At 35.5% G+C, this 144,179-nt stretch overlaps 1 protein-coding gene across 10 annotated transcripts; it reads right to left on the reverse strand.

The window, feature by feature from the left end:
- Positions 1-6,761: 6,761 nt before the first annotated feature.
- On the reverse strand, positions 6,762-109,219 carry CSNK1G3 (casein kinase 1 gamma 3). Of its 10 annotated transcripts, none has more exons than XM_019728019.2 (14): positions 109,079-109,219; positions 74,545-74,970; positions 67,349-67,389; positions 62,699-62,768; positions 52,791-52,939; positions 51,047-51,281; positions 35,934-36,019; positions 35,729-35,813; positions 33,534-33,682; positions 32,392-32,487; positions 29,021-29,116; positions 18,673-18,779; positions 18,143-18,166; positions 6,762-9,189 (listed from the first exon to the last, which is right to left on the reverse strand). In XM_019728019.2, the coding sequence occupies exons 2-14, from the start codon at positions 74,720-74,722 to the stop codon at positions 9,135-9,137; spliced, it is 1,371 nt and encodes a 456-aa protein (XP_019583578.1). In that variant the 5' UTR covers positions 74,723-74,970; positions 109,079-109,219; the 3' UTR covers positions 6,762-9,134. The 10 variants fall into 10 exon arrangements, with proteins under 10 accessions (XP_019583578.1, XP_019583587.1, XP_019583589.1 ...); XM_074328553.1 differs by having other exon boundaries at positions 9,052-9,189; positions 29,027-29,116; positions 33,534-33,679; XM_019728024.2 differs by having other exon boundaries at positions 9,052-9,189; positions 33,534-33,679.
- Between the last annotated feature and the right edge of the window lie 34,960 nt (positions 109,220-144,179).

Here is a 144,179-nt window from a genome sequence, read left to right on the forward strand (position 1 = left end):
CTTCACACCAATGCACCGACAAGAGCTATAAACAAGGCGACTTAGATAAAAACAAGGCACAACAAATAGGACACATGAGTCACTGACACTGGGTACGATGAGATTTCTGACTGGAATACACACAAATGAGAAGGGAGCTGTGGGGAAGTATACTGGGATGATACACACCTGCAGTGAAATTCAGGACACCCGAAGTAAAATGCACTGTGGAAAATATTTGGGCAAAGAAGAAAGAAAAAACTGGGATACTGTTATGAAAAGACAGTACAGAATTTCAGGTCAGAGAGAGCAAAACAGATTCCAGCACACAGCTCATGGCCTGGCACAAGTTGCTGACTACATAAACTTTAATTAAAAGAGCACAACATCGGGAAACATTAAAATTCAGTACTGATAGAGAGCTCTAATTGTCCAAACATCTCTTTTCTCCCCTAAAACCAGAACATCTGACAAGTCTTTATACTCGTATGCCAGAAAGCTAATCTCCCTGAAAGTAGAGATAGCAAAAATCGAAGCGACTATTCTGGAACACAGAAATGACCAGCAAGAAGCAACTGATTGATAAAGTGGAAGTGTCAGACACCTTGAGAGAATGTGAACGTGTCATCTTAAGATCTGTGATATCTACTGAAGGGAACTCAAGACTGTGATTACAGTTCTGCAATTCAAAATGATCTTGATAAGGAAAAAAAGGAGTAAGCTTGCAATAAAAAAAAGTGTCTCTTCTGACAAGCTCAGCTTTTAAAAAGATATAACAAGCTCAGCTTTTAAAGGGATATATACACAAGAGCTAAAATACAGTGTGCATAGGAAATGAATGAGAAAAGGTAAAATCTTTAAGGCCCCCCCCCATACCCAATTACTTGAGCATTTCCCCCCAAAACTGCTAAAGCCTACAACACAAAAAGGATTTTATAAAGTATATGCCAGATGTAAGGAAGGGGTTGAGGGATGACAAAAAGAGTGCAATTTTAAAAATCAAGAATAATCTTCAGCCTGGAAAGTTAAGGGAGAAAAATGGCAAGAAGGAAATGAAGTCCATCATAGGTACAGATGTTTATAAAGGACAACTAAGTCTCCAGTCCTGGACAGATTTCATGCTGAAAGACCATGCAAAAGATAAATGGAGCAAGGTAGTAAGACTAGAGACAGGAAATGGAATTTCTACTTTATAAAAAAAAGTCAGATTATACAACTACAGATTGGTAAACAATGTTGACTCAAAGTAAGATTCGATTGAATTCGTTGAAAGTCTATTTATAATATTAGACACAGAAATGATGATCTTTAGGAGTAAGCATGGGTTCACTAAAAAAACTCCCAGTGGATTGATATTGACCTTACAGTAGTACTACAGTGTCTTGACACAGGGTTTTGCCCTGGCTCTCCTCTGCTGGTCGTTTTTACCAATAAGGGTGTAGAATTAATGATTTTGAATTTATCAGAGTCACTAAGTGAAGCAAGGCAAGCTAATTGTGCAATGTGACAGAATTAGGGTGCAAACATTTTTAGATAGGAACAATAGATTCCATTTAAGACAAAGTTTAATAAGTAGCAGGCCTTATTTTTGTCTCAAAAAGCAAAAGCACACACTCTGCATGAGAAGTAAAGGTGTTGCTCAATTTTAAGCTGTACTTATTCATGAAGGTAATGGGGAAGGTATCTTGCACTTAAGAGTTATAAATATTACTCATCCTCAGAGCCAGACTGCAAAGAAGGCATTATCTCCCTTGCGACAAGAAACTAAGCTAAGAAGTCAAGCAACTTGCCACAGTTCTCACAAGTTGAGAATTAAATAAATTTGATCCCTAAATTCATGCTCATTCCAAGACCATGCACCCCTTAAACATCTAAGTTTGTATGAGACCCAGACTCATTTATTTCTAACTCCCATATGTGCTGTGGTGCATTTCCTTTAACGTTATCATAATTCTTCATGCTATTTCAAAATGGTCCTTCCTTTTATAAAAGGAAGAAAAGTTATCTTTTGGGAAGTAGTGTCATTCAATCAAAAAATAATAATTAACCTCAAACATCGAAACCTTTCCAATGTGGTCTAGAACAGAGGTTGGCAAACTATGGTCTACAAGTCAAATCTAGCCCATCTCCTGTTTTTATCAGGCTCATGAGCTAAGAATACTATTTACATTTTTAAATGGTTAAAAAAATCAATACTCTTTCATGACACATAAAAATTATATAAAATTCAAATTTCATTGTCCATAAATAAAATGTTATTGGAACACAGCCATGCTCATTCATTTACATATTATCTATGGCTGCTTTCACGCTACAAAGGCAGCGCTGAGTAGCTGTGAGAGAGACCATATGTGGCTCTCTCATTGCTTCACACTGCTGTGCAACACACTACAAATCTCAGTGATGCAGTCACAATTCAACAGCATTTCAGTATTGCCATCTGTATTGCCATACAGATATCTTACTATTTTTTACTACTAATGCACACTAATCTTGTAAAAAAATAAAAGTGAACTTTGAGTGTTGCACTTTTAAGGCACAGTGGAATATGCATTTTTTGGTTATAAAATTATATGGCAAAGCATTGTGTTTATTATGCAATGATACTACAGCTGTGCTAAAAGAATACAATTTATTTTGACATTACCAGACTAAGCAGTCATCACAGTATTCCCAAAGCACAGGAAAGCAACAGTCAGAATAATTAGAAAACTTAGCAGAGTATCTCATCACAAACTTATTCACACACAAAAATATGAGAACAAGGGTGCAACCAAAGTTTCCAAGTGGCTCATTTGTTAGCCAAAGAAAGTATTTACTGATGGTGAGTTAATTAAATTGTATTTGGTTGCAGCAGCCAGAAAGTATATTCAGCGAAAATAAACTGTTTAAGACTACTAGCTTTTTAGCAAGGAGAGTTACTTAAACACTTGAAGACACTAAGAGTTGGTCAGCTAAAAAAACAAGGCAAAGGATTTCAAGTAGTTTTCCTCGGCTTTCGATGAGTCAATAGACATACATGTAAACAACAAAATAAATGTAGCCACTTTAAAATGAAGCTGGAGCTGCCATACCAGAAGGACTGCCATGTACCATTTCCCTGAAAATAAGACCTAGCCAGACAATCAGCTCTAATGCATCTTTTGGAACAAAAATTAATATAAGACTCGGTGGGATAGGACAGGATGGGATGGGATGGGGTGGGGTAGGGTGGGATGGGTTAGGGTAGGGTAGGATAGGATAGGATAATAAAATAAGACTAGGTTGTATATTAATTTTTGCTCCAAAAGACGCATTAGAGCTGATTGTGCGGCTAGGTTGTATTTTGGGGGAAACACGGTATGTCTCATGCCTCAAATCTTTGGAATGTTAAAATGGCAAAATAACCTTTGAGCTGGGCCTAAGCTACCCTCCATCCCAGAAAACTAGAGATAACAAAAAAGTAGTTCCTATGACTACTGGACTGATGACTGCTGGACTGAAATTTAAAAACATTGTTTAGAACTAGCATGACTGTTATCTGCACCAATAGAAATGCCTTCCTTCTATTGATGTAATTGTTCCCCTTCCCTTTCTCATAAATACACATTGCCTTTGTCTCCTAATTGGAATGTTATTTGGGCTTCCACGTGAATTAGTTAATTCTCGAATAGCTATTCTTATTGATCTCAACAAATGCTTGTTGCGTCTCAGTTTGAAAGGCCTTTTATTTTTAGGTTGACATTACTAGTACTGCCCAGTTGTTGTGTAGTAGAGAAGTCAACGCTGAGTTTGAAGTGACTCAAGAATTTGCCTCTGTGAATAGTCTCCATAGAACTACAAGAAAGAGCATTTTTAAAGAACCTGAGAAAACGCCAATTCAGTCAGTACAAACTGAAGTGGACTCTGCTAAGTTGTGTTACAACTGATGGTGGGAAAAATATGTGTGGAGCAGAAAAAGGTTTAGTGGGCAAATTTTCAAAATTTGTGAAACTGTAAGATGATTAAAGTTAATGTTTACACTGTGTATTATTCATCAGCAGGTGTTTTGTGGACGATACTTGAATCTGTCATGTTATTGAACTAGTAAAGTTGATGGCGAATTTCATTCACTCTTGTGGTCTTCACCATCATCGTTTCCAGTAAATTTTGTCAGAACTAGAAACTGAATATCCTGACTAGCCCAACAACAAAGCAGTTTGATGGCATTGATAAAGTCTTATTACAATTTTTTCCACTCAGGAACAAGATTGAAATTTTTCTAAATGAGAATACCCTCAGCTATTATTAATGAAAACTGAATGGCTTTGGAAATTAGCTTCTGTTGCAGATTTGATGTTTCTTAATAAATTCAACTTGAAATTTTAAGGCAAAACAGCACTTAAATGTGAAACTTAATACAGTAACAAAGTCATTATGATGACAACTAATGCTGTTTAAGTCACAAGTGATGTCAAGCTACTTTATGTACTTCCCATGCTGTCAAGTTAAAACGAGCAGAAACATTTCCATTTTCCCTCACAAATTTGCAGTGGATACCTTTCCAAATTCAACTACATACAGTTCCAGCTGTACTTTTGGATCTCAATGCAAGTGCAAAGGAAATTCCTATATTTCAAAATCTAACTGTACAATTGAGGAGCATTGACCGAACAACCTTCAACAGGAAGCGATTCATCTGCAGGACACGCCAAAAGGCAAATATCTAATGAAATCCTATTAAATACTTTCCAAATTATGACTGTGTTCAATTAAAACCATACACTTGAGGATAACAGTATATACTAGTATCTATCTGTGTGAAGACATTTACCAAGATGAAATGCATAAAATCATATCAAAGATCAGCATAACGTACATTTGCAATCGATTTTGAATTTCAATTAAGTGAAATATTATCCCCTCAAAATAATTCAATTCTCATCATTAGCAGACCTGTATCACAAAAACACTTGTACTTAAGAGTTAATACAGATTTGGAATTTCATCACTAAAAAAAAATTAAGGGAAATTTGTTTTCTTTCTCATTAACAAGTATATAAAAATCTCAGTTTTGCCTCTTGGCTCAGAGTGTAAACTTTACTGGAAGAGTTTGCCAACCCCAATTCTAGAGCAGTGCAGCAGTGTTTTTCCATTTAGTAAAATCACAGTATGGTAAACATCCCTGTAAAACAACTGTTCTAACAAAACCATTCTGACATCCCAGCAATATTACCTGATCATTTTTCTATATGTAGTCCTTTCCTTGGTAACGATCCATGTAGTCTTATGAAGTAAATTTCCTAAGAAAATAACGTGTGGGTCTGTATTAGAGCTGGGCAGACAAGAAACTAGTTATCCCGAATATCAGCAAAGCTTCAAATTCCATTTATGTGTACTTTAGTACAAAAATTATACTCTACTAATTGCACTCTACTAATCCAATTGTCACAAAAACCTTAAAAACTGACCAAAAGCATGTCAAATAAGTTACGTACGACCTCCATTTTTACCCGAGTCCAAAACATTTTTCAAATGTACTCAGTCTCTGTGATTTCTAATAACATATTCAGATTAATAAAAGTCCCAATAATAATAATGCTTTCTAATTTAAAACAATTAAGTTTGCCTCTATACTACGAGTATTGTTTTTTCTCACCACGATAGCAGGTATCTATTGCTTTTGCCTATGAAGTATCCATTCACTCTCCTGATAACAACACCCTCATTTCCTTTTGGGTAACACTCCTACCTTATATCTCTGCTGGTGTGTCTTCTGAAGGTGGGACAACAGCATTCCGTTGGCCATAGTAATTGGCTCAAGAGTGGGCATGTGAACCAATAAAGAAATATAAATGTCAGTCTTAGGATTTTGTTGGAACTGTTGAGAGAAACTGCCCTCTGGTTTGGCGGAGGTTGGTAAGAGGGTAGAAGTCTGAAACTGCTGGGTGGCTACTTTACCATCACACAGGAAAAATCTCCCTGACAATGAAAACAGCAGGGTAGAAAGCAGAACAGAGAGAGAGAGAAAAACCAATTCCTGACTTTGCACCAGGATCAAACATGTCTGAAGCCAGTTCTACCACTGGACTTTTCAGCTTAATGTGATACTGTATACCGCTGCTGCTTCAGCCAATATAGGTTTCTATCATTTGCAATTCAAAGGGTATCGACTAATGCAACTATACAATCATTCAGATTGAACCCCAATCTCAAATCAGATTTTTCTAGAGAGGGCTTTTTAACCCTTACATTTCACCTCCAGATCTTTCTGCTGTTTTTGAATGCTGGTACTTAATGTGTGTTGCTTTGCCCTATCTTATCTGTAGCACCTTTCAGTAAACAGGTACCATTAATACCACTTTGTAAAACCCCTTAAAGTACCCAGAACAATAAATTGAAATACTGTGACAGATACATGCTCTTCATCTGCAATGATAAAGTCATTCGCTTAAAATTGGATTAGTAATTAAATTTCTGTGAACTTAACAGTATGACTTCATTTCTACAAAGGAATAAAATGATTCTGTGTATTTTCCTTGGTTTATTAGCATTCATTTTAATTAACTGCTCCATTAAGTAGTTCATAGAAGTGTAAAAAAAAATTTTTTTTCAACTTTCATTAAAGAAAGTTTAGATACTTCCTGGTATGTGCTCTATACAAGGGGGTCCAACAAAGCAAAGCAAACAAACAAAAAAGCACACTCGTTTAGCTCCGCCATCTCCCGTATATAAACTAAATGAAGTGAATTTTAAAGATGCCTGTCTCAAATTAGTGTGTGGCATTATTTTACCCATGATTAGAGGAAAGGGGAAAGAGCAAGTTTAAAAAAACTACCTTTATTTTTTATTTCTTTTTCAGTTACAGACTTTTAAACAGGGATGTGTTTCATTATTCAGACATTCAGGCAACGTTGACTTCATTAGTGTTGACAGAAAAGAAGCATAAAAATGCAAAACGTTGTTGGCTTAACCTGAACATACCTGCATTACCTATTGTTGACCAGTTTGTGTTGCCAAAAGATTTATTCCTTGGCATTAAAATGGAGCACTTAAAAATATTGCTAAAAAGCAAATGTCTACACACTGGTCTTTGCAGCAAATAAGGGTATTTATACTTTTAAAATATTTTAAGTCCATAATTGAATTAATATACACACCTTCTTATGTATAAGGAGTTCAGATCATATAAACACTGTACAGTCCAAAAACCCTACTGAGAATAAAACTAAATAGGCTTATAAGAAATACAGATATCGCATGTATTTACAAATATCATAGACACACAAATTTGGTCAAATACTGTAAAGAAAGAAGTGGTTTCACATTATAATGGCCAAAACATCCATCTACCTTGCTCAAAGCAAACAAAAATAACAACTTAGTATGTGACTCCTGTAGTTTAAAACATCATGACAGTATACAAATAGATAGGATGGAAACTGTTGACCAAATTATACAGCAAATGTTTTCTAGGTTGAGTGTAGATCTTTAAAATCAAGAACTTAAAAAGATCATTCATAGGCTTCAGAGCAACAATGATAAACAACATCCGATTTGCGGTATTCAAATGGGTGCCTAATTTAAAACAATGCATTGAACTTTTAGCTAGTAAGAAAAATAAATTACAAAGTACAATTAAATCCCTGTAAATGCAATAATGAAGTCAAAAATGTAGATTTATTTACTTTAATTACACATTTTAAATGTTACCTTGAGACAAAAAAAAATAAATAAGAGTGCCTGAAGGCACACACTTAAAGACAAAGAAGGGCTGCGTGGAAGGAGTAAGTAACAATTTTATAGTGAAAGGTGAATATGAGATTTGAACAGCATAATTCTCATTCTAGTCAGTCTTTTTGTTTTAACTCTTCTTGAAAATTCTGGCTGGAAGAATGTGACAAAAGTACACCTGTGTCTTTATGGCTTAAAACAAAGGATACTTGAAAAGTGGAATGCGTTTCCTTTTTTACAGAACCATTACTTTGTTCATATGCAGGCACTTCAAAAGACTATGGAGGCAAAGCACCTGACCCATCCTCTTCAAAATAGTTTTCAATCATCAAAATTATGCTAAAAAGTAGGAAAATTCCAGAGAACCAGCAAAGTTGAATACAAGAAGACTAATGTGCACAGAGGGCAATAAAGTGACCCAGTTTTTATTGCTGGGGATCTTTTTTTTTTTTAATCAAAGAGCAAATAATTAATCAACAGATACCACTGCATGGCACATCCAAAGTTTCCTGCTTAAGGGAGAATGTAGTCAGTCAGCAGTGGGTTTCAGTGGGATCTCCTTAGACTTCAACCTTCTACACTGCAATGAGTTTCACATTTATTTCTTCTCCTTAGTGTATTTAAAAAAAAACAAAAAACTCCACCATATCTCATTTCTCAAAGTATTCATGTCTTGCTAACACACATTATTATCTGGAAGCATGAAGTAACATTAGACAAATATTTTGCATTCTTTAAAATAAGCACTTTTGCTACTTCGGGCAACACTGTACTTCACACAGTGGTGCAACAGAAGCAGACCTTGTATTAACCACATTACTTGTGATTCATTTTACCACTACCATCTGCCGAACCCATAGAGCTTTTTCCTCAGTACCTCTGGCAGTGACTGTACCATGATTTCACAGAAAGAATGTTAACAGGACTCATGAATAGCAGTACCATCAGTAATACTGATCAATTCAGATGTCACGCCAAAAATGAACTTCTCAAGGAATAACCTCTTTCAAATACTTGGGCAACTCTGTTTTCTCTGTTGCATTATCCATTGGGGAGAAAATTCCTATCTGAGTATGTTCTTGTGTTAGTTATAAAAAACCAGATTAGGTATGTAACTGGCTGACATTTAAGATACTGTACTGCTTTCTACGACAGGAGGAGAGCTTCTGAAAAATGTTCCATAGAACAATTTTCATCAATACTACCTCATTGGTCCATTCCATTCACTGATGGGCAAAGCACTCATGTTTTGACAAAACTTTAAAGCTTCCATAAAAGTTAAATTAGAAAAAAAAAAAAAAAAATGAATGTAAGACAACCACAAAATGAAGTATGAAAGTATAACATTTTTCTTTCTAAGAGTGAGTCCTTGAAAATATATGTGGTCACTACAGAGATGATTTTAATCACAAGACAGCAGATGAACACGTAAGTAACTCCCCACGATCTGTCTGTGTCCAGAGTCATTTGTGGCGCTGTATGGTTTTCCTTTTCCTTCGTTTGAAAAAACAGCAGCACCTGCAGATGGAGGAAACACCTATTTTATTATAAAAGTACTAAAATGTCACAAAGTAAGGCTGACTCTATCATATTAATTTAAATGGTCATAAAAAGCGACAAGCTAGTGCAAGATAAACAGTGAACGTGCCAATGAAGCATAAATATTAGTGAAACTATGGCAGAGTTATTAACTATTGTTTCATCCATGTGCCTTTTAGAAATAGCAAGACATTCTAAGCAACATTAAAAGGAGCCACTAAACTTTGCACCAAGAGTAACTGAGAAGCTATGGGGTTCTGAATCCTAACTGGCCCATCTCATTTTATTTTGGATACTCAATCTCTGGTTGTGGGCATTGCTTTTACAAAGTTCATCTTATACATTCTCTCTGTTTCTTTCCGATTATTTATATAGGATTGTTGAAGCCACTGTTAGAAAAGCAATAATGATCCTAATACTGGAGATTCTATTTTCACTAAGAATTAATTGAGATTGCAAAAATACAGAGAAATCCCACATATACCCTTCAGCATTTTCCATTATATTTACAAACTAGAAGAAAGAAAATACCTTAAATAGAATAAGAATGTCAATATTGGTACTTTTTAATTCTTGAAGGATTAAAGAAGGTTTAAGCTCACCATAAGTTATTTTAATTTAGATAAAAATTATACTCAACATTTAAAATACCATAATCAAGGTGATTCAGTTCTGTATTTAAAAACGGATTCAGTTTTATAGTCTACGAAGGAAATATCATACTGACTTTTATTCCTAGGTAAAAAAAAATTACAGATGATCTCTAAGAGAACTAGTTTTTCTCGCAGTAAATTCTCCTCATCATAAGAAGATGAAACATGTGCAACACATGTAAACCAAAGCTGAGGTTGGGACGAACTGAAAGCTCATGAGAATGAGAATCACTGATAAGCAACCAACAAAATAACACATATGTTGTTGTTGTTTTTTTCCTAAAAGTCTGAAATTCCTTCAAATAAAGTTCTGGCTTTTTCCCCCTTCCACACTTAACAGAAAGTCTATCTATTAGAATATCAACATGACAGGCACCACATACAAAAGGGCTTCATTTGTTTCCCCACTGAACTCGTGTGTGTGTGTGTGTGTGTGTGTGTGTGTGTGTGTGTAAAGCGCATTTTGTAATAATAGCAAGGCATAATTATATATACATGGTGAGTCCATCAACAAAATGCTGCCAATTCAAAGCTTGTACATAACGTAACCTTATAAAGATGTTCCTGTAATTCTTATCAGCCCAACTTCATAACAGGATATTAACTCAACACTTTCAAGCTAAGCACAGTAGAGGCCATATAGCTTTAAGTGTTCTACCTAGCAATAGATTAGGGAAGATGAAATAATTGCTAAATATCTTTTATGTGTTTTAGTGAAATAAATGTAAATAGAAATCCACACTGTCCAGTTAAATTACAAAATCTCTCTACCCATATTACCTTTAGTCAAAAATGATTTGAGACCATTTACTGTTATTTATGCCATGATTATGAAACCACTGTGAGGCATTCGAAACAAAATTACATAACTGAATTTTTTAAGTGCACTCAAATAGTACATAATGATTAGACAATGGTATGTGAATCATTCAAAATTGTATGCATCGCCTGGTAAAGATTCAACTAGAAATATGTGCAGTTATCAATCTTTATGAATTTACTTTTACTGATGTAACTACCAGAAAGAACAGAATAAATTACCCAATCAAGGGCCTTGAAAAAATCTATCATTGTAAAAGAATCTAGGTACAACAGATTTTCCCTGCTCAAATTTATTTGTAACCATCAGCTACTTAATTAATACCTTCTCGAATCTGTTATATAAACTTCCTAAAATAAAAAGTAAAACAAAAAATTATTCAAGTAAAATTACTCTCTAAAAGATGAAAACCATTATTCCGAAAAGAACCTTTCCATTAAAGACTTAGAAAAGAGTCAGAAAGTGTCCATAGTGTAAAAAAGAAAAAATTAAATATTGGTATTTAGAAAAAACAGATCAAATATTTAGGCTATTAAACTGAAGAATATGGTCATATTTAAATGGAAATTTATTAATTAATATAAAGTCTATTAATAATGTTCACTGTTCCTAAATACTGTTATTTGTCTTTTAAAATTCCAAAACACATTTTTTTAAGACTTATGTAATGAAAAAGTGTTTAAAGATACACACACACACACACACACACAGAGACACACTCACAAACACACCTTTTGGGATGGGGAATTTACTGTAGTACTTGCTTTAATGAACAAGTTCAAGTCCCAGATTTTCCACACTTGTATTAGCAATTCACCTTGCTTGCTTTATTTTTCCAATACCATTAATCTGCTTTCAGTTCTGAAAGTTGAATTCTTCCCACTTCTTAAGTAACCTTTTCTTCAATTGTGTACGAATTACTGAACATAGAAAACTACTCCAAGAATTTCAGACTAAATAATATTTTCAAATAAACTGTAATTCTACAGGACTTGTACATTCAAAAGCAATCTAATGAACACATCAGTTTTTCAGAAATAAATCCCACTACATAGAGTACACCCTTGAAGCAGATTTGCACGAATTAAGCTGGCATGCTATTAAACTGACTACCACCAGAGGGCAGCATTGCTTTATGCAATATGAATGCATCCAAACACAAGACAGGCTCTCAAGATGACATACTTCCAGAACTCAAGAAGAAAATTGGTAAATCTTGTGGCTGATTTCTTAAAAGTCATTAACCAAAACATAAGATTTATAATCTTAGTGATTAAAAAGTTAGGTATCACATCAATTGTCTCCTGTCGCTGAGCACTCAATCTAAAACAGTGCTGTTCTCATACAACCACTGTCACATGACTTTTATTTTCCTCTCAGTACTTAGCACCAATCTAAATTTATTTTACTTATTTACATATTATCTGCCTACACATAGACTGTAAGCTTCATAAGACGTTGCTTACAGCTACATTTCACAAACAGGCACAAAGTTGTTACTCAATGTAATTGAATAAATAAACGATTTGCCTCATAAATTCAACTAACTCCTACAGAAGAACCTAGTCACATTTCTAAAGCATGTTCTAAAGCTGGAGTTCTTCCCACGGGCCACATATCCTAGTGAACGTTCTTAAAATGCAGATTTTAGTGCCTGTGGACGTTTTTTCTGGGGGACACCATAGTTTGCACCATATTCTTAAAGGAGTCGGAATCTCCGAGAAGCATTGCTCACTAGTTGTGACTGTCAGGTCACCTCTTGCTTCTCCATTTCCAATAAGGCCTCGGCCCGGATGCTATGAGATGAACACTGGAGATGCTGGGAGGACACCATGCAATCAATTTACATGAGTGCAGGCAAATGAGTAAAGAGAGACAATGTCATTTTAACACTTGGTACAGTAAAAAGTGGATGAAAAAAGTTATTGGATATAATAGCAAAGATTCTAGGAATTAGCATATACAGAAGTTCTCACAGATGATGTGAGCAAGTTATTTTAATCAATAAATTCAGTTATCTAGTCTTAGAAAATTATTCACATCTTTAAATATATTTTTAAATGTATTTTCTGTCCTTGCTGCTCAGTGGCTACACGTTCTCACACAAGTGAGTTCATAACTCACTTGGGGTCTCGTAAGATTTAGAGTCCTGACAACTACCTTGGGGAAACCGATTAATCTTACCACACATTTAAATCATGTTCTTGTCAATGCTTCTCTTTTTCTCGACTATTTTTCCATTATTCCTCATGTGGTTCCAGTAAGCCAATATGTTCTCTCAAGTTAGTTTCAGGCCTCTGACATAATCATTTGGTAGCTAGCCTAAAAGCTTTCAAGTCCCATCTCTATTTTCAAATCCTTTGGGAATAAATGGTAAGTCCTGCTTCTGGTGACCTCTAGGGTCGTTGCTTTAAATATTGTTGAGGTAAGGAAACAGGAAACTGTAACAAATCAAAGCCCTAAATTATGCAGAAAACATAGTAAGGTAAGGGCCAGCGCTTTGCTACTGACATGGCACCACCATTTCCTCTTTATCGTTGCCTTTTTCCTCTGCTGGAATTTGGCTTGTTTTGCTGGAGCTATGTCATATACTTCCTTCTCACACATCTACCCAGAACATGAAACATTTTTCTCTGTCTGGATCGGAAGCTCTTATCTGTCCCTTCTACAATGACTCACTGGCTCATCCTTTAGCTGAGAGACTGCTGATAACCTGCCAGACCCTACCCACTTAGGACTCCAGAATCTAGCCTCTGCTCATCTGGGTTGATGAGTATAAAGAAAATACCTTTACGATATCTAATCTTTAATTTTTTGACAAAGGATTTCTCCCCATAAAATTTAATTTCACATCACTGGATCTCTTGATTTTAAAAGTGAGGAACTGTTTAGTTCAGCAAGAAGAGTTTAAATTAGAGAGCAAGACCATCCACATAACTACTCTAACTAGGAACCTGCAGAACCATCCTCATCTTCGATTTCTTCCACTCTATCCACATGCAATTAGTCCCTCCAGTCTGAAACGACTCAGTATGTTTCCATCCTCTCATAACGACTTAGATCGTAATTTCTTGCTTCCACCATTGCTTTTTAACTGACTTCCCAGTCTAGGTCTCCCCTTCTCCAATCTGCCATCCAAACTTTCCCCATCATAACTATAGCCCTACCCTTTTCCTCTTAAATCTCAGCAATGGTTCTCCACCGTCTTTGTCACTAAATCAACACAACTCTTAAAATTTGGTTCCACCTACTTCCACTCTCCTCTCAGTTTCATTCTTCATTAGGCTTCCTTTCCAGGCAGCCTAAACAGAAGGAGGGAGGGAAGAATGGAGGGAGGGAGGGAGGGAGGGAGGGAGGGAGGGAGGGAGGGAGGGAGGGAGGGAGGTTGGTTTCCTGCAATCTGATGAACCCCAGGAAGTGACATAAGCCTCCAAACTGTTGCCAAATTAATTATCCTAAGGTTCAATCTGATTATACCATTTCTTGGCTTTAAACCCACAGCTTGCTTTCTTGTGCTGAGAAAGACAACGTCCAGTTTTGTTTTTTTACCTTGGTACTAAGGCCCTTCGCGACTAGACACTTGCCCTACCCCAGTACCATTAATGTACTCACACACTGGATGCCCAGGGAGTGACTCCACAGACTTGCCCCATTTTTTCCTTGCTCCACACTGTTGCTCAACCTCTTGTGACTGCTTCTACCCAGCTCCTTGAACAAATCGTACCCCTCTGTGCCAACCAGTGCACATGGATCCTTACCGTGAAGACTTCTCTGATCTTCCCAGCTGGAAGGGACTGCTCCTGTCTCTGAACTCCAATAACATCCTATGGCATTAACCCTATTAACACCTTGCATTAGGCCAATGAGTCTCAATTCTGCCTGCTCCTTAGAATCAGCTTAGAAGCTTTTTAAAAATAGTGGTAACCAGACCCCACCACAGACCAATTAAATCAGAAACTCTGACAGTGCAGCCTAAGTACTGGCATATTTTTAGAACTCCCCAGACAACTGTGACAGGAAGCCAGCGTGGAGAACCACTATGTAAAAGCCATCGGTATATTTACTATCTTCTCTAATAGAACAAAAGGGCTTTGACTTCTTAATTATCATATTACCAAATACACGATAAATGTTCAGTTAATGTTAGAAAGGAGAAAGAAAAAGAAACAAAGGAAAGAAAGATGATTTATTTCATACCACTTAAAAAGTCGATAAGTAAAATACAGGAAGTCTTGGTTTAATTCCTACAAGAAATGATGAGTGTGCTACCATTTGCATCACCTGCCTTGAAAAAAAAAATTCTCAGCTACAGTAAAAAAAGTAAGGGGAAATCTCATTACTAATAAAGGAGCCATTTTATACTTGGGGGAAATAGAGTATTTGCCATCATTCAGAAACCATATATTCATCCATGAGGTACTATTCTAGGAAACCCGAGACTCTAAATGTCTATTGTAAAATACATTCTAATTAATTGGATGGGGTCAGAGGGATCTCTGCCAATCACAGGCAAGAACAGAGGAAGCTGGAAACAAATTCTGAAAGAGAAGTCTAGTCAGGTTCCTCGCTACCTACAAAGTGGTGGACGAGAGCAGAGAAGTAGGCAGATGATACAATTGAGAAAACGAAATCATCCTCACGTTTCTTAATTACATACTAAAAGGGTATGAGAATGAAAACATAAACTAATAAGGATGTTAGAATAACCTTGATTAAAGGAAAGACAAAATGTTGTGTGTTTAAAGAGAATTTCTCACTAGTGAAGAGTTAGGGAAGTTCTGAGCATTTCTATAACCCATCTGAAGTAAGTTTTATTAAAACTATGGAGTGCTATCCTTTTTTAAAATAACTACTTTATGAAGATGTAATTCTCACATCATAAAATTCACCTTTTTAAAGTATACAAATCAGTGGTTTTTAATGTATTCAAAGAGTTTTGCAGTCATAATCACCACTACCTAACTTCAAAACATTTTCATCACCCCCTTAAAAAAACACACACACACTGCCTATTAGCAGTCACTCCCACCCTCTTCTCCGCTGTCCTAGGCAATCACTGTCTCCTTCCTATCTTTATACATTTGCCTACTCTGGACATTTCATATAAATGGAATCATATAATATGTGGCCTTTTGTGTCTACTTCTTTCACTTAGCATAATGTTTCCAAGTTCTTTTTTTTTTTTATATTGTTAACTGATAGTCCATTGTATGGATATATACTACACTATTTAGTCAATTATTTGGTAATAATTTATTGAGGCATACTCTTTTAAGCATTAGGGATCTAAAGATGAAAAAGGTCTTGTTTTCAAGAAATTCAAGAAGTTTCAAGTAGTAAGAACGGATAAAGAGAATGAAGTATCAGTGGCAGAATGAGACAAATAGAATATAGGCCTCAGAATGGAAAACAGAGCTGGGAAAGATAGGCAGGGGTCAGCCTATAAAAGGTGTGAAGGGGCACCATGCCAAGCAATCTGGACGTGATGCTCCAAGCAATGGAGAACCTTTTCTTCAGAAATAACTTTCCCACCACTGACTTCCTTTTTTCTCATCTTCCAACGCCTACATATAGAAACCCGAACCCATAAACATACACACCCACACTCATCTCAACTAAATAAATTATGCCATTCTTCAAAGCCCTCTCCATAAAGCAATTATCTGATCATCCTGTCAGTAAGTAATCTTTCTCTTTACAAGCTTTAACAAGCTACTTTCACCTTTTTCATAGTATTTATCACATACTGATATATGCCAATACACCTGCAGTCTTCCCTGCTGGTGTGTATTCTACTTAAGGGCAAGTGCAGTATATCAGGTATTTCTGAAACCCAAGCTGTGTAATTGTTAAATGAATAGACAAATATAATAGATTTGGTTGAAAGCAGGTCTCTAGGAGGATGTGAACAAAGAACAGCCAGTTTCAGTGAAAAGTTGTGGGTATGGAAGTAAAACTATGGGATCCTGATGAAAGAAGCACAAGCCTGGAGAGAACACAGATGAGAAAGGCCATTGGCAGCTAGAAGTGGGGAAATAAATAGGGCTGATAATAGCTATGGAATACCTGCCATATGCCAAACAAAATGCCAGTGCTTTATCACATTTAACAGAATAGAAACAAGCTTGAGAAAGGTAACAAGAAAGTGGCAGAACTAGGATTCAACAACCTATATTTAATTGTAAAGGACACGTGCATTCTAATCGGCCACACTACCCCCAGACTTCTTTAACTGTTGCTTAGGATTGCACAGACAAGCATAAACTGTTATTTTTATATTGTGACATAAAATGCAGAAGGATGTAGCTGACTAATTATATCCTGAAATCCACTAAACTAAGTCATACTGTCAATAAATTCCATAGTCAAAACTGATGAAATTGGATACTTGATTACTGCTGTTTAAAAAGAAATATCCACAAGTCTCCTTATCTTGCAGCTAGCAAAGGAGCCTTATTTTAGAAATTATGTAAGGTTCCTTTTAGATTATGTAGAATGTTCCAAAATTTATTAATCTAAGAAATTTTTTTACGTACTCCAAAAATTGTCCTGAAACTGAGAGAAGCATTTTAAACAAGGCATTATAACTAAAGGCAAATGTCAGAAAATAGTTAAATTCAACATTATTTCAACTAATAGGAATATTATTTTTCATAATATCTGTAATTAGCGGGAACTATTTAGATGAAGATTTTTCATAACACTCTCTCACTATCGTTTATCATGAAAATTATCAGTGTAGCATACCATTTGTTTTCAATGGCAATACCAGGGGTGCCAAAAAAATGTATACAAGTGGACACTTTGGTCAACGTTGCTCAAGCAGTCATTTGCTGTAATCAGAAGTGTCTGGACGTTGATGGTTACCACTTTGAGCACCTCTTGTAACTGCAGAAGTCAAACGTGACTTGTACTCATCTTTTGCTATCAGCATATATTGACAATTGCAATTTTCATAGTTTTCCTTTCTTAAAATGTGTATACATTTTTGTCATTCTTTGGCACCCCCCAGTATAATTAGTAAATGAAACACTATTTTAGTGATACTACTAGGGAGAGGTTGGGCCTTTACTATGTATACGTAACAATTACAAACAGGAAAAAATGAAAGCTTAACTCAAAACGACTGTCTTTCTATTTAAAATAGCAAATAAAGCCTCTGTGTTATAAAACAAAAACACAAGCACAAGCAGGGTTGGTGTATCATCTACTCAATTAAAAAGTGCCCCCACATCTATGTCACTTGAAGCAAAAAGTTGCAGCAGGCAAAAGAGCTCCTCAAACAATTATTTCTTGCTTTGCAGAGCTAATGTAAATGACATCAAATACTTTTGAAAAACTTTTACAAATCGTAATTTCTATGTTGGAAAGTATGTTTTTTAAAAACACAACATGGTGCTAAATCTTAGAAATTACAGTCAACGGAGCTATTTCTGCCTGCCTACACTTCGGAACTCACCACATGTTCAACACTTTCTGGCAGCTATACACAAAAAAAATACAAGGAAAAAAAGAGAGAGAGAGAGATATCATCAGAAACAGCCCACATTGAAATTATCACATTGTTTTTCATGCTTAATGTTTTTCCAAGCAGCAGTATAATTTACATTCACAAAAAAACTAATTTAAAACTAATGGTAATGCATGCAGCATACTATAAAATTAATATTCATTCGTATGCTTACAGAAAAAAAATGAGCATCGATATAGTATAGCAATAACTTCATGCATCAATACTCATAAAAATATGCTGTTGATTCCAAATAAGAATTTGAGCATAGTTCTTAAATAACAATTTTTGTGTTATTAAAATATTTACTGAAATAGTACTGTTTTAAACATAGTGATGAAAATATTAAACATATCATTTGCTTTGCATGCACTTAGTCCTTGAAAAAAACTCCTGAAACAATTGTGTATGACTATAAATCTCAAACATGCATAGTGTAAGAACAAAAAGTTACTAAAACGAGCAAAATAAATACATACTTAGTTTCATCCATCACTTCCACTTCTGTAGGGGCTGTGATGGGTGCATTTGAACGTCCTGCAGTAGGGTCATCTGTGTTTAACTCTCCATTTGTAGAACTTACAACCTACAAAAAAAACAACAAAATCATATATACATAAAGTAATAGGTTACACAATGATAAACATACTTCAGGTTAAAATAATTAATTAGAAAGTTAATATGAGGAACATAAAAACATTAATATTCAGTTGTTCATAACTGAACACAGTAATAGGTCCGGCATTTTATTAAAGATCGAGGTCGTCCAATATTTGTTTTTCAACTTACTTCCTTTTCATCTTGAAATTTCTGTCTTCTGTCTCGCTCCCTCTGGTTTCTAAGGCTAATTCCTACACTTGTATCTTTATCAGTTCCCTCTTGTGTGCTCGCTCTTTCGGTACCTTACTTCATCATGAATTATGTCCCTTGCAAACTTCAATGCTTCTCCTTTCAATGGAGCCTTCATTTCAATTTAATCATGCTCAGATCTCCTGTTCATTCACCCAGTTGTTCAAGCCCCAAATCCAAGAGTCATTATGATTCCTCTCTTGACTTAAAACCCATTATCTAATCCATCAGCCGGTCCTGCTCTATCCTCCCCAGAAACAAAACCCAAATCTAATCAGTTCTCCGCACCTCTATTACTACTAAGACTTCAGTCCAAGCCAGCATTATCAACTCTTCTGTGAATGAGAACAAAATCTATTAATTGGTCTTCAGCTTTTCCTTGTACTCCCTCCCCCATTAACGTATTGTCCACACAACAACCCGGGTACTGCTTTTAAGATGTAAATTAGATCGCATATAATTCCACGCTTAAAACTCTTGAAGTGTCTGACTTCCCACTTCATTTAGAATAAAGATCAATACACTTTACTCCGATATACAAAGTCCCACAAGATGGAAATCCTGTCTCCCTCTCTGATCTCATACCACTTTCCCCTTTGCTCACTAGCCTCCATCTAATATGTCACGCTTATTCCCACTTTCAGGCCTTGGCATTACCTATTCTCACTACCTGGAATTGTCTTCCTGCCTCCTGGCCATCTTCTTATCTTTCAGATTCTCTAAGAAGTCTCTAAAACAGGCCTTTACTATTACACAATCTAAAACTTCCATGCAGACACTCTCTTTCATGTTATACTCTAGTTTTAACTCTTTGTATAGCATTTATCCAGTTGATCTTTTTCTGATTAATTTTGTTTCTTGATACCCACGCTGACCTCCATTAAAATTAAGCTCCATGACAGTAAGAACCTTGTGTTGTTCCCTGATATGTCTCCCTATTATACCTGGCACAAAATAGGCACTCATATTTGTTGACATAAATGAATGCATGCATGAATGAAATCTTAAAACAAGATAAAAACCATAATGAAACTCTCAAATTCTCGTGGTCCTATGAAGTCACCTTACTGTTCTATTTCTTGCTTTCCATAAAACTTCTTGAAAATAAGTCTTAACTTACCATTTCCATTTTTTGTGAAATTTTCCATTCATTTATTCCTTAACTCCTTTCAATATGTACTCCTTCCCTACATCAGAACTCTAAGAGTTCTCTTGAAAGTTACCAATGATTCCTAGAAAATATATCCAGTGGTCTTGACTCAATTTTCATTTTCCTGTACATTTCTTATCACTTGGCACCAACTGATGACTTTGGAGTAAGATGGGTCTTGATTCAAAACTTAATTCTACCCACTTACCAGTTATGTGACCCTGGAAAACATACCCTATCTTGCTAAACCTCAGTGATCTCAACTATGAAATGGGAAACTATAGTATCTATTTAACAAGGTTGATGTGAGGATGAAATGAAATCAATATATAAAGCAAGGGCTAGCATATGGTAAGAGCTCAATAAATGGTGGCCATCATTATCACTGTCGGTTTCACCTACAATCAGGACTTCAACTATCACCTCTATGGAAAGGACTCCCTGTGCCCGACCATTCAGTCACATATTCGGTTAGTTACAGCAATTTTGCCACCTCAAATACAGTACTTCCAGGGTAGCCAGATGGCTCAGTTGAGAGCAAGCGCTCAACAACAAGGTGGCCAGTACAATCCCCGCATGGGATGGGGGGCTGCACCCCCTGCAACTAAAGATTGAAAAGGGCGACTGGACTTGGAGCTGAGCTGCGCCCTCCACAACTAGATTGAAGGACAATGACTTGGAGCTGATGGGTCCTCAAGAAACACATTGTCCCCCAATATTCCCCAATTAAAAAAAAAACAGTTTAGAAAAAAATAATAAAACTTCAGTATTTCTAAAACCAAATTTATCATACTCTCTCTAAATTTGTTAATCTTTCTATAGTTCCAATTTCTATGAAAGCCCTACCATCTTCCCATACCTCTAGGCTCAAAATCTAAGAATCACCTTTGATATTTCCCCTGCCTAATCTCTTCAGGAGAAAAAAGAAAAAAGTTAAATCAAAGACCTGGGCACCAGAGTTGACAGCTGGCTACTAGACTTAAGAGTACTACTTATAGAGCCCTGTGTTTCTAAAACTCAATTCAAGAGTTCTTCCTGAGATGCTACAACATGCCATGCACTGTTCTAGAAACTTGGAATACCATAGTAAACAAGACAAACAAACACCCCTGCCCTTGTGGACCTAATTTTCTAGTGTAAGGAAACAGGCCCCTCTTCCCTCCCACCACCACTTTAAGGAAAGTAACTTGAAATCAACTAATGTATCTGGATTAATTCAGGAATTATGGAAGTTCAGTTTCCTACATCTTATCTGGAACAAGCACTCAGAAATGAACACTGCATTTGTGCCTACAGCTGAAAACACACTAAACTTCTTTGATCTTTAGAGACAGCCCAAGAAGAGGAAAACTCCTGTCTCTGCTTCTGGGGCACCTGTCATTCTAATGAGTTATGTGTTGATTTTTTTCTCTTTATTTTCTCTTCTTCCTGAAAACATTAAAATAACTTTTGTTCTAATTCTCAAGCATAACTTGGTTCTTTATTCTTAATTTTTAAAATGTCAGAACCCCTACACTGAATTGGAAATGAGCTAGCAAGCAAGGTTCTTATCTTACAGTTTCGTATTCTCCCCTACTTTTCACTAGCATAGTACCTTGCATGTAATAAATCATCAAAGCAGTTCACTGAACAATTTCCATTGCTCTCTACTCAAAATAATATTCAACAGTTTTCTTTTCCTCCTTTCTGTTCAATGGCTGTAGACAGCTGGAGGGACCCCATCTTGAGTCACAGGCAGCTCATCTAATGTGTTTTCCCTTAACTTTAAACAGCATAATTGAAAACTTAAAACCCAGGTATTCTAAATTTCCAGCAAAAGCAGCTATATATGCATTGGAATTATAAAATCTGATTTACTTCTGTTCCTACAAAATGATACCAGACTTTACAAAACTTTATTTTACTGAAATGTTTCAAATCCCATTAATCCCATTCTACCTAGTTGACCAGAACCAGACCGAAAAGAACTAACATCTTCCTTGAGGTAGTTTTTCCTGGACTTCCCAGATTCCCTAACCTTTTGAGTAAAGACCAATATCCCAGGGTCAGAACAGAATCAATGTGGTAACAAACAGAGTTCTGTAAAATTGGCCTATTTAACATTGATGACCTGAGAGTGAATCAAGGCATTAAAATTGTTTTCGCTTAAGAAAACTAATCATCTTTTTGCAAAGGGATTTTACAAAGAAGAAACGACGACAATAAAAATAATGTGTCATTACATTCTTGGAAACCTAAATCAATCAGTCAAGAAAACAAATACATACAAATTATTTTTATAAGCCAAATTCTAAAGAAAGATTCCATTTAGGTGACATTTCTAGAATTATAACTCAAACCAGAACATAAAAGTCTCTAAAATAATAGTGTTCATCAGGCTGATTTCCTTAATGAAGGATTGCATAAAAATGACGATGCTTTGAGGTTTTCAAAAATAGTAATTATCATTATTATTATTATTATTATTATTATTATATCAAAAGGTAATTCAGGTGTCTTAAACAGTTTTTTGTTCTCGTTCTTACATAATTTTTCTCTTATATTCCCACTCTGATAAAAAACTACAATAAAAAACAAATTCTCATTTTAAGAGGTTTTTTTTAAAAAAAAAAGACCAGGCGACTGGTTTTACTATCAATATATCAGAGTTTAAGGGGAGGAGGAGGGGAGAGACAGCCTGCCACTAAGTGTGAGAGATAAGTGATGGTTCACTTATGGCTGCCTGCCTCACCTAATTCCAAAAGAAGTCATTCTCATACGTTTTTTAGTACAAAGATAACATGGTGTTTTGTAGTCAATGATTTTAAACAGCCAACTAATATACTTTTCCAAATATAATAAATTCATACAAATTAGTTATACTATAATCTTCCTAATTTCTATTTGAGTCCTTTTAAGCATGTTACCAAGTGCTCAGTAGAGGCTCAGTATCTTATTTAACCGGATCTCTACCTATCTAAAAACTATATTAGAAATATTGAAACATTATATATTTTACTTACACACTCAGTTTTTTCTAAAAGCCATCTATAAGAAACTATACTAATAAATGAGATATAATTAAAAGAGTAAGTTCCAAAGAGTTTACAAGACCCCTGCTAGGGTTCACATGTACTGCATGAAACCAATTTCCTTACATAGTCTAAAAACTATAGTGAAAGCTATAATTGATATTCCAACTGATGACCTGAACGCATAGTGACATTCTCACTGACTTCCAACAAAGATAAACCAAAACAGATTTTCCATCTAACTTGCACTTACAGAAGTATTAAGCAGAGCACTATATTCTTTGAGTAATCCAGTTTTTCAAGATGTTACTGTTAATGTTACTGTAAAAGAATATCAAAATAAATTTGGAATGCGGAGTTACCCCAATGATGACAAGGAATTTCCTAAATTATGTAATAAAAGCATGTAACTACAGTCGTTTCCCCTTACCCACGGTTTTGCTTTCTGCGGTTTCAGTTGCCCATGGTCAACCGCAGTCTGAAAATATTAAATGGAAAATTCCAGAAATAAACAATTCATAAGTTTTAAATTGTTCATTGTCCTGAAGAGCGTGATAAAATCTCTCTCCCTCCTACACAGTCTGCTTAGGACGTGAACCAACTCTGTGTTCAGCGTATCCACACTAAATACACTGTCTACCTGTTAGTCACTTAGTAGTTGTCTTGATTATAGAAATATTTGTGTTCAAGTAACACTTATTGTACTTGATGGCCCGAAAGCGTAATACTGCCGTAGTGATACTAGCAATTCAGACGTGCCAAAGAGAAGCTGTAAAGTGCTTCCTTTAAGTGAAAAGGTGAGCACCTTACAATATTTTGAGAGACTACATTTGCAGCACTTTTATTACAGTATAACTGTTCTATTTTATTATGTTTTAATCTTACTGTACTTAATTTATAAATAAAACTTTATCACAGATGTGTATATATAGGAAAGACATTAGCATATATAGGGTTTGGTCCTATCTGTGGTTTCAGGCATCTCCTGGGGGTCTTGGATTGTCTCCCTGTAGATAAGGGGGGACTATTATACTCTTCTTCCACAACCTCTATTTTGCAAATTTCAGCACCCCAGAAAACTACGAATACAAACATATTTGTACTAATCACTCAATTTTTTTTCCTTTTTTGTATCTTTTCAAAGATTTAATAGAGAAGATTGAAATGTTTAATTGAAATGTTTTAGAAAGGCTAGTGTTAACAATTAGCATAATAAAGAATTGATTGAGATATGGCATCTATTATTACTCCTGATTTTTAACTATATGTGTTTTTCTTACCATTTCAAAATACATTTGTGTAATTCTTTTTCTGTTGTCACCACATGTATTTGTGTTTCTGAAGTAGTATTAACTACGATATCAAACTGCTCATTAATTTTATTCTTTTATTTTCATCAACAGTGCCTGGCTGCCTAACACCTTCGTGCCATTTGTAATTCTACCCTTTTTCCCCCAGGGACTCAGGGTCACATTATTCCTTAAACGCAAACCAAATGCTGTACAATGAGAGATTACCAATCGAAAGATCCACCACATCACGGTGGTGCCACCATTCAGTAGTGTCCTTATTATTTGACTTCTTCCCTCTGCTTGCAATTATCTCTCAACTTTATAGGGTCAGGTTTTCAGTTAGCATTGAGCTCAATGGAGTTGTGCTACCGTAAAAGACACAGCTACAGTGGAATTACAGATTAGCACTATCTGCTGCGAGTGGTACATTTTAAAACCTAATTTTGGAGATCCTGATTTGCCAAAAAGGGGTAACTGCGCCCTTCCTTTCCCGAGCCCCATATCCGACTGAATTCTACCTTCTAATTACCTTTCATCACTTTTTCTCTTCATCGCCATTACCAATCGTTTTCCTCAGCTATAGATTTTCAATAGCTGTGCCTTGCCTTCGACTCGCCTCCCTTCTAGCTAGTCTCCTGCAACAGTGATCTTTAGAAAACCCTAATGTAATCAAGTTAGTGCCCTACCTAATTCTCCTTATGGCTACTCTATATCCTCGGAATAAAGTCCAAATTTAATAACAAGACCTGTTAAGTCCTTCATGATTTGCCTAGTGCCTCCCTTTCAGTCTCCTTTCTCAAAACACACCAGCTTGACTGAATTTTATTCAGATCCTCAGTATGTCTCTCTTTCCTCCCTATGCTTTTTCCACTTGTCACACTGCTTGTTTATTGGCCTTTCCCATTGACTTAAAGCTCTATGGGGACAGGCACCATATATGTTATTCTTCCTTTTATTCATGCACATAGCCCAGTGCCTAGCACCTTGGAGACATTTATATATTTTGTATATTTGCCAAATAATAAATAGCAAGAAACTGAAAGTAGTAGGTCTAAGTTTCTCGGCCACATTTATTACCAGTGATTCTAAGAGGAGTAGACGGACACACATGATTCCCCTAAGAGCTTTTCCAAAACACATACAAGCCAATAACAGATTCAAAATAAAATCTATAGATATGTGAGTATTATTCTTAGACTCTTCAATGGGAAAAGTTTACCAATCGTATAGCTGTATCATTCTGTTTGGTGAATTAATACTATTTCACTAAAGAGAGAATATCTGACAATGCTTTCTTTTGGCTGTACCACTACACTTTACGTCCCAGAGATGGATAAAAATACTAGTCAAGTTTCTTAGTTTGCAAAAGCAATAGATTATTCTATTATTTAGCAGTGCCTAAGCCTCTACGCTAAATACTTTTTTAAAAAATTAATTTCTCACAATAAAATCCTGAGGCAAAGTATTATTAATACTTCCATTTTCCTGATGAATAACCTAAGGCACAGAATTTGAATTCAACTCTGACTTCAGAGCTGGTGCTCTTAACCACAATGAAACCAACCTGGTCACCTACTCGTGTATGTCTGACCTGTAATACGTATAATAATTCTGGAGAGCCAAGGAGTTCAAATTTAGACTGCATGATTCAGTTCCTACCGAAAGCACACTTGAAATAACGAATACCTGAGGATCTTTCTCTTAGGTCAAAACGGTAAGAGGTTTCATCTTCCATGTCAACTGGAACCACCTCTGTGCTACCACTTTTGAGAGCTATTCTCGGTTCCATGAAAGAGTGCAGTGACAATACACACTTCTAGTTAGAAAATAAGTAAGTCACAAAGACGTACTGTACAGCATAGTGACTATGTCAGTAACACTGCAGTACATGTCGGAAAGTTGCTTAGGGAATACATCTTAAAAGTTCTCATCACAGGAAAAACAACTGTAACTGGTATGGTGACAGATGGCAACTTGAACTATTGTGATCATCTCACAGTACATACAAATATTGAATCATTATGTTCTACATGTGAAACTAATACAATGTTATGTCAATTATTCCTCAATTTAAAGAAGAGTGCAATAATAGATAAGGGATAAATGCCATAGGCCCCAATTGGCTCATTTTCAGGTTACTGCTGATGCTGCTTCTGAATATCCTAAATTTGTATGGCCAGATAGCTGTCTACTTATTATGGAAATGTGTTTCCTGAGAACTACTTGGTAATATGTCTTTAGGATTTATTAAGGATAATTTTTTTAACTGTCATATAGTTTTTGCATCTCCTGCAAAGCCAACGCTTGAATTTTTGTCCAACAGGTGGTTTGATGAACCTCAAGGCAAAGAACCTCAAGGCAAATTCTTCTCCTACTTTTGTACTAGTGAAAAGGTTTCTATTCTCTTGATCTCTTCCTTTTATCAAATGATGAGAATGATACAGCACACTGTTTCCCTTTCTTCATTCAGAATCAAATATAGTATCAATTATTATAATAATCACATTAGCTTAGATTTTAGGTACTTTTATTTCCCTTTATTATTAGTTTTAAATTATGGTTTTATTAACCCAATTATACAAGTACCATAACGTTTCAAATTTTGAAAGTGGGTAAGATATAAATTATAAATGAATCCATTATTTTGGGGTGGGGCAAGATTCAGGCATGATCTTACTTAGGCTACTAGTAAATTTTTCATGATCATCAAACTTGTTTAATATCCATCATAATGTCCAATAGGTGAACGTTGTAAACTATATTCAGGAAGTAGTAAAAATAGTGTGCCATTTTTTGTTTTACCTATGTATTACTAGATTCTAGTAAGTAAAACTGGTCAACTATTGACTACTAGAATGAAGCCAGATGTAATTTCTACAGGCAGGAAAGTTTTAAAGAGATGATGAGAAGTGAGCAGAGTTAAAATACCTCTTTGAAAACACGTGAAGAAAAAGAACATAGAGTATTGGAGTGATGAGCCAATAATCCAACTCATTCACCCTTTGATAGTCCAAAAAGATCCCATGAGCCACCTTTGGGAATCCCACAAAGTAAGAAGCAGCTAAGTTTTTGTGGTAACAGTACAGAAATGGTACAAAAGCTTTCTAATATTGCCTTAATTGCTGCAGATTTCCCTGAACAGTGAGCAAGAAACTTGCTATGATAACAGACAACACTTAGAAACATGTAAACACATACAGATACATACACAATCCAGCTTGTGTTATGTAAATTAAATATAACTTGCTCAATTAACTTTTCCAATGACATAAATCGGGATCATAAAAAATTTTACAATTCAGGGACCCTTGCCTCTGAGACCCTCACTCTAGAGTTTTATAGAACTAGTCAAATACTTCTATTACATGTAATTGAAAGTTCCACAGGCTACAAAGTTCTATAAAAATACTTGGTAATATAATTTAAATTACCTCTAAAATTTAATGGTGATAAAAACATGAGAACTTATAAAATTCAATCAAGAGTTGATGTTTAAAATTCAAATTAAGAAGGAATAAAATCCAGAGAATAGATTCAGTAGATTTAATATATATACATATATGTGTATGTATATATGTACACACACACACACACACACACACACACACACACACACAGAAAAATGTAAATTTGGTAAAACATAGTGGAAAATCGTTCAAGTGGAAATATGTGGATTAAAAAAAATCAAAAAGTTTTACAAGTTCTAAATTGAAATGGATTGAAATTACATTTATCATCTCAATGACTTTAAACCAGCATTTAGATTATCAACATTTAAAAGAAATAAGAGACTCAGGAATCTTTCCCTATTTCTACAATAAACATAAAAGATTAAAATTTAGGGGGCCTGAGAGGACAAAACATAGTAGCTATCTCTAAATATATGGAAAAGGGAAAAAAAAATAACACATCAAAAAAAAGGGATTGTTTTAAATTCAAATATCCAAAAAATTGAGGGGAATATTTAATAAATACTTGTCCTTGAAATTATTTTCTCCACCTGGTATTTTCTACAAGCACAAACAAAATATACCATTATAAAAATTGGGGTCATGCTTATTTGATCAATTAATCAGAAAAGTACATTCTGAATACTCAGGATGAAAAAAAGTTAGATATCTACTTAACTGACTTAAGTTTGAAGGATGTAAAACCAATGAAAGGGAAAAGATATCAAAATGTTCCATTATTTAAAGCATTAAAAAAGATTGAGCTTATTATTGGAAAATCAAGTTTCACACATATTTCAAGCAATACAGTTTGTTTTTCTAACCTGTTGTACGACTTACTTAACATATTGTGGCATATACTTGCAAAAATGAACAAAGGCAAAAATCTCAGGATCCCTATTGGTCTTTCTAGACCATGTTAATTTTGCTTTTTTGGTTAAATACAAAGGAATAGAATTATGGAGAGTTCAGCAACAAGTTTTTTATTAGGATATGAAATCATGCCATGAGCTCCAAAAAAAGGGTTAGTTGTATAAATTTGGGAAATAATCACTCATGCAAAAATCAGAAAATACCTGTACCGAGCCACCATGTCTGTCTGCTGCAAGGTGAGCTCTCAAATGGTGGGGATTTGCCTGCTGGGAGTCCCAAGCTGCCCTGTGGTCTGCCGACTGCCATTTATTTAATGCATGTGGCATGCATGGAAGAAGAAAAACCCAATATGTTAAACATCTCATCCTTATAATATAGAAAACAAATGTATAAAAGGAAATTTAAAATACCCTTACTATTCTGAATCATAGATGCAATAATTTTTGTATACTGAATGTGGTGAGTTTTTAGTTAAATTGTTACAAGCATGTAATGAACAACCATAAAAATAAAATATAAACATAGAATTTTAGAAGTGAAAGGACTTTAGATATCATAAATTCCACCCTGTAACTTTATCAATGAAGTTAACAAAGAACTAGGGAGGTAAAAATGACATGCCAAGGAAACACTCCAAATAAACGAGTGAGCTAAAAAGCCATCTACTACCTATATTTTCTTACAGTAGAGGTCCCCATTGGTTTTCTTATGAGGAACAACTTCTAGCAAGGTAAAAAAAAAAAAAAAAAGAAAAAAAAAAGGTACTTAAGTAGTATCCTAGACAACTTTTCTCTCTTGGTTAGTACCGTTTCTAATTGTGAGGCTAATAGAAAATAGTCAAGTTCTTTAAAAAGTGAGAAGTGTTATATAAAATATTATGAGGATATCACAATTTTTTTAAAGTAACAATCTTACAAGTATGAATCTTTGCTTCCCTGATCTCTTTTTATCTGGTTCAAATTAAGGAACCCATTTCCCTGGAATAGGCTGATAATTCTTGATGCTTTTAGATAACTTGACAAATTTGCATGGCAATAACCACACACTAATAATCTACTAGCAGAATTAGAAGTAGTTGCTTGCTTAATAGGGGTCAATTTCTATGTGTCAGGAAAATGTGGTCAGCACTAATAAAAAGAAGGGGAAGGAATACAGTATTTAAGTTTCTATGACATGTTCGGTTCTGCATTAGCTGCTTTATATGTTATCTCATTTTGAGATATATAGTATGATCTTCATTTTACTGATGAAGACACTGAGATTTTAAACACTTCCGTAAGATCACAGAGGTGGCAAGGAGTATAGCAGAGGTTCAAACTCAGAGCCTACTGCTCCTCCAATAACACTCCTTAACTTCTTAGCACAAATACGTATGTTCTAAAGTCGTTAGTCCTCTTTCATTCTAGGATAACAGGCAACATTTGGGGGTCACGGACCTCTTGAAGAAGACAGTAAAATCTATGCAACCTCTCCTTAGAATAAACGTTACACACACCCAACACTCTCTATAACATATCAGGATCCCCTGAACTCTAACCACTGACTCTAGGTTAAAAATTGTTTATCTGGGGACATAACAAAGGTTTTAGTCATTTAAAGAATTAATTTTTGTTCTTTTGTGATTGTGAACTATGGGTTTCTCATACAACTTAAAACTCTTTACTGTTTCACAGATATTTAAGAATTTTTTTCTAGATATCCCACTTTTCTATCATGATAACAGTCTGCATATCCAGGTTTCAAATTCAAAATATAAGCTATCTTAAAAGATTTCCTGAAAAAAAAAATTGACTCCCTGCATTTATTGCAACAAGGACTACACAAATAAAATATGGTTCCTACCCTCAGTGAGCTCACAATCTAGCTAGCAAGGCATGTCTAAAACATTTAGAAAGTTAAACTCTAAAATATTTAAATTGTAATTTAATTCAACAAAAAAGAAGTTCCACTTATTACAATACCTAAGAGCTCAAGTGGAGATCTTCACAGAACATGAATTATTGATCTCCTTCCAAAGCACTTTTGAGAAATTAACTCTGATTTACGAGTATAAACGACTACTGAGCCATTTCTTTCTATACACACCATCTTAGCAGGGTACTCAAGCTATCAACTTGTTGTAATTTATAATTGAAGTAATCATATATGAGACCCTATATTGTCCCAATTTTTCTAAGGCACAATTCTAAAATTAATCTTTTAAATTGGCTGTAATTTAAAGCGTAATACTGTTAAACAAAAATGTAAAATTTTATTCTGCGATGATTTTTAGTAAGTTGTGTTCTTTCCTTTGATTTTCAACTCTTATTTAACCCTCACTTGAACTCTGATAGGATGAAAGACGTAAAAGTAGAAAAGGATAATGCGCTATCCTTCTCTAAAAAGGGTTATAATAGAAAATTCTAAAGACAATTTAACTCAGGGTAATGACAAAAATTTTTATGTCAAAGATGGCCTCGATAAAAGCTTCTTTTCACAAAACAAAGTGAAAACACTGCTCAAAAATTTTAATAGCCTTCAGTACCTTGCCCAAGAAATACAAACTCTTCACTATCCATCAGTCTTCTACCCATCTCTTCCCTCCCTGCAAACTGAACTGCTTGCTATTCCTCAAATTCTACATTTTAAACTTCTGATTCATATTATATACTGTCCACTCTCCACAAAATATCCTTATTCCTTCATCTGCCTTTAAAAACTTCACTCATGATTCTTCAGGCTCATCTCAAAAACCAGCCCCTTCATAAAATCTTTATAGAGTTCCCATATCTTCCAATTTCCGTCCATGGGACTATATTAACATCCTTCATGCGATACAGCTTATTCCGCTTTGTAATGTAGTTGTTTGTGAATTTACTGTAATAATCATGACAACAGTAACACCAGCTATGAGATTTGAGATTTACTGAAGGCTTACTATATGCTAGGAATTAACATGCATTACTTATATTATATAGATGAGAAAACTGAGGCTTTGAGAGATTGAGTGATTTGCCCAGGGTCAAACCAAATGCAGGTATGAAGGATTCCAGGGACTGACTGAGCTCTTAGCCACTCATTACAAAACCATTTTTTATAGGTTATAATTGTTTTTTTTAGATCTGCATTTCTTCAACATGTAAAATAGTAGCTTTCAAATACCAGAAACTCAAGTAAATAATTTATTGAACTAAACTATAGTTAGAAAAATCAACTGCTATTACAATTCATTCCAACAAGGTATTCAAATACTTCTATCTAATAGAATGTCAAATATTGCTCAAAGCTTATACTAATTTATACCACTAAATCACGAATTTATAATTAAACTAATAGTGACATTAGGGGAAATATGTATTTTCAATTCTTAGTGTGTGTATATAATGTTTTTTATCTATTGGAGAAAAATGTGTATTTTAATGCTTCAATATGTATATACATGTGTATGTATAGACACACACACACACACACACACACACACACACACACAGAAAACTGTCATCTAAGCATGGTAAAACACCAAATATATTTATACACTGCTAGAGGGTAATACAGAAGCAAATTAAGACATTTCATATCTAAAAGGGCAGCAAACCTGGTTTTTGGATTGTTGCATCTTATCTCTGTGTTGATGTGCTTCTCTGTTTGATGACAGAGCAGGATCTTGCTGAACTGCCCCCACTGGCGTAGGCTACAATACAATAACAATTAGCATCAATACATTCTATTTCAGAAGTTCTTTAAAAATCACTTAGCTGCTTTAAAAACTCAAAAGACACTGAAATAAAATAAGGCATTAAGAAAAGACATACTTCTCACAATATGTTAAAGCTAACAAGTTAAAGCAAAGAGAACATAGCTATTAACTGTTTTCAAAATATTTAAATGCTTTAATCAAGCACAAAAGACCTTCATGCTGACATTACTTTTAGGTTGCCTTTTCATATTAAAAAAACGAAACTGTATTTGTGTATTTCTTTCATTTCCAAAGCTAATTTATAAACAGGATAAATTATTTTAAGAAATTTAAGGAAACAATTTTTTAAATAAGCTAATAAAATTGCTTGTTGTCAATATTTTGACCTAGAAGAGGCGTACAAAACTTTTTATTTTCAAATACAATTCAAAGTTTATTCAGATTTTCATTATAGATGCCATATATATTCAGATGACTGATCTTTTAGGAGTCATCTCTTCAAAGAAAGAATTCAATGGCATATCCCTTTAAGTGATGAGCACCAATCCTACAGTTATAATAAAGACAATTTTTTTAAAGTTATAAAAACTTAAGTATAGTTTTAAAAACCTTAACATGCTCCAAGTAAGTACAATCTATTCCAACAGATAACTTAAAACTGCTAGAATAATTAAAACTTGCATTTTTTAATTACAAATGTTTGAAAGATGGCTGAAGTAAACAAAAAACAAAACTAACTGATCTTTTAAAGTAACCACTAGACGATTATACCAAAAAAAAGTATATATGACACTAAGAATTATATCAGGAATGAAAAGTTCACAATAACTTATCACTCTAAAAATCAGAGAGCCCAAATTTAGGGTTTTTACAAAATTCAAAGAATAATATTAGTACTGTTATGTGAAATATCCCTAAAAAAGGAAATAAAATGAAACCTTTTAAAAAAGTATTTGTTCTCAACTCTTTTCAGTTGAAGGATCTTACTGTGGAAAAGAAGCACTATAAACAATCTTTTCTTATATAAGAAGAGTACTTACCAACTGTTTACCAATCCAATCATATTCATAATCAAACATATATCCTTTTCGATCAAACAAGTCAGTAAAAAGCTTTCTCAGGTAGTCATAGTCTGGTTTTTCAAAAAAATCTAGCCTTCTTACATAACGAAGATATGTTGCCATTTCTTCTAGAAAGGAAATAAAAATTATTCTGATTATACTTTTCTACATACTCCTTAATAAAAAAAATTTTAAGTCTAAATGCACACAGTATTATAAAACATAAAAGTAACAAAATTCTATTGCTATTTAAAATTTTGTAAATTTAATTACAATGAAATAAGAGAAAAGAATGGAAGAAAAAATAGGGACAAAAGAGAAATGAAAGGTTTAATTTAACCAACATTTTTGCTTCACTTCATTAAGAAAAGCTAAAATTTTCAATTTACAAATTTTTTTAAATAAAAACCTTGGTGAGTATTAGAGATTCAATTAACAAATTAATGCATGATTATTCAATCACACACTCAGCTCATAAATTTTAAAAATTATGTAAAATATTGGTGGGAACTGATTTATATATGAAAGCATTTGCACTAGCTTGCTAGCTTCCTTTAGAATCAGTGACATACACTAACTAACCAATAGAGGATTCAAATTCCTAACGTTGGCTATGAGCAGTATTCCAACCAACTGACCTAGCAAAATAAACTTAAAACAGATCTCAGAAATATAACACAGGAGCACAGTTTAATTCTTCTTTTATTTCTGGTCATATAATTAACAATCATTTGTTAATATAAAAATTTCGCCTGCCATTATAATTCTCAAGTGTAAAATACACACACACACACACACACACACACACATTTTAAAGATCATACTTTCCAGAATGAAAAAACCATAAAAATAAACAGGCAAAATGGTGAGCGATTAGCAAAGCAGTGTTTCACCACAAGGGCACAAAAGGTCACTGTAGTAAGAGAGGGTAGGTTACACCTAACTGCTTTTCTGATCCAACTAACGCATAGTAGCCAGTAAGAAAAGGAGCACACACCACCCAAAGGTTAAAGAAAGTGGCAACCAGTGACCTTCCGCACATGTTGACTGCTACTGTTCCACTTTCTAGATAATCATCGGGTTCATTTACTTTGGAATCCCCATTTTTCATGAAGAAATTTATACAGACTTCTTAATAACATGTAGCCAATCTGCATACCCCTAAAACAGCTAGCACTATCAACCAATATATTTTTTCAATCTTCTAGTTCTAAATTAAGAAAGAAAAATATAATTAAAGCTTGCTGCCAGTGAATAACATAGCAAACTTGAGAAGGAGCTACCCGGTATTATATTACTGATATTATTACAAAAATAGCGCTAGCATTGCACAGGAGAACCTGTGAATATCAAAGTGAGATATGAATTCGGTCTTCTATCTTCAAGTGTGATCTCTTTTTACTTAATGTGATTGCACAAATCACAGCAGATATTTTAATACAGTAGCCACACAGTATTCTTATTCCTTTTATCTCCAAGAAAGGAAAACTATTTTCATAAACCGCCCCCCAATATAAAATTAGCTTAAAAGTAGTAAGGGTAATAAGATTTTATTGTACTTTGAAAAAAACTAGACTAAATACATTGCACACCCCCTTTGAGCTTGACATTAAGACTCAAATGAGTAAGATTTTACACTAAAACTTTATAGTTGGTATTTCTTAGCAAATATATTAACTTACTAAAAGTATGTCATTGAAGAAAATGTTACTTTAGCTGGTACCGTGTTTCCCCGAAAATAAGACCTAGCCAGACCATCAGCTCTAATGCGTCCTTTGGAGCAAAAATTAATATAAGACCGGGTAATATAATATAATATAATATAATATAATATAATACAATACCAGGTCTTATATAAGACCGGGTCTTATATTAATTTTTGCTCCAAAAGACGCATTAGAGCTGATGGTCTGGCTAGGTCTTATTTTCGGAAACACGGTATTTGGTCAACACATTATTAAACGATGGAATTTTCTTCTATTAATACATTTTACAAAGCAAATACACAAATGCCCCTGTAGTCAATGCATTAAATGCTGACATCTTTTAAATCATACTTTGAGCTCATTTTTTTAAGCATGAAGAAAGGTATTTACAGACTTAAGCAATGAATGCTAACAGTTCTGGTTTTCTGTGTGTATAAGCACATGTATCAATGAGGCATTATGCATTACCTGGAAAATTTTCACATAACACTTCTATTGGTGTAGCTCGTTTTGTATCTCCAATTTTCTGATACCTCTCTTTTAATGTGTCAGCCTAAAACAGAAAGAAAAACATCTTGCGAAGGTGGTAATTTTAAAATTAAATTCTTGGAAGAGAGGATCTGAATCTATTAACAATTTATGAAATTCAATAAGGAAATACCAAAACAATTACCTTTAAACCTTGCCAAGGAAGACTGCCTCTCAAAAAATACATGAACATATGACCTAAGGCTTCTAAGTCATCTCTTCTGCTTTGTTCTGAAATATAAGAGGAACATCAACTTCACTTTCCTCTCCCAGTTAAGAATGCAAGAATAGAGAACTAACTCTGTTGTTGTTATCAATTAATTCCCAAAAGTTCAGTATAGAAGTATAAAACACAGATCTAGTATTTATACACGACAAAACTATGTGTAGTTAAAACAATAATGCTTTTATATTAAAAAAACAATAATGCTTTTATATTAAAATTATCATACATCTTTAAAATATGCCATTATCGTTTTTTCAGATGCTATTGGGGATTTATTTCTCTCCTTAGATATCTATTCACAGAAATATAAAGCAAAGGAGAAATGGTTCCTGGGTTAAAGATTCAGAATGTTAACACATTAAATGTTCTGGAAAAAACTAGTTTTGCCTAAAATGTTACCCCTAAGTGTTATGTGCTAAAAATGTTTAACTTCATTTAACCCTGTATCCCCTAAACTTAAATGAGCACAAAATTTCCAACCCACATACACTTCATAATTTTAAACAAATCAGTATTTTATATATATTTTTTAAAATACTCACTTTTGACAGATCCCAACATTTATAACCCCTCCAAAACATGCCACTAGAACAAATTGTTATTTTCAAGTTGCTATTGTTGTTTTAGTAACACAATGCTGTACAGCACATAACTGAGTGACAATCACAGACTCAGACTCGGAAGTATTTATAAATATTTGCTGAGTGAATTTTTTTCAACTTTTTGTCACTGAAGTTAAATGCTTAAGATTTTTTAGTATTTTAAAATAATTCAAAAAAAAATTCAAAAATGCTCACAAAAGGAAAAATACTCTAATAAAAGGATGTTCACGTGCAAGATGTTTTATATAAATGAATAATCACCATACTATCTAAGCAGTACTACACACTTTCAAAAAATGCTTTCAAAACAGCAAACTTTTCAAATCATGGATCTAAACTATGGTGAAAGGTTCAGAAAATTTTTAATTTTTCCTATGTAATCTCATAACATTCTATGATTGTCTTCTGCAAAACTTGCTACAGCTTAAAAATTTTTTGTGTGTTATTATTTAATCAGTATCTATCCTCCCACCGACAGCAAGTAACAGGGGGGCAGAGGTCTCTGTGGCTCGTTATCCTAATGGCACCGCAGAGCAGGCACCCAGCACACACTATTTAAGTACATAAATATTTGAAAATATGGAATATCAGATATATGTCCCTTTTCTGCAAGCACAGGAAAATATCTACAAGAATATGTATTAAATCATTAGTAATCAGGCATGTGAGACTGGAGGACATTTCCATTCTCATTTCATGTACTCAAAAAATGTAATATAATGGGAAATTTTTTTCTTATATTTGGTATTATAACAATGTAAGCATACACTATCAAAATAGTAAACTTTCAAAATAAGTAAAATAGACTTAAATTTCTTTTTAAAGTCATTAATGAAAGTGGGATGTGAATAACATTTTGAAAAATCAGTAATGCCTTTTGTAAGTAAAATTACACTTTATTACATCCTGGGAATATTAAGAATGAAATGTCATGCAAATAAAAAAATATATTTTCTGAAGTGCTGCTAAGAATCAGAATCACCTCTGAAACTAGTTTTAAACACCTCAAATGAGCAGGCCAAATGCTGGAGATTGATTCCTTGGGTATCATGTGGGGGAGAAGACTATACATTTTTAAAAGTTTAGTAGATAATTCTGAAGTAATAAGCACTAAAAAATAAACTTCTTTCATTGAAGTATAATTTACATATAATAAAATACACCCATTAGAAGAGTACAGCTTGATGAACTTTGACAACACACACACCTAAGTACACACACCACAACAAAAAAGTATTTCCAATACTCCAAAAGGTTCCCTTATGCCCCCTTGCTCGTTATATTTCCCCTCCTCCACTGGCCTCAAACAACCACTTACCTGCTTTCAGTCGCTCTATATTAAATTTGATTTTTTATAAAGTTTCACACGAATGGGACCATACACATGGACTTGCATCTGTATTCTTTTTGCTCAGCATGTTTTCAAGATTCATCTATGTTGTTGTATGCATTGATCTTATTGCTGAGTAGTATATAACACAATGTATTTATTATCCTATTGAAGGACCTCTGAGTAACTTCCAGTTTGAGGCTATTGTACATACAGCTGTTATGAACATTCTTGTACAGGTCTTTGTGTAAACACATGTTTTCATTTCTCGCGGGTAAATATCTAGGAGTGGATTACTGTGTCATATGGAAAGTGTAGGTTTATTATTTTTTTTCCAAGTCGTTGTTGTCCTTTCAATCTTAGTTGCGGAGGGTGCCATTCAGCTTCAAGTTGTTGTCCTTTCAGTCTTATTTGTGGAGGGTGCAGCTCAGCTCCAGGTCCAGTTGCCGTTGCTAGTTGAAGGGAGCGCAGCCCACCATCCCTTGTGGGAGTTGAACTGGCAACCTTGTGGTTGAGAGGACATGCTCCAACCAACTGAGCCATCCGGGAGGCAGCTCAGCTCAAGGTGCCGTGTTCAATCTTAGTTGCAGGGAGCGCTGCCCACCATCCCTTGTGGGACTCGAGGAATCGAACTGGCAACCTTGTGGTTGAGAGCCCACTGGCCCATGTGGGAATCGAACCAGCAGCCTTCGGAGATAGGAGCACGGAGATCCAACCGCCTGAGCCACCAGGCCGGCCTCAGGTTTAACTTTTCAAGAAACTTCATATAAGTTATAAGTCGTTCTTATAAGAACAACCCCTGTTCTACAAAAAGGTTGTATGTACCATTTTATATTTCCACCAGCAAGGTATGAGAGTTCCAGTTGCTCCAGAGCTTGTTCAACATTTAGTGTAGTCAGTCTGTTAAATTTTAGCCATGCTAGTGGCTGTGAAGTGTAATTTAATTTGAATATTTCACTGGTGACTAATGTGTTTGAACATCATTCCATGTGTTACTACTGGACATTGATACATCTTTTCATGAAGTGTCAGTTCAAATATTTTACCCACTTTTTAAGATGTATTCTTTGTCACATTATAAAGTTGTAATTGTTTGTATATTCTAGATACAAGTGATTTTCAGATATAAATTTTGCAAATACTTTCTCCCATACTGTAGCCTGCTTTTTGTTGTCTTTACAGTATCTTTCAAAGAAGAGAAGTCTACATTTTGATGAAGCCAAATTTATCAGGGTTTCTTCTTTTATTGTAAATGCTTTTATGTCTATCTAGAAAATCTTTGACTACCTTAAGATCACAAACACTTTTCTCCAAGAACTTTTATGATTCATTTGAAGTTAATTATTTTATTTTTTTTTTTTTGCTTTTGGTGTGGGGTAAGGGTTTAAGGTTCATTTTTTGCAACATTAATAGCTAGTTATTTTCACAGTTTCTTTTCACAATTATCCTTTCCCACCTTAAATTACTTTTGTACCATTCCCAAAAATTAATCGAGCATCTATGTTTGGATCTATTTCAGGTCTCTGTGTTCTGACTCATATATCTATGTCTATGCCAATACCACCCAAAATAAGTAGAAGGAAAAATAATGATACATGAAGAAACCAATGACAAGAAAATAAATAATCAATAGAGAAAACCATCAAAATAAACTGGTCATTTGAAAAGTTCAATAAAAGTAATCCTCTCACTAGACTAAAAGAAAACACATACACACAAATGACCAACATCAGGACAACAAGGGGGCCAAAAGATAGATCCTACAGACATTAAAAGGATGATAAAGAACTAACATTATGCCAATAAATTCAACTTAGGTGAAATGAGAACATACCTTGAAAGTTACAAATTACCAAAACTGCCTCAAGAAGACAATGTGAATAGCTCTATACCAATTAAAGAAACTTAATTTATAATTTAAAATCTTCCCAAAATATAACCCAAGGCCCTGACGGCGTCACTGTTGTATTCTATTAAACACGTTGCGTACGAGAATCTTCACGAGGGATTTAAACCCCGCCGTACGCAACGTTTTAAGCACCTAAGGAACAATACCAATTCTACACAAACTCTTTCAGAAAGTAGAAGTAACGGGAACCATTCTCAACTCATGGGATTACCCTGTTACCAAAACCAGACAAAAGCATTACAAGCAGAAAAGTACAGGATTTATGTATTCCTCATCAACAGATTCAAAATGCTGAAAAACATAATACACCATGACTAAGTAAGATTTACCCTATGAATTTAAAGTTGGTTTAACTTTCAAAAATCAATCTATGTAATTCACCATATTAACAGAATAAAAGATATGAATCAGATGATCATCTCAACAGACACAGAAAAAGCAGCTGACAAAACCTAACATGTACTTATAATAAAAACTCTCATCAAATAAGGAATAGAAGGAAACTTCTTCATTCTGACAAAGGACTTCTATGAAACACCTACAACTAACATAATTCTTACATTGCGGAAAGGCACCCCTAAGCTCAGGAACAAAAGAAGGATGTTCACCCTTACATTTTCTTTTCAGTGTTGTACTAGAAGTTCCTATCAGTATAAAAAGAGCAAAAAAAAAACTTAAAATGTATTCAGAAATGGAAATGAACAAGAGAAACTATTTTTCTTTGTAGACAATATGATTGTATTGTACAAAATCCTAAGTAACCTACAAAAAAAAAATCTATTAGAATTAGTGAGTTCTAGCAAGATTATAGGATACAAAGTCAATATATAAAAATCAATTGTATTTCCATACAAGCAATACCATTAATAACAGTATCAAAATACATGAAACATGGAGGCATCAATGTATCAATACATACTTGCAAGACCCTTTTTATTACAGCACATAGTTTAAAAGACTAAATGATGTGTAAAGACTGAGCACTACAGTAGGGTTCTTTGTCAAGGAAAGAACTCAGTATAAAAGGCAATTCCCCTCTGAATTCAATCCCAGGGGGGCTTTAGTTACACAGTGCCAACAAGCCCTAATCATAAAGTGATCTTGCCTACATGGTTGTCTCAGATAAAAGTATTAGTCTCATAACCTACACAGCCATAAATATAAGCTAATAAAATAAACCTACTGCAATACAGTCTGAAATATTCCTTACCCTCAAAATTCATTTATTTGTGTCTTTCACCAACTGACAAATCTGGAAGTAAATTTCACCACGTAACAGGTAAAGGAAGTCGTAAGGAATGCTTTCTCTTTGAAGCACAGGTCTTTAACAGTTCTCTTACATGAAAAATAAATCCCCAAAGGTAACATGGCCCTTACTAAGCCCTATTCACATCTTTTTAAGCACTTAACTACAAAGGCTTGTTTGAAAATGGATGCTTTCCTCAAAGCCAAGAATCCTTATAGGGACCTTGGCTATGAGTAACTAAGAAATTAGAAAGTGACAATTTGCATTAAAACAGGTATCATTAAAGATTCATTTAAATAGGTTCTTCAATAAATTTAAGAGCTATGTAGAGTAGATTAAAATTTTGCCACAACCAACACACTTTAAGAGCACAGTATGGGTCAGTGCTTCAGACATACATATGATCTTTTAAAATTACAGCTATACTCAAAGTAGTATCAGTAATCCCAAATTATTACGAAACTAAGGCTCTCAAGATTAAATGACTAGCCCAAAACTATGTACCTAAAAAAGGCAAGGCAGAATTTCAAACCACGTGTCTATACTTTTCTTATTTCAGAAAGCAAGGTAGAACCAATCAATTAATCAAATGTTCGTTGCACACCTTCAGCAATGCTTTTCTATTTGAAAATTCTACTCTTCTATCTCAACATTATTTTTCACTTTTTAAACTTTCACTTTTTATCCCTCACTTGTCTAGCAGCATTTCCATTTCAACTGAATTTTAATTTTCAGCAACAGAAAAATATTCCCTTTTTCATTAACACAAATTTACTTCTGTCAAAACAAATGTATCAAATGCCTCGCTTAGAAGCAGGAAACTTTCTAATACACCCATGTATATCTGCAAAAATAAACTTAATCCTGCATTCTCCTGCAAAAATGAAAACAATGAGGCCAAAATACGTGTTAGTTAAACTAAATACAGGCCTCACAAGAGAGTTCCAGCACAACAAAAATTTTCCCCGATGACAGTTTAAAATCATTCTTCATATATATATATATATATATATATATATATATATATATATATATATATGTATATATGTATATATGTATATATGTATATATGTATATATATATATAAACAAAAAATAAACCAAAGATTACTACAAGCAAGTAAAAGTCTCACTTTATAGTTCCTTCTGAAAATGTTAAAAGTTTTTTTTTTGCTTGACACCTCCTCCCAAAAAATATGTTCTTCTTCAGCATTCATTGAGCTCATTTGTATTTTTCAAAATTATATAAATAACATGGATTTTTCAAAAATGAGAACATAAATCTAAAAAGGAAAAGAAAAAGGACAACTATGCAAGACAATCTGCAGCAACAACTCACTAATCGAGATACCTAATCTAGCAATATCAAGAACTCAAAAAAAAAAAAAAAAAAAGTCTGAGCAATGGAACCCAGTATATGGATTCATATGGATTCATTTGATTCCTAAAGAATTCCTCTCTTGAAATCTAGTTGTCTCAATTTATATATAATTCCAGTAAGTTTGGCTATCAGGTTAGAGGACGCAAATGGAAAGAAGAGAAAAGGAAAGTGCTGCCTGCAGTAGGTGTACTACACATAATAGCAAAAAGTAAGTGAAAATATAGTTGAGCCAAAAATAAAATCTATTAAAAAGTACACTACTTCAAGACTTAATACTATAAAGCAACAATAATCAAGAGAGAGTATGGTATTCGCAAAAGAATAGACAAATAGACCGATGAACAGGATAGCCTAGAAATAGATCTACATAAATTCACTCAATTGATCTTTGACAAAGGAGCAAAGGCAATACAATGGAGCCAATATAAGTCTTTTCAACAAATAGTTCTGGAACAACTGGATATGTACATACACACAAAAAATGAATCGAGACACAGACCTTACACCCTTCACAAAAATTGACAAAATGCATCACAGACCTAAATGTTAAACACAAAATTATAAAATCCCTAGAAAATAACATAGGAAAGAATCTGGATGATCTTGGGTTTGGCAATGACTATTTAGATGTAATACCATAGGCACGATCCATGAAAGAAATAATTGAAGAGCTGGACCTTCACTAAAATTAAAAACTTCTACTCTGCAAGACACCATCAAGAGAATAAAAAGATAAGCCACTGACTGGGAGAAAACATATGCAGAAGACACAGCTCGTAAAGAACTATTATCCAAAATATAGAAAGAACTCTTAAAATGTAAAAATAAAACAAAAATCTGATTAAAACTGTTAAAGACCTTAACAGACATCTCACGAGAAGACATACAGATGACAAATAATTATATAAAAAGATGTCCTACATCATGTCATCGAAAAATGCAAGTGAAACTCATACAACTCAACAACAACAAAAAACAAAGTATCCAATTAAAAAATGGGCAGACGACCTGAACAGACATTTCTCCAAATACATGCAAATGGCCAATAGACATATGAAAAAATATTCAACATCACTAATCATCAGAAAAATGCAAATAAAAACCACAATCAGATATCAACTCACACCAGTTAGAATGGTTATTATCAACAAGACAAATAATAACAAGTGTTGGAGAGGCTGCGGAGAAAAAGGAACCCTCATACACTGATGATGGGAAGGTAAATTGGTACAGCCACTATGGAAGACAGTGTGGAGATGCCTCAAAAAATTAAGAATAGAATTACCATTTGACCCAGTAATCCCTCTCCTAGGTATCTACCCCAAAAATCTGAAAACACTTATCCGTAAATATATACATGCTCCAATGTTCATTGCAGCTTTATTTATGGTGTCCAAGACATGGGAACAACCAAAATATCCTTCGATATATGATTGGATAAAGAAGTTGTGGTATATATACACAATGGGAATACTACCGTGTTTCCCCAAATATAAGACCTAGCCAGACAATCAGCTCTAATGCATCTTTTGAAGCAAACATTAATATAAGACCCGGTATACTATATTGTTTTATATTTTATTATATTATATTACAAATTATATTAAAGACCCAGTCGGTCTTATATTACAGTAAAGTAAGACCAGGTCTTATATTAATTTTTGCTCCAAAAGACACATTAGAGCTGACTGTCCGGCTAGGTCTTATTTTCCAGGAAACACGATATTCTGCCATAAGAAAAGATGAAATAGTACCATTTGGGACAACATGGATGGATCTTGAGATTATTATGCTGAGAGAAATAATTCAAACAGAAAAAGTCGAGAATCATATGATTTAATTGATATGGGGCATATAAAACTGAAAACAACTAAAGAACAAGACAAACAAATGAAGAAACAAAGACTCATAAATACAGACAATAGTTTACTGGTTACTAGAGGATAAAGGGGGGAGGCGGGCAGCAAATGAGAGTAAAGGAGATCCAATATATGGTGATGGAAAGAGAACTGACTCTGGGTGGTGAACACACAATGTGATATATAGATGGTGTATTTCAGAATTGTAAAACTGAAATACATGTAACTTTACTAACAATTGTCACCCCAATAAACTTTGCAAAAACATAAAACAAAAAAAAGCCCAGTGGCTTCCTCATTAAAAACTGCAAGTTAAAACAATGAGATAACACTACACAACTATTCGAATGGTGGAAATTCAAAACACTAACAACACCAAATGCTGGCAAGAGTGTGGAGCAATAGGAACTCTCATTCATTGGTGGTGATAATACAAAACTGTCCAGGCAGCCACTTTGAAAGACAGTTGGGGGGTTTTCTTTCAAAACTAAACATACTCTTAGCATACAGTCCAGCACTAAGACCCTTGATATTTACCCAAAAGACCTGAAAACACATATCCACACAAAAAAACCCACACACACGTTTATAGCAGCCATTGTCATAAATGCCAAAACTTGGAAGCAATGAAGACATCCTTCATTAGGTGAACAGATAAATAACCAACCTCCAGACAATGGTACCTCCAGACAACGGAATATTACTCAGCGCTAAAAAGCAATGAATTATCAAGCCATGAAAAAAACATGAAGGAAACTAAGCCAGTATGAAAGGCTATCTACTGTATGTTTCCAACTATTTGGCATCTAGAAAAGAAAAAACCATGGAAACAGTAAAAAGACAAGTGGTTAGCAGGGGATGGAGGGAGACAGGATGATTAGATCGATGCTTAGGGAAGTGAAACTATTGTGTGTGATACTATAATGGTGATTGACATTATTATAAACTTGTACAAACCCATAACATGTACACCAACAGTGAAACCTGAAGTAAACTATGAAATATACGTGACGATGTGTCAATATAGGCATATCAATTATAACAAATGTACCCCACTTATGAGGAATGTGGACAACAGGTACATAATGTACCCCCCCACAGTGCATGTGTGCGGACAGAGAGTAAGGAAAATCTCTGTATCTTCTGCCTAATTTCACTGTGAATCTAAAACTACCCTAAAAAATAATGTCTATTTATAAAAACACAGTACTATGCGAATGCATTTTCTCTAAACTTATCTAAATAAAGGTATACATCCTAACACTCTCCAAAAGACTTTGAGGGTAGCACTACATAAAATAGTAATACAAAAATTATGACTCTGGAACATCAAGAAAATACCAATTATGTTCATCATACTTTAAGAAAGCAAGGAACGGTGCAACACATTTTTAAACTGTTAAAATATAACTATAAAATGTAAATACATGTTTTCAAACTGTTTAAAAGCTATTTGGGAGGCTTAAAGAGCAGGCCACAGGAATTTGGGTAATTAACCTAGAAATCATATTAAATCAATCACATCACAGAATGATAGCAGAGAAATAAGGCATTTTTGTAACATCATAATTCTGTGACTCCTTCTCTCTTCTTCAGAGAGCTTACCAAGTAGATATCTTTCTTCTATGGAACACAGAATTTTATTAACACTTACAAAGCAACTGACAACGTATTCCTCAAATCTTGGTCTCTTTAATCCAGGAATACTTAATGTTAGTTAAAAAATAAAAGACAATTTTATTTCAATACTACTTACTACAGAGTATTTACTGAATTTCAACTCACTTCAAAAAGAGAAGATATAGAAGGAAAAGTGATTCAAAGGATGATTAAAAAATAAGGTTCAAAGCAGTTGACAAAAATCGTCTTTGAAAAGAAGACACTTGACAGACACAATTAAAAAAAATTCAACATGACAATACTGAAGAAAGCTTCCATTAACGCAGACCAAGGAAATCTACATCTGTCAATACATAGCTTTTTTGAGATTTCATCTTGAACACTGACTTCAGCAGGTATGAAAAAGGTGTACAAGTGAATCACTACATCTGCCTTCTGAACAAAACTCACCTAGTTGAGATCAATATATACCACAGGAATAAAAATAATAAATTTCACAATGTGATTTTACACTATTCTTCCCTATTATTATATTAGGAACAACTTTTTCCTTTTAACACCTGATACAGTGTTAGTCCTCACAAAGGAAAAACATTTACAAATGTTCTTCTGACCAAATTTTCCATTTTGAAAAGTTCATGTGAGTAGAAGTCCTTGAATGCACAAGAATGAATGAATGAATGAACAAGGAAGAAGGCTTTAAAAGTAATCACCAACGTGCAGGCAAAGCAGGGAGGGAAGAAATTATATATACACAAATAAAAATTACCACTTAAAGGTCACATTTTCAGTGCTCCTTTTTCTTTGTTTTTATCTATTCCTGATTCCTCACAAAGCTAAGGGCTCTAAACTCAAAACACCACTAAATATTCTATGTTCACAGCCATCTCACACTTAAAGAATGCTTGAACTATTCAGCACTCAAACTCACATTTTTTAATCTTACTTTCAATTTAAAAAACAAACAAACAAACAAACAGGAACTCATGTAATCTAGCAAACAAATTTTGCTGTTAACATTAGCCCTCTACTCCCAAGTTCTACATCAAAATTGAGAGACAGGGCTTTTATAAACGGGAGAAAGTTAGGATTAAAGCTTTTGTTCTTTCTAATACTTGCCAAAGAAATAATTTTTTTGTCTTTTTTATTTTTCCTGAAAGTGGAATAGAAAGAGATTAATGCAATAGTTAAAGGCCATTTCCCAAGCTCTAAAGGCTTTTCCTAACAAGGACAAATGATATATCAGACTCACTTTGCCATTTCCACAAATAGAATGCTGTTATATTTACCACTGTCCAGATAAAGAACACTAGGCCATAAGGAAGTTGTGACTTCATGTCTCACAATAAAATGGTTTTTGAACCTTTGTTAGTTGTTATAAAATAGCCTGTTAACAACTACCATAAAAAAATTTCTCACACACTGTTCATGTAAACACACATGTACCTGGTTTTAACAGAAGACACAATCCTGAAAGTTGTGTATCTACCCAATAGTATTTTAAATCTATCAGGAAAGTGTGCTATTTAAAGGCACTCCCCCAAATACTACCTGGACACGACTTGTGCTTTAAAATTTATATGTTTGAAACTTACTTTTCTTAAAGAAAGGCAAACTTACATTATTCATGCATTTTCAGACATCTGAAAAGAAAAATACCATGATCCTGCTATCAGGGAAGCTGTCAGGGAAGAGACCGTGTTATTTAGTTTTGATTAGGAGTCAGAAGCAGGGATATGCAGTATATAGAAGGTAAGCCTGGGGAGAATAGTTAAAGAACCTAATACCAGGAGCTGGAGGTTGGATTAGATGACTTCTAAGGTCATGTACAAATTATGATCATACATTGTAAGGTACATTTGAACAATGATGATGGATAAATAATGATTGGTTTGTGTTCCTATCTATTCTCCCTTGTGAGTGAGATGTCAGGGATAGAATCTAAAAGTAGAAAATTAAGTTCAACTTCCTCTGATATGAAATCTGACTGTGGCTTAAGAATAAACTATTGTAAACACAACCCAGAACTGACTGTTTTTAGAAAGTCACAAAAAGTAATTCAATGGAAAAGAATATATCACAAAAAGAATCTCAAACCCTATTTCACACCATACAAAAAATTAATTCCAGATGACAGAAAAAAGCATGAAATGTCCTAATCACATGGGGGGTGGGATTAAGGGGGTTAAAGTTTTCCTAGGATTCAAAGAGCAGTAATCATGAAAGGAAAAAAAAACCTGATAAATCAATCTTCATAAATATTTACAACTTTTGCTCATCAATTGACACCATTAAGAAAATGACTAGGCAAGCCATAGAACAACAAAATATTCCCAGAACATATACTTGGCAAAGGATTAACATCCAGAATACATTAAAAATTCCTACAAATCAATAATAAAATGACACACATGTCACAAAAGATATACAATTGACCAATATAAGTACATGAAATAGTGCTCAAAATCATTAGCCACAGGGACATCAAGTACCACTATGTATCAACTAGAATGGCTAGAATAAGAAAGACAACACCAAATGTTGTCAAGAATGTGAAACAAACAGAACTCTCATTCACTGCTGAGGGAAACAGAAAATAGTATGAATGCTTTGGGGAACTAACTGGCAGCTTCTTATAAAAGTTAAACAATAACTATCATATGTTCCAACAATTCCAATCTTAGGTATTTATCCAAAAGAACTGAAAACATATGCCCACTAAAACATTAAGAAGAATGCCACACAGTTTTATTAGTCATAGTACAAAACTGTTAATAATCAAACCATTTATCAACATGAGAATGGATAGACAATTTGTGGTATATTCATGCAATGGAATATTACTCAGTTTTAAGAAGGAACAGACTCCTTAAACTTGAGATAACATAGCTGAATCTCAAACACGTTATACTGAGCAAAAAAGTCAGATGATTTCACGTATCTGAATAGAATCGGCAAAACTAATCGATGGTGGTAGAGAGCAGACCAATGGTCGCTCCTGGAGAAGGAGGGATTGACTGAGAAAGAGCAAGAAGGAAGTCAAAGGGGTGATGGCAGGTTTCTAAACCTTAATAGGGATGTGGGTTACAGAAGTGTGTACATTTGACAACACAAAGTATACACTCGAATGTTGTATATTTTACTCAACCTAAGTTTTACTTCAATTTTAAAAAGAACTCTTCCATTAAAGTAAGAATTATAAATATTGCAATTCTAATAGGTTTACTTTACAAAGTGTTATCAGTTACTAATTCTGAAACTATATTCTGAGTATCCCAGGCTTCCAAACCAAGTAAATATATTAAAGTAGTGGAAGCCAGATTTCTTACTTTTGGTAAAGAAAAATATAAATATAGAAAAGGGAAAGGAATTATAAGTATGGAAAGGGGAGATACTACTGTGTGGCATTAGCTTGAAATTAGAAGTATCAGTATAAACTCATGGTTTTTAATAGATAGGTATTAATATCTGTATATATTCATGCGGAGATACATTTGTATATGTTTATATGTGTGTGTGTATGTACACAAATGAGTATATATGTGCATATTCACATACACACACATATTTCCTAGTTCTACTGCTGAAAGGGCCTACAAGCAATAACATACCAGTAGAAATAAACATATCCAGTGCCCAGAACTTGGATTTTATATACTATCACCCAATTAAAGAACTGAGGGCTTGTTGGAGAAATTTCTGTTTCTGGGCTGGAGCAAAGAATCTACAAGAAGAGTCAAGAACAACTTACTGTATGAGAAAGTAAACAAGTTCTCAAAGAATCATGAGAACACGCCAAAAGTACAGAGGAGCCAGCTTAATGGAGCAACCAGTGGCCAAATCTGGGACAATTTGAGCATCAAATTGTTATACTGAGCAAAAAAGTCAGGTGATTTCACGTATATGAAGTAATAGAATAGGCAAAACTAATAGATGGTGGTAGAGAGTAGATCAATAGTCGCTTCTGGAGAAGGAGGGATTGACTGAGAAAAAGCAAGAAGGAACTCAAAGGAGTGATGGTAATGCGCTATAATATGTTCAATAAATAAGAATCCATGAAGCCATACTAAGTCAATAAATGCGGGAAAGGAAAATTGCTTACGTTAGAATATCAACCAATAAATACATAAGGAATGATGGAGTTAGATCAATGGATGCTAAATATAGTGGGTAAAAACTTGGTGAGGAACAACATATTTACACCATTTCAAAGATCTACTTATAAAATACTTTTTAATTACAAAGGGAAAATAAGAAACTTTTAAGTGGGGAAACTTAGATACTACTTGGAACCAAGTGACATCATGTGCCTTCTGACAAGATGCACTGAGATCACTTCTGTGATATTTGTGCTAAAAATGCATACCCAAATATAATCAGAAAGAAACAGCAGACAGACCCAAACTGAGGGTATTCTATGAAATAGGCTGTGTCCACAAAAATATTAAGGTCATAAACCACAAAGAAAGGCAAGGAACTGTTACAGATGAGAAGAAACTAAGGAGGTATGAAAAATAAATGAAATGTGTGATCCTGGACCAGAAAAAGGAAAGCTATAAGAAACCCTGGGAGGTTCATATTATTTTATCCTTTTTACAAATAAGAAACCCTACATCTTATAGCTAGTACATAGTAAACAGTACCTGTAAGGTATGTACTCACAGCATTAACTGTATTAGGCAGGTTGGTAGCCCCTTAGCTAACTATATCAGAGGACTATATAGTCTCAATTAAAAATCTTCACGTACACTAAATTCAGTTAAAGTATTCTCTCATATTTTTCAACAGAAATAATTGAATGTGTCACCTTAACTGTATCAAAGTTGAACATTTCAAGTTATACTTAAAAGAGATACAGTGAATATAAGGCTGTCTTACATTCTCTATCATTCATTTACTCTAGAGCAACTTGTTTTAAAAATATTTTATTAGATATAAACAAAAGTAAACTCTGGCTTGATGGCAATAAATAGAAATTACAATAGAAGCAACTGTAACCTGCAAAAACTGAACCATAATAAATACTCACATTGTTAACATTGTTACTGAATTCAAGCTTCCATAAACTTATAAAAGGTACACATACCTTTTCCTAAATGTGTGTTTATGCTCATATATCTAGCTGTTCCCGTAAGGCTCTTGTGTTCTCTGTATGGTATGTGTTTCTTTGTCTCTGGATCAATATATTCCTTTGCCAAACCAAAATCTATAATATGAATAACTTGCTGGGTTTTATTTCCTGGTCGTCCTATTAAGAAGTTCTCAGGTTTTACATCTCTGTATATCAAGTTCTTCGAATGAACATATTCCATGCGAGAAATCTTGATTCAAAAACAAGAAGATAAATTTTATTTTAGGCCTTGACTGGCATAAAAAAGCATGACAAAATGAACACAAAATTTTCACAATAAAAACATTAAAAATTTCAGAAATTGTCTCAACACTTTAAAAGTAACATATCAGTCTAGAGTTTCTCAAATACATATCCAATTATGATTAAAAATATTTGCTTTTACTATTTTGGTCACTTAATAAAAGGAAGTGTTTGAATTTTATGAATTCTTTTCATCAGTAAGCCTGATTCAATCAACACTTTTGGAAGATGCTGCCTCATAAAATCAAAAAGCTTTACCAATATAATATTTTGAACTCAAAAGTGTAAACAGGCATAATCACAAAGTTGCAATTTATTCTTCCTATCAGTTCAGCAATCAAGCAACTTTTACAATTATATTAAAAACACTTAAAGAGTCCACACTGTCAAATAAAAACAATTAACAGCACCCTTCAGTATATCTTTTTCTTTTTTATAAATTGTTTACTTTTATCCTTAGATATTAAACATTTTAGATCTTGAAACTAGAAAACTTTGGAATATAACTCTAATAATAATACAGTACATTTTTATTAACTGTTTTACACATTTACACATTCTCAAATAATGTTCATTGTACAAAGTGTCACAAAATAGAACATTACAAGTAACAAATAAAATAAAATTGCTTCAGTTGACGATGAAATGTAAACATATAGTCAGTCACTCGGGCCATTTTTGTCTGTTTGTTAACAAACTTTGGATCATATACATATAACATTCTGTGACCTATACTTTTAATTAATGATATGTTATGAGCATTTTCCAGGTCATACAACATTCTTTTAATACATGCTGTTAAATGGCTGCATGTTATATTATGGTTATTAATAATTTATTCAACCAGCCCTGTCATGTCTGCACATTTGGGTTGTTTCCCACTTTATTATAAACATCTTTACAAAAAGCTTTAAATACATCTGAATACTTCCATAGGATAAACTTATGGAACTAGAATTAATGAATCAATGCAGAAAAACAATTTTAAGACTTCTGCTGCATACTCTTATTGGCATTTACTTTAAAACTGCGTTAAAATCGTCCTCTAAGCTGTTTCCCCATGTGTTCCCTGAAATTTAAATAATTTATGAGACTCTCTCATTAGTTTGTTTCTTCTTTTTCTTGGTCATTAGAATTTACTACCAACATTTAGAATCCATGTTTCTGAAGGTTCTCTAAGTGTTCTTCTAAATAAAAGAGTGCTAGAAACAATTCTCAAACTGAGCATTCTGATCTGAAAGCAATATTAATTCTTTCATACAAATAAGATACACTTGATTCAGTTATTTTAAGTTATATCATCCTGAAAATACAATGATATGAATAGCAGAAACATTTTTATTAGGTCAAATGCTCTGTAAGATAATATCACAAAACTTGAAACTTTTCATCTAAATTTGTGACCACTGAACCACACAATTGTTCAAACAACTTCAAACCATCCCGCTTTACTTACCAGTTGGATAGCTATCATGAGAACTGTTTTAAGAGAAAATGTTCGGTCACACAAGTCAAACAAATCTTCCAAACTAGGTCCCAGCAGTTCCAGCACCATAGCGTTGTATTTACCACAAGGGCCAAAATAGTAAACTTGAGGTATACCATCTGGGGGAAAAGAGAAAGGATTTCAATAATTTCCTCATCTTCAATATCAAACTTTTCTTCCTAGAAAAATCAATAAATATGAATTTTTAAATTTTGTAGTTTCAAGAACTGCAGCAGTATTTTTACTTTTTCTATACACACAATAAACTTCTCCTGACCCAGGCTTCCCGTTGATGCTCACTGCCCAGCCTGGTTACACCTCTGCTGCAGCTGCATGACTGAACTCCGTTACAAACAGAGCGGCATTGTTGGTCTCAACCAGCTCATCACAGACAGAAACTGGGCATTTTAGCCTTATGTTTCCATTACCTAGAGAAATGCCTGGCACTCAGGAAAGATTTGATTTTTATTGAACAAAGGAGTCACTGTTCTCTTTAATAACCCACTGATAGGCATAATGCTAAGATCACCCTCCAAGATTTCCATGCTCTGGTGTACACACCCCATATAATCCCTTCCCCCTAAGTGTGGGCAACATTCCCGGATTTCACTCTTGTGATTAGGTTATGGTACACAGCAAAGGTGATATAATTAATACTTCTACCAGTGGACTTTAAATTAATCAAAGAGAGGTTATTCCAGTGGGCCTAACCTAATCAGGTAAGCCCTTTAAAAAGATGGTCCAGAAGTCCGAGATATTCAAAGCAGCAGAGACGCTCTCCTGCTGGCCATAAAGAAGCAAACCACCACGTGGTGGAGGGGGTCCCACGTGTCAGAGAACGGTGTGCAGGCTCTAGGAGCTGAGGGCTTAGGTCCCGCAGTCCCAGGAACTGAATCCTGAGAATAACCAGTGAGTTGGAAGAGGACGCTGCGTCTCAGGTAAGAGTGCAGTCTAGGCTTATACCTTGATGTCAAGACCCCAGCAGAGGAACCGGCGAAGCCAGGCCTGCACTCCTGACCCATGGAAATTGGGAGATAATAGTCTCTTGTTCAATGCCACTACCTACTAAATAATTCATTATTCAACAATGCAAAATAATACAAACTCCAAATATAAAGTCTAATTGAACAGAAATCATCTGTATTTTATTTTTAAAAGTAAAAAGAATCCCAACAAACAAACATAAAATCAGTGATCAATTTATCTTAACATTTATCTATTTATTCCTCATGAGCAAATGAACTTCTTCCATTTTTAATGTCTCAGTTTTACTTCCAAGTGGTTTTGTAGTTTCTTGGTGTATGTGGTTTTTTGTTTTTTTTTTTTAGAAGGGGAAAAAAAAACCTTTCAAAAACATAATGAAATAAACGTTTTAAAAGAGTTTGGGGAACATAACTTCATTCTTATTGTTTACTCTTATCACTTTAAATATTAATTACTGCAGGGGCAGAACACAGAACATTGAACTAGCATCCAGGACAACTACGTTTTTAGTTTGTCCTAATATTAACCATTCAACTTTAAAAGCAGGCTTCAGTTTGCTTATCAATCATAGTGGTTTAGATAAGACCAGTTTTTCTCAAATGTGAATACGAGAAAAGAGGCAGAACCTCTGAGGATACGGAGGTATGACAAAATAATCACAGCAGAGTTGGGCGGAAGGGGACAAGTTCAAATTGAATACTTGGTGCCCTCCCCAGAAACAGAGATTCTCATACACCCCCATGTGTATTTGTCAACAACCCCCAACCCCACCACATACCCACACATTTCCCCTTGCCACTGGTAATCACTATCTTAGAGTGAGCCACTCTTATCCAAGAAGGCTAAATTCCATAAACAGCATGATTATTTCACTGATTAAATTAAACAGATACTTAGTCTCCAATTTGAATGAAAATACCTCAGCTTTACCATGCAACATAATTCTACCTTAAAATATGACTCAAAACAGAGCTTCGGTTAAAAAAAAAAAAAAGATTGAACACTAAATGACACCACGAGATACATATTTTATGAGTCAATGAATGCAAAAATTTCTTAGGTAACTATTAGTAATGTATTTCAAATCAAATTTTATGTCACTGAGGTATAGAATCAAGAGTCATAAATTTTTTTTTTTTAAATCAAGAATGCAAATCAAACACTGTAAAATCCAAACTAGAATTTTGTTTCCCAGGACAAGTCTGGGTAGTTTTCAAAGATTAAGCAAGCAAATTAAATTGTTAAGAGTTAGGAAAATTTGAAACTAACAGAGGCTAGAGAGTACTCTAAGCAAAAACAAAACACAACAACCACAGCAATATAAATACAGCAGTGAAGACCACAAGGAAGAGGGTTTTCGGAAGTGGGAAGTGTGAGGGGGTTAAGAGAAGAGACAGGCACAGAAAGAAGGCTTAGAAGGCAGAGTAATGAAGGTGTTAAATTATTAGCTGTGTCTCTTGATCAAAGTTATTTGGCTACTGAATTACATGGATGCAATCCAACTCATGGACAAAAGCATGCTTTTGTATTTGTTCTTTTATCTAGTGAATTTTCAACCATAAACTTTTACTCCACCCAATTCCAATTGTTCTAAAATTATTTTTGAGACTACTATAAAAAGCCATCCATTGTGAATTCATTAAAGTTAGTTCTAATAATTTCCAACATCATTAATTTTCAGGGATGCTTATTATCATCTCTAATTTTCAAGACAAGTATATATTTCCCCAAGAAAAGCTAAAGAATGGGCAGAACACAAAATAAACATATTATCTGAAAATAGTCTTACTCTCATTCTCCCAAAGTCAATTTTACTAAACATTTTATTTTCAGCATTCCACTTAAGTGACAAAGCAACATTAATTCATTTAAGTTACAAAACAACATTAGGCGATCTAACACTTTTCAAGAGTGCTTAGTACTTTGTGCCAGGTAGTGAAACACTTCAATTCCTTACAAGTGGGGCAAAAGTTAAGCATATCATTGAAAGAAACAGGATGATGTTTCTTTCCATTTTCAGGTCCAGTAGTATTCATGCAGGAGCAATTAGAACAAAAGAATTAGTATTTTTTTTTAGGAAATGTAAACACTACAGACTTGGTTAAGAAAACCTAAAATCCAATTAGAAATAGTAAGTGCAGAATTATCACCTAGGCTATGTTCTTTTTCAAGAAAGTTTGCTGTAAGGCATTCTTAACCTTTAGCACAAATGCTTATACTGCCAGCTCAGCAGTTTCTCAACATATGGTCTGGAGATGCTTGAGGTCTGGGGGTGGTGGGTGGTCCATGAGACCTTGTCAGGAGGTCAGTGACATCAAAATTATTTTTATAACAACACTAAGATGTTATTTACCTTTTTCACCCTGTTCTCACAAGAGTGAACGGTCACGTTTTCCAGAGGCTACATGACATGAGATATGACAATGGACTGAACGCAGAAGATACTGAGAATCTAGCTGTTTTCTATTAAGCCAAACATTAAAGAAATGTACAAAACATGTAAAACAAGGCCACTTTTCTCACATTTTTTTATTTGGAAAATACAGTTAGTTGGGATTTTAAAATATCATTTTCAAATGATTTAATTTAGTAATATTTATATTTCTCTCTTAATTTCTCATATGGTAACTAACAATAGCTATAATTTACAAGAGAAGTCCTCTGGGATCCTCCGAAAGTTTTAAGAGTGTAAAAGGACCCTGCAAGCCCAAAATGTGAGACCCGCTGCCCTAGCTGAACAGTAATCTCTCCTATGAACCTAGAGCTGCAATGAGTCCTGGCCTTGGTGACACCACTCCACTGAGACACCACAGCACCCACATTCAGTAGGAGAATTCTACCAATTAACCCCAAATAAAAGGAATAAAGCCACCCCACTGTAAAAAACAAGCAATAGTCCTTTCTGTGACAATTCTACATACGTATTTAGAAATTACTCTAAATTTCAGAGAACATTAAAAAATAACATCACGTATAAACAAGTAGTTATTGTTTATTATATTGAATTTTCAATGACTATTATACCATGTGATGTTATTCATTATTCAGTTATTATCCTCTTTGGCCTAAAAAATTAAGAAAAAAATGGATTCTATCGTTTTTTTAGCCCCAAGCTGCAAGCTTACAAATCTTTCCTTTCTCACAATCTGCTACTTTAAATCAAAAATGAAATGAAATATGAAGTCATCATATTATTTTTCATGGCTTTTTACTTTCTATCGTTTTATTATTAAATAGGGAATTACAAAAATAATGAATACTGCACTTTAGAAAATTAAATACTTCATCACCATTTAGTCATACATATCCTATTCAAAAGTATGGTTTGTTTTTTTGTTTAAGATTCTTATGTGATTAATCACTAAAAATACTATAATTACTATATAACATACAACTATCCTAATACCTGCACCATATAAAACAAGTGGTATAGCATTCTTTAAATGTACATTCTCCATAAACCACAACTTTAACAAAAAAGCTTTGTACTCTTCTATCTACTAGTACCAATGTACATATATATTCACATATTAGTGAAAGTTTGGCAATGCATAACTTAAAGAAATTCCCATAAAGAGAGGCCTCTGTAAAGAATTAGGAGTACTATATATATGTAAGGTGTCTCCTAAAGCAATTAAGCTAAGATAGAAAATAGAACTCTAAGAGGCTGCTACGTAAACTGTTGGTTTTCTGGCCTGAGATTAGTCTACACTAACCACTTACCCACGTGGTATTCTTCCTCATTTTTATTAAAACCAAATTCAATAGGTAATATTCTAATTAGTTTATTCACTTAACTCTCATGGTTTTTACATATTTTCTTTCGGTTTTCTCAGACACACAGAATTTCTTAAAACATGATCAGAGAAACTCTAATCTGGCAACTCAGTGACTAAAAGGAATTTCAGATATTATAGAATGTGTATACCCACATTTAAAAGGCTAATACTATTACCCATAACCTTAATCAAAGGTGAATAGTATGATAAAAATTCCATACATTTTGGAATTGCCAACATTCATTTAGCTAGCAGACAAAGACAAATAATCTTGAAACGAATGTGAAAATGGAGTCATCTATAAACCAAAGCAAAACACATAGGGAACAAACACATAAATCCTGACTTTTTAATAAGGCACAAACCAAGGAGGCAGAGGGGTCAGTATAAAGAAGGAAGAGAAGCTGTTTTAACAGCTCTTAGAAGGCAACAATGCACAGAGGTATAATTTTAGAAGCAGCCAGTGCTGCTATTATCAAATTACATATTGTTTAGCACTACATCAGGAAACATCAAAAAGTCAAGCCACTCACTTGAGAAACAGTGATTTAACATATGCATGGTCTCAAACAGTATATGTTTTTCTATAGTTAGAGAGTTGCCATAAAGAGTAATTTATGACAGAAAAAAATATTATTTTACTTCCTTTGATAAGTAATAATTTATGACAGAAAAAAATTATTTTACTTTCTATGATAAATATATCAGCTGATAGAGAAATTCCAAGAAATAAATAATTGCAAAGTTTTCCCCCAATGTTGCCTATTTCAACCATCTGATATCAAGGAAATAATTCAATATAAAACAGCATTACTCCGAATCACAGATCTTCAAAGAAAATTTCCCCATAAATTTCAAAATATTTCCCATGCATTTTCATAAAGTATCAATAATTCAACTAAATTTTTTCAAGTAAATAATAAAAAAATGGATTAATTCTAATAATTAATACCTACCCTTCTCTGGAAAGCAATTATTTTTAGATGAATGAATTGTATAGTTTAGTTAATTAAATAACTATCTGCATTATCCCCTTGCTTTACCATTTTATCTGCATATCTCCTTGCTTTAACATTTCCATTAATTTAAAAAATATTCATTACTGATTTTTTTCTAGTTCTAGATCTCTAAAATGAGGAATTAAATTTACCTAATCATAGGATGTAAAAATCAAATCAAAATAAATAAATTTTTTGAAATTATCTGGCTGTTTACTTTGTGAGAAATAAAATACTCAAAATTTATTAACAAAACAATTTTATGTATTAAAATATCAAACTAAACATACAGTCACACATCGCTTCTCGGCTTTTTGGCTAAGATCAAGTGTAAACGTACAGTCACAGAAGTTAAAAAGCTATAAGAAATTTTGGAGATTTTTGTATTGCAACTTCACATCAATAAAACAGTCTATTATTGTCATTTAAGAATTTATAAATTCAACCATTTACCAAGTATTTACAATTGTCATTCTTCTCAGTTTCAAAGATAAAAAGGTGAATACATTATTTCACTGCCTTCAAAGAGTTGAAATCTTAGTGCAAGAGTTACACATAAGCAAATAATATAATACGATATGATAAAAGAAAAAATAAAGATATATTCAAAATAATTTCAGGTCAAAGACGAAACTCTTCTAGAAACAAACAGATGTCAGAAAATGCATTGCAAAAGAGGTGACATTTAGCTGGGGCCAGAAGAAAGAAGGAATTCATTGAGCAAGAAAGACATTCCAGAAAAAAGAACAGACATATGAAAATAATAAGATCTATTCAAGGAATAGTAAGTTTAATGCAACTAAAAAGTGAGTCAGTAGAAAGAGAAAGAAATTTGGACTTTATGCTAAATGATAACCCTCTAAGAGGACTGAAGGTAAGAAAGAAGGTAAGGTGCACAAAAGGAGGCCCAATTCAAAGAAAGTGACAATGGAGACTAGGAAAAAAGACAGAACTAACAGAATTTTCTGATTATTCCTAAAGGCCACAATCAAAGGTGACTAATATTTTCAGCTTGAACGAGTGTGCCACCAATGGAACAAGATAATCCAGAAAAGGAAACAGGCCATTTGGAAGAGAAAAATTATTGAAAAAGTAAGGGTAAAAGAAGGTAGGGAGCAAAATGCTAGGTATACTGTAATTTCTGATTCCAGTATGGACATACGAGTACATGTATAACTAGATTTTAAGAATGGAGGCAGGAGATAAATAATTGGAAGTTATCTGTATACAGACACTAGTTTCATCCTTTCCTCCCTCCCTCCTGTTACAACATATCCAGGATCATACAGATGAAAGCCACATACTAAAAATAGGAGAAGGAATCTAGAGAGAACCTGATTCCTTGCCTTTGAGAAGCTGTATCAACCCTACAATTGCCCACCTTGGAACTCCTTGTTTATTTTTCCTCACGTAACATCCCTTTACATGTTTAAGCTACTGCTGTCACGATTTTTGTTACTGACGGTCAAATTCATTCCTACCCAATGCAGTGGTCAGCACAGTTTTGTCTGCTCCTCTTCTGATGTCACTCTCCAAACTCTCCCCTGGGAGATCTCATCCACTTCCTTAGCCTGCAAAACACCACCTATGTGCTGATGACTCCCAAATCTAGATCTTCATTTTACTCAATAAATGCTGAGTGGATATGACAAAACAGGACTATTCAAACATTAAACTTTTGCTATCCCAGAAAGTGATAATGGTATAAAACAATATTGTAATCTTATGGAAAGCTAAGTAATATAGAGTCAGCCCCTCACGCACACTGCAGTAAAGTTGTAATCATACTGTATGTTATGTAACAGTTTCAGTGAACAAAGTAAGAGAAAAGAGGGATATTGTCAGGAAGTTAAAGAAAAAGAGAGACTCATGGACTTACAGAAGAATCAAAATTCAGATACGTAGAACTAGATAAATTGTGTATTTTTTCACAAATATTTCATTAAATAATTCAAAATAAAACTATTTTTAAATTTATGTTTTCATTGTGGTAAAATATACATTATATAAAATTTATCATTTTAGCCATTTTTAAGTGTACAGTTCAGTGCCATCGGGTACATTCACATTGTTGTGCAACCATCACCACTATCCGTCTCCAGAACTTTTTCATCTTCCCACTGTGAAACTCTATACCCATTAAACAATATTTCTGATTCACCTCTCACCTCAGCCCCTGGCAACCACCATTCTGCTTTCTATCTCTATGAATCTGACTATTCTGGGTACTTGAAATAAGTGGAATCACAGTATTTGTCCTTCTGTGCCTGACTAGCTTATTTCATTTAGCATACCTTCCCCAAGGTTCACCTATATTGTAGTGTCAGAATTTCCTTCCTTTTTAAAGCTGAATAATATCCCACTGTTTGCATATACCACGTTTGTTTATCCATTTACCCATCAATGGACCCTTGGTTTGTTTCTACCTTTTGGCTATTGGAAATAACGCTGCTATGAACATGGGTGTACAAATATCTGTTTGAGACCCCGCTTTCAATCTTTTTCTGTATATGATCAGAAGTGCAGTTGCTGGACCAAATGGTAATTCTATGTTTAATTTTTTGAGGAACCGTTACACTGTTGGCCACAGCAGCTGCACTATTTTACATTCCCACCAACAATGCAGATTCCAACTTTTCCACATTGAACACCAACACCCATTTACTGGTTTCTGCTTTGTTTTTCGCTTTGTTTAGCTAATAACAACAATTCTAATGGGTGTGAAGTGGCATGTTTTGGGGGTTTTGAGTTGCACTTCCCTAATGATTAGTGATATTGAGCAGCTTTTCATGTGCTTACTGGCCATGTGTCTATCTTCTTTGGAGAACTGTCTACTCAAGTTGTTTGTCCATTTTTGAACTTGATCGTTTGTTTTTTTGCTGTTGAGTTTTAGGAGTTCTTTATATATTCTGGATATTGATAAAATACACCTATTTTTAAAGAAAACACTATCAAACAAGTTGCTACTTAAATGAAACTTAAAATACCATAAGAGAGTTACAGGTTAAATTACTTTGAATGGCCCATTTATGATTACGAGCAGTCTGGAAATATAATCCTTTAAAATATCAATTCTAAAATAATTTTAAAATCATCAGTCTCTCCCAAAACAATTAAACAGTCTTGTTTTCCTACAAAGTTTACATGGGTACTCAAAAATGTTTTAAAATTTCATAATAAAAATTACTAACAAGTAACCAAAATTCACATCATTCATATGAAATACTCAAAGACATCCACACTTATCAGGGTTTCAGAGTCACCACAATACATACCTTCAGGCAATATAATTCATATTTCCATCTATGTAAATGCTATGCCACGGAGCACACTTCTATATATCTCTGGCTATCTATATCTATATCTATAAAAATAGAGCTAGAGATATAAACCACTGTGTAAATGGTGGTCCCTGGAGTTGTACAACACTGCAACCCTATGGCTCTCAACTACTGAAAGATATATGTCTTATTTTTACTACTAGTATCTCCCTGTGGTGGTTCTAAGGGAGAATCCAGAAGCCTCTTTCCAGTTCTTGTGGCTGCCAGCATTCCTCAGCTTATGGCTGTCTCACGCCAATCTCTGTCTTTGTAGTCACTTTGCCTTCTATTCTTCTGTGTATGTAACATGTCCCTCTGCCTCTCTTTTACGAGGACATTTGTGATTGTATTTAGGGGTCACCCAGATATTCCAGAATAATTCCCTCTCTTAAATATCCTTAACTTAATCACTCCTGCAAAGTTTTTGCTCTAAGATGACATTTATAGGTCCCAGGGGTTGTGATATGAGTATCTTTTATGGGGACATTTTTCAGCAAACCATAATGTCATTAGTCATTTCAATAAGTATAATTTTACTAAAAAGGCTAAGAATATGGAAACTATATGCATCTTATATTCTCAAATTATTTTTTTTCCACAATGTTCTCTACTCATATTAGTACCAACACAAAGAGCTCCAAAAATGTACTATTTAAAATAAAAATGGAACATTAAGACTCTTGTAAGAAATGCCTAGAGGTGTAGTCTTAAGAAGTGATTCACTTTAGCTAAATTTAAAATACAATTCTTTAAAACCAAAGTTATTATCATGGCAATCCATTTCATTACAAATTTACCTCCAGATCCTAACTGCTTGTAGAATCTATATTCCAAATGTAGCTGTGGTGCTCTGGATTTCATGGGCTCCTAATTAAAAAACAAAGAACAATAACAAGTATTTACGTTATTAAAAGATCACCAGGCCCCAACCCCAAATATTATAAATCTCCGTGTCAGCCCTTATATAATGTAATATTTTATTAGGCATCTTTGTCTAAGGTTAGATCCATGTAAAAATCAGCTTTACTTTTTTCAATGTAAAATAAATTAATGTCATAAATATACATAGATTAAGTGCTATTAGATCAGCATTAGCTACATTTATACGTTTGACCCTGATCGGGAAGAAAAATATACACCAAACATGACTAGGGCAATGGTGACCCTTACTCTCTTTCTCCTGTTCCCAGAAATTTACCTGTGAACTGTGTACTTCTCATGTAAAGGTTCTAGGATAAAGTGAAGTCATAGAAAAGTAAGAAGGAACAAATATAGAGGTAGCAAAAATTTTGACAGTAGCAACAATGTTTTTTGTTCTTTTTAATTTTTAGTTGGGATATAGCTTACAATAAAACACAGTTCACAGCATTAGGTCCAGGAGCTCTGTTAACTTTATATAACCCTGCAACCACCACCTCAAAAACCTTTAGAACATTTTAGCATCCTTCCCTCAGGGGTAGTCACGTTTTAACTTCTATCACCTTTAGATTAGTTTTATCTATTGTTGGATTTCATATAAATGACATTATACGATACATGTTTTATATGCGAGTATCTGGCTTTTTTCATTCAACATAACGTTTTTGAGTTTCATAATGTAGACACACACATACACACAGACAACATATACAGAAGCAACATAGATTTTAGATGTGAAGAAATAAATAATGTGTGAAATATCTGTACGAAACAGCAAACTATAAAAGGGTAACAGGAAATTTGAACATGCTACAACAGGAAAATATAACAAGGTAACAAAATTTAAACAAAACCAACAGAACTTCAAGAAATTAAAAATAAACAAACAAAAAAACTTTTACAATAATCAATATTTAAAACTCAATTTGCCAGCAGCACAACACAACAGAAAAGAGAACTTAGACACTGGTAGATAGAAAAATGTCTATGGAATTAGAAAATTATATACTTACTGTGTTTCCCCGAAAATAAGACCTAGCCGGACTATCCGCTCTAATGCGTCTTTTGGAGCAAAAATTAACATAAGACCCGGTATTATATTATATTATATTATACCCAGTCTTGTATTATATCAAAATAAGACCAGGTCTTATATTAATTTTTTGTTCCAAAAGACGCATTAGAGCTGATGGTCCGGTTAGGTAGTATTTTCGGGGAAACACGGTAGAATGCATCTATATAAGTTATACAGATTGCATTATGAAGGAAGAGAAAAGGAAAATACAGAAAAAAAAGATAAGAGATCTGGATAATATAACAAGAAGGTCTAATATGCATTTGATAAGTCTCAAGAGTAAAGGAGACAGAAAAGTGAGCAGAACCAATAACTGAAAAAATAATTGCTATGAATAGCCTGATGAAAGATTACAAACCACAGATCCATGAGGAATATGAATCCCAAACAAAATAACTAAAAAGAAATTTACACCAGCATATAGTATAATGAAACTATGACGGATGACAAAAACTTCAGATAAGGAATTAGTAAAATCCCAATGGAATAATTATAAAGATTATTATAAAAGAAAACAATCAGCTGAGTTCTTGAGAGGCAGAATAGAACAGTTAAAAGTACAGACACTGAAACAAACTGTACTGGGTTTGAGTCCTAATTCAACTATATGTACTAGCTGTGTGACTTTGGCAAGTTGCTTAACCTTTCTGTACTTTTCAGTTCCCTCATTTATAAAAGGTATACACCTTTATCTTTCTCATATATACATTTACATGTTACATAATACATATTAAATAATACATATAAATACATATATAATAAATAATTAAGGGGATAGTGATATGGCACGAAGATAAACTAAAAAGGTATATATCTCCTTATATAAAATATATACACATACGCGTACATATATGACTTAAAACAGTGCCTACCATACAGTGAGTGCTATATTAACTACTTCTCCAGATAACTATGTAAAAGTACCTAAACATAAATGTAATACAAGATGCCCACTTAAGCAATCACAGATGAAATTAAATACATAACTTATTTACTCACTAATATTCCCTAGGTAAAAACAAACACCCAGATCTAACTTAGTTGAGTCAATTCAACTTGATTCCAGTACTTTACTAGCAGTAAAATTTTATTATACCACTATATAACAAAATTTACCTCACCACAGTATGACATTTTCATTATTCACGAAATGCAGGTTACTATATAGGTGCAAACAACGTATGAGGGTGGTGGCTAAGATGAAATTAACAAATTATCCTGAAACAAACTATCAATCTGAACTACAGTAATATTAAGTATGTATAAACCTCTACAAGAGATAGGGAGCTGAAAATAGTCACTGAAATTTGCTCTCTGAACACCACTGTTATCAAATAATGCCTTTATTTGTACCAAAGTACAAAAATCAGACAACACTGAAGGCATACACACATTATTTTCAAATGATTACTGTTAAGGCAGGTTCTGAACAAAAGGATGTTATCTGTTATAAACACATGTAACACATACAAAAAACATATAAGGATGAGGACATTCGATAGACAGACAGACAGACAGACAGTTGAGATACGATATTTAGTAAACTAAGTACCAAACTACAAACCAATAGTTTACATGAAAATTTTTTTCTGTCCTGCCAATATATTTTTAGATAAATTTGAAGTGAACATGACTCTATACCATAGTTCAACCTAAAAATACTAGACACAGATGCAAAAATATTCCCAGTTCCCCAAAGAACACCAAATAACAAGTATTATAAGTAGAGCTGATCACTGCATTAAAAAGGTACACAGAGGAAGAACGTCCAAAAAAAAGAAAAAGAAAATAAATAAGGGGATAGTGACATGGCACGAAAATAAACTAAAAAGATGACATATGCGTATATACATAAGACAGCTGAAAGATGACGTAATAAATGTTTACTAAGGCATGGTATCAACAAGGGTAAAAAAGTTCCAAATCTAAAAATAGCAGCACCTAAGGGTTACCACTTAATGACTGAAACAGACGGTTTATTCGCTTTAACCTTTCAGTTAAATATTCACATGCTCCCGTGAGGAGAGCTGCTCACTATGGGCTCCTGCATCAGTAACACTCAATGGAGATGCTTCCACACTTTCACTCGTGTGCACCACCCCCACTCCCTACTGTGACTCATACAAACTGATTCCCCTATCCTGATTTCATGCTCATGAGGGAAGCTTGGAATTTTACCTTGCCTTTTTATGTAGATCAGCCTATAGAAAGAAAGCATATTACTTATACTGATTTGGGCATTCTGGACCTGGAATAGTAAAAATACCTCATTATAAATTAACTCTTCCTAAGTATTTCTGAGAGCTCGCTCAATTGATTGTGTGAACTGACTGACTGTGAATCTACCTCTGACTAACAGTGACAATCTTAATGAGATGACCTAACCAGATTTTCTGTCATAAAGCCAAGGACCAGACCTTAAAATTAAAACCAAGGTGAATTCCTTTAGGCAAATGCCCGTCCAAATCCACACATCAGCTAGCGAGTCTGCTGATGGCACCACAACCCTGCTGTGCATCTTACTTCCCAGGGAAAACAAACAGCTTTGTTGCAGTGGAACTTGGTCTATACTCAAAGATACTCAAAATTAGGTAGTGCGGTTTTCTAGCTCATCCTAAAAGTTTTTCTATTTCTCCCACTTGCCGCTTCCTCTAATCATCTCTCTTTACATATTAATCTCACATTACCCTAATACAGTGGTTACACTGGCAGGGATAAGGTTGAGAATGGCAGGGAGACTGGAAAAACCAAGCCATGCTTAACCTCAGGGAAACCTGGCTGGCAAACCAGGTAGGAAAGTTGTGCCAGAAGAAAGTTAGGTCTTATAAAAATTCACAAATCCCAACTCTTCCAAAGAAAGATGCCTTACAGCTGTCATACCAGGCACATTTAGGACTTAAAAACAGTCTCTTGAGAGTTTGCTTTCCCTGTTATCCTCCACCCACATCAAGCATTTCTGAAATTCTGAAAGTCAAGCAATATCCAGATTTACCGTATATAAAATGTCAATAGATAAACAGATTTTGGAAGCTACCTGAAAATATGTTTTTAAAGAATGTAATTCTGAATACTAAGAACACTTTTGTCCAAATGCTTAAATCAGAAAGAGAAATCTTGTTTTATAATTTTTACCTAATTAAAAATGCCAATATGCCAGCTTCCTTAAATTAAAAATAGTGCCAAAATTCAAAACTTCAATTCTCTAATGCTACCAAAGTAAAGGGGTTGAGTTTTCGTGACACAGAAAAACACAGACATCCTATATACATCATCACATACTTGAAGGGCCTGATGATGATGCTGACTTAATACAAAAGATCAGTTATGCACATTACTTTCCCAATAAACATTCAAGTTATCAATTATATGAAAACAAACAGCAATTAAAATGTAAGTTAGTCATTAAAGAAATAACTAGGAATTAATCAAGGAAACATAAAACACATGAACTTACCAGTTTAATTGCCACATATTCATTTGTGTATAAATTTTTCCCTTGAAAAAGAAAAAAAAAGTCAGATTCTATCAGTAATTGATTTTTAAAGATGTATTATGTAAAACTGTACTCTAGTTGAAAAAAAGCACATAATACATTTAGATGAAGCATAGGTTTTTGCTTCTAACTATTATTCAAAAACTGGCTCTGATAAACTCGTTAAGTACTTTGAGGGAAAAAAGGGTTATTAGCATCTCACCTTATAACCAAATTAAATTCCAGATCGTTTAAGAGTTAGACATAAGCCATAAAACAAGAAAAATATTTATTACTTTTGAACTTATTTTTCAATTACAGTTGACATACAAAGTGTATTAGTTTGTTGTACAAGCCAATGATTAGACATTTATATACCTTGTGAAGTGATCATCACCCCGTAAGTCTAGTACCCGTCTGACACCATCTATAGTTATTCTTTAAAATGTTATTGACTATATTCCCTATGCTATACTTTACATCCCCATGACTATTTTTACAACTGGTAATTTGTACTTGTTAATCCCTTTCACCTTTTTTCACGCATCCCCTAAACCCCGTCGCATCTAGCAACCATCAATTTGTCTCTGTATCTATGAGTTTGTTTCTGTTTTGCTTGTTCATTTATTTTGATTTTTGGATAATACAGAGAAGTGAAATCATATGGTGTTTGTCTTTTCTCTGTCTGATTTCTTTCACTCAGCATAATACCCTCTAGGTCCATCCATGTTGTCCCAAATGGCAACATATCCCTCTTTTTTGTGGCTGAGTAATATTCCATAGTGTACATATACCACATTTTCTTTATCCATTCATCTATCAATGAACACTTAGGTGGCTTCCATACCTTGGCTATTGTAAATAATGCTGCAATGAACACAGGGGTGCATGTATCTAAGAAAAAATATTTATCAGCCCAAAATATGGAAGCTTTTCTGAGTATAAAAAAATGAAAAAAAGTAAAAGGTCAGAAGTTTTTATACAGATTTGATTGCATAAAATATTTTAAACTTCTGGATTTTGAAAAACATCTCCCATATACAAATAATAGGTAAATGATAAACCAGAATAAAGATTTAATATCATTAGTATATAAAGTATTCAAATGAATTAATCTTTCATTGGCAAATAGAAAATAATCTAGGAAAATCTACAAGTTAAATATTATGGAGAATTCTGGAAAAAAATAGTATACGAAGACAATTTGATATATAAATTAATGTGTTTCTTTATAGGTATAATAAAAATAAAAAGTAGAACAGTGTGTGATTTCTGAATTTCCAGTATTTTTTCAATAAGCATGTATTATTTTTATGAGAAAAATAGAACAATGATAGTTGGTTTTTTTTTCCAACTATGATACTAACTGGTTCTGGTCACAGTGGCTACTGAACACAGAATAGACAATCACCAACTTTCGCACATGTGATTTTCCAGCATAACATACCTAACTTCCTTTTATACAGAAGCTCAATGGATGGTAGTAATTCCAGGCAAAATTTCAGTCTCAGATATGTTGCCTCCATTGTACAGCAGTATTTGTTCATACAAACATTATAATACTTTTCTGAATTTTCTCCCTATCTTATAAAAATGAATGTAAAAAGAATATAAGCATTCGTACTAATGCTAAATAGCATAGGTCTCATAAACCCATTATAGTTGGCATACAGATGAAATTCAATAAGAATACCAAAAATGATGAACGTTAAACTGCACTCAGGTACTCATAGGGCCCATAAATACAAAAAAATTATTAGAAAACATATATTTTTAGTCAATTAGCTTAGCCTTTAGATAGGCCTTCATATGTATTTTCAAGAATATATTATGTATGAAATTTTCGGCTTCCTCTAGTAGGTCTACAGTGAATAATTCCAATAGTACAGTGAATAACTTAAGAAACAATTCTGTTTTGAGTAACAAAGGAACAGTTCTGTTTTAAGTACAAAGATGGAATTTGTACTGCCTCAGACATTATTTTTTTCGCAACTATTTTGTATATGATATTTACTCACAAGTACACCAGGGGTAAATATTCACAGGACAAGAAGTTAGGTTAAATACAGATTCCACAGAACCAAAATATAGCAAATAACTTCTAAAAGCACTGCTTTTGTTGACATTTATATGGTCAAATGTCTACTTTTAGATCACAACAGAAAGCACTAAATCCTAAAACTATCATCTTTTTTTGAATGTTAGAGATTTTTGCTGAACTTTGAGGGTTATATTTACAAACATGAACAATGATTCAACAATACAACCAAAGCATTTTTGTCACCTTGCATAGGCATAGGCCTCAAGCTGGCTTCTAATCAATACTTGCTATGTGCATTAGCAAACACATGATGCAGACTGTGCATGTACAGTAGAAGCGAGAGAAAATGGGGTGTGTGTATAGAGGGAATCCAGTTAAGAGAAGGCACTAAATAGATTCAGGCTAATGGATGTTTTAATCCAATTTTAAAAGACACTTCCAATAAAATTTGGTGCTATATGGAACTTGAAAAGATGGTTTTACTAATTTTGTGGTATTTGGATGGTAATTATTATAAAAAACTATGTTATACAAAAACAACATGTATGTTTACAGCAGAGACTAGTGTACTAGTTACCCACCGATATCCATGCTCCCCCTTCTATAATAATAAAATGCCCAAATTTTAAAATAGTTGTCTAGCTAGAGACTACATTTCCAGCCTCTCTTTCCCCTTGCACAGCCACGTGATTAAGTTCTGGATATGAGGTGTGTCACTCACCACTTCCAAGAATAAATGTGTACTCTCCTGGCCCTTTTTCTTCTTGCTGGCTGGGAGATGGCAGCAATGGAAGCAAGGACCTTACAGACAGAGGTGAAGTCCCATATTGAGGATGCAGAGGTACCCCGAAAGCCCTGGGTGCTCTCCCTCTGGTTTGTGTTATGTGAGAGGAAAACAAACTACTGTGCTTAACACCACTACATTCTGGATCTCTCTGCTACAGCAGAGTCTATTCCTTAAGATTATACTTCTCAGATAAGTGTTATAATATGTTTCAGTTAGGAACAGTAGAAATAAATTTAAAAATGAAGAATCTACTCAAATCTGCATGCTTATTTGATATATAGTGTAAGGCCTACAGAATTTTCAACAACTCTTTAAATATAAACATTAAGAATTATGAGCGGGCCAGACCGGTGGCTCAGGCGGTTAGAGCTCCATGCTCCTAACTCCGAAGGCTGCCGGTTTGATTCCCACGTGGGCCAGTGGGCTCTCAACCACAAGGTTGCCAGTTCAACTCCTCGAGTCCTGCAAGGGATGGCGGGCTCTGCCTCCTGCAACTAAGGTTGAACACGGCACCTTGAGCTGAGCTGCCTCCTGGATGGCTCAGTTGGTTGGAGCACGGGCTCTCAACCACAAGGTTGCCAGTTCAATTCCTCGACTCCCGCAAGGGATGGTGGGCAGCGACCCTGCAACTAAAATTGAACACGGCACCTTGAGCTGAGTTGCCGCTGAGCTCCCAGATGGCTTAGTTTGTTGGAGTGCGTCCTCTCAACCACAAGGTTGCCAGTTCGACTCTCACAAGGGGTGGTGGGCTGCGCCCCCTGCAACTAGCAATGGCAACTGGACCTGGAGCTGAGCTGTGCCCTCCACAACTAAGACTGAAAGGACAACAAAAAAATAAAATAAAATAAAAGAATTATGAGCAATATAGGACCAAGAAACATAAATGAGAGAAGTTATGGAAACTTCTCTGTGGTCTACTTAATTACGTCAAGTTGTGATATTTATTTCAGATATGGTAATTCATAAAGCAATATATAACACCCGTATTCTGTGTTCTTTTATGGGATGGTCAGTTAGGTGTAGCCACAAGGGGGGGGACACAGAAGAGGCTCAGGAAAACAGTTTTTTGTGCCCACAGGTCCTGAGAGGGGGGTCACGGGAAGCATCACGTTTTGGTCAGGTGATAGAGGACAGGAGCAAGGAAACCGCTTAGGCCACGGCCTGCAATGGAGTTTCTGCAGGAAAGGCACCGCAGGGCAGGAGAAACAGTTTAGGACCGACTAGTTTGAATAATTCTTGTCATGAATAATTCTGGTGGCCTTTGGGCAATACAAGTGGTCTCTGGTCATCTTGTACCTGGCCACGGGATGATTGAGGAAAAGGAAGACTGCCTCCTGGAGTGTACAAGCCAGATGGAGGAGATATGGCTCTGGACTGTTCGGGCTGCAGATCAAAGGCATGCTCCCACCTGAGCCCCGGGAGAGGCAATCTCTCCCCAGCCAGAAAGGTTTTGTAAGATGTCAAAACATCTTAAAACATACACAGAAAGTATAAAACATATACAGAATATATAAAACATATACAGAAAAAAATGAAATACATATACAACCCTATATTTTAGCTAGCTATATTTGGTCTCATTCAGTGACTGTCAAAAATATTTCTCAGATAAGTGTTATAATATGCTTTAATGGTCTAAGCTAGAAATACATCTACTAATATGCAGAACACAAGCCTAACCACTAATCATATAAAGATAAAATAAAACCAAAAATAAAAATAATTCATCATTTTACAATAAAAATACACATAAAACGATATTTAAAACATTTACTTAAATGTCAGAGTATTATTTAAAATGTTTACCTATTATTCAAACATCTCAAGGCCAACTTTTTATGTTCAACTTTATTTTTTAAAATAATTACCTGTAAAAGTAGTTTCAACAGTGAGCAATATTGTCTCCTTGGGCATTTAGGGTTGTGTGTGGAGGAGCAACTCCTATTTAGTGTCCAAGAGGTCTGGAATTCTAAGCACCATGCAATGTGTGAAACAGTCCCCTACAAAAAGAGCTGTCTAACCCAAAATGCCAATAGAACCTTTGTTGAAAACCACTTACCTATGACATGTGTGCCCTATATTCTTTCTCACCCAAAACTAAGCACAAAAATTTTAGTGTCTGGAATCAAATGTTCAAGATGTGTCTATTAATGGGGTTCTAAACAAAGCACGTTAAGAATTTAAACCAGCTTTTATCATTAGTATGTTTATCCATGTATAGAAAGAATGATGCTTATAATAACCTTTTCTGTACAGAGAAATCACTGGGGACCTTAAAAAGAGAAAAGGAGTAAAATGCCCCTTTATTTAGTAGTTGATCAAGGGTCAACTGTATCTTATAAATATACATAAAACACAGATATAATACATATATAGATATAGATAATATATTTAAATAGATGTATAAGTGTACAATAAACACCCATAAATTAGAGAGAGAGAGAGAGAGAGAGAGAAGGAAGGACAGACTAATAAATCATCTTATTCCTATTACTGCTTATTCACAGACTACAGCTTTTTCGGTATATAGCATATATAGTTTGAGTATATGGTACACATAGTTTTCATATGGCCTTGGTCAAAATGATCCACTAGATTTGTTTTGTGTGTATGTATACACACACACACATACACACATATAGACATACATACACACATATAGATATGTATGTTTCAAACATAGATAATTTGAAATAAATTCTATAAAACCAATTTCGAATTAAAATGGCTGAAGTACTATAGTCACATAAGCAAATAGAAAGAAAGCAACATAGTATAAATATATATGGCGTAATACATAGCTAATAAAGCTAATTTATTTAGATAAATTTTAAAATATATACATAAAACATGCCATAACTTTAATTTTTAAAAAGAATAAATATCTTTTAAATGAGTGGAACAATCAATGTTTTCCTGAAATCTGTGGGCATAGTGCTGGTCCTTTCATATTACCTAAATTTAATCTTTACAATACCTTAAAATACAGAAATAATCCCATTTTAAAGTTGAGGAATTTGAGGCCCCAAATGGTCAAATAACTTATGTGTTCCATAATGGCAGAGGCAATAACCATGCCTCAGATGTGATAGACACACAATAAATTTTCAATGGAGAGGTGATGGTGTCTCAAAGTTGGGCAAGTAAATAAACTGGTTTTTCTAACTTCAAAATCAGAAAGTTTAAGAATTTCAAAATATGAAATTCAATGTCCTTCAAAAAATAAAATGTCAAAATTAACCCCTTCAAATACTTGAGTCCCTACTAAAATGCCAGAGTCTGCCAATCACATCATCTTATATCTGTGTACAAAGTATATCATTACCTTTTATTGGCTTGCTTTATTTAAAGATGTAATGTACGTAACTACATAAAACATTAATAAAATGAAAGAGTAACTACAAATTAAGGTGTTCACACGATGAAAAAGAGTAGTTGAGTAGATAAACATATAATTGAATTTATTTCTAACAAACAGGATTGGATCTAAGAAAATCTGTAAAGCCAAGTTTTTTTCTGTTGTGTTTTTTTTGTTTTGTTTTTTTACTTCTAAAGTTTCCACTATGGATGGTCCATTGACCAGAACCCTCAAAGCACCTTAGCACTGACACCGATATCACCATGCCCTGCCGCCCTCCTTCTTGTTTCTGTTCAATGAACGTAGTCACATTTCTAATGTACTAGGAGTCATACCTAGATTTGGGTCCCGAGTCTGTCATTAAATTGCTATGTGACATTTGGCAGGTACCTTCCCTAACTGAGTCTCAATTTTTCTAAATGTAGAATTAGGAGGTTTAATTAAAACAATGTTTCCCAAACTTACCTGATTTTAAGAATAAAGTGAATCAGTAATTTGTGTCCCTCATTAAGAAAATAGATTCCTGAGCCTGACCCTGGATAACTCGGGGGATGGGAAAGGGCCTAAATTACAACAATGCAAATTTTACTGCTTTTTATGCAGTGTTAGTATATTACCTTGACATTAAGCAATACATATCCTCCCAAACTGATCAGTTACTAAATGTTTTCAAATCCGAAAAAGCAACCTAAATATCATTCCTAAAGAATACACTGCAAAGGCTTACCTGGCACCTATTGCAGCCTTCTGCGACTTTAAAATTTACTTTTTTCTCATATTCTGGATGGTTAATCTCAAGTAAACAGACATTCCTATACTAGAGAATTCCTTACAAATGAATATACAAGTACATAAAAAATGTCTAACATCTATATGCTTTACAATGATGACAACTATTAAACTAAACAAACCACCAAATCGTTTTCATTAGGAAGTATCTTTAATTTAAAACACATGCTTCCAACATAAAAGAATAAACAAAAGAGTCTTACCTAATCGTAATTCTCCAAAATTGCCACATCCAATTTTTTTTCCAACTCTAAAGTTAGGTCCAACCATTAAAACTCCAGAGGATGAAGACCCAGTCCCTCGATTGTTGTGTCCCGACCGACCACTAGGTCGTGCCATTCTATCATCTGACTTGTCCTTGTCTTTCTTTTTATTATCCATATCAAGTTTGCGGTACTCCACTTTGAATTCTTTAATCAAGACAAGCACACTGAAATAGGGTATTGTGAGAATAGGTACATCACTAGGTAACTGTACCAGCCGGGTAACGTTAACATTCAAATTGCAGTAGGTAGTCAATTAACTGGTGCGTGTTCATCCCATTCGTAAAATTTTTCTCAGCTGTCTTTTCAGCAAAACATGTCTTCAAAATTGTCTTTTCAATGATGTGCGTTGATATTGATAGAGAGCTGGAATATTAAGAAAAGAAAATGAGTCAACTTAAAAAATGTTTAAAATATGTTTGCAAAGTTAATAACATAACAAAAGTTCAGGGAATGGATTATTGCTATTTTTTGCTGCCCACGGAAAGTCAAACCACAGCAGGCTCTTAAATTAACCATTAGATTTTATTCCTGTACTTTAATACAGATAGATCACAAAAACAAAACACACAAAAACCGGGGATTCAGTCACTTCTTAAAAATTAAAAATTAAAATGTATTGAATGCTTCGTAAGCCAATAGACACTCGCTAACCCAGAACTTCCAACATAAAAAAAATTCAATTAAAAAAAAATCCTCAAAAATCCCAGTAAGTCAACATAAGATTTTCAATTTAAAAGCAGAAAAAGAAAATACTTTGCAAATCAGTAAACGGTCTTAATAAAAAAAACTCTTCCACATGTTTATACACATAATAATTGTCAGTCTTTTCGAATATACATTTGATCTTCATTTATTCAAATATTTATTACCCACTAACTACATATGGGAATGGTGCTCAGAAGTGATAATACAAAGAACATTCTTGCTACCCATCAAGGAAAACAATGAATTCTTATGTAACATTTGTACTAGGCATTAAAAATTAAATGTAATTTCACAAGGTTAAGAAATGTTGCCAGGCATCAACCTTATGAGGTGAAAAGGGTAGGTTTTAAATTTTCTAATACACAGGTGAAAACACTAAAGCTCAAAATTTTTTTTCAAAGCTTTTAGGAGTATGTCCCATTCATCTTCTCTAGGAATTTCACCTATCAAATACAACTTAATTCAGTGGTAAATCTGCAAGCTACATAATCTTGCTATTTTTGTTTGAACAATTTGAGTGGATTCCTATTCTTTGCAATTAAAGAGCTTTGACTTCAAAAGATAGTCACTAATAAAGAAACTAGGATCAACATCAAGGACTTCTCATTCCTATTTCTGAAACCCTTTGATTGTGTAATGCAATCATAACAAGGGTTGAAACAAATAGTATTTTCTGATTAATTTTCAGCAACCCCCCAAAACATGAAATTAGTCTTAACATTCCATCGACTTACAAAGTTTTTATTACATTTACCATACTCTCATTTTGCAGATGCAACTGTAAGCATCTATTTCGTAAATGTAAAACTGAGTGAGTTTCACATACATTGTTTAACCTGTTTCTTGCCATGATAGACTACTTGGATACTGAACTCCCCTTCCTGCTGTAAATAACTATAAAACTGTACAAAACATCTGAAGTACCTGTTTTCAGGCACTGGATAATAGGCAGGACAGACGGTGATCTTTGAGAAAAGAGAAACACCTGAGATGGATCTCATCTTTATCCAAGCTCTCTGGCTTCGGGCAACTTTCTGACTATAGCACAGGAAGGAGTTCAGGCAGTGCATACACAGTGATCACAGATTAGAGTTTGGGGCTGTGGAAGTAAGTAGAATTTGCAGGACATGGCGCCGAAGGTGAGGCAGTTGTGCAGGGTTAGGGCTCGGAGATGGCAAGGCAGAAGGCAAGGCTACATGGCGTGTCTCGTGGGTGATATTCTGAAACACCTAGCAGACAACAGCTACTAATAGGATTAAATGAAGAATGGAGATACTAAAGGCTGCACAGTGCTGGGAGACCTTAAAGTTCCTATCTAGTCATGGTAGAGGAAGCTCATTAACATTCCAGGAATTCCGTGGATACACCATAAAGATAAAGTCTTAAGAGTAAGGAACATAACCTCGAGTAAGGACTACTCTATACTGGCCCAACTAAAGCCTAAAAGCAAGCCTAGAAAGGATTAAGAATAGCTCCAATTAAGTGCATTTCAGAACAAATATACTTAAAAAGACAAAAAAACCCAGAATCTCTAGTGTTGAATTCATAATATCCAGTATGCAGTTAAAAATTACCAGACATGCAAATAAGCACTAAATGTACCTAAGGCCAGGAAACAGCTGTCAAAGGAAACAGATTCCACCATGACCCTGATACTGAAATTAGAAGACAGGATTTTAAAACTATTAAATAGTTGCTAAAGTCATACTAGATTGAAGAAAGAGAATGGGGCTGAAAAAAATATTTGAATAATGGTTGAAAATTTCCCAAATTCGGTGAAAAACATTAATCTACAAACTGAAGAAACTCTGCAATCCCATAAGGAACAAACACTAAGAAACCTAAACCTATATACTCACTCCTACATGGTCAAAGTGCTAAAACCCTTGAAAATAAAAGAAAAACATCTTGTAAGCAGACAGAGAAAAACTACATGCCATATACTGGAACTTCTAAGTTCTTACTGAAACAACCAACACCCAAAAGAAAATGGGAGGATATTTTCAAAGCAATGAACGGAGTTAAAAAAACATTCAGCCCAGAAGTCTACATCCAGTAAAGTTATTCTTTAAAACTGAAAGTGAAAGAAAGTCATTTTCAGATGAAGGAAAGCATACCTGCACAACAAAAAATACTTTTTAAGTAGTCCATCAGGCTGACTTAACTTACAAGATACCAGATAGAAATGTGAAACAAGAAGAAATGAAGAGCACTGAAAATCAGAAATGCATGGGTATTCATGTCCTTAAAAGACCAATTACTGTTTAAAGCACAAATAATTTCTTAGTGTCATTTGTGACATGTAGAAGTAAAATATATGACAACAGAAAAGGCGGAGTGGGGTAGTAAATGGAATTATACTAGTTTAAGATTCTTATATTTGTGAAGAATAATGTGGTTCAATATTAATTCTAAGTAGCCAATGGCAAATTGAGTGCATATTGTAATTCCTAGACCAAACACTAAAAGTTAAATTAATTGCACTAGTAATAAGCTAAAAAGCTAAGGCTTCAAATAAACATTTGATTCAAGCAAAAGAAGTGAAATAAGGCAGATTAGACAAAAAGAAAATAAACAGCAAGATAGTAGATTTAAAAACACATATAATGAAAATGGACCATATTCTCCCCATAAAAGGCAAAAATCATCACACTATACAATAAAACATGATCCAACTATATGCTATCTATAACAACTTTAAATACAAAGACACAAATAGATTAAAAGGAAATACAGAAAAAGATATACTATGCAAACAACAATACAAGAAACCTGGGGAGGCTATATTATCAAAGTAAATGTCAAAACGAAGGAATTTCTCCAAAGATATAGAGGTCCATTTAATGACAAAACTATCAATTTAACAGAAAGATCTAAAAATAATATGTATGAGCAAAATGAAGCAAAAACTAAAATGATAAAAGGGAAAAAGACAATAATAATTGAAAATGTTAACACTGTTCTTTAAGTAATTGATAAAGTAGAAGACAAAAATATCAGTAATAATCCTGATACAGTAGATCTAAATAATACCATCAACTACCCCAAAGTAATTTACCTTTATAAAACACAACACCCAAAAACTGCAGAATAAGATTTCCTTTCAATGCTCACCAGGAAAGATAATATACTGTACCATAATTTAAGTCTCAGATAACTGAAATATTAGAGTATAATCTCTGATCAAACAGAATTAAGTAAGTAATCAGTTAACTATATGATATTTGGAAAATCCCCAAATATTTGAAAAGTAAAGACACTTTTAAATAATTCATGAGTTGAGAAATAAATTACACAGGAAATAAGAACAAAATTCTAACAGAATAATAATGAACTATGTAACATTAAGTTTTGTAGGTTACAACTAAAGCAATGCTTAGAAGGAAATTAGAAGCCTAAAATGCCTGTATTACAAAAGAAGTTGTTTAATTAATGATCTAGGTTTTGTCTTTTACAAAAACAAATTAGACATAACATAACTTGAGGAAGTACTTTATTAAAGCTATTGTTAACATTCCATGGATTTATATGAAAATATAGTCTTAATAGGTAAAAACATAGGAATTCTCAGCAGATAAATGGGAAAATATCAAGAAAAAAAAAAATGGAGAACCTAGAATAAAAAAATCATATCTGAAATGAAAAACGTCACTGGATATACTTAAAAGTAAACTAGATAAAGCAGAAGAAATTGTCAATTAACCTGAAAGGAGATCCAAAGAAATTATCCAAGGAGCAAAATCAATAAAATAGAAAATAATCAACAGATAAAATAAATCCAAAAGTTGATTCTTTGAAACGGGTCAATAAAATTGGTAACTCCTAGCAAAAGAGATCCAAAAATAAAAAGAGAAGATACACAAACAGCCAATAATAAGAATGCAAGAGGGAATATCACTAAAAATCTTACAAATATTAAAAGGATAAAGAAATATTATGAGCAACTCCATGCCAATAAATTTGATAAGTTAGATGAAATGGACAAATTCCTTGAAAAATTCAACACACAAATACAAAATGAAACAGAAACATCAATAGCACTGTATCTATTAAAGAAACATAATTTCCTTAAAAAAATGTCCCCAGAATCAAATATTTAAAGAAAAAAATAATACTGCTCTTACAAAAACTCTTTCATAAACACAGATTGAATAGAGACTACTTGACAATTTACTTTGTAAGGCTAGAACAACCTTGATACAAAAGCATGTCAAAAACACTTGAAGCAAAGAAAATTAGACCAGTATTTCTCATGAGCATATACAAAAATTCTTCACAAAATATAAGCAAACATATAAAAAGTTTAATAATCAGAGGGTTTTATACTAGAAATGTAAATTTTAATATTTGAAATAAATTCACCATATTAACCAAAAACAAAAATATCTCAACAGACAAGAAAATGCACTTGACAAAATTCAAAATTCAACCCTTTAATCATTAAACATCTCTCAGTAATCTAGGAAGAGACTGGAATTTCTTCAACCCAATAAAAGGAATCTATTAAAAGAAAAGAAAAAACCCATCTACAGCTAATATCATACTTAATGGTGAAATATTGAAGTTTTCTCCACCCAGATGGAAAAAACACAAAATGTTTATGCTCCAATCTTCTATTCAACATTGTACAGAAGAACCAGCCTATGTAATAAGGCAGGAAAAAAAAAGATACAAAAGGCATGAAAATTGAAATGCAAATGTATTGTTATTCTTTGATATCATGATTGTGTGTACAGAAAACCCAATGCGGTTATGTCATCAAAATGGCAACAAAGGTTGTTCCCAACTTCAGTCCCCCTCACAAAAAAACCAACCATCAACTGTCTATAGACAAGACACCATTGAAAAAAAAATCCCAGAACCCAGGGGTGAGACCAAAGCACCCCGTACCCAGAGACAAAGAACCACAGTAGAAGGGTATGAGGAGTAGCTACACTGACTGCAGCATCATTCCCCCAGGCCTGCACAGTACCCCAATTAGAGGGCTCCCCTGGGCCTACTGTTTTGCCAGAGGGAAAAAGAAAGTCCAAGGTGGACATCAAGCATTGCAGGACGCTTCCCGGGAGGCCCACTCAGGTCTCACTTCACAGGGATACTGAGGGAGTCTGTGGGAATCATGAAGAAATAGAAAATCTCAACAGACTAATCAAAAGTAAGGAGATTGAATCAGGAATCAAAAACTCCCAACAAAGAAAAGCTCAGGCAAGAAGTAAGAACAACTAGAACTCTCATACAATGCTGGTGGGAATATAAAATAGTATGACTTTGCGGAAAAGTTTGACAGTTACAAATTATACGTATCCTATGACCTATCAATACTACTCAGAGGTATTTACCCAAGAGATATGAAAATATGTTTACATAAAGACTTGTGTACCAGTATTTATAGCAGCCTTATTTATAATAGCCAAAAACTGGAAACAACCCAAATGCCTATCAACAGGGGAATAAAGAAACAAACTGGTATATTCATATAATGGACTATTACTCAATAATAAAAAAGAAAGAACTGTTGATACATGCCACAATATGGGTAAATCTCTCAGATATTAGATTGAGCAAAAAGAAGTCAGGCACAAATGAGTACATATTTTATGATTCTAGTTATATGAAGTTTGGAATGATACAAAAATAAGCTGTGGTGATAGAAATTAGTTGTTGCCGAGGGCAATGGGAAGTTTGACTGTAAGTAGTATGAGGGAACTTTCTGGAAGAAGGAAATGCTCTATATCTTGATTGGGAAAGGATTACACAGGTGTATACATTTGCATAAACTCATCAATCTACCCTTAAAAACTATGCATTGAGTTTTATGTAAATAACACTTCAAAGTGTGAATTTTAGAAATAACATACACCAAAAAAAATTAATGCTGTATCTCAAAGGGCATTTTTTCCTACTATAATTAATAAAACTTATCTGAAAACACTGTTTTAAAACAGTTAATGAATATCAGAATTTCAGAAGCTTTTTTATGAGTAAAGTGCCCTTCTATACTTCTTCTATTTAGAAGGAAGCAATTTTCCTTTTGCAATTTTTCATGTTATTTTCAATGTTTAATCAGATAACCAAAATGCATTCTACATGTAATAAAAATTCAAATAAAACAGACAAAGTAAAACTACCCCTTGGGATGTCCATAACCCTTGTCCTTCACCCCACCTGCCCTACTCAGAGGTCACCATGACTTTCACTGTGGTGAGTCTGCTGCAGACCATTTTTGTAACGCCTGGCCATGCATATACTTAGGTAAAGCAACTCCTGTAGCTTTGCTCATCTGTTTTACAGATGGTCCATGTGAAGCCTCTGAAGAACCAAAACTGCTACACAACAAAACAGTACGTGAAAGCCTATCGTACACAGAAGGACTTTTGCCCCTTCTCTTTCACATTCCCTTCCACCCCCACATGGACCCACCCAAAAGAGCAAGGGCCAACATAAGAAAGAGTCAAGACACAGCCCAAATCCCTTCCCTAATACAAGTTTCAGAGTCAAGGGTCGGGCCAGAAACTGGGAGGTGAGGAGACAGAGTACGAAGTAATGAATTCGTTTAAAATTGAATCTCAAAAAATGGAACAGGTATTTTTTAATACCTAAAAACAAATCCATTGCCACAACTGAACTTATTCTTTAAAATAAGTGACAAGAAATTAATAGACACTGACTAGGATATCATCTATGAGTGGAGAAGGGAAACTAATCAAAGTATATGCAGGTGCCCCTTCAACAACATGGAGGCAGTGTTGGGGCCAAACATCCACGTAGAACTACGAGTCAGCCCTACACACATGCGGATTCCCAACTGCCGGGTTACCCTTAAAGAACGTGGGTTTGAACTGCAGGGAAATTGAACTGCAAGTGTCAACTGAAAAAAAATGCAGGTATACGTTCCAACCCACATTGTTCAGGGGTCCACTGTATTGCTCAGTGAGAAAGGAAGCTATTCCCTATTTTACTCCATCTAGTTCACCACATTCTGGAAACTCTTCATTAACTTGTAGTAATAGATTTTTAGTTTTTTAAATATTAAGAAATTAGATTTTTTATTAAAATATTTTATTAAGAATCTCAAATAGGGCTACTACTTTCCTTATCATAGCACCTATCAAACGGTATTAGAATTGCCTCCAAGTCTGTCGACAGCCGTGGTCAGCAAACTCCAGCCGCAGGCTGATTCCAGACTACGCCCATTGTGTACAGGCTGAAAACTAAGACTTGATATTCTTTTATAATTGAGGAAAAAAATTAAATAATAATATTTTGCAACACTTGAAAATTATACAAAATTCAAATTTTAGTGTTCATAAATAAATTTTTATAAGAATGAAGCCATGCTAATTTATTTATGTATTGTTACGGCTGCTTTGTGCTACAGGAGAGGCGCTGCGTAGTTGAGAGACCGTGTGTGGCACTCTTACCATGTCACACTGCTCTCAGTACCCCCCAAACTGCAGTGACTATCATACCTTCAAGGCACAATCGAGTCTGAATTATGTGTTTCAAATTAGATGGCAAAGCGTCATGGCTGTTATACAATGACGCTAAAGAATACAATATACTTGGACATGACCAAAAGTATTAGTTTTCTATTGCTGTGTAACAAATTATCAAAAACAGCAGCTTATAGAAATACACATTTATTAGTTCAGTTTCTGTGGATCAAAAGTTGGGGCATGGCTCAGCTGAGTCATTTGCCTGGGGTTTCACAGGCTTCATTCAAGCTGTCAGCTAGGCGGTATTCTCATCTGGAGGCTAAAATGGGAAAGACTCCTCTTCCAAGCTCGTTCAGACTCCGGGCAGAATTCATATCCTTGCAGTGAATAACTGAGGGGCCCCGCTTTTTGCTGGCTCTCAGATGGACACCAGCCGCAGGTCCTAAAGAGAACCTGCAGTTCCTAGAAGCTTCCGGCAGTTCCTTGCTACACGGGCTCTAACATGGCCACTTCCTTCTTCCAGCCCCAAGAAGAATCTGTCTCCAATCTTCTAAGTCTCAAGCAGGTAACACAACCTTCTCTCATACCTAAGCTCCAATATATCCATTCTCCCAAGTCTTAGGATCTTCACTCTCTGCTTCCAGACCTCTTTTCATGCTTCCTGCCTGTCTGCATACTAGAAAGAACGTAGGATCAGAAACAAAAGAAGTCTTGGAATCCCAATAGCAGTGAAGCCCTGGTCAAGACTTAATCTGGCTAAGCTTATTTAATAATTGTAAAACAGGAGGATTGCACTGGGAGGTTTCTGAGGGTATTCTTATGTTACGTACAGTACTGTAACTCCTACCACGCCGGGTGACAAGGCCTCTCAGTGTATGGAACTGTCATCTCTGACCCACGCATGCTGCTCGGCACCTAAGACATCAATAGATACAGTAGCTTGAGAACTGAGTTCTTTCCATCTCTAAACATTTCGAGGTTTCAGTCACATGATTCCCGGGTAGAGCCTTCCCGGTTACGTATCACCAGCCCCCCTAACATCAGCTGCTTCCTTCACCTGGAGAACATCACTGAACCTCACATATGCCAACCAGTGTGCTACAAGTCTCCCCAAGAATTTCCTGCATGAGATGCTATTTCCTTGTCTGAATTACTCTTCTGCTGTGTGTTTCTGTCTTCTGTACTGATTCATCCTAACACTAAACAAAAATCAGTTCTGAAACCTGCCGATGTGCTTTTAGCTATAGGTAATATCAGTAGCGCTGGAGTCACAAACCCAAATGCCCACGTATGTGAGGCAGGTCACATAAGTGAGTGACTCCAGTTAAGCGTAAGACAATGAGTCTTGGGGGCTATGGCAAACTAGAAAGCAAATACCCCATTTAAAGGGGCAGCTACTACTACTCAGCTGTAAACAATTGCTGCCATTCAGGGATAACAGATGTTCTAATTTTTTAAGAAAGTCCAGAAACCTGGATTTTTATGTAAAATCTCTCCAGTTGCCATTTGCCGAGCACTTATCACGCTAAGTACTTTAACTAGATTAATTTATTAATTCTACCGTTTACAATTGTTAAGGTACTATTACAATCCCTATTTTTACCATTAAGGAAACAAAAATTTAGAGAAATCACACCACTTGACCAACATCATAAAGTTAGTAAGTGGTATACAGAGAATATGATTACAAAGAGTTGGATCCTGAGCTCATATTGTTATCCACTTTATCTCTAGTGCTCTTGCTAATTCTGTGACGCCCCAAAGTCCGGACTGTGCCTTTCTAGCTGAATCTGCAATGTAGGCCAGCTCCCTCTTGCAGCGTATACTGTAAGTATGTGACTCCTCAGTGCTGCCACATCCTAATTTAAACCAACTTGGGGTGGGGGTGGGGAGACCCACCAGTCAACAAGCCCCATTCATGTACACAGGGCTCAAAGACATGTATAAACAAAAAGACTACACACACACACACACACACACACACACACACATATATTATATATATACACATATATGTATATATATAAAGAGCAGAAAATACAAATCCACAAAATTGCAATATATTTCCTTACTATGACAGACTCTTCTGTAGTGATATTAGACTTTTTTAAGTTAACAACTGTAACTTTGTATATCCATTATCAATAAAGAGATTTAGAGGGAGACAGAAATTTTAACAAACCTTTGGAAGATAAGAAGAAAAGAAATATACATTGACAGATGAAAAGATGATGGAAGCTAATGCCCAAAACAAGTGCCAGAGAAGACCACAGCTGAGTAAGGCGCTGACCTGCCAGACAGAAGTCTACGGAGGCTTCCTGAAGGCAATCAGGTAAAATAGCAGGCAGGAGAGAAAATGGGGAGATAACTGTAACTATTGTTACTATCCCCTATGTAAAACAAAACAAAAACAAATCTCTAAGGAAACCAAAGGAAGTTACACAGAGAACTGGAGGTGGGAGGCACCGGGGAAGGACGTGCGTTGGCATCACAGAATAAAACCTGTCCCCACCTGGCATTCTGAAGAACTCCTTACCTGAGGACTGGTTCCCTGGGTGCTCACCCTATGAATCAGTTAGTTACTAATCCCCCGTCCATGTACACAGGACTCCAAGAGATTGATAAAGAAAAAGACAGCAAAGAAAACCCAAAGGATTTACTCAGAAATATTATCCTAATCCATCATTCACAAATATAAACTGACAATCAAGAATCATTAGATGTGTGAAGAAAGCCAATAATACCAAAGAAAAGCACACACACACACACACACACACACACACAGAACAAGTAAAAAAAAATCTGGGGGAAGCAGATCATTCAAAAATCAGGAGAATATAAAAACAAGAGAAAATAAAAACAATTAGATCCTCAGAGGCTTTTGAGAAGAACGATAATATATACATAAGAAAATGATGCTACATTAAATAGGATAACCCAAGACAAATTTGAGTAATAATCCTAACATATAAAACAAAAATACAAAGAAATAAAAAATAAAGGAAAAGAGACAAGAAAGTAGCCATCCAATACCTCCAACTTCCACTAATAATAGAAATTAATAGGGAGGACAGAGAAAATTTGTATTTTCAAAGAAAAACTTCTTGAGCTACAGAAAAAACGGTCGCACAGAGTACAAACCAAGAAAAGTAACACTAACATACAGCTTGGTTCTACTACAAGTCTTAACAGTGTAAGCATGGTTCATTGATTTTCAGTATTTAAGATCAATCTTACCCCCAAAAAAATGCAAGGTAAATATTACAAGAGATAAAATAGATTTTTCCAACTTTCACAGTGTTAAAATAGCACTACGACTGACACTCAGCTGCTAAGGAAGAGCGTAAGGGCTAGAAGGAAGGATAGTGATAAGAATATCTGCACCTTACAGAGTCAAGAGATAATGTAAAATTTGCTAGAAAAAAAACTGATGTAGAGACATTATTTAAAGTGCCAAAAGTAAGCAATAGATGAAGTAAGCATAACTATCCAAACATTGAAAGACAGAAGGGGAAGTGGGAGTATGTGAGCGAAAATCTCATCACTCAGGTAGAGAATTAAAGCAATGCGTCTGCAAAGACAATTTTACTTCTTCCTTTCCAATTTGCATGCCTTTTCTTCTTTTTCTTGACTAACTGACCTGGCGAGGACTCTCAGTACTACACTGAGTAGAAGTTTTGAGAGTAGGCATCCTTGTCTTTTTTCCTAATCTTTGAGGAAAAGCTTTCGCCTTTTCGCCGCTGAGTATGATCTTAGCTGTGGGCTTGTCATATGTGGACTTGATTATGTTGAGATACATGCTTTCTATACTTAATCTGTTGAGAGTTTTATCATGAAAGGATATTGAATTTTGTCAAATGCTTTTTCTGGACCTATTAAGATAATCATATAAATTTTATTCTTCATTCTGTTGATGCACTGTACCACACTGATTGATTTATTTTTGTATGTTGAACCATCCTTGCATCCCAGGGATAAATTCCACTTGATCACGGTGCGTGATACTTTAAATATTCTCCCAAATTCAGTTTGTTAGTATTCTGTTGAGGCTTTTTGCATCTATATTCCTTCATTACAGGGATACTGGCCTGTAATATTATGTTCTTGTAGTGCCTTTATCTGGCTTTGGTACCAGGGTAATGCTGGCCTCGTGAAATGAGTTTGTGAGTGTTCCCTCCGCTTCAATTTTTTGAAAGAGTTTAAGAAGGACTGGTGTTAATTCTTCCTTAAATGTTTGATAGAATTCACCAGTAAAGCCATCTGATCCTGGCCTTTTCTCTGTTTGGAGATATTACTAATTCAAGCTCAGTAGTTACAGGTCTATTCAGATTTTCTATTTCTTCCTCATGCAGTCTTGGTAGACTGTATGTTTCTAGGACTTTCTTTCTTCCAGATCATTTTATGTTAGCTATAACTACTAATGATCCTTTGTATTTCTGTAGTATCAGTTTTAATATCTCCCTTTCATTTCTGACTTTAAGTCTTCCATTTTTCTTAATCTAGCTAAGAATTTGTCAATTTTATCTTTTTAAAAAACAGCTTTTAGTTTCATTAATTTTTAATATTGTTTTTCTAGTAGCTACTTCACTTATTTCTGCTCTGATCTTTGTTATTTCCTTCCTTTTGCTTACTTTGAGCTCAGTTTGTTCTTTTTCTTATTCCTTGAGGTATAAAGTTAGGTTTGTTTGAGATCTTAATTTTCCTTAATGTAAGCATTTATCACTATAACTTTCCCTCTTAGAGCTGCTTTTGCTGCATTCCAGAAGTTTTGGTATGATGTGTTTGCAAAGACTCTACCAAAAAAAACTATTAGATATAATAAACAAATTCAGTAAAGTTACAAGATACAAAATGAACACATAAAAATTAGTTGCATTTCTATACACTGATAGCAGAGAAAATAAAATGTAATAAACATTGCTAAGAGAATCACTTAGAGTCAAAAGGCTATTAAGGAAGTGAGACCTATGCACATCTTGTGCCTCAGTCTATACTACTATTAAGTTGCTAAACCTGTTGCTAAGCCCAGCCATAAACATCCCGGAAGAACAACTGCTACATGGACACATAGAGACTTTACTGCCTTCCTTGTAGTTTCCGCCTCCCTCATTTGCCTATTGGAACTAACCACCCCTGTTAAAGAGAGCCAGCAATCCTTCATGACATAAAAGGATTACATTTTCTGGTTTTTGCCTTTAAAAACCTGCTCTTCTTTGTTTTCTCCAGAGTGCAGTTTGAGGTGCTGCCTGAATCTGCATCTTTGGGACTGCCATCTATTTGCTCAAATAAATGCTTTTTATTCTTTACTGTAGCCTAAAACTTTTTTTTGGTTGACATTACTAACAATTAATTATCTGAAAGAGTAATTATAAAAGCAATACCATGTACAATAGTATCAAATAGAATAAAATACTTAGGAATAAATTTAGTCAAGCAGGTGAAAGACCTGTACAATGAAAACTTTAAGATTATAATGAAAGAAACTGAAGAAGGCACAAACGTATCCCGTGTTCTTGGATGGAAGAATATTGTTAAAATGTCTATAGTACCTACAGTGATCTACATATTCGATGGAATGCTTACCAAAATTCCAATGGCTTTTTTCACAGAAATAGAAAAAAAAATCCTAAAATTTGTATAGAACCACAAAGTATCACAAACAGCCGAAGCTATCTTAAGAAAGAACATAGCTGGAGGCATCATACTTCCTGACTTCTAGCTATATTACATAACTATAGTAATCAAAACAGTATGTTATTGCCATAAAAACAAACACAGATCAATGGAACAGAACAGAGATCCCAGAAATGAGCCCACACATAGGTAATAAACTAATGGAGAACTAAGAACACACAATAGAGAAAGGAATGTCGCTTCAATACACAGTGTGGGGAAAATGAGGTATCCACATATAAAAGAATGGAACTGGACCCTTATCCATCATCACACAAAAATTAACGCATAGTGGAATTAAAGATATAAATGTAACACCTGAAACTGTAACTCCTAGGAGAAAACATAAGGAAAAAATCTTCTTGACACTGGTCTTGTCAATGACTTTTTGGATATGAAACCATAAGTATAGACAACAAAAGTAAAAACAAGTAGGACTTCTGTACTAAAATGAAACCATCAACAAAATTAAAAGGCCAACTACTGAATGGAAGAAAATATTTACAAACCTTGTTTCTGATAAGGGGTTAACATATAAAATATATAAGCAACTCATATAACTCAATAGCAAAACAAATAATACTGATTTAAAAATAGTCAAAGGACCTGACTTTTCCAAAGAAGATACGTAATATTAACACAAATGCTGAAAAGCTGCTCAACATCACTAATCATCAGGTGAATGCAGATCAAAACCACAATGAGATATCACTTTATACCTGTTATGATGGCTATTACTAAAAAGACAAGATATAACATGTTGGCAAGCATATGGAGGAAAAACCCTGTGTACTCTTGGTGGGAATGTAAATTGGTACAGCTACTATGGAAAATAGTATAGATGTTCCTCAAAAAATTAAAAATAGAACCGCCCTATGATCCAACTATCCCAGTTCTGGGCATATATCCAAAGGAAATAGAAAAAGTATCTCATAGAGATATCTGCACTCCCATGTTCATTGCAGCGTTATTCACAATAGCCAAGATATGGAAACAACCTAAGTGTTGACAGATGAATGAATTAAGAAAACATGGCACAGTCAATGTAATATTATTCAGCCATAAAAAAGGAAGCCCTGGGCGGGCCCGGTGGCTCAGGTGGTTGGAGCACTGTGCTCCTAACACCAAGGTCGCCAGTCAATTCCCACATAGGCCAGTGAACTGCACCCTCTACAGCTAAGATTGTAAACAACGGCTCTCCTTGGAGCTGGGCGGCGTGAGCTGCTGTGGGCTACCACATGCTGCCAGGAGCGGCCAGTGGCCAACGTGAGAGTGGGCAGCGAGAGCTGCCATGAGCTGCTGTGAGATGGCGACCGACTGCTTCAGCCAGGGGGAGCGCAAGGCTCATAATACCAGCATGGGCCACAGAGCTGTGTCCTACACAACTAGACTGAGAAACAACGGCTTCAACTGGAGTGGGGGAGAGGGAGGCGGAAGAAGGAGGAAAACAAAAAAAAGGAAGTCCTGTCATTGCCACAACATGAATGAGCCTGGAGGGCATTACGCTAAGTGAAATAAACAAGACAAAAACAAACATTGTACAGCATTATTTATTTGTGGAATCTAAAAAAAAAAAGTCAAACTCATACAAATGAAGAGTAGAGTGGTGGTTGCCAAGGGCTGGGAGAAGTGGGGAGATGTTGGCCAACGATACAAACTTTCAGTTCTAAGACAGGATCTAATGTACAGCATGGTGACTATACTTAGTACTGTATTGTACGCTTAAAATTTGCTCAGAGAGTAGATGTTAAACTGTTCTCACCATTAAAAAAAGTAATACTGTGAGGTGATTGATGTGTTAATAAACTTGATTGTGGTGATCATTTCACAATGTACGTATATCAGAACATCAGGCTGTACACTTTAAATGTATACAATTTTATTGGTCAATTATGCCTCAATAAAACTGGGAAAAAATTACAATTAGTTAAAACATAATGCCAAATGTGGCATGGAATCAAAGATAAAAGTTTATGTACATTACTTTAAATTACGAAAGTAGCCAATGAAGCATTAATACTGTAATAATTAAAAGTGATTTTAAACATCTTCAGGCTCAGAGAAAGTTTAGATATGGAGCTTGGAAGAGAAGAAGGAATTTAGAACTAGATATGAGAGAGTTTATAATATATGAACTTAAATATTAAAGTTTATAAAAACTTAATCAAGTCCTTTTTAGCTTCAGAGTACTCCTTCCTGAAAAATACCAAAATGATCCATCCTTTAAACATAAAATTTTCTTCTGTCTAGGATCGTGATTAAATAATCCTAAAGAAATGTTCTTTTCTCCTTTTATGACCTGATAACAGGCTTTAAATTTTTCTTCAAGGAAAAAATAAAGTGGTTTTTAATCTATTGAAATTCAAAGACTGAAGATATGAGGCAAGAGACTATTACTTATACATATTTCTGTATTATTGCAATATTTTGTTATATATAGGCATTAATTTAATAAAAATATTTATTCTACTACAAACCAGTAATCTTCATCTTAAAATGAACAACTAAAAAACACTGTCAAACCTTGATAAGGGTATTTCAAATGATTGAGTAGTATAGTATTAAGTGCCTCTACAAATCACAGTTTTTGTTTTGGTTTGTTTTGCTTTGCCTTGAACAAAAACAGAAAATAGAGTCCACCAATATTGGAGACAATGTGAAATTCTGAACTTGAAATTCATGGACCTCCCTCCTGTGCATTTTCTTAAGAGACAATCCATAGCTTTCAACAAATTGTCAAAATACTATCTGACCCTAAAAATGTTAAGAACCACTGAAAAGCATATTGTTATTTTCTCACTGAATTACTTTATAAATACATACTTAGAAACAATCTATCCTAAAAACTAAATGGCATCTATACTTTATTTATAAGCCAACTTTGTTAAAGAAAAGTATTTAGGTCAGTTTACAACACGCACTACAAAAGGACTGAGAGAAGTTTGAAGTAAGGAAATCAGAAGGGAAGGAAAATAATGTTACAAATAAAACTATGTAATACTACAATACAAAATGGATAACATGCAGTTCAGTACACACACTTAACAAATTTATTTTTCTGCTTTCTAGTAGTCAAGTAAAAACAGAAATATGAGTAGGTAAAAGATTCAGTGTTCATTAAAATTACACTCACAAAATTAAATTTGTGGGTTCACTAAAGAACCCACAAATAATCCTAGTATTGTATTATAACTACAGACACATTCAATTGTAATAACTACAAATTTCTCTCAGAAGTTTTAAATTCAAAAATTACAAGGAAGAGAATGGAAAAAATACAGCTTGAAAACTTAAAACTTAGGCATCCACAGAAATAAAAACTACTGAGAGAAGAAAGCTTCATAGAAATATGCCTGGCTTATAATTTCTTATAACACAATAAAATAATGATTTATATTTGAATTTTTATAGGAGGTATTACCCATTCACTGAAACCTTAAACCTTCTACAACCAAAAAGAATGGATATACATTTAGTTAATGTGCAGAAAGCTACAGGAATGTGCATAGATGGTAACATTTATAAATTATGTTTGATTCTGTAATTATTCTCAGCATACTGACTTAGTAAAGTGTATGTTAAAAAAGACTGAATTTATCAAAAGGGTGCAGTTTTAAACTATCCTCGAGAATAGATGAACAAATACGAATAATCAATTGCTTTGCTTTCATAAACAATTAAAATTTTGATGTAGTAACATCCACTAATAAAGATAAAAATGAGCTGCTAAATACAAAAGAACATTAGACATGATCTGATTATATGAGTAGAAATCTAGGCTGCTGGCATACTTCTAATTTGATGATCACTGATGAACCTTCAAAACAGAAAACAGAAAATCAGATTCTCTGATCTGCTTGGCCCAAGGATTTAGGATATTACAGAGCCAACTGACCTCCTTTGGGTTGCAACTAGATAAAACAGTGTAAGTAGTCTGAGAACGTATCAGTATAGTATGTTTTACCTCTTAAAACACCACCCAGAGCTAGCTAGCTAAAGCTTTCAAGTAAACATTAAGCAGCAGTTCTAATTTTTTTTTAATTTTAAAAATTAATTTTTTAAAAATTAATACTTTCCTTAGCTTCTAAAATGTTGTTGCAATAAATATAGCATTGTTCCATGCACCTGTAACATTAAGTATTAAAAGTATCTATAGGTATCTTTTCATATTCAGCCTGTTATTCAATGTTCTTTGCAAAGGCAAAATTACCAGGAATGGACATTTTAAAATTAATTATCTTCACATGCCAAGTACTTGTCACAGTGTTGATTTCTCACTGTTTTGTTATCTTAAATGACAAATTATTATATGAAATGACCCATTCAGTGTTTCAAATGCCTTATTCAGTCTCTATAAAAATTACATTACATTACATGTCCCCAGCATTCTCCGAAACTTAAAATGAGTAAGGGTATTTGTGATGTGAAACTAGCTGTTACATCACATGCTTCTATTAGCAGCAAGTGTCCCAGTTACTGGTTTCTGGCATGAGCTCAACAATAGTTGTCTAAGAAAAGACTAAACACTTATTTTTAAAAGCTAAATCATTAACTGTAATGTCAAAATTGGAAATCAATTTCTCTAATTACACACTACAGAAACTTATTTTGTCTCAGAAATATTTAGTAACTATCATCTACAACACTACACTTTTGAAACCTGATTTGAGTGATGTCCCTTGTATATTCCTATTAAGATCTAGGATACTTCAGTCTTTAAAAATTACCGCCAGTTCTATTAGAGCAGTGTTCTCCAAACTGTGGATCATGACCCATTAGGGGTCGTTAAACCACTTGAACAGGTCTCAAGTAGCAGGGTTTTTTTTTAATGAAATAGTATCATATAGAAAAGAAAATGGAATGCACATATGTAATAAGTGCATTCTACTTAATGAGATTCTGTTTGGGTTCATTATATGAATGTATATGTATCACGGGTCACAAAGTAAAATACATTTCTATATGTTCTGGTAAATTTATTTCAATGAGTTGTGGTCAAAAAAATGTTTCTACATTTGAAAGCTACTGTACAATATATAGAAGCATAGGAGTATCAAAATAAATCATAATCAGTTATAAATCAATTTTTTAAAATTTTATTAAAATCTAAAGTTTCCTAGTATACAAAAATATTACTGAAAGTCTAACTAAATAAATGTCCTAAGTATCCAGCTCTGATTGTTGTCCAGTAATTAGGATTTGATTTCATAGGTCCTCAAAATATCTTCTGTGCCTGCTCTTTTCAATTTCACAGGTGAATTTATACTCCCATTGACAATACTCCTTATCATAACTAATGAGTCTCAATAGTTGAAAGAAGAAGAAATGTTTAATTTGAAAATGTCCAGCCCCCTAACCATTTACTATAACCAAAAAAGCATAGATCACCCTCATCTCCAGCCCCTTTAAACATGATGGGAATCAAAAATCAAGCCGAGGTCATGTTAAATGTATATTACTGAAGTATTCACCATATCTATCTCTATAAGCAGGCACTATAAATACCAACTTCATTACAAACCCCAACCACAGGAATAATATTAAACTCCAGGTCGTAAAGGAAAGTTATGTTCCATTTGGGGTCACTTACTTTCCATTCAACAAATATTATTAAGTATTTACCCTGTATCAGGCACAGTCCAAGGCACTGGGAATATAGCAATAAACTCGCCCCAAAAAAGGTCTCACCAAGCCTCTTAATGACTATCTACTTCCATGATTCCCAATTTTCTGTGTAGATTTTTTATATCAATAAAAAGACATCCTTCTGACCTCAACAAAACCAAAAACAGTTGATTCACAGTAGTTACATTCTATAAAGTTGTTGCAAACACTGAATTAGCCAACACTGAGCCATCGCTCCTAGAAAAATAAAGCGTTAGGGGCCTGCAAGCCTCTGGCCAGAAAATTTTCATAAAATCCATACATAACCTTGTTCTAATATGTGTTTCTGTTTAAAGACACCTTGTTTAGTATGTATGAAAGTCACTAACACTGAACTCATAATCAGCAGTTCTGTAACTCACGCCTGAATAAGCTCATCTAACACTCACTTTCTCCATCAGGCAACTCACAGCCTCTTTGAGCTGAGCAACACCACACAGCCCTTCAAGACACTATGTTTGGGGGCATTTTAAACAGCAAAATTACCCAAAGTAGCACTAACTAGGCGCACGAAAGTAAAACGAGCAGCAGAGCATCACCTTATTCGACTTGAGCGGGCAACATGCACAGCAGGTGACAAATTCTTCCCGCTCTGCGCACGCTCATGTGTGTGAACCAGTGGGAAAGCACCAGGAATACTGATTGGGAGGGTTACAAGTAAACTTTAGCAAGTAGACAAATTTGCAAATACAGAATTTGGGAATAATGAGAGTCAACTCTAATTGATGAAGTGAATTTTCTCTTTAAATGTATTCCAGTTAAAGAAATCCGTAAGAAATGATAGAATTCAAGTATCATCATTAGGCAACTACTAATGAATTAATGGAACTACCCAGGATCATCAATCGCTGCTAACAACACAAAAAGAAAGACAACCTTTGATCTTCCTAATGGAAGAAAAAAAATTAAAACTAAATCTGATCGAACCTCTCCATCTCATTACCAATCCACAGGAAAGACATGGGACAATGCTTTGACTCTTTCACTTCAAGAGAACCCTTTTTTTCATCTGATAGCCTCAAGGGCAGAGATCATATTTTATTCAACTCTGTCTCCCCATTATCTATGATAATCCATAGCACACAAGAAATATTGGTTAAAAGTTTGCTGAATAAATAAGTAAGTAAATAAATGAACTACTTCTCGGAAGTTTAGGAGAGGTGACGTATATGATCATCATCTGTTTTTCAAGTAAAAGAGGAAAGGAAAAAGTATGGGCAGGCAAGCAACGTATAGCTTGAAGACATAATACAAGAAGTAGAATAACTAACACCTCACAAATCAAAGTTCATTAATACTGTAATTTCAACTCTCCAAGACACAGCTATGAACCAGAAGAAAATAACTTACTAAAGGAGGTCACAAAATGCATCTTCTGTTCATTAAACAATAAGAGCCCCTAAACTCCACTTTAATTTTAAAATAATTCTAGTAAGTTTACACTAGAAATCAAACTTAAAATGGAAAAATTGAGGTCAGTAGTAGAAATATGACACAACAGGGAAGGCGAAAAATCTCATACACCTCAATAAATTCACGACATCTCTGTATAACAGCACACTTTATAACTGATGTTCAACATGACAGCCCTAAATCAGCAAGAAAAGAACTGAGTATGTTTAGAAAATAAATAAAACAATACTACTTTATAAAGTTTATCATGTACAAAAAATTAAACTAAACTATTTTAGTATGAATTCAATCTTCTAATTTATCTAACAGGTCACTCCCTGATAATGCAGATAAATGAGAATGTACCTCAGAAAAGTCAACATTGTTTATACAAAAGTTACATTCTTTCTTCTTCACTACAGTACTAATTTCCTAAGTTATAAAAATCAATAATTACAAGTAAAGTCTAGTGTAGGCAAAGGTCACAAATTTAAAAGGTTCATTCAGGGGTATTAACATCTGAGAATTTTGATTATGAAGCTAATATTGTCCGCTCTCATCACAGAAACGACTTAACAGTGTAACTAACAGTAAATCATAAATAACCAAGTTAACTTCCACAAAATTCTAAAATGAAACATGAAACAGGTCACAGAAACAAGCTGAAAGTACAACCACTTCTCCACAGGAAGGATTTCCTTCTGCCCAGTCTAAACCAGGACAATCATTCTTTAACCCCCAAATTGAACACCAGGTTTAAAGGCCACCACCACCCCTTTATATTTTTTACATATCAGGGTTGCGTTACCTGAGCAAGACAGCACAGTTCCATATAGCATTCTGAAGACTGAATTCACTGAAAAGTGAGGTTCCCCTAAATCTTTCTATGTGACAGATTTCCAGCAATAAAAACATGTTCAGAATTAATGTCATTGTCATGATATTCTGATATGCAATCAAGCTAAAAAACTAATTACTAAAAAAAAGTCATTCAATACAGCCAATTTAAATTTTAGGAATTGCTTATTACTGAAACTCTTCTATATTGCTGGCAGGAATGCAAAATGGTACAGCTGCTTTGGAAAACAGTTTAGTAGTTTCTTATAAAATTAAACATACACTTGCCATCTGACCCAACAATTTCAATCCTAGAAACTTAACCAAGAGAAACTAACACTTAGATTCACCACACACACACACACACACACACACACACACACACACACACACACAAACTGTACACAAATGTTTGTGGCAGCTTTATTCATAATCGCCAAAAACTGGAAACAAGTACTTCAACTGGTGAATGGATAAACATACTGAGGTACACCCACATAGAATACTGCTCAGCAGCAAAAAGTAACAGATAAACAGTATAACATGGCTAAATTTCAAGTGCATTCTGCGAAGCAGAAACTAGATTCAAAAGGCTACATACCACGTGATTCAATTTATATGATATTCTGGAAAAGCCAACATTATAAACAGATCCGTGGTGGCTAAGGGCTGGGAATAACAGAAGGAGTTGACTATAAAGAGGCAGCACGAGGGAATACTTAGGGGTGATGGGATTGTTTTGCATCTTGATTTTTAGTTTGTGAAACTTTAAAAACAGAAAAAAGAACTGTTTAATATAAAAAATGTCTTACAACAAAATCATAATTAACTGAAATGCTCAAAAACTGGGATATTTCCTTTAACTAAAGTTTCTGCCTAGCCCATAAATGCATTTAATTCCAACTTCTGCCATTTACAAAACAAACTTTCTATAATTATTTCTTTACTTTTAAGCCTAAGTAACTGCTAGATGCTGTGTTTATTATTTTATTTAAATTAGGGCCTACTTGTGTTTTGTCTCATACAATTGTGATGATGCAAACTAAACTGGTTTGGGATGAGTATGGTGCCTCCGGAGGCATTTAATCAAGGTTGTTACATGTTAAAATTCTCCCTGATAAAAGAAGATAAAATGATTAGTCCACTCATTGAAGAAAGAAGTAATCATTCGAGGCCTATTATGTGCCAAACACAGAAACTACAAATGGCAAACAAAACAATCACAATCCCTGACATCATATAACAAACAATAATATAGAGTGTGATACAGACTGCAAGAGAATTACAGCATTTTCAGAGCATACAGCAAGTGTACATAACCTAACCATGTAAATTCTAAATCTCCCATTAGGATCAATACCTTAAACTGCCTGGTAATTGGTGAACTCAAAAACACAGATTAATTAAAAGCATGCAGCATGGGGCTCACCATCCCATTTCCCTTCAGTGTTTAAGGATGGTAAGAAAGCAGAGACCACATACACATAACACTATCCCTGCACAAATAATACAATAATCACTCCCCTACATAAAGTCCTCTTAAGGGAAATACCAGAATATTCAGATTTATTTGTCACCTTTTTAGCAAGCAGGACATTTTTCCATTACAGAATACCATAATTATGAACTTCTCTTGTTGAGGAATATTATGTGGGATGGGGAATGGGAATTAAAAAAAAGAGAAAATAAAAACAGGATGGAGGGGGTGAAGTTGGTATAAAGATTTGTGCAGTGAAGTCTTAAAAACAAATTAAGGAAGTTTCAGGAAGCTAAAACAGAGGCACTGAGCCACACCCCTGCTTCTTTTCTGTTATGAAAAAGGAAGCCAGATATGTAAAAAGAGGGCAGCCTGCAGGTGCTCTGGCATGAAATTACCATGTACAGAGGTGAAATTATATAATCCCAAGTACTAAAGAAGCTATCCCAAAGTTACCCAAAGCATTCTCCATTTCAAGTATCCTAATTATACAAAGCTTCCAGGACCCCAGTAGGACTCCCCAGGACCAGCACTTGAACTTCATGTCAAAAACCAGAAAAGCTTTCAACAACTACTAAAGAAACAAACACAGATTAAAATAAAGTGCCTCTTGGTATTATATATTTACAAGGGGGACAAAGGAAAATAAATTTACCAGCCTTTTACTGAAACTCCACCTTGGAGCAGTAAGATGCTGAGCAGCTGCCATCAAGAAACAAGCGGTAGAAGCAAATTCATGTATTCCACAGTTCCTTTTTCCAAACTTATTACCACCAACATGTTTCGGAATTCAGAATTTTAGGGGGTTTTTGACAGGAGACACAATGTGCATACACCATGTATTTTGTGACGCCCCTAAGGAAGGCAGAGATGGCACGCAGACGTCTGGGACAACTCACTGTTATCAAACATGTACTATTTCTACAGTGAAACCTACAAATACATAAAATAAAGCACAACAGTTCACAACAGCTTTCCTGAAAAAAAGTTAACATGTGCCAAACATAAAAGAAAAACGTTTAGTTTTCAGAGCAATTTCGACGTTAGAATCGTTTGATAAAGACGGATGGTCCTATGAAACCGTCCCCATTACTCCATTACTAGATGTACGTGCCAAGGGTTCCTGGTCACCTCTTTATCCTGCGCTGATTTCACTGTGGTGTTTTGGTGAATGCAAAATAATTCTGAAAGTCTTCCATAGGTTCATACATAACATGTCCTCTATACACTAACCACTCTTAAATTTCTCTACCACAAAATGGACCAAGGCAGTTTGCAGAAATCTAACCCTTAAAATTTATAGAACTGGTAAATTCAATTTTGCCACCATGCAAAAAATGTTCATTGAATAAAATTTAATATATTGAACTAGTCATAAACTGGCTTGCTCTGATTTTGCCCCAAGAAAAATGCTATAACAAATAAGGGTGCTCCTGACCTATGAAGCAGCACCCTATGAGTCAGAAAAAAAGACCCTGATTTGCATGAATGACAAGATAGAGTAACTATAAAACCCTAGTAGTAGCAGTGCATTTACATGGCAACATTCACTATGTACAACACATACAAACTACTATGTACATTATATACTATAACTGAAGTAAACTATTTCCACTGAGGGGGAAAACAGAGATAGTTCCTTGTCAACAATGGTATAAAAGAAAATAAAGCGGTAGAAGTGCACTTATATGAAAAAAATCATTAGGGTCCCTTCTGTCCTCATGTTCCATGAAAAATACACTTCAGTGATATTGTAAATATGACAAATATTACCTAAACCTAAAAATGTTTGATTAGCAATAATTCTTATCTTATTACTTACAATAACTTTAAAAATATGATTATTTTTATCATTTAAGTTTCTTATAAGATTTCCAGGGTCATCCAAACTGATGCCATAATTTATTCTTGATAAATTTCCCTTTAAAAAATTTTCCAAACATCAAAAAAATCCTCTAATTTTGGTGCTATGCTTATCAAAAATTGTTAATGAGCAATGACTATTGTGACCTCACTAAGGATTCTGCGTATGAAACTATGAAGAGAAATCACTTTATTAACCTGATCTTGCAAATATTTTTTAGGCATGTCTTGCCTCATTTTCACAACCCCACTGATTAAAAAGAACATGAAAATAAAAGAAAGTCATTTTTAAAAAGTGTGCTAACAGATGTGTATAAAGAAGAAATCAGTTCTTTTCAAGCATGGAATCACCTGTGAAAATCCTAAAATATATCAGTGCCCTGACCCCATCCTCAGATTCAAACATAAATTAGCATCGGTAGGGTCCCAATAGCCATCTTTTTTTTAAGCTCCCCAGAAAATGCTAATATGAAGTAAGGGCTGAGAACCCTGGCAGATGCTGCCTTCTCCACAAACCCCTTTCTCTTACTTTTGGTAAGTGGTAGCATCGCAGCCCCTACAGCAATGACCATGAGATGAGGACTATCTTTTAAATTGTCCATTTTTCTTCTCATTTACTCTGTCACAGGAAAAAAGTTACTAATTTTCAGCTGGAAAATTTTAAACAAGTGTATATAGCAAAATTTATTTTAGCTTATTTAATTATCTCATTCCCAACGCTCAGGATTTTAGTTTTTAGTCTTCAAAAGACAGCATTCATTAGTAGGGTATTTAGATAAAAAGCAGAGCATACAATAAGCATACAATATACAGTCCATTTGTCCACTTTCAACAGATCAGCAGAAAATATTCAAAAGAATGATTTTAAAGAGCTGATTACATTTTGAGAGCTGATTACATTTTGATATTTTGTTAACTATACATATTTTCAGAATCTGAAATATATTTAAAAATTAGCCACAATATGCTCTGACACTCATACGATAGAAAAAGATCTCAATAAATAATCTACTATATTTTAAATGAAAATTGGTATTACAAGATTCCATATCTTTAAGATTTACACTTTTCTTTTTTGTTCACATTGTTTTCAGATCCCTGTAACAACAAAAAAAATAATGTATTATAAAAATATGCATCTACAAATACCCATTTTTTTTACATGTCAGCAACAACAGGTACCTACTAGTTTCACCTCCAAAACACTAGGCTATTTTTGCATGCCAAGTTAGGATTTTATTAAAAGGCCTTGTAGCCATGTATTTGCACAGCATAAAACTAGTGGAATACGGGGAATTTTCTCTCTTCTCTCCTTATTAAATTACCTACTATTTTTGCCCACCACTTGAAAGTATTCATTGCTAAAATATAAAATAAGTATTTCACAGAAATAAAAAGTAAACAAGACACAGACTGGGTGTAAGGGAAAAAACCATTCTCACTTCCCTTTTCACTAAAAGGAAACTCTGACTATAACTTTGACTCTATTATATCATACTCGAATACACTGCAAGTATACTACCTCAAGTCAAAAACAAACAAGTTTTAAAACATAGATAATAATTACAAAATACTCAGAACTCCACTATTTTTATAAAGTACACTTGTATCAAAAGGTATCCTATGGCCAATTTCAACTTTAAATTTTAAAGTAATTTTACTAAGTCCAATTTTAAAAATAAGAATAAAGTATTGGCACACTTTATTCAAGGTAATATATATGAAAGCAGAATTATATGTTAAAATCTAAGTTAGTAGAAAACATTCCACCCACCCCAGGATTCCATTTTCCACCCTCAAAAAACACAGATTTACTATTTTTTCTGATAGTAGAAATAATACATAATCATAGCTGAAAATCTCAACGATAAAAAGAAGTACAAAAAGTGTGAAAACGAAAATCATCCCAAATCTCACTATTTACAAATAACTGTCATTAACATAAATATCCTTCCAGGGGATAAATGGATTTATTCTGTATATTTACAATAACAATGACAAGAATTACAATAATTAATTCTGTATATTCTGTACATGTATCTCCATATGTGTGTATACACGCACACACAAATATATATCTACTCTTTCACATACACTGAAAGCAGAGAAATCTTTAAGACAACAACTTTCATGAAAATAAAAACATATAAATTGTCCCAAGCCCTCACCCTGCTTCTGCATTTTCATTTAAGCAAGCCAGGTTTGAGGTTACTCTGTGTGTGTGTTGTTGTTGTTGTTGTTGTTGACTGCTTGAGGGAAAATTAAAAGATCTGTCTGTTTACTTGTTTTACTTAAAAAAATAAACAAACCATCTAGCTACAATTTGCCATAGCCTGAGAACACAGATCTCTGTACTAAAGGTATATGGCTGAGCAATTTGAAAAAACTAATACATGATCCTGAGCAAAACTGAAAAGTAAATGATACATTTTCAAGGCCTCCCCACCTCTGGGTCAGAAAGAGAACCACTCTCAATTAGGATAAGAGACATCTAGCAACCCCGTGTGTCACTTGAGCATTTCACCCAACCTTCCTACGATTCATTTCAATTCTAAAATTCCGTGATTCCCTGCCTCCCCATTCTCCCACCATTTTTCAATTTTTATTCATTCATTCATTCATTCTGCTACTCTCAAGATGTGTAAAAACCTTCCTTTCCTATCTCATTGGGATTCCATGATTCAATATAAACCCTTACTCTGACTGACAAACTCCCATTTCCTCATGCACTTATTCAGCTCTAGGTATGACGAATAAAGAAACCTGATGAGATCAAAAATCAGATTTTGGCAAGGAGGGTGGGCAAGCAGCAACTCAGAAAAAATTTAAAATAAATTTACAAATACAAATTTTTAATTTAAAGTTAAAATAGCTTTATGAGTTCCATGGAAAAAATGTATAACCTTAAAACTTAAAAAACAGATTTTATTGATTCAAGCTCAGTCAAAAAAATTAGCAATGATTTTAGCTCCTAAAATATTCATACCTGGGCATATTTAAGATAGTAACATAGAAGCAGCTTTCTAATCTTTCATCTGTTACATCTGCACAATGCTTTTAAAGTTCAAAGTGCACTTATATGCATTATTTATTTTAATTCTCAAAACAAGTAGATGTAGTGGTCACTATTGATTGTCTCTCAAACATCCATTTCCCCCATGTTCTTCCTTCCCACTATTTTTTAAATATCCTCCCTCCACCATGTAAGTCAGGGAAATGTGTCGCCATCCCCAATTGCAGGGGATATAACCTGATTAGTAAAAACCAACCATGATAACCCATTTCCCCTTGTCATACCCAATTAGGAAGTGCATATGACCTAATTCTGGTCAATAAAACATGAAGGGAAAAGTATGCTGGTAGGCTTGTGCAAAAGATTTCCTGGCCACTGCATGTCTAGATGTGATCTTGCTATCAGCCTGAGGATGAATCCAACACAGAGAGAAGAGGAGAGCCAAGAAAATCACAGAGAAGCAGACCAACGCTCTGAAAAACTAGCCCTACCTCCGTATTTCAGTGTGCCACTTCAGTAGATACTCTATTTCAGGCATTGTACTGTGGATATAACTTAGCTATAGATTTTCATAAGTAGTACATCCCACCTACCTTTCCTTCCCCAACCTGGGTTTCCTTCTCCTATAGCTAAATGTTCTCCTTTCCACATGGCCGAGCCATGTAAGACAAAGAGGGTAGCTACCGTAAGTTGTTAGACCAGCATGCTTTGCCACAAGCACAAGCGCCCCTGGCACTCATCCAGGGTATGGCATTTCCTCTTCAAGGGACCATTTCCTACTCCAGCAGTCCCTACTCAGGTTGAGGGGATGCTGGAATTATAAAAAGGCTCCTCTCCAACCCTGATGCTATATAAAAGCTGGAAGGTAGCATATGAAATCAGATGAGGGACCGTATCAGGAAATATGTGAGAACCATAGATTGATCACGTGACTAAATATTTAAACAATCCACCCTAAGGTATGAATGACTATAGGGTCAGGAATATCAAGATTTACTTCTTTTTTAACAGAGGGTGCTATTAAATAAATCTCTAAGAAAGAGTATAAACTAGGTGATATTTTAGAAGCAGAAACTCTCTTTAATATATTTCTCTTTAATATATTTATATTAACCAACAGCTCAAGTTAGTTATAAAAGGGAATCACAAAAATATATATATACCAACATTTTATTGTAACTAAAACATAAAAACGTACATTCATAAGGCAATTTTTTAACACAAGGCCATTTAAGTATGGGTCTATGGATTATAATTCTATTTTATCTTTTTCTAAAAACCACACCCATAGTAAGTACATCACCTGTGATTCCCAATACCTGTTTCTTAAACACAGAAAGGCATCTCACTTAAAAACAATCTTATTGCAGAATCTTTTTTAGATTTTTAGGAGTTTTTCTCCTAACCATTTAAAGTTATTTCACTTATTCCTATTTCAATTATTAATTTTAGCAACTCAGGTGTTTTCAGAGTAGCCCCTGGTTCTCATATAAACGTCTTTTTGCCTTCACAGTTCACCGAATAATGTTTCATTAAACTATGTAATTACAACACCAAGTACAACTGCCATTAACAACTGGTTGAATACAAACACACGATTCTTCATAAGTACACAATAACTGGCCGGAACAAAAGTTCAAGAACCAACTACCGAGTAGTAGGATGCCATTCAGTGACGTAGCATGCGCATCAAGCAGTAAATGAATGAAGAGCATCCTTTAATTTTTTGAGTGGGTTGAGTAGAGGTGAGTTAAGTGATCCATCTGTAAAAGGCTATTCCTAAAAGTCTGCTTATTCTACCAACCAATCAACCCTGTAACAAGTCATAGTATCAGCAACTTCCGAGTTTGCTTCTATGATTCACACAGTGCCTACTATATGCCGGGCATCACACCTTGGCACTTTTTATGAATCTTATCAATCTGGATGAAGGGCATAATCGCATAGTAACTCCTTTTTTTGTTTGTTTTAAACATGTATTGTTTTGTGTGTGTGTGTGTGGTGTGTGTGTGTGTGTGTTGGTGTGTGTTGCTGAGTTGTTCTTGAGATGGTTACACCACCAGACACAACAATGCCCTCAAAGCTAAAGAAAGCAGTTCAACACAAATCAGTTATATCAATGTAATAAATCTGAATACAGCTAAAAGGCTGGCATTACCTCCCTAAAGAAAAAAGCATTAGAAGTTTGTGTTCAAGAAAAAGAATATCATGAGATTTCACCTAATTCCAGTGAAAACTATGAAAAATGTGGAGATGATTTGGCCATACGTGGATATAACTTAGTTATCGATTTTCATTAATTATGTGATGTGTTATTAGTACAGAAAATAACCAAAATGTGTAGCATCTTATCTGCCAAATACATAACAATGAACTTCAAGTTCATTGTTAAGAATTCTTTCTGATAAGTAAGATGATGAGCAGATAATATAGCCAATCACTTACAATAGTTTAAGAACAAATCACTACACACTTTCCTTAGGTCCCACAATAGAAGGAAACTCAAACATTTATAGTTTCTAAATCTCAGCTTTGAGAAAGGATTTGGAAAAAACTTGGCTAACAAGCAGCCTCCACTATGTCTCTAAAACTTATCTGTGCCCACATACCTCGCTCATTCCACATTTTCTGAGTAGTTCAGAAGCTCTCCAAAGTTTCTTTATATAAATGGATAATACACACTGGATTTCTCCACATTAAGAATCCCAAGTATGGTTCTGTCCTACAGATCAGAGCAAAAGTGATACTCTAAAATAGCTTAAGTTACTAGAACCACACTGCCTCCTGCTCCTATAGAATGTCTACAATTAGAGAACTACAGATACCCCAAAACTGCTATTTCCAAAGAAATTATATCTTGAAATACCAACACCTAGACACATACTAACAACACTAATCAATACCACTAAGTGTGTAATTGCTTGAGAAAGGACAAAAAGGAAAGATGAAGATTAGAAAAACAGATCACTAGTGGTTTCAGACTTTGAAATTAAAAAAAAAACAAAAAAAAACCACCTGATTTAAATATGTACTGCGCTACTTCCAAGATCTTAAACATGTTGCTTAAACTCTGGAAGACTGTTTCCTATGGTCAAAAGCGAGGGGTTATACATACCACCTAATTCACAGAGTTGTCTGAACAGTAGCTTTTGTGGTCCCTGTAGTAGCCACTTAATAAATTGTAACAGGTATTGCTGTCATTGGGAAGTTCAAGATAACACAAATTAAGTTATAATGTAAGTCCTTTATGAAGACTAAGGGAAATAGTAAAAACCATCAAACAATCTTCCCTGTAATATGATCCTACCTGGATTTAAACACTGGTGTTGTGAGGGTGATATTTTTCTAAGCAAGCCTTTGACAATGAATAAGTCTGGGGTTAAATTATTTTAGGGTGATCTAGTATTTAGGATGACTAAAAGTCTTATACATACTTATCCAGAACTGTGGAAGTTTCTCATTTTATCACCCCCCTGTTATAGTCAATTCTCTTTGTATGTAGATTCCTTACATTTCACTTTATCCATAGCAAATCTCACCTTCAGAACATATTAACAATAATATAACTATCCAATAAACTGTTATTTTGTTTTGTTATTTAATATTTCAGCATTCCCTCCATTTAGTGTGATACATCCTTTTGAAGTCCTTTGAAACTAAACAACCACCTGTTCCATTCTGGAAAAACTCTGAACCAATAAACTACACCAGAATAACGATCTAGTCCCAGCATGGGGAGGGTTTACAGAGGGGACACAGAAAAGTACATGGAGAGACTTCCATTTATTACTGAGTCACATTTTTACAGTCTGCATTTATTTAACGTACCAGATTACCAGACACACCCATGTACAAATGCAAGCAAAGAAACATGACAAAGCCATGTATGAGCTCTTTCAGATTTTATGCTTTCCTGCTTTCTTCCATCAGCACGAATGATAGCAAGGTAACTATTCTAATTTATTTCCTTCAACTTACTATCCTTATTTGCCTACCGACTCCCTATCAGCATCGAATCTATACACTTAGACCTTTATACCTCAAACTGACTCATTTTTAAATACAAGACATTCTGGACTTCCCTAGCCTGATCTCCACCTACTTGCATAGCTTCCTGTCCCACTAAGACCTCCTGGCACAGCAGCCTTATGTCCAGTTCAACAGGCCCCATAATACCCAACCCACATGCCTGTGCTGAGGTTGTTCTCTTCACCTAGAAAGCTACCCACCCCACACACCCCCAACCCCCCCACACACAGCCCATTTTGCCCATCAAAATATTTTAAGGCCCAAATGGAGTGTTACCAGCTCAAAACTCATTCATAATTCCCCAGTCAAAAATTAGTTACACACACACACACACACACACACAGCATGCTTCCATGCATCTCTAATAAAGCCCACAAGGAGTGTTATGTTGCAATTATTTCTGTGCAAGTCTACTTTTCCCTTGAAGGGAGCTACTGAGTCTCACTACCCACTCTTCCATCCTCACCACTAAGTAAAGGTCTCTTGCACATTATAAGGGTCCGAGTTGAATTAAATTATCCTTGATTCTAATTCCAGTCCTTTTATTTGAAGGAATAAATGACTGTCATGTTTTGAAGATTTTGTTGATAGTTAATGTAAATCTAATGATGAAAATGTCAATAATTACATAATGCATTAATTTTTAAGTTGATGAATGCAGAAGAGGTCAATGAGCACAATAAATCATCAGCAAAGATAATCATTTTCCAAGATCTCCCCCCAAAATCTCATACATATCAATATTAAAATTAATCTTTTCTGTCCCACATTCTAATAAGAACTACTTATAGCTGATGCATACCCAGAAATGCAAGGTCCCTGAAAGCAAAAGTGCCTATACACTCTGCTAAGAATCTATGTCAAAACCACACAATTTATTTGCTAACATCTTTCTCCCAATGCCCAGATAGTTTTCATCTTTTGCGCAACTATAAATGCTTATATATAAAATATGAAGATAATTTATCTTAGCTCAGAATACAGTTGAAGCAAATTTGGGGAATAATAAAATACACTAAGCACATCTCTCCACCCCTTTTTCCCCCAAAAAAGCTATGAAAAATGTCACAAACCCAATCCGATTTTTGGTGGAAAGTGTTTTCTTAAACTGGCCTCGCATCTTTTTAATTCTAAATCATCCTTGTTATAATTTTTGTGATTTTCTTCCACAATTTACTTATTTAAAGGGAAAGCACACATTCTTCAAAAATATATACGTGGCTTTAAACATTATTTTAATTTTAAAAAGTATTCCAACTTAGATATAGTTCAATCTCTTTTACCATCTGTGGGCAAATGTCATTCATACCATAAGAAGTAATTGCAAAAGTAAAAGAAATAAATACTGACTTATTTTCTAACTTATTAAAAAATCAGAAGGTTTTCAATTTTCCAATTCAAGTCGATGTTCTGAAACAAAAGGTTAAAATGGGGTCAATTACTGACCAGCCTTGGTACTCGTTACAACAGAGTTAAAACTAATTCATACAGTGTAGCAACAGTAGCCATCTCCCACACAGACACACTCTCCCACCCATTAACTTTTCCTCCTTCCCTGGGAGAACTGGAATGATCATAACACAGGCCTAACTCCCCCACCCCACGAGAACACACACCTTTCCATCACCACCGCGCAGCAAAAATATGTGGGGGCTGTGGACCCAGAGAACCGACGCTTCTGGATATTACTTCCCCTGCATGTGGGATAAACAAACAAACCAGCACCCTAACAGTAACCATCAAATTTTGTTACCTCAACTAATGCCTCGGTTAAGTTTCGAGCTAAGTCAGAAGCTCTGTCAAATAGGTAAATCCCCGCCCCCCCTCCCCCGCCTTAAACACCCCAACGGGAAGTTTACCCCTGAAATGAATGCTGGCCCCTGACACCTTCTTCCAGAAGTCCAGCACCGTCCTCCCTCCTGCCCAGAACCCCGACTCCGAAGGTAATTGTCTGGACACCATCAAGGAGCGCTGGGGACTGCACTCCCGACTTCAAACCCCTCCCCAAAGAAGCCCCTGCCTTTTCCCAGCTCGCCCACCTCCCTCCCGTCCCCACTCGCGCGGCACCACTCGGGCAACTTCTGCAGCCAGCCCGGCCCGCAGCCCGCGGCCCCCTCCCTGCCCACCGAGCCCTCGGCGAACCTCAGCCCCGGCCGCGGCCCCCTCCCGCCCGCGCCGCCGCGCCACCCGCCCGGGTCCTCGCCCACTCTCCCCGGAGGCCCCCGCCCGCGGCGCCGCCCCCGCCGCGTCCCACCCCACTCAGCGCCGGACCCCAGCCACCCCAGCCCACCCAGCCCCACCCGGGAAGGAGGGAGCCGCGGCCACCCAAAGGCTGCCGCCGGGCCGGGGCCGGCCGGCTGGACGCCAAAGCGGAGGGGGCTTTACCTCAGAGGCGCGGCCGCGAGCAGCTGGGTCGGTCCCGGACGCGGGCGGCGCCCCCCCCGGTCGGTCAGTCAGCGGCGGCGGCGGCAGCGGCGGCGGCACATCACACCCGCCGGCGGCCGGAGAAGGAAAGCGAGCCACGCAGGGAGGGAGCGAGCGAGGTAGGGGGAAGGAACGAGCGAGGGAGGTAACGCAGCTCGGCTCGGACTCAGTCCCTGCACTGCTGCCGGTGGCTCCTATCGCCGCCTCTGGCCGAAGAGTCGCCGCCCGGGCCGCTGCTGTCGCCACCGATGCAGCCGGGAATGAATGCACAGCGGTGCCTCGCTTATCCGGAGGTCAAACATCCTACTGCCTCGGGCATCCGGATCGACGCTGGACCCGGAAGTGAACACATGGAAAAAAAATAAAAAAAGGAAAGCGTCTCGGTAGCGGCGGCGGCCCCCACGCTGCCCGCATCAGCGAAGAGAGCCGAGAGAAGCCGAAGGTTACACCGACTTACGCGGATTGGTCGGCTCGCCGACCGGAAGAAAGGCAGCACGCTCATTGGCTGGCAAGGCCTATAAAGACCAAGCCATTCTTTCCTCCTCACTTCCTTACGGGTGGTGCGTGGGGGAGGACGTGGAGTAAATGTGGATACGGTTATGTTTCTCCGAGTGAGGCCTTGGGAGGAGAGGCTTGGCGAGGTCTGTGGAGGGGACTGGAAGAAAACGCTCACATGGTTCAAAAGAGCTACTAAAAATTCCGCCGCTTGAGTAAGCAAAGAGCCTGAGGGCGCCATTGTGCCGAGGCTCTCCCGAGTGTGCCCAGCACAGCCCAGGTGCCCAAGAATTTTAGGGTCGGTCTAAGGGAATGACATCACTGGCTCGGATTCGCCCACTTTTTTGTAACGCCAGTGCTGTATCGGGTTCAGCGGTTCCACTTGTGAGTTCAGATAATCCTCTGAACTATATAATGTGGTAGCTATTATCTCAGATGTTCAAATGAACCTCCTGGCGCTCCAAGAGGCCAAACATCACCCAAGTCGTCAGGTTGTAGAACACAAATTGGAACCGATGTTTTCTGACTCCACTTTCGGATCCTTTCCGATCACGTACTAGGAAAGGCAGAAGATTGCATTCTTCCTCTCACTTGCAGTTGGTTAATTGGGATGAAGATACGTCACTTTGGAAATCTCTGTAGACATCGATCCACCATGAAAACATTGTAGAGGACTCTGAAACTTTATTTAAAAATTGTTATTAATATTATGTCTAAAATCCGTTCAAAAGTCAGGCATTAAGATTTGCATGAAGAAAAACCGTAGCCTGGTGCTATGTTGAAAGATTTATTTATCAAACTTTTTTTATATTTTTGTTAACGCTCAATCAAAAAACTTGATGTCTCACACACACACACTTTAAGAGTCTCCAATGAAACAGAAACAAATACACTTCAAAATAATTGAGGATTTATCTCATTTTCCCTCCCTGCCTTACCAGACTGTTAATCGGGTTAATGTGTAACTTCAGAGGGCTGGTTAGTATGGAAAGATGCTGTTTTTGTTTTTGTTGTGCAGCATTGCCTTTTTTTACCTCTCTCTTCACACTCTTTCCCAAACTGGAGGTTAAGAAGTGATTGGTATCACCAGTCTTAGAAGAGCTGTGATAGATAATAAGAGCACTGCTTCTGTGTTTATCACACCACCATCCTTCTGTTAGAGACTCAAAAGCAAGTAAGATGTATGCATCCTCAGGCTTAGGAATAATTTACCTAAGCAAATGACATCTCGAAGTTTTGATCTATCCCAGGACCCAATACTATACAACAAAGTTAATCGTGTCTCACTAAATGGAGAAATATCTGCAATACAGGAAACTCGAAATATTGCCATCAGCAATCAACAAACCATTTTATACGGTTTGCCTCAAAAAACTGTTTAGATGAAGAACACCTACCCACCCCTCAAAGTTCTGATAAATGTTTAAGAAATACACGGATATAAATATATGGTCAAATCACATTTTTAAACTAGATGTGGTTTGGAATAAATATTTACATTTTGAACACTGTAGTAAAGATTGTTTTTTTGTTAAAATTTGGCCTGGAAGCTCCTATAGATTAAAACTGGCAATTAACCTAGGTAGGAAGCCAATGAAATTTTCATACCATTCTATTAACTTGTAAGAAAAAATTGGCAATATCAAAACAGCATACATCACTGAAGGAAAAATCAAACTACAAGTCATCTCAACCGAAACTCTTTGTTTTGTAGCATGTCTCAATATAAGCAGACAGATCATAATTTTCCATCTGCTTTATTATTTATCAGTTACAGTTAAGTTTTTGTGTCACCCCGTGTTTCCTAGCTCTGGCACTCTTCAGATATTTATATTCTATTAATACTTGTCATGTTTTCCAAAGCAGTGTCATATTTTTTATTACCCGGAACTATTCTGTTGAATTTATATCTCTAGATGTAAGTAAATATTTGTTCTACCATTTAGGCATGCAAGAACTATAATGATTACTGTTTTTTTAAAAAAAAGATAAAGAGGAACAAACTTTCCCATCTATTTCTATTAAAATGAGGGGGGACGGTTACTTCAAAATGATTTCGGTCTAAGGCTATCATGAATTTCTTAGGAAAAAACAGAATTTATCAAGTGGAAGTTTGAGGAGAAGAGAAAAAGAAAGCAAAATTTCTGGGTGCCTTTGATTTCACATCTGAGGTAGTGTAAGTGTTCCCATATCTCCCTTACATCTCTTGATTCTTTACTTCGGTTACTATTTCTCTTCCTCTCACTGCTCTCCACACTCACCTTGGCTACCTAGCCCCCCCAAGATGCGTGCGCACACACGCGCACACGCACAGTGGAGAGAATAGGATTAAGACCTTCAATTAGAATTGTAAACAGGAAAAATATTTCCTTCTTTCTCTCACTTGAAGTCTTACTGCTTACAGAAAAGGGAAAATGGCCAGCTTTACTTTCCACAAAATATACCTACCGTTCTCTCTCACACAAAGTACTTACAAGACATGAAAAAAAAAGCCTTTTGTTAAAAGAGGAAAATGATAAGTTCAAGTTTCCAGTGTACCATTGAAGATTATGCGAGCGCTAACACATAGATTTGTGCTATAATCATTTTCTCACCCTACCCCTCGTACATACTATGAAAATACTCTCCTTGTTTTGCATAAATTGATCAAGAAATACCCACCAAATACAAATAAACACCAAAGATTAATCTAGCACTCTACTTTGGTGCAGTGTATCTACTATGTGGCCAATCCAGCTAAGTTAAATACAGATAGATGTTTCCCAATTAACACTATAATAACATTTGTATACACTCTGGTTTCTGTTATTCCATCTGATCCTAACAACATCCCTGTGAAGTAATATAGCAGCTATTACTATTTTTCCCTTGTTAGGAATAAGGAATGATGGTCTCAATGAGGTTAATTGACTTGACCAAGATGATGTGATAAGTGATAACTTGTTAAATATACAATACAAACTTATGAGATTAGGAAAGATAAAGATTTTCTTCTTCCAAATATTTTGTGTTTAACCCTAATGGTAAACCTAGCATAGTGATTTACTGGTTGATGTAGGGTAAGGCCTGAGGCATTATCAAGCTATTTTTCTTTTTCAATATTATCCTTAAAGTAAACTACCTAGAACAAAGATGTGATTAAGAAAAAGTAAATGGTGAAGTAGAACAGGAAGAATGCAAACAAACACATTGTGACAGCATCCAGAGCCGGGGAGCAGAACAATGTATTTTACTCACACCAGGAAAATAACCTCTTCCCCAGTCAGGTCAGTAGTCAAGGGAAGGGAAAGGAAGGAATCTGGGAGAAAACCAGTCAAAATGCAGCTACATCAGGTTTTCGGGAAGCTGTCACTTAGCAAACTTTCCTTCACATTGTTATGAGTAGAGCTAACGAGCTGAGACACTGGTTTATACATTTCTGGAAGGATGATTTTAAGTATTTTATAGATGGAAAAAAATGAAAGTACAAGAATCACAAAACTTTTCTGAGAAGCTTTATTGTATTTAATATTAATAATCGAGTAATATTGAATAAAATCGTATCTGTAAGACTCCTTGGCTTAGCTCAGGCTGACATAACAACATATCATAGCCTGGCTTAAACAACAGAAATTTGTGTTTGTTGTGGTTCTGGAGGCTGGAAGACTGAGATCAGGGTGCTAACTATGGTCAGTTTTAGTGAGACTTCACTTCCTGACTCTTGGATGGCCAGATGCCTTCTCACTGTGTGCTCATAATGGCCTTTACTTAATGCATGCAATCCCTTCTTAAAAGGGCACTAATTTCATCATGAGGGCCCCACCATTGTGACCTCATTTAAACCTAATTATATCCAAAAGGCCTCATCTCTAAATAGCATCACATAGGGGTTAGGATGTTATATGAATTTGGGGGACACAATTCAGTCCATAGCACTCTTCAAAGGAATACTTTCTCTGTAGAGAGTATATCATTTGTAAATAAAAGAGATGGTAAAGGTTAGACAGGATGTCAATAAGGAAAAACAACTCTAGTCAACATAATATTAAAGACTCATAGAGGAAAGGAATACATTCTTAAGAGATAGAGCTTCCATAAAGAAAATTGTCTATAGAGGAAAGCTATAAACACCATGAAAAGTGCAAAGTTGTCTTGCCAAAAAGAGTGGCTAAATCTCTAGCTAGACAATTTAATTTTTGTTTTATTTCCATTAGCAGGCCTGAATTTGGGCAGCTGTTAAGCAAGTTTGGCTATCTGAAGAATGCTATTTTGTGATAAACGCAAGAGTTAACTAAAGCTATACTTTTTTGGAATAGTTTCAAGAACAGCTTGAATTCTGAGTAATAAATGGATCTAAAGTTTAGAGATGGTCGTAATGATCGGTCCCTACTCCATTTTCCCTCCCCTGGTCTTCTTTTGATCCTACAGTTATATTTCCCAGGAGCCCATCCCAGCTCATGAGCCAAATCTGATCAAGACAGCATGTTTCATCAACTCCCACCCATCGGAATCCTGCAGTCCTCTGGCTGTAGATGAAGAGTGCCAAGTAAGAGCTCTGGATTAGATGGTAGATTTGCCACCCCCCTGTTATCTCTATGGTTTCCCAGTCTACAGCAATGTACTTCTCCTTTGGTTTTCTTTTCTAATGGACACTGTAGCCTCTTCCAGAACCTCATTCAACGTGGAAAAGTAATAAGTTTGGTTTACAAAATTGTTCACGAGTCCCAGTTTCTGACTAGACCCTAGGCCCCTAACTAGGCTTACTAGATTACTATATTCTAGACAGGCCCACATTGGTGCTCAAATTTGTCTAAGCTACATCTGAATTGTGCCCTTTGGTCATTGAACAGAGGACTGCCTTGTTGGGGTCATCATCTGTGCCTAATTATGTTTCTTTAGTCTTTGTCATACTTGGTTATGCTTGGTCTTAACTTCATCCCTCTTTTCAGCAACCAGTACTGCTAAATTCCTGGTATGTCTTCATTCTCCCACCTGTACCTATTATGATATTGATGTCATACCAGACTGAACAAGATCACAAGGTCAACAGAAGTTAAAATTGATGCAGGAGGATACCTTAGATAGAACTCTCACTTCCATTTACATCTCATTCTCGTTTTCCTATAATTAGGATTATACCACTTTTGAGTTTCCTACTGTTTTCCATCCTTGCACAATTTAAGTAGTCTGAATCTCAGTTGGCTGTAAAATGAATCAGTGATACCTTCATCATATCAATGTCAGGAAGATTAAATGCAATGGTATGTCTTTAATGTACTTACCACAGTGTCCGGCATATAGTAAGCACTAAATATATGTTCATTGTTAGCTACCATGTGACCTCTAGGAACCTGCATTTTCTGATCCAACATGAATGATAATCAAAAGTTGAAAATATTAGGTCCCAAGCTTTTCCTTAGCTTTAAAAGTCCAAGACTTATTGAACTGGATTTGTGATCCTGAAGCAAAATATTATTTAAATTTGCTCCAGGCTGTTTTTCTTGATTTTACCATGTGTATTTGGACATTATGGTGTATTGGCTATGTAGCATCTGTTTACCCTTCCCTAATAGCGCCCAGATTCCCTTTTGATGAATTTTCTCCATCTCACTGTATTCTGTGACCAGGGACTCTGCTTTCCTGTAGGTGTGGTAGGAGATGGGGGAGGACTAGTGGGGAACACACTGCCAAAACAACGCCAAATGGATGCTCCCTCCCTAGATTTGAATCTTGAGCAGAGGGACATGCAATCTAAACACAGTAGGAATGGCCTTCCACCCCAAGAGCAGCACCCTGACCACAAGTTCTGCCACAGGACACTGACGGTGATCCTACTTCTCTGGGTATGGAGCATTTTGGATTCTGCCCAAACCAGTACCTCCAGCTTCCTGCCAGCTCTGTGAGACCCCACCCCCACCCCCACCAATTGCCTCTTGCTAGGTTCTGTTTTGCTTGCATTACCCACAGAAATTTTCTATTGTTTGCAACGGAAGAATCCTGATCATTTTCACTCCTGGCTTTTGGTTCAACTCACTACTATCTGTCCTGCTTGTATCCTTTCTTGTGTGGCTTGGCTCTGCGTCCATGTGAACACTTGAATTCCAAACTGTAGTTCAGTACAGTTTCACTTATTTGGCTTCACTCTAATATAATCTCTGTCTCCCTGTTGTTGTGAGGCTCCCTGGCTTCAGGCTTCTGTTCTCCTAATTGACAAAGCTGGCCACACCCTGCCAAAGCTTTGTATTTCAGTGCAGCTGCTCTCAGTCGCCAGGCAGCCCTACCTCGGCTTCTAGCTGAAACCCTGCCAGTTGCAGACCTAACCCTTTGGACTGTGACTTAATGCTTTGTGTTCTGCCAGCTTGGGTGACCTGATCTAACTGAGAAGAAACCTCAACCAATTGCCAATACTTGCTGCTTTCTAGAACTGTTACTCTGATACAGAGTAGTATACGTCCATCAATTTATAGTCATGATAATACAAGCCAATATTGTCTGGTATCTCATTTCCTTTCTATACATTACCTGTGCTCTTCTGATCTTAATGACTCATATCAGCAAACAGAAATCAACTTGGTCCCTTTACAATGGAATAAATTCTGTATTCTAAAGTTACTATAGCTATTTGAGTACTTAGCGATGGGTTAGCAGTTGTTTTTGCAAGCTGCTTAAGCAATTTAGTCCTTGTCGGGAATATTAAAATCTAGTTGTGCAGTGTTTGGGTTACAAACCAAAGCCGCAGTCCTCAACTTCCTCCTGCATGCCTTTAAAACAGACATTAACACCTCACTGGAAATCTACCAGTGCTGATAAACAGGCTGCTGAGTCCTGATCAAGGCTGCAAACAAGAAAATAGATGCTGGCTTCAGACTTCATTTCCAGATATCAGAAAACCCAATTGTATGCGATTGTTATAATAAATATTAATTTGTATTATTATTAAACTCAGTAGACTCAAACATTTTCCAAAGTATAAAAATAATTATCTAGCAGATTTGGGGATGAAGATTGGTAAATCGAGGGAAAGAATGATGATGTCATGCTGCACATATACAATGATTTTTTAAAAGATTGTAATTCTAGGGGCAGCTGGTTAGCTCAGTTGGTTAGAGCATGATGCTGGTACCACCAGGGTTGCTGGTTCAATTCCCACATGGGCCAATATGAGCTGTGCCCTCCACAACTAGATTGAAACAATTACTTGACTTGGAGCTGATGGGTCCTAGAAAAACACAAAATAAAAAAATAAAAACTTTTTAATCATAATTCTAAGTGATTTTAAAATATAGTAATTTGTATATTCCTGAAGGGATATATCCTATGGATAAAATGCAAAAAAAAAATTCTTTTTGTTTTTCAGTAATCATCATTTAGTGGTAGTGCTGATGTTATTTTTCTGAGACTGCTATATGTATAATGCGGGATAAAGCAAAATGAGTAATTATGGTTTGTTCTCATTCTGTCATCCCGGATGTTGCTACACATGGAAAAAAAAAAAAGACCAACTAAATGACCTATAATCTTGAATTTGAATTGGAAATATCATCATGAACTCACAGGTATTATATATATATATTTCTCAGCTTAGTCTACAGAAAAGGACCAGAAACAAGCTCAATTCAGTTGCAACCTTTATCCCGCCCCCCACTTTGCATATAACAAAGTCTTTGGAAGAAAGACAAGCCGAAAATGGCACAATAGTTTGCTATTGCTGCTGTAACAAATTACTGCAAATGTGGTGGCTTAAAACAACACAAATTTATTATCTCCCAGGTCTGGAAATCAGAAGCCCAAAATAGTTCTCATTGAGCTAAAATCTCAGCATTGGCAGGGCTCTGTTCCTTCTGGAGGCTTTAGTGGAGAATTCATTTCTTTGTGTTTTCCATATTCCAAAGGCTTCCTGTATTCTGTCTCATGGCCCCTTTCCACCTTCAAAGCCAGCATCACACACTGATTTCTGCTCCTGTTTTCATATTTCCTCTGCGTTTCTCACCCTCCTGCCTTCCACTTTCGTTTGTACGAACTCCTGTGATTGCATTGAGTCTATGGGTATAATCCAGGATAATCTCCCTGTCTCAAAATCCTCAATCTTAATGCAAAGCCCTTTTTTGCTATATAAGATAATATAGTCACAGGTTCTGAGGATTAGGGTGTGGACATCTTTGGGGGGATCATTATTCTGCTTATGGCAGGTACCAAGTCAAATAGAAGAGTTTGAGTTTTTTAAAAAGGGGGTAGAGCCTAATCTTAGTTGCTGAGATAAAGACCCAATACTTAGAAATGTCACTCTGAGAATAATTTCATTAGTGTTCCCTACAAGCCTTACATAATAGTAAATGGAATAGAGTGAAACTAATAGCTACTGAATGCCTAAATAAGGGATGTCAAGTACTTTCTAGAAAACATCTTTTTTTAAATTATCATAGCTAGGTATGATTTTGTTTTGTTTTGTTTTCCTTTTCTTAGATGAAGAAAGAAAGACTCGGAGAGAGTTCAAGCAACGTGTTCAGGTCACTCAGCTAGTAAATGGCAGAGCTAGGGTTTGAATACAGATACGTGTGACTTCAGAGTCCGTGTATTTATGCTACTTTTCATGATGTAGCAGAAGAGGTGAGTAGGAGGCCCTGGCACAATCAATCAGACTGGAGGGATTACTTCCTGCTACAGTGCTACTCCCCAGATTGAACCACTGTACGCAATGGAAGAAAGGAGGAGGGAAAAGAGAAGAGAAGGAGAAAGAAAGGGGAAGAGAGGCATCCTAAATTAGTGATTTATACCAAACTGAGCAGAGCAACTGGAAGTATGTATATGGAAGCCAGATGGAGAAGGACAGGCTGACAGAAAACTTCAAAACCTTTTTTCTAAGCACAGCTTCAAGGACTATAGCACTTACAGGAAGTAGCGCAAATCAGGGGATCACTATGGTCTGTAATCAAATACTTTTAATGGATCTAAGGTTTATTCCAAAGGTCAAGTCCCAAAGAATGAGAGGTACTTTAAACCAAAGAACCAATATTTATTTGTGTACAATTGTTTTAGTTTTATATATTGGTCTTTGCAGCCACATATGTATGTAAATAGTTATTGATGATTGTTTTTAGTAAACATTCTCCAGCTTTTAACTGCTTTCTATTCTGTATACCAGGTACTCTTCTCAACTAGTTTGTCCTTGAGGACTCAATGGGAAGTTGCAGTGTTTGGAATTAGATATATGTGTTCTAACCTGTTCTGTTCAAGCTTAGCTTTGATAAAAGAATCTCAATTTAATTAATAAGTCTTCCATTCATTAATATGAGAGGTGTTTCTTTGAGAATAACTTTAAACAACCTTGTCATGTAATACTTCCAAACATTCGTTTAAATATATTTTGCAGGATTTTCTAAAAAATACGCAAATTTCTACAGATACTCTTAGATTTATCTTTGGATTTAATCAGATATATCTGGCCCGCATTATTTTGTATCTTCTTCACCCCTCCCCAAAATATACCTTCATAGACTTGTTTTACCAAAATGTTCCTTTCTGTTATGACATTGCTCTCATTGAGAGAAATTGTAAACAACAGCCCCATGAAACTTAGTAATTACTGTAGGCATATTTCTAAGGATGATATATACTACATCACATCATACTTTCTAGTACAAGGACCCAAGAAACACATTTAAGATCCAATACCAGAAAGGACCTATGCTTCTTTTAAACAGCTGATTTGTTTTCATTTTACAGATGTCATAAATCACTTAACTGCTATATTTACTTCTGGTGCCGATTTCTAAGAAACCTAGAGCCAACTCTGTAGCCCATCCCTAGGTAGTCCATGTACATTATGACACGCATTTTGGTGCACTGACACTGGTAAAATCTTGTTTCATAGATTCTTATTTCCCCCCTTTTATTTTTATTTGTTATGCTATGAGTATTTTTGTAAATTGGCTTGATTCCTTTGATAATAGAGTATAGGAAATATGTGAAAAATTTTTGTGTTTGTCTATTTACTTAGCACATTTCGTGAAAGTTTGGAGAGTATATTTGGGTTAGTCTGACCTGACTGTAGCACTCCTGAATTTCACACTAGGGTTTGGGTTCCTGAGGAGCATTTCAAGGAGACATGCATTCATCTACTGAAGTAGCCAAAATTCAGGTACAAGGAGACCCATGTGATCATCAATCAGGAGAAATGTGCTATTAAATTAAGCTATTTTGCTCAGAGAAAACAAATTGTATTTTCAAATATAAGCCCAAGTTGGAAAGAAGCAAGGGCATGCAATCGTTTGTATATGAAGCTGCCTTTCACATGGGCACTTTATATCTATGTTGCTCCAAAATGTGTAATAAACAGGGTCTTATTTATTTAGCCATGATTATTTTAATTTATTTATTAACCATGATTCTCCCAAACAATATCAACTGCACTGGTGCTAGTAATTAACAAAAATTACAAGTACCAAAAAACTGTCAACTCATTACACACTGAGTATATACAATACAATAATACAATAGTAAAATACAATAATAATAGCAATTCAATAAAGAACATTTATTGAATGCCTAATATATACCAAGCACTTATCTCATTTAATTTGAGAACCCCAGTAAGTAGGTACTTTTGAAATCCATTTTACAAATTTGAAATGTAAAGGAAAGCCACTGGAGGATTTAAGTACTAGCAGTTTGACAATCTGATTTACATCTGACGATCTCCCTGGCTGCTGTGAAGAGATTAGACTATGAGGGCAGCAGGTTCGGGTGTAATAGGCATGTGCACGTGGTGGCTAGGAACAGGGAGGTAGTGATGGAGGTGCTGAGAGGTGTTAGATTCAGAATAGATGTGTGTGTGTGTGTGTGTGTGTGTGTGTGTGTGTGTGTGCTCGCGTGTTGGCATACCATTTTTCTTTCTCAAAGCCAACAGCATTTTAGTAGGCTAAATGAAGGTTATCAAATGTCAAATGGTCAGACTTTGCAGTTCCCCTCTCATTCTAGTCCATACTGAGGGTGAAACCAGGACTTCTTTTTCTGATGATTTGATGCTGCCCACCTAAGGCTGCCTTCCAACGAAGGGGTGTGATTTAGTTGTGGGGAAAGTGGGAGAAAAGTACCACCTTCCTTATTCTGTTCCCGTTTGGTGAATGTCACGTCAGTTCTCCTTTGAGCAGATTGTCATACCCACTGTGCTGAAGTGCACGGGGAACAGATGTTAGGGAGCCCAAAACTTGGAAGTAAATTAGGATCCTCAGATGTCTTAGCTAGTCCCCTTCGATATGCCTTCCACCATTTAATGCAGAGTTTTCATACATAAAGCACACAAAGCAGTAGGGATTCTAACAGCCTGGAAAGGCTAAGATAAAAATGTGGGAATCAGTTTAAATCTTTGTCAGGTCTCAAGCCTAAGGAATGGGTCTAAAATAAATTTACTGTGGGTTACCAAGTCTGTGCTCCTGAAGAACAAAATGTTTCAAAACGTTTTATATAATGACATAGACAGTCCCACCAAAGTTCTAATTCTTACCCTCTTCTTCTTGCTTCAGTCATGTTTTCTCCCTTTATGATCTCTTCATTGTGGTCTCACTAATATGAGTTCCCCATATGTCTCTCTACTGTTTGCAAACAGATTGTATGTTTTAGGATTCTCTAATGTGGCATGAGATTGCCACTGTAGAGTTGGGCTTGCCTGACCAGGATCCAGAATGGGGTGGGGCAGTCATAAAGGGTGTCATTATAAGTTTGTAACTATCTACATTCTAAAAGTGTGTGTAAAATAATATGTCTTTAACTAAAATATGGTATACATAACATGTGTTATATAGTGTATATAATATGTATGCATATAAAATATAAGTATGTCTATGTATATAACATATAATAGAAGATTGGTAGTTGTTTTATTGTGGAGTATAGTTGTTTTGTATGTTATCTCACCACCACCACCCCACCACACACACACACACACACACACACACACACTCACGCACACACTTTTGGTGACATTCACTCTATGTCGCCTCATACGAGCAAACAAATTCAATCACTTTAACTTTTAAAAACCTGCTGGACCCAGGTCCTTTACAGAATAAAGTTTTGTTCATCTCTGTTGAAGTAAATGAACTTTTTCACCTTCCATTCCACCTCTCTTTTCAAACTGTAGGTTCCCAGATCACTTTGAAGCAGACACTGAAGAATCTCCTGTGCTCTTCGATTGAAGTATGATGCTGGACTTGGTAAAGGTACTGGAAGTAAAGCACAGAAAGCAAAGGTACCTCTGTCTTCGGAGGCTAAATCAGAGCTAAGTGTTCTGAAACTAATTCTACTTTAATCCTGTCTCTAAAACCTGAGCTAATTCCAAGATCATTCTTCAGTTCAAATCATCCTCACTGTGGGTCTCTATCCTGTATTAGAACGGAGTCCCTAGAATAATTTTTCCCTGATCTCTTTACTTGCCTGTCCCATTCCCCAAACCAACCCACCCCCACGCCCACACAAACCACCCAAAAAACTAGAATGATATGAATTGCTAAGGTGACCCTTGAATAAAGTTAGCTCTCTAACTACTTTCAAGGTTAGGAGTAGGTGCACCTTCCTGCAATTGCTCATTTCTAGACATCATCCTCCCTATCTCATTCTCCAGATCTTATAATACTTTCTTTAAAAAGAAAAAAAAAAGTCTTCATTAAATTACCCGTGGAAATACCTAGAGTGGTTTCTATTCTCCCGACTGAGTACTGACCAGTAGAGGTCTAAAGCAGTGCTGGAGGAATGCAACTCCCTGGGGCTAACCTGACATTCAAAAGTGACTCCATTGTTTTTTGTTTTTAATTGGGAGCATGGCCTTTTTTTGATATTATAGTTTCTCCTTCTGAACAATTTACTACTTACATACCGGGTGCCATCTTACTGTTTCCTGGTTACTTGGGACAACTTCAGCCATTGCTGAAGCAGCAGTTCACGCGGTACACTCTTCTCAAACCCAGATTTCCCAATCCAAACCAACTTAGCCTGTACGCCCACCTTAGTGCACTTTCCCTTCTGAAACATGACATAATAGAAGGTGTTCTGGAGTTAGAGATAGAAGGCCTAAGTTTATTTTACTATACCTGTAAAATGAGAATAATAGTAAAACCTGCTTTCTAAGATTGTTGTAAAGATCAAATGACACCAACCATGTTGAGAGCTTTGTAAACTGTATATGACTATACACAAGCAATTTTTTGTATTTTTCAAAGTCATAGCTCACTCTCAGACAGAATTTCTGAATACAATTCTCTAACAGTGGCCGAATAATTACTGAAAACTAGTTAAGATAGGTAGGACCTTCCTCACTTCCTCCTCTCAATACTGCAAATGTAAGAGGCCACTAACTCCACCAGTATGAGTCATATCCACTGGTATGCTGGTAAATGTTTAACAACTGGCTCTCTGGGGAGGAGAAGGGAGCTATGATTTGTAGAGTTTGCTAATTTCCATGGTGTATATATCCCCACCATGGCCATTCTCAAGCCACCAATGTGACATCAACCATCTTACAAAATTCCTCATTAGTTAACAGTTGGCTATCCAGCAAGCTACTGTATTAATCTGCCTTATTACCATACTAAGAATATTTCTTGGTGTTAATATAGGTTCTGGAAGAAAAATTCTGGATATTGATGTTCACTAAGGTTAGTTTTATTCCTTTACTCATTATAAGTTAGAGATCACAAAATACTCTTTTCTATCATAGCATTTTTTAATTAAATTTACTGGAGTGACATTGGTTAATAAAATTTTATAGGTTTCAAGTATACAATTCTATAGTATTTCATCTATATATTGCATCGTGTGTTCACCACCCAAAGTCAAATCTTCCATCACCATATATTTGACCCCCTTTACCCTCTTCTATCTCCCCATCTCCCCCCTTACCTTGTGATAACCACTAAACTGTTGTCTGTGTCTATGAGTTTTTGCTTCCTTGTCTTTTTCGTTTGTTGCTTTCAGTTTTATGTGAGTGAAATCATATGGTTCTCAAATTTTTCTGTCTGACTTATTTCGCTTAGCATGATAATCTCAAGATCCATCCATGTTGTTGCAAATGGTTATATTTCATCTTTTCTAATGGCTGAGTAATAGCATCCTTTTTGATAGCAAAAATCCTGAAAATAAAGCTCTTCTTTTATTTTCCTTAATGAAATTGTTCTCTGATGCTGAGGTTACCATTTAATTTTAATTTAATTAACTCTAAAGAGTTTAAAGGCCATGGAATACATTTTGGAAAGATTAACAGGTAATAAATGACTATTAAAAGCCAAAATACTAATAGAACTTACAATGCCTATAAAATTAGTACCAACTACAAAATATCTAATATTAATATGTGTTTTAAAAATATTACTAAATCTCTGCATTTTGGATACTGAAGCATTCCTTTGCATTTGCTTTGTCTTTCCTGGGCTGACAGTTCTCTTATGGTTGATACTATAGGAAGATGATCCCCAAGGAAATTGTATTGGCAGCATGCCCACCACCCCAACTGCATACATGCTTCTGAGAATTGATGTAGTTTCCACTGACTCTTGGAGGTGGGAGTGCCAGGGAAATTCTGGCTGACTCAGACCATTTCGAAATCAAAGGGCTTTTAGGGGTATAATTTCTGGTCTGTTTACAGGTTTGAATTAACTCCATTACATTCTTATACATTAATTTATTAGTGTTGTTATTATTGTTTTAGGATCTTTACTGCCACCCTAGACCTACCCAATAATAGATTTAAACCTTCAAATAAGTTTCTGTAGACTAGGGATGAACAAGTTCGGAACCTCAGAACTAAGCCCAAATGGAAATCACATGACCACATTGTGGTAAAGACCGTATTGACATACCAAGCCATTTGGCATGCTGTCAGTCATGAGTTTATTTGTGGTCTGAGCAGTTCTATATATTTATGTTCTGTAGAAAAAAAAGCATGTTAGCACAAATTGATATTTTAATCTATCCCCTTTCAGCTGTTTCCCAGTCTACACTAACGGAGACAACAGAAGATAAGGTATCTCGTAAACACCAAACCAGACATTCATGTTGGAAAGTTGCTTATAGGAAGATTCTTGAAAATGTGTTGAAAGGAGAATTGGACAGGTGTCATTTTGTGTATCTCGAAATTATTTATATTATACATTCCTTACAATGACTTTAATTATTATGAAAAGGATAAAGTTGGCAGTGTAGAGAACATAATGCCTCAATGGATTACATCATGACTTTGTTCAGTACAAAAAATGGAAAATAGTTGAGGTATATGGCTATGCTCTTATTATTTATACTTTTATTAAAATTATATTTTCTTTAGAGTACAAATTTGAATACAATGAGAGATTATTTCTTGTAAATTAAAAATGTTTGAAGGAACTTGAATTTATACAGGAATTTTCCCCTCAAAACACCTCCAAAAAAATGTCAGTCACTGATGTTAGAAATGATATCAGCCAATTTCCAAATACTATATTAAATCTCTGTCAGAGGCACCAAAGGATATTTTTGGAAGGACATGAATTTCCCTAAAGCTTAAAGGTGGTGATGAATATTCTAATTACCTAGAGGAATCCCTTATGGATGGCTTATATCTGTATAAAATTATCTCAAATTATTTTATTCTGTCTATGTTTTCCAGCTTCTAAAATTAGACCCAAAAAGTCTATAAATTTGCAACCACCTCCTTTTTAATTGTTGTAAATTTACCAACTTCAAGCAAAGGTACAATGCTGACTTTCACTTCTTCTAATTGAAATTGCTATTGAAATAGACGTCTCTGTACACTATTCCCAGTTTATCCTTATGATAACATTTTTTTAAAGTATAGTATAATATCACAACCAGGATATTGACATTAAAAAAAATCCACCAATTTTATTCAGATTCTCCCAGTTTTACTTGTATTAATTTGTGTGTGTGTTTGTGCTGTGTGTGTGTGTGTGTGTGTGTATGTGTGTGTAGTTCTGTACAATATTATCACTTGTGTCGGTTCATATATCCACTACAGTTTTGATACTGAACACCACAAGGAATTCCCCTCCCATTTTTCTTTTTTATAAAAGTTGACCTTTTATAACCACAATGACCACTCTCCCAGCTCCCCCTTCAAAACTACCCTTCTCACCCTAACCCCTGGCAACTATTAATCAGCCTTCCACTTCTAAGAGTTTGTCCTTTCAAAAGTGTTACATGAATGGAATCACACAGTGTGTATTATTGGCCTTTTGTTCGTATGTATGTAATCACACAGTCTGTATGATTGTGAGATTGGCCTTTTTTTGTGTGATATATGATGACTTTATTCTTTTTTTAAATTAAAGTTTATTGGGGTGACAATTGTTATTGGGGTGTCAAAAGTTACATAGATTTCAGGTGTACAATTCTACAATACATCATCTATATCTCACATTGTGTGTTCATCACCCAGAGTCAGTTCTCTTTCCATCACCATATATTAGGATTGGCCTTTTTTACTCAGTGTCATTTCTTGGTGCTTCATCCAAGAAATAGTTTTTTTTTTTTTTTAATTATTATATTAAGTATAATTCCAAGCTATACATTTACCACAGTTTGTTTAACCAATCACCTACTGAAAGACATTTGGGTTGATTCCAGTTTATAGTTATTATGAATAAAGCTGCTATGAACATTTAAGTAACGGTTTTTGTGTGAACATGAGTTTTCATTTTTCTGGGATAAATGCCCAGAAATGCAATTGCTGGGTCATATGGCAGTTATATGTTTAATTTGTTAAGAACTGTTTTTTAAGAGTGGCTGAACCATTTTACAGTTCCATCAGCAATGTATGAGTGGTCCAGTTTCTCCACATCCTCACCAGCATTTAGTGTTGTTACTATTTTTTATTTTAGCCATTCTGATAGATGTGTGATGACATCTCTTTGTTGTTTTAATTTGCATTTCCCTACCTAAGAGCCGATGATTTTTGAACTTTTTTTCATGTAATTACCTACCACCCATATATTCTCTTTGGTTAAGTATTTGTTCACGTTTTTGTCTATTTTCTAATTGGATTGTTTGGCTTTTTACTATTGAGTTTTGAGAGTTCTTTATATATTCTATATATTGGTCCTTCATCAGATATGTGGTTTGCAGATATTTTCTTTCAGTCTCTACATTGTCGTTTTATTTTCTAAATAGGGCCTTTCTCTGAGAAAATTTTAAAATTTTGATGAAGTTTATTTATCTATTTTTTATTATATGGAAAGTGCTTTGGGTCAAATGTAAGAAGTCTTTGACTAGCTTGAGATCTCAAAGATTTTATCCTGATTTTTTAAAATAAAAGTTGTGCAGTTTTATGTTTTACATTTAAGCTATGGTTCATTCTGAGTTAATTTTTGTATAGGTGTGAGGTTTAGTTTGGGGTTCTTTTCTTTTTCTTTTTTTGCTTATTCAACTGCTTTAGCACTATTTGTTGAAAAATCTACCACTTGTCCTTTGAATTGGTTTTGCCCTTTTGTCAAAAGTGCCAAGTGGGTACTAGACTAGAGGGGGTGGGGGGTTACTTCTTAAATTATATAAATGTCTAACCACTATGCTGTACACCTGAAATTAATATAAAATAATATTGAATGTCAACTGTAATTGAAAATTTTTAAAAAGGAGGGAAAAGGTGAAGGGAAATAAGAGTTTCAAATTTCCAGGTATAAAACAAATAAATCATGGGGATGTAATGTACAGCATAGGGAATATAGTCAATAATATTGCGATAACATGGCACAGTGTCAGATGGTTGCTGGATTTACAGTGATCACTTCTTTATGTATATACATGTTGAATAACACCTGAAACTAATATAATATTGTATGTTTGCTATATTATAATAAAAATCTTAAAAGAAAATCAGTTGAGCATATTCACATGGGTCTATTTCTGGACTTTCTATTCTGTTGTCTTATGTGTGTTTCCCTATATCAATACTCCAGTTGTTTTTTTAATTACTATAGCTAAATAATAAGGCTTAATATCAGGTAGAGTAATTTTTCCCACTTTATTCTTTTTGATCATGATTGTTAAGCTATTCTAGGGCCTGTAACTTTTCATGCAAATTTTAAAATAAGCTTGTGTATGCCTACAGAAATCCTTGCTGGAATTTTTATAGGGATTGCGTTAAATCTATAGATGAATTCGAGAAGAATTGACATCTTTACTCAGTTGAGTCTTCCAGTCTACGAATATGGAATGTCTCTCCATTTAGTTAGGTCTTCTTTCATTTCCTTTATCAGCATTTTATAATTTCCAGCATACAGATATATACACATTTTCTTAAGTGTATATTTACGTATTTACTTTTCTTTGGAGCAATCATGTTTTTAATTGTGATTTCTACGTGTTCGTTGTTAGTATATAGAAGTGTGTTTAATTTCTGTTATTGATCTTATGCCCTGTGATGTTGCTGCATTCCCTTAGTGCTAGAAGTTTGCAGGGTTTTACTTTGTAGACTTCTAGGTATTTTCTGTATAGACAATTGTGTGATCGGCTCATAGGGATCGTTTTATTTCTTCCTTTCCAAACTGTATGACTTTTGTTTCTTTTTCTTGCCTTATCTTAGTGGTTAGAATTTCTAGTACTAAGTTGATTAAGGTGGTGAAAGTAGATAGCCTTACCTTGATCTTGGTCTTCCACCATTGAGTATGATACTAGAAAACATCAAATCATGTTAATTACCCTCTATTCCTAAGTTGCTGAAAGTTATGATCATGAACTGGTATTGGATTTTGCAGCCAAATGCCTTTTCTGCATCAGTTGATATGACATTAGGATTTTTCTTCTTTAGCTTGTTGATCTGGTCAATTCATTGATTGATTTTTAAATATTTAACCAGACTTGCACATCTAGAATAAATCCCACTCTGTCATAGTGCATAAATTTTTAACACATTGTTGGAATTAGTTTTCTAACATTATGTTGAGGATTTTTGCATCTATGTTCATGATAAATATTGGTCTACACATTTGTTGTTTGCTTAGGGCTGTCTTTGTCTGGTTTTGGTATCAGGGTAATACTGGCATTATGAAGTAAGTTGGATAGCATCCTCTCCTTTTCTATTATCTGGAAGAAACTGTGTAAAATTGGTATAAATTAATCTTCAAAAGAGATACCACTGCCTCCCCTACCTCCACCTGCTGCCCTGGTGTTTCTGGGTGAGGGAGAAGAGACACAGGCTGGTGGGGACAGAGAGGCTTCCCAGATCAGGCTACTGGTTCTCTCTTGCTATCTCGGCCTACCTACCTCAGTATTTCTCAGCGGTAAAGGGGAGTCTCAGACACAGCAGAGAAGGAGAGTATCTCTTCTGGTCACTTATTTCTATCAATGCTCCCAATCCATCTCCCGTGCTGGTGGTATCAGAGGGACTCCAGCGTGATCTGGGAAAAGAATGAGTCTACCTGGGCACCTTCTATGGCTGGTTGAAAGTCAAGAAACTCTGTGTCTGGGTGACCTTCCTCTGTTGGGTAGGTGTACGTAAGATACCCCATGACTGTGTTGTTCCTACATTTCCAGGGTCCCAAACCACTTTGCATTCTTCTAATCACATTTCACATTTCTCTTTTGGTTATGTTTTGCACTGTTTCCAGGGTTTATAGTTGTGCTTAGCAGGGAAGGTCAAGGAAAAACAGGTCTACACCATCTTGTCCTATGTAGAAATAACCTTCACTTTTAATCATAGAGGCACAAGGACCGACTCAGTTCTGAACGGTCTTAAATTACTTGAATTCTGCGTAAGCAGACAAGGATTTAATATGAAGATGAGAAAGAAGAAGAGACAGAACCATTCATCATTGGAATTGACCTCAAGCTAATACAGCACAAATGGCCAAAGAAGGAAAACAAAAAACAAAAAAAGCCAAACCAACAACACACAACAGGGAACAAAGATCTTTTCTTTGTAACAGCTGCTGGCCAGCTTGTCTTTCATGGCATTTTCCTATCTGCTTTATGTTTTTAATGTAAAGTGAAGTTGTGTATATATACGTACATATATATATGTACATATATATATATATCTAACATTGTATTATATGGATTGTGAATAATCTGTGAAATTTGTAGAGCAACTGTCGTGATCAATCAAAAAGTCGATTCAAATAGAACTTGAGCTCAAACTCTTGGACAAGCACAGAACATTTCATTATTCATTAGCCATAGATTAAATGAGATATCGGTGTGGTGGTTAGCAATAATATGTTTGTTCATTAACTTACTACCTTATCTTCCTCCATTTTGTTTTAGTAATATTTGTACAAAAGCCATATTGCTTCCTTAAGAAGCATTACATGGACATTATTTCCTGCCTTTAAGAGAAATTATTTTGAGTCCATATAATCATTATCGATCAACTTCTGCCTGTGAAAGTGAAACCAGATACTACTTATTGGAACTCATTCCTGAAATTTCATTTAAATAGGCCAACATTTGATAGTCTTAAAGAGAACAGTACATCCTCTGGCTAAAGTGGATTGCACTGCAATAATAGGGAAAATGATTTTAGACACATCTTGTGTCCTGTGCTTGTTAGTTTTGAAACTAAGCCAGTTATTACAATGATAATTTTTAAACTCCTCATCGGTTCATTCTAACTTACTTTTGAGGGTGATCCACCCACATCAGGGTAGGTGCTTCCATTTGCAAAGAATGACATAGCAGAGGGAAATTACTATGATCAACTTTGCCAAGTCATATAATGCAAATAATTGTTAATAATACACAATTCAGTGTGATGGTAGTGTAAGAAGTACTTTAGCTAGAAACGTAACAATGTACCAGGTAGCATTCTCAAAATTATTAAGCAGCAAATGTAAATCACCACAAAAACCAACTGAACGTTAACTAATATTTACTGTTGAGTATTAATACTCTTGAGAAAATGCTCATAATAGCAACTATATTTTGGCTCTGAAAATAGCACTCTCCCACTCAGAAAATACAGAAGCAGCAGCAGCATAAGTTCAACTGGGAATCTTGAAAAAAAAAATGCTTCTGTGTTATGAAAGATCTTTAGGTTCATCAGAGCTACATTAAATTAAATATGATGTGTTAGAATTTGTGCCGTACTGACAAGATTATTTTTTGAATCACAGAAGAATGTTTGTATTTTTAAATGATATCAAGAGGAGCCCTAACAGATACTAGAATTTGTGAAGAAGTGAAAAGCACCTCTACAACCGATCTAACATTGATTACATGCTATTTGTCAGTTCTAAAGAAAAAATGAGATTGCCTTATTTCTTATAGTCAATATTAACGTATTCAGATAACGTGATATAGTTAATATTTCTCTTTTTTATGTTCTAGGTAACCTAACTTTCTATTCCAGATGAAAGAACCCAGTCTCTGCTTGCTTACACTTTTCTAGTGATAGCCAAGAAATTATTGAAAGACTAGTATATATCAGTTAACAGATTGTGAACTTGACTGTAGGGATCCAGTCTTACTTATCTGTGTAGCCCTAGAACTTGGCACCATGTCTTATATTTCATGGCATAATGGATGCTCTCATACGTTTGTTAATTTTTAAAGCACTAATGGAGAAATGTTGCTTGAACCAATATTTATATACCAAGCACCATGTTAGGCCATAATCCTCACAAAACCTGTAAGAGATTCATGTATGGGTTAGCAATCTTTTGGTGGCAAATAACAGAAAATGTAAATCAAATCCTAGCTTAAGTAATAAGGAGAACGTATTGACTTGTATTGCTAAAAAGTCAAGCAGTAGGTAAAGTTTCAGGTACAATTTCAACACTGCCCCGGTTGAATTTCTCTGTAGTTCTCTCAGCTTTGCCCTCTTTCATTTGTCAAATTCAATGTCAGCTGACATATTTCAGAGCAGTATAATGGCTGCAGTCATTCCAAAACTCACAGCAGCACGTAGTACCATACAGAGGGATGGAGAGTGTCTCTTACAGATATCTTACAAGAGTTAGCGTGTATCCTATAAGTTCTCCGCAGATGTCTCTCCTGTACAACTAGCTTTAGACTAAACTGGATGAAATGATTGGTTTGCACCCATCAAAACCAACTCATAGAGTTAGGATAGTGTTTAATCCTTGCCAAACTGCCACTGGCTGGGAAGTACGTGTTTTCTTAAGAAAGCAGACAAGAAAACTGAATGCGGAGTAGGCAATCAACATATGTCCACTGAACACAGTACTAGCTCTAGTTAGTCTCAGAGAATTTAAGTAACTTGCCTGAGGTGGAAAGTGGTATAAAGCTAGGTTCTAATTCTAAAGCTTGTGTTTTCTCCACTTTCAATTGTATCAAGTGTTCAGAGAAACTACCACATAGTACAACCATCATCCTTGTCCTAAATTTAGAAAACTAAAACTAAAATTGTCTTATCTTAGGGGGGAAAAAGTGAGTTAAATAAAATGTCACTCCCTACTCCCCCCAACTTTCACCATTCTTCCTTCCACTTTCCCTGTCATCAAACTCCTTCCCGTCTTTCCCATCTCAACCAAGTGCTTTCATACTCCTAAGGCAATGGTCTATGCTCCAAAATGATCTCCCTCTCTTAATTCTCATTGAATTTCTATTTCTTTAGGTGTTAAATAAAACAATTCAACATTAATAATAACATAATGCATGACCACTTCCAGGGATATTTGCAACTTACATCGTGCCATTTGGTGGACACAACCATTCACACTCCTTGCCGCCAAGAATCTCTCCAGGAGGAATTTCAAGGGAAAGAGATACCAAAAGGTGGGTGAAAATTTTATTGCAGACAAACCTTCCCAGAACCCCTGGGATCGAACTCTGAAAGAGATTGTTTCCATCACCTCCATGAATGAGTTTTCTGGCTTGCCAAATTGGGTTTTTTCTAAGAGTACTGTCGTATTTCCTAGAGTCTTGTCTTTTTCCTAGAGTACTCCCATTGGATAATCCTCTTCTTGTCCCACCACCATACATATTCAAGCACCTTTTTATATTTAAAAGTTGTTATTTGATTGGTGTTTCTTACGTGATGGCTGTTTCATGTTTAATCTTTCAGGTACTATATTTAACTTAATAATTATCCTCACTTAAAAATGACTTCCAGATTCTAATAGCTTTCAAATGTGACTTTATCCTCCCCACCTCCCAAAACAAGTAGGCTTCACTTTCTTAAGGCCTTTAAACACACAAGAACTGATAAGAGAAGCAAGACAAAAAGCACAGTTTGCCTAGAAAGCCTAAAAATTCACCTTCCTAAGAGTAATTAACATAATTTTTCATCAGAATGTCAGTGAGCTACTTCTTTGTTATATAAAACCAACCCCAGTGGATTGAACTCTAAATTCAAGAAACTGGAAACGGGACCTTGGTTAGGTCCAAGCAGCATTATGGAAAAAAGGAAAGTTACAGTACTTCAAACCGCCCACATGTGACTGGCCAGAACTAGTTTGAGCTAGTGAGAGCTGGACAAAGAACTGTTTAGGACTCTTAAATGAGCCAGAATTAGACCATGGGTTCTAGGTTACTGACCCTTACTTTATTACATGTGGGATGATACAAAAATCTGTGTATGAGTGTTTTATACTCATAAGCTGTACCAATGTTTTGCCCCGCATTGCAATCATGAACACATTGGCTGCTTTGCTGCCTGCATATAGGACATCCCTTCCCGCCCACTACCCACGCATAGAAATGCTGCTCTTTCAATATTCTGAGCTGTTCAGCCACTGCAGAGACAACCCACACACAGTAACTGTTGAAGTACTTATTATGACCTTCTTAGAATCGGACATGTTGAATTCTGTTGTTTTTCCTAACCTAATGCAACATTTTACATATTTACAGACTCTTTCCTAAATTGGATTTAAAAAGACCCTTAATGATCTTTGCAATTGTTAAAATTTTGAGTCATTTTTATTGGTAGCAGGATGGGGTTTCTTTTAAGAAGAAAAAAAAAAGCTTGTACTATAAAAACCAGGGAATTTCAGATGTGGGTGGCAATTCACTTGGACATATCCATTTAAGCTGAAATGAACTAACTCATGAATGTGATTCTGTTTGCCAACGTTTATAGAGCATTCCCCACACTTATCATGTGATAGTTAGCACACTGGAGGTGGGGAACATTGTGTGTAGATGGCGAGGGGGTGGGGGAGGTTCAGTGTTCCCATTAAGATTCAGTGTTCCCTCCTTCCCACTGTTCAGGTTGAATATAATGTATTCTCCCTGCCCACTCAAGAACTGACAAGGCCGGCCTGAAACAGAAAATCACAATTGGGGAGTAGATAATATTAGAATAACGATGTAAGTTTGGAATACAAGCTGAGGGTTTTTACATTTATACAAAAAGGTAATCTGACACTATTGTATGTTTCCATGCATCATGTGTGCAAATTTGATTATTGGTTCTTTTTACATGACAAAGCAGAAATCTTAGAGCTAGTTTCTTTGCACATGTAATACTTAAGTGCTATTTTTAATCACAGTTATGTTGAGAAAGGCTGGATGGGCTGATCCCTGACTCTATGCCTTTCGCAGAACAAACATTATTGAACACCTACTAAGAGTCCGTCAGTGCTGAGTACAGGGAGATAACAAGGTAAGCAAAGCAAGGAACAGCCCTACATTTGAGGTGCTCTGTCTAGTGTGAAGGGAAACGTTTAAACAAATGATCGACTCTAGCATATAAATTCTATAATTGAGACATGTACTCCAGGAAAGGCTGACCCACAAATAAGATGATTTAATAGGCTGGTGTAAACACTGGTGTTAAGGCCGGAGGGATGTTTAAATGGGATCAGAGTTTAAGTGGTCAGGTTATGCATGAATAATTTTCTCTCGTGATACCTTTAGTTCCTTATGCAACCTGATTACTTAGAGGTGTGGCTAATGAACCCTCAAATAGTGTGGCCTTCCATATAGCTGTCTTTCCTGTAGTCAGGACCCCTATGTCCCCATTGGGCTCTGCTCTAAAGCCGATCTTGTATTCTGGTGAAAAGGGTTTAAGGATCTCTGATTCAACTACCATTGAGCAACCTACCTTGAGACAAAGTGGGCTCAAGCAGGTTGGTTATGGCCATGGGGAGCAGGCGCAGTGGAAGACACGCACTGAGAGCATTTAGATAAATACATTTCTGTCTATAGAGTGCTAATTATGTTTTCATCTAATTTAAATCTATGAGGTTTAAATCGAGGAGCAGAGGGTGTAATAACCTGTTTAAGATCACATAGCCATTGCTGGAGCTGAGATCCTAACGTATTAATAGTTTTCCTGACTTCAAAGATGGGATGGGCCCATTCTGACCCAGTCAGGCAGAGAGTTCCTTTAAGAGAGAACGATGTTGTATCCTGTTTCTTAAAACTGGATGGTGTTTACATTGGATACATTATTTGGTGTTTCTTTAAATATATACATATATACACACACACACACACACACACACACATTTAGTTTAGTAAATATTGACTAGGTACAAAATCCTGATGATCATATATATACATAAATTTAAAAGGTAGAATTAAATGGGAATACTGGATGAGCCAGGACTGTATAACAAGGTATTTCTAAATTTAAAAATGAGAAAGCTTGGCAGACAGTCACCTGGCATCAGCAAGATCCCACCAGGAATATCAAAAGTGTTCAGATGAAAAAAGCATGGTGCTGGGAAATCCAGAAGCAATCAGAGAGTCCCAGTGGAGTTTGATGGTGGGAATAGGGAACCAGGTACCCACAGGAAGTTCAAGAAAGCATCCAAGCTTATGGTGGAGATAAGGGACTAGCAAGAAGCAAAGCAGGGTCACCAAGTCCAACTCAGAACCAGGAAAGACAAGGTCATGATCACTAGAACTGTTATGTCAGAAAGAAGGATATTGGAGCTCAAGAACAAGGCAGAGGGCCGGCCCGGTGGCTCAGGCGGTTAGAGCTCCGTGCTCCTAACTCCAAAGGCTGCCGGTTCGATTTCACATGGGCCAGTGGGCTCTCAACCACAAGGTTGCCAGTTGGATTCCTCGAGTCCCGCAAGGGATGGTGGGCAGCGTTCCCTGCAACTAAGATTGAACACGGCACCTTCAACTGAGCTGCCGCTGAGCTCCCAGATGGCTCAGTTGGTTGGAGCGCGTCCTCTCAACCACAAAGTTGCCGGTTTGACTCCCGCAAGGGATGGTGGGCTGTGCCCCCTGCAACTAGAAAATGGCAACTGCACCTGGAGCTGAGCTGCGCCCTCCACAACAAAGACTGAAATGACAACAACTTGAAGCTGAACGGCACCCTCCACAACTAAGATTGAAAGGACAACAACTTGACCTGGGAAAAAAAAGGCCTGAAACTACACACTGTTCCCCAATAAAGTCCTGTTCCCCTTCCCCAATAAAATCCTTAAAAAAAAAACAAAAACAAAGAACAAGGCAGAGCCTATGCTAGATTTGAACCATAATGCATAGCCTAATCAAAATAAGAGCTCCTCAATGCACAATCATCGCAAAGCTAAACCAGAGTTTTAAAATGCTTTCTTGGGGGTGAGCCTATAATGGCAAGGGTAGAGAAGGGCTGAGGACAGTGTCAAGAGTATAGAACTCTGGAGAGAGCAAGGTAGTGTCAGAATGTAAGGCTATTGGAGAGAGGAGGTATTGGGACAATGAATGTGATGAGTCCTAAAATGTTAGGGTGACAAAAACACTGCCTATAGGGGATATCTGTTTGTTTTTATTCCTGCCCTTCTCATAATAGTTTCCCAGTTTCCTTTTGAGACCCCTCCACGTTTCCCATGAGTAGAGTTTTGCCTACCCTAGGTTCCAGGGCCCTAATTGGTAAATTGTGTTCTCTTTCTCTGTCTTTCTCTGTCTTTCTCTGTCTCTCTCTCTCTCTCTCTCTCTCTCTCTCTCTCTCTCTCTCTCTCTCTCTCTCAAAATTTGAATCTCGAAGGAAAGAAATAAGGAATGGAAAATAACGAATGCTGTTTTATTCCTTAGTCAGGATTTCAGTGAACACCTAGATCGCCAAAGCTGTTCTGGTTTCATTCCAAAAGTCTGTATTTTCAGTATTTACTAGATTTTGGAAGCATCCATATCCTCGTAGTGAATTACTTCTTCCATTTAAATTAGCCAAGTTCATGTCTGTTGTCTGCAACCAAAATATTGTAAATGATTCAGTATCAAAGATGGCAGCAAGATTCTACTTCTTTTTAGAATCAGCCTTCCCAAAGGTAGATCCAAGATCAATGTCCTGAGTCTCCATTGCGGAGAGCCCCCCAAAGCTGCCCTGTATCTGCAGAATCGTATTGCTCCAGGAACCTACGAAGATAGGCAGATTCCTCCCACCTCAATTTCCGACAGGTAATGAATACATTTCCTAAGCCCCAAAATGCTGAAAGTGTGACCTAGTTCTCTGTGGTGTCTCTAAACTTTAAAACATTTCTAAGTTAATAGGTTCGCTAAATATTTTCCTTCATGCTCAAAGTTTGAAAGAAATGTCAGCTAAAAAATAAGTACATTATCATCCGAGCAATATATTTTTCCATGAACTGAAATTGAGTGAATATTATTATGGACAGGTAAATATTTTTACCTTAAATTAGATCATGCTAAACATGACCAATTTAGTTTAAACGTGACTAAGAAAGTGACACTTTTCTTATTAAAAAACGAAAGAGGGAAATAATCCTTTTAATGTCCATAATGAACGATTTTTTAAAAGGCACACCATTTAGGAATTTACAAACTTGTATAGACATGATAATTTTTTTCTAGGTATTTGATTCAATTACAACATTTTTGTTATAAAAACTCAGCAAGCCAGAAATAGGGAAGAAAGAACAAGGAACCTTAAACTGCAAGGAAGTATCTGAAGCTATTCATAATCATTTTCACTGGCAATCAATATGGTATTGATTTTCTATTCTTGCAGTAATGTCCTTGGCTTGAAACTCAACCTATGCTAGGAAATATTAGCAAATGAAGCAATTCCAGCTTAAGGAAATGGAAAGAGAAAACAAGATAGCAAAAACCTGGATACACTTCGGAGATGAAAATAACTGCTATCAGTTAATTCTACTGGTCAAAATGTAGTGTCAAGGTGACCCAGGCTGAGAGTATCCCTGTGTAACTTCCAGGTTCATTGTGTTCTACAGCTGAAGACTCCAGCAGTATCCTAACCAGCCAGGGGCATCTTTAGTCCCAAGGAGAAGTGGCCAAGAGTGTCCCGGTTTGGATGGGTTCACATCACCACTACCACAAAATCTACTCAAAGTGCATGCCCGACCATCCATGAGTCAGTAACATTATCTGAGTACTCGTACGTGATGAAAAGCAGAATCTCATTCACATTTAAAAGGAATTGGTCAAATTGGAAAATTTTTAAACTGTCATGCATTATGGCACAAACCATCAAAGAAGCCCTGGGGAAATTCATTCCAGGAGTGGAGCACAATCCCATCTTACAGAATTGAACATGTTGAGGCCTATGTTGAATAATTTATAGATAAAGATCAAAGCCCAAATTTTCTGCGAGGAAAACTGGATTCAAAATAAAGGAATATCAAATCACAGATTTACTTGATAAGTATAATTTCAGTAGTTTTGAGCAATTTAACAAAAATGACTTTCAAAGGACAAACCTATGCTTTCCTGATCTTATAAGTACTATTTTTATTGTCATTAATGAAATCCAAGAGTCATGCCCACAAAAAAAGCAAACATGGTAGAAGATAAACTCTGTCTGTATCTAAATCATAAGAGCAGTTGAAAGATATCTGCTTTGAAATGTTTATTTTCTTCAGCTTGTTTTTTAAAATCTATTTCATAGGAACCATTTATTGTCTAACGAGTCTTATATTCAAAAGAAGACAATTGTTTGGCATCAAAAGTACTAAGATGGGTCATTTAAATAACTGTCAAAGGACTTTTCAAAATAGTCTATGAAAAGACAATTTAACTTTCTGGAGTGCAACGTCTGGGACATGAGTCAAGCTCATTTGCACAAAGCAAAACTTCTTGTAAACCACATAGGAAATATGTATCTTGTTCCAAATGGTAGAGTCCTGGTGGGAAAGGCTTGAAATTCAACTTGGCACGTAAAGGGTGTAATCCATGTCAGAAAGACAAAAACCAACAGTACCACGCCCAAACTGAAATCTGGATGTCCATGTGGGTGTTTCCCTCTATCCCAGCATGCTCTCTATCCCAGCATGCTCTCCCTCTTGTCAAGCACCTCTTTTCAGACTCTTCCACACTGGCCACAGAGTGATTTCCCGAACTATGCCTACACTAATTTCCTTTTGTCAAAGATGGAGTAAGCTCAACGGCTCTTTCCCCTTCGGCCCACCTCTCACAAGCAAAGAAAACAAAAACAAAAACAGAAAATGCTCTACATTTTATAAGCATATACATTTTAATCAACTACAATAACTATTCTTTTCTAACACTGAGTGATATGTAATTATTCAGATATTTTTCCATGCTGGCATTTTATAAACTCATGAGTAATGGAGTTGGAAGTTACTTTCTATGTAGTTTACCTAATCCAGCTCCTTACTTATTGATGAGACAAAATTCTATCCTAGAGCCAGAAGATTGGTCCTGGGCCCCTTCTCCTCCAAAGCATGAAAATGATTGCTTTTTGCCACATTTGCCATTCCTCTGGCATTGTTCTTTATTGTCTTATCACACACCCTGGAATCACTCATTTATTCTGAGTAAAAAAAGAAAGATTTGAGTCTAAATTAGACAATTAACACTGCAAATTACACAAATACATTGCCTTAGCTAAAACACCCATTTAATGGACTAGTATGTGCTCATTAATGTAGAAAGCAAATGATTACTGTAAATTTTTTGTGGATAAGCTACAGCCTATCAGAACACATGATAACAATTAGTTGTCAAAATTGAAAGAGATCTGTGATACTGTTTTTGAATATTTGATGTTGGTATCCGATACCACCGAACTAAATGACCCTACATCAGCTCTTCCAGGCACTCTAAAATATACTATCCTATGAAGTAAACAGTTCCCTAATGGGAATCCAGGTTACCCAACACTCTCTGTTAGATATTGTTTGATACTAAGAACCCTAACTAATAAGAAACTGGTGAGATGAGTGATGTAGGGAAACTTCTGGGAACAGGCTCTCATGGAAATAAGAGGAACCTGGCATTGGTTATCTGGTAGACTTAAAGACAATAAAATTCACCTAGTATTAAGGCATGCTACTCTGACAGCCTAGTTATTCAGATTTAATCAAATTATCACCTAGAGTTAAATATCCATTGAAGACAAGACATTGGTCAACATCATGGCGAATGCCATACGACAATATAAAGAGCATGAGTAGAGTAATTATATGTCCAGTTTCTCCTGGAGATTTTATGTCTATTGTCCCAGCATAATTTTCATTAGCATCCCCTTTCATTCTACAAAGTGTCCTGGTGTGGACGATAAATCCTATGTTCAACCTAGGATGAGGAGATCAAGGAAAGTTGGACGTTGTAGTTGCTTCGGTTGGTTCCAAACAGCTTGAAATTAGTGAATGGCAACAAACTTTTATAACGGTGCTTAAAAAAAGAGCAAATAGGGGCCGGCCCGGTGGCTCAGGGGGTTAGAGCTCTGTGCTCCTAACTCCGAAGGCTGCCGGTTCGATTCCCACATGGGACAGTGGGCTCTCAACCACAAGGTTGCCCGTTCAACTCCTCGAGTCCCACAAGGGATGGTGGGCAGCGCCCCCTGCAACTAAGATTGAACACAGCACCTTGAGCTGAGCTGCTGCTGAGTTCCCGGATGCCTGGAGCTGAGCTGCACCCTCCACAACTAAGATTGAAAGGACAACAACTTGACTTGGAAAGAAGTCATGGAAGTACACACTGTCCCCCAATAAAGTCCTGTTCCCCTTCCCCAATAAAATCTTTTTTTTTTTAAAAAAAAAAAAGAGGAAATAAAGACGCAAAACCTTTTATCTCTTGAAGTTGCTGAGCTAAAATGGCCAAAAATAAAACCCAAAATTTGATCTGGTGGGGTTGTGGAATAATGTCAATTGAATCCACAGGTTCTCTCGGTCTCTTGTGTGGTAATTAGAGCAGTTATTAAAAATGAATGGATCTGTCAGGATAGGGATAGGGAAGTTTGGAAGGAATGGAATGTCTCAAAGGGTAATCTCTTCTCCCTTTTTGGATAAGGCTATAACTGCCTTGTTTGAAGATCCAGTAATAGCCTTACCTGAGGAAGATATCAAACAAGAGAAACCAGTTCATTTGCCTGACCTCCACTGACCCCAGTTGTCTCCAGGCCTAATATTAGAGTCCCTAGAGAATAGCCCACAGAGGTCCTCTTTGACTTATATAACACAGTGACACCTCTCTAAATTTGGAGAGGCCTGCTTTCAGCTACCACAACAGAGTCACAGCTCTGCATCTGGTTCTCAGACCTGAGCCCAGACCCAGACATCCCTAGAGTGCTGAGATGAGGCAGGATGCATTTAAGAAAGGACCCTGTAACAACTTCACAAGTCAGTTCTATGATTTTCTTTCTAGCTTTCCACAAAGGAAACTATTCATTTGCCAGAGTAACTGTGCACTGGGGAAAGGGAATACCCTGACGTTTCAGGGATTATTGCACACTGGATATGAGCAAACACTAATTTCCAGGACTAGGGGTAGGCTATCAGTGTGGTTCACTGGTTACAATGGAGGCTAAAAGAGATCAGGTAATGAATATAGTCGTGAACTAAATCCAGCTCGTGGAGGTCTGTTGGGTTCCTGAACCTATCTGATGGTTATTTTCCTGGTTTCTAAATGCAATATGGATATAGCAAAAACCAAATCCTCACATTGGCTGGCTGACCTCTGAAGTATCAGTTTGTATCTGTTTTCCAGCGTAATTATTAATAGTACTCCTTTTCACTATCAAAAGTATACTGCTTTTAATGATAAATGGTCACCCTAGCTATTATGGTCGTAGGGACCAAAGAAAACTCTTTGAAATCCCCCTCCCTGTCAGAAAGTAAAGCAAAAGTCATATCACATCCTTAGGCTGAGGTTAGGAGAGGTGGGACGAAGGTAAAAAGTTGAAAGCTACCGTCAAAGACTTAAAAAAGATGCAGAAATAGCTTGTTTGGCCTATACAGAAATCACCTACGCCTCCAGAATATTTTATTAAAAACGCTCCTCCAGCTGATTATCATAAACCTAATCTGTTTTTTCAAGTCATAGTGGCCAATCCACATATAGTTTCTTTACTGGAGCAAATAGTGGCCAATCCACATACAGTTTCTTTACTGGAGCAAATAGAAACAGTTTTTGGTTTGCAGCTATTGATCTGAGAAATGCTATTTCAATAAACAATCTCAGAAGTTTATTTTGACGTGGCTGGAACAGTAGTACAGTTACCTTGTCTCAGCATTACAAACAGCTCTAGCACTCAGTGCTGCAATTTGGCCCATAGGGTACTTGATTGTCTCACCCTTTTATAGGGCATCATGCTAGTCTAATACATTATTGTTTCGTGCTGAAAATACCTAGGGCTAGAAAGTAGCAGTGACTTTAAGTTGGCATCTCACCAGCCTGAGGCACAAAGGGATGCCCTCGCCAATGCAAAGAACGAGTTACTACACCTTGCATCTGATACCATTAAAGAAGAAGGCATAACACTCAATAGGCCTCATGGGATTTTGAAAGCAATGTTAATATAGGTGTGATTCTTTGGTTCACTTACAGGGTAACCCAAAGGGCTTCAAACTTTGAGTGGGACCTGGGACCTGAGAAGGCCAGCTAGCCCAAGCCTCACTTCAGGCAGCCATGCTACTTGACCTTTATGACCTTGTGAATCCAACAGAACTCAAAGTTTCTGTAGCAGAATGGAATGTGTTCTAAACCCTGTGACAATTCCAATAAACAAATCACAGCAGAGGCCTGTAGGATTTTGAGCACAAACACCTCACTTTGTCAAGTGATAATTCTTCTGTTGAGAAACAGGTTTTGGCTAGCTATTATGTCCTGGTAGAGACTGACCATCTGAACTGCCCATCATAAGTGAGATATTTGCAATAAAATTGGACATTCCCTGAGATACTCTGTACTTGCTTGCTGGGCTCATAAACAAAGTGGTCACACTGAGACCACCAGAACCTATGCATGGGCTCAACTATATGGACTTCCCCTCACCAAGGGTGGCCTGCCTACTTGCCACGGCTGAATGCCCAACTTGACATTTGCAGTAAGCAGACATGAGCCTCCAATGTGGTGCCCAACTCCAGGAGGACCAGAAAGGCACTTGGTGTCAGGCTGATTACATTTCTTCATGGAGGGGCAGTTCTGTCTTCATTGCAATAGACATTCATTTTGGATTTGAATTTGCTTTTCCTGACTGTCATACATCTGCAAAAGCCGTATAGTCCATAGACTGAATGCACACTTCATGCGTTATTAACTTCTTTCAAAATGTTACTTTTAATAAGTTGACTTTTCAGTGAATTAAGGCAAAATACTGATGCCCAGAGGCTCACTGGTTTCAGATGTGCCAGCACTTGAAAGCAGTTTGCCTCATAGAATAGCAGAATGCCCACTGAATACTCAGTCATGTAGCTCAGGGAACCATATCTCGCCAATCTGGGGTGCTATTATGTACATGCAGTATGTGCTCTGAAGCAGAGACACATATTTGGTGCTTTTCTCCTACAGCAATCATTTACGGGTTCAAGAATCAGTGGGTAGAATTGGGAGTGGCTCCTCTCCTATTAAACCTAATGACCCACTTGTCTTTCCTTCTGGGGACTCTGCTGATGTAGAATTCTTAGTACTCAAAGAGATCTTCCACCAGATGAACAATTCTAGTTTCACTGAATTGGAAGTAACAACCTCCACCTAGCCATTTGGAAAACCTCATGCCCCTGGAAAACAAGCTAAGAAAGGGCTGATAGTCACGTCTGCCCCATGGAAGCTCTGCTGTTGACATGATGTAATCTTGTATATATTATGTCAGTTGTTTTGGCTTCAGGTAGTAAAGTCTTGTTCTAATAAAATCAGTATATTATAACAATTTTCTAACAGATGTCAGTAAAGTATCTCAAGGAAGGAGCATCTTTTCCTAATTTACACCAAGGCACCATATAGGCTGGTGGAGTCCCTGGTTACAGTGATGGTTAGGCGAACTGAATCTATCAAAATTTGACTTATATGTAGTTGTTGCCATATGAGAGAAAAAGAGGGGTTTAGATGCAACAGAAGGTATATATGTGAAGCATTCTCATCTTGCAAATCTTGTGTTATGTTAGATTTTTTTCCTTCTGTGTATGCCCTTATAATCCCCCCAAAGCATTCTGAAACTTGACGCTCTTTTCTTATTATTTTTGTGTTGGTGTATTTACAAATGTTCTACAATAGGCATTACATTTGTAATCTTTGCTTTCTATACAAGTCTGGAGAAATGAGTTTAGATGAGGATGGAACATAAGGACAAGAGCCTTCCTCTTTTAAGAGAAATCTCTAAGATAAATCACCATGAATGATTTTCAGATGTCCTCACATTTCTCCAGAAAAATTTCCGATGAACAGAATCTTGGTTTCATGCCTGAATGAAAACCTCCAGGAGCAAGAAGATGGAATATTTAACAATAACTGTGGCTTCTGTAACGGAAGAGATTGCTCATTGGGATTT

Source organism: Rhinolophus sinicus, linkage group LG03 (assembly GCF_036562045.2).
Source record: "Rhinolophus sinicus isolate RSC01 linkage group LG03, ASM3656204v1, whole genome shotgun sequence".
Classification (NCBI taxonomy): domain Eukaryota; kingdom Metazoa; phylum Chordata; class Mammalia; order Chiroptera; family Rhinolophidae; genus Rhinolophus; species Rhinolophus sinicus.

Bases quoted from the DNA above. Each gene is read 5' to 3' on its own strand.
- CSNK1G3 (XM_019728019.2), bottom strand. From the start codon at position 74,722: ATGGATAATAAAAAGAAAGACAAGGACAAGTCAGATGATAGAATGGCA. The intron at 51,282-52,790 runs GTAAGTAAAGCG...TTTTGAATCAAG, and splicing joins TCATGATAGCTATCCAACTG to ATTTCTCGCATGGAATATGT. The intron at 18,167-18,672 runs GTATGTATTTAT...TTTTGTGTATAG, and splicing joins GAAGTGATGGATGAAACTAA to CTGCCAGAAAGTGTTGAACA.